The sequence below is a fragment of the Lepidochelys olivacea genome (genome assembly GCF_965140295.1).
Source record: "Lepidochelys olivacea isolate rLepOli2 genome assembly, chromosome: 3".
Taxonomy (NCBI): domain Eukaryota; kingdom Metazoa; phylum Chordata; order Testudines; family Cheloniidae; genus Lepidochelys; species Lepidochelys olivacea.
In genome coordinates, this window is record NC_140413.1 from 12940590 (window position 1) to 13083036 (window position 142447).

The 142447-nt window shown below is 41.2% G+C and overlaps 1 protein-coding gene across 8 annotated transcripts; it reads right to left on the reverse strand.

Annotated features, from left to right (window-relative positions):
* Positions 1–34939: 34939 nt before the first annotated feature.
* Positions 34940–120408, reverse strand: TFAP2B (transcription factor AP-2 beta). Of its 8 annotated transcripts, none has more exons than XM_084623890.1 (10): positions 119235–119467; positions 115840–115866; positions 114340–114798; positions 109504–109564; positions 101576–101795; positions 98875–98993; positions 95784–95925; positions 92863–93122; positions 91651–91713; positions 34940–34956 (listed from the first exon to the last, which is right to left on the reverse strand). In XM_084623890.1, the coding sequence occupies exons 1-9, from the start codon at positions 119313–119315 to the stop codon at positions 91673–91675; spliced, it is 1410 nt and encodes a 469-aa protein (XP_084480016.1). In that variant the 5' UTR covers positions 119316–119467; the 3' UTR covers positions 34940–34956; positions 91651–91672. The 8 variants fall into 8 exon arrangements, with proteins under 8 accessions (XP_084480016.1, XP_084480015.1, XP_084480014.1 ...); XM_084623889.1 differs by lacking the exon at positions 34940–34956 and adding an exon at positions 87495–87609; XM_084623888.1 differs by lacking the exon at positions 34940–34956 and having other exon boundaries at positions 91207–91713.
* Between the last annotated feature and the right edge of the window lie 22039 nt (positions 120409–142447).

Here is a 142447-nt window from a genome sequence, read left to right on the forward strand (position 1 = left end):
TTTTGTGTGAAATTATCTGTTTCTTCTACCTCTAGCCTGAAGGGTTAATCACATGACTCCTTTCAGAATCATTGCCAAGTTTATCTGCGCTACCGTTTCATAGCAGTAGGTGAGTAATACATTGTTTCCCTCCTCCGCCCACCAAGAGAGCTTGTTTTGAAGTTAGAGGTAGGAAGTATGCTAAATTAAAATCAGGGCAATGTGCTAAAGGTAGCTCTCCTCTCTATAATCTGACTTTAAGAGACATACCCTAAACACTCTGTTCTTTTATCAGTGACAGAAAGATTAGAACACGACCATTTTTCCAGCTGCCTTGGAAGGGAACTCGGGTACAATGAAGTGCAGATAGGACATATTTTTAAACTTAAGATTGTCAAGAGTCTTTACAGAAAGCTTCTGTATACAACTAGAGGTAGGTGAACAGTTGGAGATAGGAGCCAGATCTTCAGCTGGTGTGAACTGGCATAGGTCCATTGATCCTACCCAACATCTCTTCTCTGCCCTATGCAGTTATCCATATCTAGAACGGATGTCAAACCAAAGTTAATTAAGATTCCTATGTGTTCAGACATGGGTTTTTTCACTTGCAGTTCAAGGCCAGGCCTATTACCAGAAATAAAACCACCAAAATATCATGCAAAATAGGGGCTGTATTTTCAGATAAATCCAGAAGATGGTCTGCAAGAAATCCTAGGGGATAGGCGGGAGGCCACTTTGCACCAAATTTCCTTGCCGAGTTTTGCATGGGAAGAACTGTGGCCTCTAGAATTTCCAAGTGGAAGATAATTTGCAGATGCAAATGAAGGAGAAAGGAGGTTCCTGTGTTCAAATCTTCTCCGTTTTATGGGTCAAACCATAATGTACAAACATTGCGTGCACGCTGATTTTGCACATGCTCAAATGAAGATGAAATTGAGGTCACTTTGAAAATTTAACCCAAGCAGGTCACATAGTCTGGTTAAATGTCAGACATATTTCCACCCATATAAGAATGACTTTTTGGTTAAACACTGCACGGGGATTAAGGAGACTTGGGTTTAATTTCTGACTCTGCCACAAGCAACCTGTCTAACCATGAGCAAGTCAAATAATCTCTCTGTGTTTCAATTCCCCAAAAGCAATACTAATTCTTCCTTTCTCCTTCTGTATATTTTGTCTATTTAGACTGCAGCTCTTAAGGGCAAAGACTGTCTCTTACGGTGTGTGTGTGTGTACATTGCTTAATATAACCAAACTCTGATATTGGTTGGGTCCTTGGTGCTATCATAATGACAATAGCAAATAATTAATCCTAACTGCCCTATTTGTTCCCTCATGTATACTATCATGAACACAAATAACGTTCTATCTCACTTCTACAATCTGTGGCTCAAGGTGTGATGCAAAACCTTTTGGTTCATTGTACGATGCGAATTTATAAAAGACTGAAAAAAATGGATTAAAAAAAAGAGAGATGTGATTCAACTGAATGCTCTGACAGCAAGAATGCAGGTGAACATGGGATGGACTGCAGTCTCTCTGAGGCCACCTCTGGAAGCTGGTTCAGGCATGTGGATTTTGTTTGAAATGAGTTTGACAATCTTGAACAACACTTTTGAGCAAGAACATAAAGACCTTCGTCATACACTAAAAATGCTACTGGGGTGGGGTACATTTTCTGGAAGAAAAAAACTGACAACTTTGTTATATTACATGACAACTTGACCCTAAGCTGAAAAGGACTTGACTGAATGTGTTGCCAAAGTTATTGGAAAAAAATGTACATCTGGTTCAGAATAATAACTAACTTGTATATAGTGTTTTTCATAGATAGCTCTCAAAGGGAAGGTCAGTACCATTATTCCCATTTTACAGATGGGGAAACTGAGGTAAGAGGTGAAGTAACTTGTCCAAGGTCATCTAGCATGTCAATGGTAGAGTCAAGAATAAAACCTGGACCTCTTAAGTCCCAGTGCAGTGTTCTATTCACAAAAGAGGAGGACTCTACTGGCTACAACACCTCATAGAATAGATGACACTTTGGTAGCATTAGAAAACCTAACTCGATTGCTCTTACCTGGAATATGTCAGACAGTCATTATATGGGACTGACCAAGCTTGAAACTGATGAGTCCTATTGTGAAATTCAGCTCCGAATCAATCCAGCACTAGTAACGGATGGAGACCTACTTGTTACAGACAGAATTCATTCCACCATTTTTACTTAAATAAGCACTTAACCATCGTGCTTTCTACTTTAAAAAAAAAAATCTAAGGCAGTTCCAAGACACAAATCTTTGGCAATATTACAAAGCCATAATAAAGAATCCACAATCTGGGCTCTGATCAAAGCCTTCTGAAGTCAATGGAAAGACTTATTGACTTCAGTGGGTTTAGGACCAAGTCCATAGGGACCATTTCTACAAGATGCTTACTTAACACCTCATAAGAGGCTCTCAGGACCTTCCTGAATTGAGGCTCATAGGCCCTAATTCTAGAGATTTACACGCATACTTAAATGTGTACATATTAGTAGTCCTGTTGATTTCAGTGGGTCTACTTGCATGAATAAAATTAAGCCTCCTCTTGCTTTGAATTAGTTCAATTGAACTGCTCACATGTGTAAAGCTAAACACATGTGTAAGTCTTGACAGAATCAAGGTGTAAACCATCAATTTCTGTTACCATCCTGAAAATAAGCCATATTTTGTCCTTATACCTGTCTTTTTAGCCAGACGAGAATCTGGGGGGTAAATTTCAGATTAATTGGACAGACCACTTTTGAGATATCTGCCTTTGAAAAATTGTATATATATATATATATATATATATATATTTTAGTTTCCCAACATTTCTTGTTAAGCATATATCTCAAAAACTGCTTTCTCTAAACTTATTAGCAGATTATGTAACACACAGAATTTATATAGAACTTTATATCATATAAGTGCTAACCAAACACCAATTAATTACTCTTTATAATTCTCCTGTGAGATAGGTAAATATTATTATCCCCACTTTACACATGGTGAAATTTCCAGATGCCTAAATGAGAGTTACATCAGTTTAATTTAAGGTGTGATTTTAAACGGATTTAGTTAAACTGGTGTAAACTTGTGTACAGACACTCTTAGTGTGGTTTAAACCAGATTTATTACAGTTTAGTTCAACTTGATTAGGAAGGGGTTTAAGTTAAGTCAAAATAAGCCACTCTTAAATCAAAATATGAGTATCCACACATGGGTTTGCACAGTTTAACTAAACTGGTTTAATTAAACCAGCGCAAGTAGGTGTGTAAATGAGGTCTGAGATGCTAACGGGTTAAGGCTCAAATTTTTAGTGTGTCCACTTAGACACATGCAACAGTACACGACCATTTAATGAGTTCCTGTTTTGCTTATTGTAGCTAATATCAGCCTATTCTGTGCTGTTTATTCTAGCAATAGTCACATTTTGTCATTTTATATAAAGTGCAAATGCCACAGGCCCTTCAGACATTGTCTGCTCTGCACACATGGTGAACCCACCTTTAAAAATGTTCCTCATAAATCTTTCCCATCACCTTAGTTTTGCAATCATTAAATTGGGGTCGGGAAGGAGGAGAGGAGAAAGGAATCCTCTTTCAGTCTATTCCAGGCTCGCTTTTATAACAATTCTCAATTTCTCCTTTTTTACTGTTTTTTTTTCTCTTTTACTCTAAGTCATCTTTTTACATTGCAAACCCAAGTTATTATTTCCTGGAGGTTTACACAGGAAACCTCAGATTGTCAGTTCGTTTAATGTCACTTCACTTTATGCTTCATGCCAGTTTTAAAGCTCAGCAAGAATTGACAATGCGAGCCTTTCACGGCATCAGCTGACTGTGCTCTCTTTGACAGCAAGATTTCAAATCAAGGATTTAATAAACTAGTAGCTATTCCAGTTAGCAGGGAAATGTTCTTTCAATTTCACCACTTAAGGAACATCAAACAGACCTCAGCTGTACAGTTAAGATTATAGCTAACTCTGAAATACAGCTTATTTGCATGCACACTGTCACCAGGTTTGACTGCAAGAGGAAAGGGTATGAAAACATAATTTACCTTCTTGAAATAAAGGTGTGCATGTGTGTGTGTGTTTAAATAAGTAAAAGAGTAGAGGTGATATATAAGATGGTGTAAGTTACCCACTAGTAAAAGTGTCTAGGTAGGTGTAAAGGAAGGTGAGTCTAAACTGCTGTAACTTACATGTTGAGTGGGCTGGAAAAACAGCGTTAGACTCACTCAGATAAGTCTAAACTAAAGTAATTTCCAGTGCCTTCAGAGTTTAGTTTACAGTAAATTAAGCTCCGTTCCATTCCCTTACACCCTTACTACAGCTACTTACTGACCTATATCTTGCCCCAGCTCACACATCACCTCTGAATTTGGCCCAGGGCTCACAGACCCTAGAGGTCAGTTTGTTGGAGGGAAGAAAAGAAGCACTTGTGAAGCATTGACAGGCAAAGGGAAGAAGCCCAGTGAAAGTTCCCATCTATAGAAGTCAATGAAAAGGCTCCTTAGTGTGTCTCTTTGTGCTGTGTCACATGGTCACCTCTCCTCCAATCAGAATGGAGCATTATGCATTATTGGAACAAGCGCAAACTCTTACAGTTAATCTGCAGACCTTGTTCTGTGGTACTGATGCAATGGGAAAATTGCAAGTACAATGGGCCTCAAACTCTGATTTCCACCTGTTCTCTCATGGTTAAATTGAACTGGTGTCCAGGGCTGTGATATAAAATATGCAGCAGTTTTCTTGGTTTGGTTGCATGTGTTTCATTGTTTCTGTAATTATACTTTAGCTAGTGCATTTTTGTATGAGATTTACAAGGGTCTCCGAGGTAGTTGTTTGGGGGAGGACAATAACCTCTGTATGAGGTATTTCCTATAGGTCACGGTTGGACAGGGTACTAGACTCTATGGGGCATTGCTCCCTTCTGGCTTGGCTATCCTATGAGCCTTCCACACTATAATAAATGCATTTAAACTGTGTATAAAATATTCCCTGTTTTAAAAGTGCATGTTGATGGGTCAGCAGGAAATAAAACATTTCTTTTTTTTCTTCTTTAGGGTTAGATTGTGACTTTAGGCACAGCCTTGAGTTGGGGTCATGCATTAGACCAGCGGTTCTCAAACTGAGGGTCATGACCCCAAAGTGGGTCATAACCCATTGTAATGGGGTCACCAGAGCTGGCATTAGACTTGTTGGGGCCCAGGGCCGAAGCCCAAGCCCCACAGCCCAGGGCCAAAGCCCGAGCCCACCACCTGGGGCCAAAGCCAAAGCTCGAGCCCACTACCTGGTGCTGAAACCCAAGGGCTTCAACCCTGGGTGACGGGGCTGGGTTTTGGCTTTGGCCCCTCTGTCTGGGGAGGTGGGGCTCGGACAGGCTCAGGCTTTCGTCCCCCTCCTGGGATGATGTAGTCATTTTTGTTGCCACAAGGGAGTCACAGTGCAATGAAGTTTGAGAACCCCTACATTAGATGCATTGCCCCAAGAGGAGCCCTGGGAGGCATTGTGCCTCTAGACACCCCTCTGAGTCACAAGTTCATCCCTGGTTCCCCCTACTCCTTGCTCTAGGGGAGGAACAAGGCACTTTGCATCTTTTAGTGGTGCAGCGTATGCCTCCCTTTGCAGCCGGTTAGCTGTTCTGGCTGGCAAGTAATGAGGGAGGTAGGGGTGGGCTCCAAAGCACCTCTCACTCACTACCATTCTTTGCAGCTCTGACTTGCCCCGCTCTCAACTCCTGGGTCTTTTAGTGTTTCCCAGCTGTGTTCACCTGCCACACCTGATGGCAACCCTGGCTCATGGGATGTGGACACCTCTGTCCCTCTCCCTAGACTGACTCTGGTCAGAATCGCTTCACCCTTCGGCAGCTCTCCTCGAAGCTACAGAGGTTCTCTTCTCCCTGGGGATGTCTGTGTAAAATTATCCACTCGGGTCTGCCTCATTTGCTGTCTAGGTAGCAGCTCCCCTTGCTGGGTCCATGTCTTTCTCCATCAGTCCCCTTGATCTGGGCCAGCTTGCCTGTTCAGAAATGCCTCTCCTGCTCTAGGCAGCTACCGCTGCTTTTTAAGGCCGTTTTCTCCAGTTCATCTCTACACCCAATAGGGGTTGGTAAAACAATTTCCTTCTCCACCCTCCAAGGGATTGTCTATTAAAGAAAAGGAGACCCTTAGTAATTAATGGCTGCCTTTCAAAGGCTTCATGACCTAGCTTAGATACCTCCTTTCACACAGCAGATTGTCTGGCTGTATCTAGTTTTGGTCAGGCCCCTTGTTAAACCCCTCAAAGACATTTTCTTTTACCAAGAAATATGAATTATGGGCAGGTCTACCGCAGCCTCCGCCCCACTCACATCCTCACAGGAGGTAGCACTGGGCAAGCAGCCCCTACTCTCCCTACCATGTCTGGAGTCACAAACTCAGCCGGGATTGTGTACAAGAATAAGGGCAGTCAGTGGGGCAGGAATGAGGGGTGCTGTAGGTGCTGCCGCACCCTCAGCTTCAAGGAGTAATGGAGGGATAGCTCAGTGGTTTGAGCATTGGCCTGCTAAACCCAGGGTTGTGAGTTCAATCCTTGAGGGGGCCATTTAGGGATCAGGGCAAAAATTGGGGATTGGTCCTGCTTTGAGCAGGGGATTGGACTAGATGACCTCCTGAGGTCCCTTCCAACCCTGATATTCTATAATTCTAAAACACACCAAATATATGGTTTATATCAGCACCCCCACTATAAAAATTGTGCCAGCACGTTGAGAACAGTGACAGTCTGACCCTGAAGTGCCCAGCAACTCGTCCTAGAAGATTAGTTGAGAGTGTCCTGTTCCCTCCCATAACTATCCTCCCATGATACATTTTTGAAAATTTCAGATTTAACCTTTTCCAGGAACCCTAAACAGAGCAATTTTTTTTCAGGGACTCCAGTGTGTTGTCCCCACTCTTCCACCAAAATACCTAATACCAGTTTTTGTTGGTTACTAGAATTTTTGGCTCAGCACAGTCATCATGAATAGGTCGGAATATGAACAAGAGGCTGCTCGGCAGCTCTCCAACACCACTTTCTACAAGCCATTACCCTATGATCCCACTGAGAGTTACCAAAAGCAACTACAGCATTTGCTCAAGAAACTTCCTGAAAAAGCACAAGATCAAATCCGCACAGACACACCCCTGGAGCCCCGACCTGGGATATTCTATCTACTACCCAAGATCCATAAACCTGGAAATCCTGGGCGCCCCATCATCTCAGGCATTGGCACCCTGACAGCAGGATTGTCTGGCTATGTAGACTCCCTCCTCAGGCCCTACGCTACCAGCACTCCCAGCTACCTTCGAGACACCACTGACTTCCTGAGGAAACTACAATCCATTGGTGATCTTCCTGATAACACCATCCTGGCCACTATGGATGTAGAAGCCCTCTACACCAGCATTCCACACAAAGATGGACTACAAGTCGTCAAGAACACTATCCCTGATAATGTCACGGCTAACCTGGTGGCTGAACTTTGTGACTTTGTCCTTACCCATAACTATTTTACATTTGGGGACAATGTATACCTTCAGATCAGTGGCACTGCTATGGGTACCCGCATGGCCCCACAGTATGCCAACATTTTTATGGCTGACTTAGAACAACGCTTCCTCAGCTCTCGTCCCCTAAAGCCCCTACTCTACTTGCGCTATATTGATGACCTCTTCATCATCTGGACCCATGGAAAAGAAGCCCTTGAGGAATTCCACCAATATTTCAACAATTTCCATCCCACCATCAACCTCAGCCTGGTTCAGTCCACACAAGAGATCCACTTCCTGGACACTACAGTGCTAATCAACGACGGTCACATAAACACCACCCTACACCGGAAACCTACTGACCGCTATTCCTACCTACATGCCTCCAGCTTTCACCCTGACCACACCACACGATCCATCGCCTACAGCCAAGCTCTGCGATACAACCGCATTTGCTCCAACCCCTCAGACAGAGACAAACACTGACAAGAGCTCTATCAAGCATTCTTACAACTACAATACCCACCTGCGGAAGTGAAGAAACAGATTGATAGAGCCAGAAGAGTTCCCAGAAGTCACCTACTACAGGACAGGCCTAACAAAGAAAATAACAGAACGCCACTAGCCGTCACCTTCAGCCCCCAACTAAAACCCCTCCAATGCATTATTAAGGATCTACAACCTATCCTGAAGGATGACCCAACACTCTCACAAATCTTGGGAGACAGGCCAGTCCTTGCCTACAGACAGCCCCCCAACCTGAAGCAAATACTCACCAGCAACCACATACCACACAACAGAACCACTAACCCAGGAACCTATCCTTGCAACAAAGCCCGTTGCCAACTGTGCCCACATATCTGTTCAGGGGACACCATTACAGGGCCTAATAACATCAGCCACACTATCAGAGGCTCGTTCACCTGCACATCCACCAATGTGATATATGCCATCATGTGCCAGCAATGCCCCTCTGCCATGTACATTGGTCAAACTGGACAGTCTCTATGTAAAAGAATAAATGGACACAAATCAGATGTCAAGAATTATAACATTCATAAACCAGTCGGAGAACACTTCAATCTCTCTGGTCACGCGATTACAGACATGAAAGTTGCTATATTACAACAAAAAAACTTCAAATCCAGACTCCAGCGAGAAACTGTTGAATTGGAATTCATTTGCAAATTGGATACAATTAACTTAGGCTTGAATAGAGACTGGGAGTGGCTAAGTCATTATGCAAGGTAACCTATTTCCCCTTGTTTTTTCCTACCCCCCCCCCACAGACGTTCTTGTTAAACCCTGGATTTGTGCTGGAAATGGCCCACCTTGATTATCATACACATTGTAAGGAGAGTGGTCACTTTAGATAAGCTAGTACCAGCAGGAGAGTGGGTTTGTGTGTGTGTTGGGGGGTGGTGGTGAGAAAACCTGGATTTGTGCTGGAAATGGCCCAATTTGATTATTAAACACATTGCAAGGAGAGTGATCACTTTAGATAAGCTATTACCAGCAGGAGAGTGGGGTGGGAGGAAGTATTTTTTCATGCTTTATGTGTATAAAAAGATCTTCTACACTTTCCACAGTATGCATCCGATGAAGTGAGCTGTAGCTCACGAAAGCTTATGCTCAAATAAATTGGTTAGTCTCTAAGGTGCCACAAGTCCTCCTTTTCTTTTTGCGAATACAGACTAACACGGCTGTTACTCTGCAACAGTAACTTATTAGTTAGTCAATTAGGTGGGCTAATTAAATGAGTTTGTATGATAGGGGGCTCAGACATGCCTGGAAAATGTGGGTAGTGCTGTTTTCCCACTCAAGGGAGTAGAAACCAACATGACTGGAAAGTAGTCATGGGTGACGGTACATCCTAACCTTGTAACCAGAACCACCATTGTTCTTAAAATGCACAGAACATAGTTGCCTGCTGGAAAGGTTGTCCCAGATTCCCTCTTGGATGAACAGTTCTATGTAAACCCCAACGAGCAGAGATGCTAATGATGATGACACATTGCCAAGAATCTTCAGAGGTAAATTAAACCACTGCAGGCCAGGTTCTCTAGTCGGGCTAAGCTGTGCTTGGTGCAAGACTAGAGAGGTTGGGCAATGATGGCTTTCAGCATCTTTATGCTGTATCTGAGCCACGTAAGGTCTGGGCTGGTTCCTACTATGCGTTTAAGTAGCCCTGAGGGATGCTGTATCTTGCACCAACTACTTATGGCCCCAAGGGGCTGTTCCAACAGCCAGGAATCAACTGGGTATAGCAGCATTCCCACCTCTTTCCCTTTCTTCTCGCTATTCCTCCTCCACCAGGAGCAACACAAAGATCCTGCAGTGAGGGACAGAAGCTGCTCCTGTGTATTTTATAACATGACAGCTGAGAGCAGTGAGAATATCACACAAATAATTTATTCCAAAACATATATTCACATTAAATAGCACCTTACCTTACAAGTCTTACCACTGAATTCAGCAGAACAAGTTGTGGAGTAAGGTGCAACTCGACGTCAGTGTAAGTATCACAAACCGATATTCAGTGGCTAATTCTTGATCTGCACAGTCACCCCATGCTGTTGCCTCTGGTCAGCCACCACAAAGAATTAAAGGAGTAAAAAGCTCTTTTACTTCTGATACTACACTGCACAGCATACACCATTCACAACCCTCAACAACTACATGTTTTATTGGTCCTACAAAACCCAGGAACCATTTTACATATCCTTGGGAACCATCTACTGGCAGCTTGTATAGTAGCAAACTGTTGGTACATATACAGACATAGAGCATTCTTGTAACTGTATTATTTCTGTTTCCCAACTGGATGTCTTATGCACAACACAAATTGCAAACATTGCCACTGAAGGTACAATTCGAACACGGTGCTCTCTTGAGTGCAACATTGTTTCTGTGTGCCAGCTGAATAATTTACATAACTAGGCAACATGTTGTAAAGTGAGAATTTTAGAATAAAATATACCATTTGAAATTTGCCCATAGAGAGTATTAGAACATTCAAGCTTGAAATTAACTTTTTGTCTCTGTCCTAGTGAAAGGACACGCATGCAAATGTTTGTAGCAAGCAAACACAAAAAGGTTGTGAATATGCTTACATTGAAAATGGCTTTGGGACCCAGATAACGTTTATGGAGAAAAAAATCATTTACCTCTAGCCAGGGCACACAGGTTTCAGAATTGATGATGAAAAAACGCAGCTGTTCACAAGCACAATTCTTCTGCCAGTTACATCCATGGCAAACTCCTATTGATGTCAATAGGAGCAGGACTGAGCCCCTGCATTTCACATACACCAAAAGACATAAACATACGATCCATATTCCCTGTCAATGTGGAATTGTTTCTCTTTTTACTATTAATGCTTAGTTCTGCTGTGACTCAGTCCTGCGTGACCCTGGGTAAGTCACTTAGATTCTCTGTGCTTTGGTTCCTCATCAGTAAAATGTGGATAAGAGCTCTTCCCCACCTACTAGGGATGTGGTGAGGATAAATGCACTAAAAATTGTGAGATGTTCAGATACCATGGTGATGGGAGACAGAAAGTACCTAAGATAGATAAATATTCTTCATTGTTATGGCTTACCCAGTTTTAAATTACCCAAGTGATACTTCTCAGCATCCACTATAATACTGAAGATCTCACTGTTAAGAAATGCAAATAGGTGTGTGCATGTTTAGTAGTTCCTATGGGAAGTATATTCAGTCAGACAGATCCTTAGCTGGTGTAAAGCAGTGTCACTTTTTGCTGAAGTCAATGGAGATGTACCAATGTACGCCACCTGAAGATCTGGCCTAATATATATTTCTCTGCCCATGGCTGGGATTTTCAATGGAGTGCAAGGGAGTTAGGCACCCAACTCTTTGAAAATCACAGCTATAGAAGATATTTCTTTTTACATGTGTTTTAAAACAGTTAGTGCACCCTGCACATTGAGACAGTATAGCCCTTTTTCTTGTGAAATACTTACACTTTAAGTTGATGTTTCACTGCAACCAGAATTGTAAGTTGCACGTTGTTATGCATTGAAATAACAGCTGTCACCTGGCTTTAGTATAAATGGAGTTTCATCGCACCGGAATTCACCAAAGGCCAGATCTAAAGCCCATTTAACTCTATTGACTTCAGTGGAATGTGGGCCAGGCCCTATAAGCAGTTTCTCATATAATTCTTTGCAAGGATTTTGAATTCAGGAATTGAGACCCTGTCCACTTTCGAAAGGATTTGTCAGTGTAACTATACTGGCAAAGTCTCCTCTTTTCTACACTAGAAAGGCAAACCCTCCCATATGGAGATGAAGCTTATACCGGCAGAAGAGTTCTTTTGCTCATGCAGCTGATACCATTTCCCTGAACAAAGTAAGTTAAACCAGCAAAAAGACTTTTTTGCCCGTATAACTAAAGAACATAGGAATGGCCCTACTGGGTCAGATCAAAGGTCCATCTAGCCCAGTATCCTGTCTTCCGACAGTGGCCAATCCCAGGTGCCCCAGAGGGAATGAGCAGAACAGGTCATCATCCAGTGATCCATCCCCTGTCGCCCATTCCCAGCTGCTATGTCTACACTAGGGTTCTTGCTGACGCAGCTATGTCGGTCAGGGCTGTGATTTTTTCCACATTCCTAACTGACATAGCTATGCTGGCAAAGCTTTTAAGTGTAGACCAGGAGTTTTCAGTTTTCCTCTCAACCCCATTCCAGTGATTTTTTCCCCTCCAACTCAGGTTCTTTTGGGAATGCCTTGCTGTGTTATGCCCTGGAACACAAAGCATTAACAGGCTTTTAGAGAGTGCCAACACATGGCGGAGGTGGCTACCGACTCTGTTTTCCATAAAACTGGTGTTAATAGGCTCTGGAGGGGTCTCTCAGTAAAGAACGAGGGACTTCAAGCATTTATTAGCTGGCTTGATTCTCCTAGAACTATCCAAAGTGGGAAACCCTAAATCTGGAGAAAAGCCATGTTTGTAAACACAAATGAGAAGCTACTAATGAAGTATTTTTACAGTTCAAGTTAGACGTGTGACCTTATAAAAGTTGATGAACTGCTATTGTGTTTTCATCTAAGCTGTTTGTTAATTTGTTTGTTAAGTGGCTCAGCAGAGAAACTGCTGAATGCCTGTGGAATCACGCTGCTGCAAGAGTTAAAACTGTAGGCCTGCACTTGGGGGGGTTATGCTGTAGATCCTGCTGCTTTTTTGGGCGGGTTGCGGGGGGAATAGGTGAAATAATAAAATAATGAAACGAGACAAGCAGTTTGCATTATTTTGCTCTTACAATAACATTTTTAGGCCATTTTGCTTGTTATTATTGAGACTTAATAAGTTTTGGAGATTGTTCTGATGACAACAGTAATAAAAGAATTTTATTTATTTATTTATTTATTGGTCTGGCAACCTCATTTCAGGGCTTTGGGTAAGAGAGGTTATTTCTGGACTTGATTAACAATTAACTCGAAATAGCTGACCTATCATATTAGAACAGCAATGATGTAATTGAGCTGGCCCCTGAAAATGGCAGGTTGGAAAATTGCATGCCACATTTTTCAGAGGCAGTGATTGTAACTCTGTGGTAGGGATGGGGAAAATGCTGTGGAACATATATGATTGCTTGCTGTTTCCACTCTGTCCCCTCCAGAACCTTCACCCATTCCTGCATCTAAACTCAAATCTAGTCACTTTAAGATTCTAAAAAGCTCTGACTGACACAGGAAGTTGAAGTGTCAAAGCCTCATTTGCAGGCTAACGCCCCAGTCCTGCCAAAAGACCTACCCGTGTGGACAATTAAGTCCACACAGAATCATGTTGACTTCAAGCCAATGAGAGTGTTCACGGTGAGTAAAAAAAAACTGAATAAGTATCTCAGGATTTGGTCCTAGGTGTTTATTGTTTCACAAATATTGATGCATTACCTTTTAGCATTCAGTTATCCTGAATAGTACACTGTTGCAATTTATACCCATCCCTTTCAAAGGGAATGTGTTAAACCTAAAAAGTAGAGCTAGTGAAAAAAAATTCCATCAAAACTGAGTTTTTGATTAAATACTTTTTTTTTTTTTGCAAAGGGGGTCTGCTTTCTGTGGGGAAAAAATCATTTTTGTACCCAAAAAATGCCTGAAAACGAAAATATTTTGTCCACAGCCAAAATATTTTGGATGAAAACCAAACTATTTTGATTCAAATATTCTCCCGTGGTGCCTCATAGAAGTTGTCTTTGAATTTCTCATTTCTTCTGTGTGCTGGTCTCTCCAGCCAGATGACATCTCCCATGATTCAACCACCTTGCTTCACCCTGAGGGTAGGCCATGCTGCATCATGGGAAAGATAGTCTGACCAGGCATCCCAGACTACGGTGGAGAATGGGAGCATAAGGCACCTAAACTAACATTCTCATGATGAGCCACGGCAACATTTCTTAAGCAAAATATGTCAGTTTTCATCTGAAAAATTTCAGTTTTTGATTTTTCCCTGAAAAGTACAAATTTCTAACGAAGAAAGTCCATTTTCCAATCATCTCTGCTAAAATGGTGTGACCTTATGTTCCCATTGTTGGACAGATAAGGGTGGCTGTAAGAAACTCTCCCAGGTTGGCTCCCTTTTATGGATGCAGTATAGAAAAAGTGGATGTAACCTTCCTAAAAGGAGGTACGATCAAAGTCAGATCCTTAGAGTTCAGTATGTTATCTTCAAACCACCATGTAGGAAAAGGATCAAAAAGGAGATTTCAGTTGTCTACTTCAGAGTGGGGTCATTGCTCTTTGGGAAACCTATAGAATGGGAGATGGCATCCTGGAAAGCAGTGACTCTGAAAAGGTTTTAGGTTTCATAGGGAACAAGCAACTCCACATAATCTCCCTATGCAATGCTGTGGCATAAAGATTGAATGCGGTCCTTGGATGTATAAACAAGGAAGTAGTGAATGGGGGTAGGAAGGTGATTGGCATTGTTGGGACCTGTACTGGAATGCTTCATCCAGTTTTGGCATCCAGATTTTAGAAAGGATGTAGTAAAATTGGAGAGAGTGCAGAACAGAGTCACAAAAATAATTTGAGGGCTGAAGAAATGCCTTACAGTGGGGGACTTAAAGAACTCAGTGTGTTCAGTTTATCAAAAAGAAGACTGAGAGATGACTTGATTACAGTGTTTAAGCACCTTCATGGAGAGAAAATACCAGGCACTAAAGGGCTCTTTAATCTAGCAGAGAAAAGCATATAAGAACCAACGGCTGGATGCTGAAGCCAGACAACTTCAAATGGAAAATTAGACAAAATTATTTAATGGTGAAGGTGATTAACCACTGGAACAAACTACCAAGGGAAATGGTGGATTGTACATCTCTTGATGTCTTCAAATCAAGACTGGATGCCTTTCTGGAGGATCTGCTTTAGCCAAACACAAGTTATGCTTTAGTCAAACACATATTATTGGGTTCAGTTCAGGAGTAACTGGGTGAAATTCAGCAGCCTGTGATACACGGGGGGTCAGACTAGATGTCCTCAATGGTCTTGTCTAGCCTTAAACTCTATGAACCTATTAATCGTCTCTGGGATAGATTTGACTCTGAAATAGGGCAAAATTACAATCCTAGTTCATTTTATTATGTAGCTGGTTTTTATGACTGAATATAACCACAACAGTGTTTCCAGAAACATGGGCGTTGAGTCATTTACCATTCCAGGAATGCACTGGTACAGCAGCAGTGATAAAATATGGATTGCGCTATTAGAAACAGTAAAATGCAAGAGGAGATAGATAGATAGATCTTCTTGCACTTTACCATGTCTGTTATTATTTCATATATACTACACCCACATTTTTGAAAGTATGTTAAGGATGAAATGGTAAGCACTCAAAAGTTAGGAAATGCTAGAATTATGGTGGTTGGTGGCCCTTCATTTGGCCCCCTTGTACCTATGCATTATGATTCAGTCTTTAATTACATGATCAAATACTATTTTTTCCTATTTCATTCACTGCACAGGATGGATGGTGCTCACCATATGGACTCTTCAATATTTCTTTTGATCCTCATTATTTAGTGTGCAGCCCTGTGCATTATTTACTGCATCCGGACCCTGCACTGAAATACAGAATTATTAATGTATATGTGTTTTTTTTTACGGTGCTCTTTCACAACACTCCAGAGAGGTGAGGCGGTGTTGTTATCCCCATTATACACCTGGAGAAATGAGGCATAGACATTAAAGCCAAAGGTGACACCTAATTTTGGGTGCCCATTATGTGACTTGCCCAGCATGACAGAGGAACTCTGTGGCAGAGGCAGGGAAAGACTCTTTCTCCAAGGCAGCATTCAACTGCCTTAACCATGATGCCATCCTGAGGGATAGCTCAGTGGTTTGAGCATTGGCCTGCTAAACCTAGGGTTGTGAGTTCAATCCTTGAGGGGGCCATTTGGGATCTGGGGCAAAAATTGGGGATTGGTCCTGCTTTGAGCAGGGGGTTTGGACTAGATGACATCCTGAGGTCCCTTCCAATCCTGATATTCTATGATTCTTCCTGCATTTCCCTGCCTCATTCATTACATACCTTTCAACTTCAGCAACAAATGAGGCAGGGCTCCTACAGGCAACATCCTCCTTCACTACACAACCCTTATTCATTGCCAGAGCAGAGTCTATTCTGCGCACTGAATGGGGCAGAGGTCTTGTGGAAAATGTAGTATCTGCCACATGAGAACTGACTCTGGGTCACCTCACTTCCAGTCCCAGGTACTATCCGTTGAACAACACTGCAGCTCGTTATCTAAATGCTACGTGTCAAGGAGATTTGTCACATCTGACACAATTTCTGCATGCTGGGTCAAAAGGAGCAGCAAATAAGGGCTCTTTAACAAGACCTAGCTCTTATCAAGAGCTTTTCATCAGTAGAGCTCAAAGTGCTTTGCAACAGAGGCCAGTATCATTATTGTCATTTTACAGATGGGCAAACTGAGGCACAGGGAGGGGAAAGTGACTTGCCCAAGGTCACCCCACAGGTTAATGGTGGAGCTGGATATAGAACTCACATCTCTTGAGATCCAATCCAGTGTGTTATCCACTGAGCAATGCAGACACCCTTAGGTAAAGATGATCTCTTCTTTATGTGGTACATGGGCTTTCACTAAAACCACATTCACATGACTTTTTGTTCACATTGTAAATGTCACAGCTTCACAGATGTTAAGGGCCAGAAGGAACTATTCTGATCATCTACTCTGACCTCCTATATAATCCCAACATTTCCACAGATTTGACAGGCTGCAGTTTACCTTTTCCTGCTTTGGAATCCTTTTTTGTCCCTTGGTACTATTTTATCCTGTGGGAGACAATCAGGGCCTATAATCATTGTCATCCACACATGTAACATGTTGCATCTGTTGCTTATAAGCTGCATTGTAAATATAACGCAGTGTGTGTGTACAATTTTAAATGATTCCTTTTTTTGTAGTGATTAATTTAAAAAAAAAAAAACATTCCTGAGATGGGAACTGCTATCCTTTGACACCAGACAATTGAGAGAGAGCTGGCTCCACGTGGGGACTTTTTGCTTACAGCTATGAGACAGTGCTGCACTTTCTCCTAATAACCTTGACCTGTTTTTCCTGGCTCAGCAGTAGCATCTGTGTCACATCGGCTTAGCATCTGTTTATCAATCTAACAGCACAAACCTGATTCCTGCTTCTATTCTCTTTAGTGCCCGGGATATTAAAATGACTGAATTAAACCAGCAGAATTCAGAAAACACAAGAGTAGGAGACTGGAGCAGATCTGTGGAAAAGGACGGGGGGAAGGGGGACCAGTTTGTAAGGATGACATTTATTTTTGCTCAACAGACCTTTAATAAAGATTCATACTGGAGTATCACCAAACTCTTGGCAGAATGGAGGGGCTCATTGTTTGAACCAGAAAAGTTTGGACTCTCCTGTGTCATTTCCTTCTATGCTTATATCTTTAAAAATACAAGGTGGCCTAATAATACAATAGATTACAGGTGATCTCTTTAATCCTCTTTCACTATATGTCTCCTGTGATCTTCTGCCTCAATTGAATGAGCGATAGAATAGTGCACAATATTTTAGATTAGATCTTTATTCATGAGTTGTGGCAAGGAAAGGTGGAGGCTCTGAAAGCAGCTTCCACTTTACCACGCCTAATAATGCAACGGATACATTATCAATTCTGCTCTAGTAGTGCATTCACAGATGCCCACATTGCTAGAAACACTGTATGGTTACATTGTCTCATCAAAATCAGCTACCTGATAAAATGCTATTTAACTTCCCCCTCCGACCACCACAGCGCCGCTTCCTAATTTCCAAACTGTATGTTATTCAGTGTGTGGGAATACTCCTTGGTCTGAGGCATTACTTCATTTTGAATGCTGGCCTGGGGAAAGAGAAGGGCTTGAGTGGGAACAACAGACTACTCCCACCTGGCCTAAGCCTTTTGGAATGCCTGGTGTGCAGGCCATTTTTATCAGTTTCAAAACAGCAGTTCATGCCACATGGCACTCAGCTCTTGGATAACACAAGATATAGGAGATCCCATTCTGACCATTGTGTGGAGCTGTCCTTGTTGGAAAAAGCAGGAGTTATCAGCTCTGGGAATTGCATTCCTCTTCTCCCTCCCCCCGCCCCCAACAAAGCAGGACTGAACCACTAAAACTCAATGTTATTGTTATTTATTTATATTATAGTGATGCCTTGCAGACCCACCTAAGACCCCCACATTGTGATAGGTGGTATACAAACATAGCACAAGATACGGATTCTACCCCCAAAGAACTTACTGTCTAGATCGATACGACAGACAACCAAAGGGAGAAAAGAAGTATTGAGATGGGGAACTCAGGCACAGAGAAATTAAATGACTTGCCAAACGTCACACAGGGAGTCTGTGGTACGGCTGGGAATTGACTGCAGGTCTCCTGAATCCCACTCTGGTGTCTTAAACCACAAGGCCATCCCCTAACCGGAAGCAGCATTGTGAAAATACAGCTGATGGGGTGTACAGTTCCAAGGTGTTGCGCCTCTAGGAGACAGAGAAGGCCAGAATATCTGATAACACACGGGACCTTTCAGCATTATAATATCCCTTAATGCCATGCTGGAAAATGTGCTGAGTACAGACTTAGGGAAAAATTCCACATACAGAAACACCGACACCCACTTACAGGAGCATTGTAAATTACTCCTTGGAAGTCTCTCGTCCCTCTGCACTGGGGAGGCTTCATCTGGAGTACTGTGTCTGCTTTTGGACAGCTTTTAAGAGAGGTATGGACCAACTGGAGCGAGTCCAGAGGAAAGAAACAAAAATGATAAGAGGTTTAGAAAACATGACCTATGAGGAAAGGTTGAAAAAAATCGTTATGTTTCATCCAGAGAAGAGAAGACTGACGGAATACACAAAACCTGTCTTCAAATATGTAAGAAGTTGTTCTAAAGAGAACAGTGATCATTTGTTCTCCAAGTCCACTAGGGGTAGGGCAAGAAATAATTGGCTTGATTTGCAGCAAGGGAGATTTAGGTTGGATATTAGGAAAAACTTTCTAACGGTAAGGTTAGTTAAGGACTGGAACAGGTTACCTAGGGAGATTATGGAAACCCCATCACTTGGGTGCAGGTTAGATAAACAGCTCTCAGGGATGTCTAGGAATACTTAATCCTTCCAAAGCATGGGGAATGAACTAGATAACCTCTTGAGGCCCCCTTTTCCATACTTTTATCAATCTATCCCTGCTTAGCTTGTGAGATGTGATAAGCTCAAATGCCGTAGTGGTATGACTGCATGCCACTGATTTATAAGTATGTAAATCATTATATATGATTTCTTGAATATGCATTAAGGAATATTTAGGACCAGGTCCCCAATAAATGCAAGTTGGCCATATTTAGGAACAGGTCCCCAGTAATGCAAGTTGGCCATATTTTCAACAGCCATGATTTGCTGATTGTAAAAGAGTGGGGGTGGGGGGAAAGGGGAGGAAATAAGTGGAAAGAAGAGACTCATCATGCTTGTGCAAAGCACCAGCTCTCAAAACCCTCTGACCAGGGGGAGGTGTCTAGATGATTTACAGGTTAATGCATTGCTCAGGCCACCTGCAGTGACCTTAGCTTACTGATGAGATGAGTTAGAAAGAGGAAACTTGTGTAAACAATTGCTGAAACCTCCAAAGAAGATTTTTTCTTAAAGGGAACCAAAGGATACAGTGGTTCGAAAAAGCATTTGTCTAAAGCTCTGCGTAGAAGCAGGAGGTTCCAATTTGAGTTTGATCCAAGTTATTGTTCTTGCAGAACTCTGCAAAATAGGATGGTGCACAGGAGTTGGTCATAAGATGAATTAGAAAGCTGAACCATTTCTTGGTATTTTTTTAATGCCTTTACACCGCCTATGTTTTGTTTCAAATTTTGCCTTAGAACAATCCCCAAAACACGAAACTCATCCAAAGTAATTTAATTTTATCTGGATAGGGGTCAAAATCACTGGATGTCACCTGGTTTCTATTCAAAACCAGAAATACGACCAGGCTCACTCAAAATCCCCCCCCCCCCACCCACCAATTCACTGGGAAATTGGATCCAGGTTCACTTGGAAAAGTCTGGACACTTCCAAACTGGGCTGGAAATACAGGGCCTCTTCTAAAGTCCCTTGAAGTCAATGGAAAAATTTCTATTGGCTTGAACAGATTTTGGATCAGATCACTAGTGGGAGATTTCCAGTACTTTCTCTTTTAGTTATCAGCAATTAATAGGGGAGCAAGTTTTCCTGGATAATTAGCTATATTCATTCCAGTTTTGTTCATCTTTATTTAACCTGAACTGATTTAGCCATTCCTGTTGGCTATTCCATCTACGCACCAGGGCTCTTCGGTTGTGTTTGGAAAGAAGTCATTGCTGAATGCAGTTGAAATATACATTGTTTAATAGATACATAGGTTTTAAAGCCAGAAGAGACCGCTATGATCTTCAAGTCTGATCTACATAATACAGGTCACATGGTTTCACTCATCCTTGCACCTTACTAGAGAAGAATACAAAGTACTGCAACTCTTAGAAAATTATAACATAAAGTGGACATTGAACGTTCTTAAAACATGTAGGGTACACTCAGAATTCAGAGGGCTAGACCTTCCAGTCTGGCTGAGCTATGTTTTGTACTGGACCAGAGGGGTATAGCAGAGATGGCTTTAAGCCATGTTTATCCTCCCTCAATCCTGAGGTCCACCAGGGATCAAACCTGTTCCCAGAATTAATTAGAGTAGCCCCAGGGATACTCTAACTTATGCCATTGTGCATGTGGCCCCAAGGGACTGTTCTGGTAAGAAACAGGTGGGAGCAGGTGTACCCTGGCTAGGATTCTTCTACTCATGCTCCCCATACCATTACACCAGATCTTTGTCACCTGAATTATCCATGCAGAAGAAATCCACAAGGGGCCTCTTAAGCTGGTTCTTTTCCAGCTGCAAACCAGCCAGAGCAGAGGACAGTATCCTGCTGGGGTCCTATCCTCATTGCACATGGTGAATGGGCCCTGTTTTTATTATCTTCAGGAGAATTAGCAAAGTGAAGAAGATGTTTCCCCTTTGGTTTTAGTAATGTTGAGGGAAGCAGGTAGCTCCAGGAGGGTCAGCATCGGTCAGTACTCTGCACACAGTTGCACACTTCCACCTTTGCGCTGGTGTTTTCTCTAATGGGGTTTTTATTCCTCCTAGACTGTGGCCAGCTAGAAGAATATTTATGTGGTAGTAAAAAAACTTTAACAGAAAGCTGTTTGAATCTAATAGTCTCAGGTATTTCAACACATCTCCACTTGCCATGTGTCATGTTGAATTACGTCGTGTCCCACATGTGACAGCAGCCCATAATGTGACCTGTGTAACACAGTTTGAAATGGAATGCAATGGGAGGAGAATTTAAAAAGAAATGTTCCTCTTTTGTGCAGGATAATGGCTTTGGATCCATAAAGAAAACCACCCCCAAATACTAAGGAATTAATAAAGGGGAGAAGGTTAAGTGGCAAATCAGCAGTTGGCCTACAAGAAAAACAGAATTCACCTAAATAAATAAATAACAATAATAATAATAAATATGTTTCAGATATGCAGTAAATATCACATTTTGTACAAAAGCCTCTTTTAACTGTACAAACATTAATTAAAGAATCTGACCTTGTGAACTAATTAAACCCCCACACAGAGCAGCAAGAGAGGTGCAGAGAGGACAAATGATCTGTAGGAAGTCCGGCACAGAGCCAGGACCCCAAAGGTCCTGATTTTCAGTCCTGTGCTTTAACCTCTAGGCAACACTGCCTCTCCAAGTGGTCCACTTACTTGGGTCCACTCTGCTTCTGGCTACAGCAAGTATTTGCTACTCTACAGGATGGTGTAGGGGGAAACAATTCCATCTGTGGCAAAGCCCTGAAAAGTCCTGCCCTCCCTATGCAGGGTGTGATCCTCTAGGGACATTATGCTATTTGCCTGGTAGAGAAAAAGCTGTTTTTCACTGGCAGAAACGGTGAAATTTCACCCTTCAGCAATTTGGTGAAAACTGATGGTTCTGGACATTTCCAAGCCTGGGCAGCAAAGCAAAAGGCCGCACCTTGCTAGCTGGTAGATGCCAAGAGATAATAAATAGCATTTTGAGGCTGTGCACCAGACTGTCCAGTTTAGTTTATTTGCTTTGCAATCCGAGTGCTGACACAGGGCTAGATCCTAAGCTAGTGTAAACAGGAATTGCTCCTTTGGCTAATTTACAGCAGCTGAGGATTGTGCTTATAATACACAGCAAGAATTACACCAGGTTCAGTATGGCCCGTTTCCTCCATGGGTATGGAAGGACCTTCCTGCAGTGGAATCACCGTGTAGGAGGCAGAATTTTGGGAGACTGGGACTTTTCAGCTTGGAAAAGAGACGATTAAGTGGTGATATGATAGAGGGCTATAAAATCATGACTGTTGACAAAGTAAATAAGGACGTGTTATTTATTCCTTCTCAGAACACAAGAACTATAGGTCACTCAATGAAATTAATAGGCAGCAGGTTTAAAACAAACAAAAGGAAAACACATTGCTCAGTCAACCTGTGGAACTCCTTGCCAGAGGATGTTGTGAAGGCCAAGACTATAGCAGGGTTCAAAAAAGAACTAGATAAATTCATGGAGGATAGGTCCATCAATGGCTATTAACCAGGATGAACAGGAATGGTGTCCCTAGCCTCTGTTTGCCAGAAGCTGGGAATGGGCAACAGGGGGTGGAAAACATCAAACCATTTAATTTCACTTCATTTGGACCTTTATATTAATCAAATGAATATTTTAATTAAATATATTCTATTTATGTACTTTAATATTGTATAAGAATCTAGACACAGTTGTAATGGGGTGCTCCCCACACCCCCTGGGTTCAGTTTGGATGGAAAACTAACATAATTTCCCCCTGGGTTCAGCCTCCTGGCCCTGCTCCCCAGTGAGTCAGGACCACTGCAAGCTGGTGCAACACCCGTGCTCTTTATTCCTGTGTCCGGTCCCCATCATCAGACTCCAACTATTTACAGATTATTTACAGGGTTGGCCTAGCACAGGCCTCAGTGGCAACAGGGTAGCAGGCTCCTTCTGAGCCTACTCTCCCCTCCTGGTCTCCACCCCATCGGACTCACTTCCTCCCAAGCTTTTAGCCCCAGTTAACGAGGCTGGCAGGTGTGACCAGTTTCCAGGCCAGTCCTAGCTAGTGGCCCAGCCCCAACTCATTTCTCCTGATCGGGGCTGGGGGGACAGGAGGTGATTTTAGGGCAGCCTACTGCCCTCAGCTGGGAGGTTCCCTGGATCCTCCTCGCAGGGTTTGTCGGTTCCCCATTCACAAAAGCCACCGTGTGTGTGTGGGGGGGGACCACCCCATAGCTCTACTCCCGCCCAGAGGTCTGCACACCAAAAAGCAATCGGGTGGTTGCCCTCCCAGCTGCTGCCCCTTCTTGCCTGGCAGTGGAGCCGGGTGGGCATGACCTCTGCACCGACAATCTTGGGCTTCTGTTGAAGGTACCGAGCCCAAGGGGGCCTGACCCTCGCTGCCTGTAGGATCCCCATTCAGACATTCCCTGGGGCCTTCCCCCTTTGAACCTTGGACTTCCTCTCTGGGGATTTGTCATAAATATAAAGGGAAGGGTAAACCCCTTTGAAATCCCTCCTGGCCAGGGGAAAGCTCCTCTCACCTGTAAAGGGTTAAGAAGCTAAAGGTAACCTCGCTGGCACCTGACCAAAATGACCAATGAGGAGACAAGATACTTTCAAAAGCTGGGAGGAGGGAGAGAAACAAAGGGTCTGGGTCTGTCTGTAGTCGTCTTGGCCAGGGACAGAACAGGAATGGAGTCTTAGAACTTTTAGTAAGTAATCTAGCTAGGTATGTGTTAGATTATGATTTCTTTAAATGGCTGAGAAAAGAATTGTGCTGAATAGAATAACTATTTCTGTCTGTGTATCTTTTTTGTAACTTAAGGTTTTGCCTAGAGGGGTTCTCTATGTTTTTGAATCTAATTACCCTGTAAGATATCTACCATCCTGATTTTACAGGGGGGATTTCTTTATTTCTATTTACTTCTTTTTTTTATTAAAAGTCTTCTTGTAAAAAAACTGAATGCTTTTTCATTGTTCTCAGATCCAAGGGTTTGGGTCTGTGGTCACCTATGCAAATTGGTGAGGCTTTTTATCCAACATTTCCCAGGAAAGGGGGGGTGCAAGTGTTGGGAGGATTGTTCATTGTTCTTAAGATCCAAGGGTCTGGGTCTGTAGTCACCTAGGCAAATTGGTGAGGCTTTTTACCAAACTTTGTCCAGGAAGTGGGGTGCAAGGTTTTGGGAAGTATTTTGGGGGGAAGGACGCGTCCAAACAGCTCTTCCCCAGTAACCAGTATTAGTTTGGTGGTGGTAGCGGCCAGTCCAAGGACAACGGGGGGAATATTTTGTACCTTGGGGAAGTTTTGACCTAAGCTGGTAAAGATAAGCTTAGGAGGTTTTTCATGCAGGTCCCCACATCTGTACCCTAGAGTTCAGAGTGGGGGAGGAACCGTGACAGGGTTACCACAGCAGAGCACCCCTTCGGTCACCCGCTCTCCCCTTCTTTCCTATCTTCCCTCTGACTTTGTTGTCTAGTACCTGCTTCTGTCTTCTGGGAACCTAGATTCTCCTCCTCACTACGACGGAGGGTCATAGGGGTTCCCCCACCCCTATCCTGGAAACTCCCTCCTCCTCCCACCCGAGGGACTCCTCTCACAGCCATTTTTTCTCTGTTGGATGGGGCCCCCAATCTGTTCCCAGCATGACGGGGTATGGCAGCCAGTCTACTACTCTCGCCCGTTGCTAGGCAAATTTGCCCCCAACCTCCAGGGGCACCTGCGCCATGGGACAGGGCCTCCAATCCCCCCAGATGTCTTCTAGTATCATTCGTCTCCCGGCGATAAACCAGTGCGGTTTCACCAGCCCATGCTGAATGAGGGAGCGGGCCGAGGCCATATCGACGAAACCTCTCTGGGGTTTCCTGCCCACCTGTACAGGGATGGTGGCCAGCTCTTTCCCCCGCTTCTTCCCACTTGTCCAACCACAAAATTCGGCAAGCCCACACTCCATCACTGGGCAGTCCTGGGATTTGTGTCCCTGCTGCCCACCATGCCAGGAGACCAGTTGACCTGGGTGCCTAGGGGCCCCCTTAGCCTTTTCTCTCTTTTTCTCCAGGCATCTCCCGGGGATAGGTTCTCAGGGCTTCTTCCCCCAGTCCAGGTCACGGCCTGTCTGCGGCTCCCTTCAGGGAAAGTCCACCTCAGCATTTTGACGGCAGAGCCTTCAAGGTCATCGGCTGGTGCCTCCGGACCCAGACCTGCATGTTCTCCAGGAGACCCTGCACAAATTGCTCGAGAATCATCCGGTCCATTATTTCTCCCACCGTCTGGTGTTAGTCCATAGCCACCATGTAGCCTAGTCAGTCAATTTTGGGGCTAACACTCAGGGCCGCAAACCCCCGGTCTACCCCAAACTTTTTCCTGTACTTCTCATCCGACAGCCCCGTCCAGTCCTGGACAGCCGCCTTCTCTGCTTCATAATCTTTGGCCTGGTCGTTGCTTCAGGCCATATAGGCAGCCTGAGACTCGCCAGCCAGATAAGGAGCCAGTCTTAGGGCCCAGGTCACCTTATCCCAGCCAGCACCCATGGCTACCTGTTCGAAAGTACATAGGAAGGTGTCAGGGTCATCGGCGGGGCCCATTTTACACAGCCCCAGCCCTGTCGTGTGGTTTCCATCACTGCTTGGGGGACTCATCACCTGGTGCAGGAGCTGCTGCTGTATATTGGCCTGCTCCTGGATGAAGTCCTGGAGGGTTTTTTGTTGTTCAGCCTACCACACGAGTAAGGCCTGCCTCTCAGCCTGGTGGGACTGTTGGAAAGCCTGCAGGGTCTTCTGCAGCTCCTCCTGCTGCTTAGCCAGCCACTGCACTGTGCTCTCCATTCTCTCGGGTGGCCACTCCTTGGCGGTGGCTTTCGACATCCCAGACAAGCCCCCACATGTAACAGGGTTCTCACTGCGCCCCGCTGGGTTCAGTCTCCTAGCCCTGCTCCCCAATGAATCAGGATCCCTGCAAGCTGGGTCAACACCCATGCTCTTTATTCCTGTGTCTGGTCCCCACCACCACCAACTCCTACTATTTGCAGAGTATTTACAGGTTTGGCTTAGCACAGGCCTCAGTGGTAGCAGGCTCCTTCTGAGCCTACTCTCCCCCTCCTGGTCTTTGCTCTCCTCTTGGGCTCACTTCCTCCCAAGCTTTTAGCTGTTAACAAGGCTGGCAGGTGTGGCCAGTTTCCAGGCCAGGCCTAGCTAGTGGCCCAGCCCCAACCCATTTCCCCTGATTGGGGCTGGGATGGCAGGAGCTGATTAGGGCTTCCCCTGCAGCACCCTGCTACAACAATGAATCAAATCACTAACACAGAAATGAAACATTTCAATGGTTTCAAATTGAAATGTGTTTGAATTTTCCTTTGCAGGGCATTTCAGTTCAGAACAAAAACAAATTTAGAAATGTGAGAATTTCCTGTGGAATGGATATTCCGGTTCTCACACAGCTCTATTATTTAACAATATCCAAAGGCCAGAGTTCCAACAGAGCATAGGACAGTGGTGCAGTGTTACAATGGAGATATGGATATGGACACCATGTGCATTCACTGTTTAATGCATTTAATGTGTGACCTACTGGAGACTGCCGCTCTATAATGTACGCTACAGAGGTTCGCCGGCGAGCTGCAAAGTACAAGCAAAATCAATATGAAGGGGTTAGTGCACTGTAGCAAAGCAACTGGGAACATTGAGTTGGATGCATATTTGGATTTGCATTTGGAAGGTCAATATTACTGCCAAGTCCCATCATTTACAAGGAGATTTTTGTCCGTAAACATGTAGCTCCAACAGCGTACACTTGCGTAAAATTTTATATTTAGTAGTTTATAATAGCATTGTTTTCCCCTTGCAATCTTCTGAATGCACGAACTGCTTTCTGCAGCAACCATCTATCTGTTGGTCTGTCTATCTTAGGGATTTATCCTGTTGTTCCCCTTATGTTAATATCTGAGCACCTTCCATATAACATCAGTAGCAATAGTGAAGTCCCTACTGTACTTCACAGAGTCTCTAGCGCTTCTCCTATGGGGAGTCAAAGCCCTGCTTGGGGGAGGGTTCATTTAATATTTTTTAAATATTTTATTCATTTCCTCTCTCTGTTTTGGTTGGTAAGCGGTTAAGGGGAGAAGGGGCTGTCAGTTTTGTGAGTGTCATTCTCAGGGTGGACAGTTTTGGTGGGTGTGGGATGAAGACAGGGACTATAGCCAGGGGAGCTCATCAGCTGAGCAGTGGAGTTCTTGCTGCTCCCCCTTTTAGAGAGTGCCAGCAGGTTCACTCCCTCTGTGCACTAGGGAAGCATTGTGCTTTGCCGGCCAACAACAATGCCAACCAGAGCTCCGCCCCTCCACTCCGCCCCTACTCCAGGCTGGGACTTAAAAGCTTTTGCTGTTGAATAAAGGAGTCACTTTAAGGGTGTGTCTACAATGCAATAACAAATCTAAGGCAGCGAGTCTCAGAGCCCGGGTCAATTGACTCAGGCTTGCAGTGTAGACATATGGGCTCAGGCTGAAGCCCGGGCTCTGAGACCCAGCAAGAGCAGCTGGTTTCACAGCCCAGGCTCCATCCTGAGCCCAAACATCTACACTGCAGTTTTTAGCCCCACAGCCTGAGCCCCACAAGCCCGAGTAGCTGACCCAGGCCAGCCACGGCTGTGTTGTGGGTCTTTTATTGCAGTGTAGACGTACTCTAGACTCCATCTAGCCCAAAGCCTGCACCCGTCACAGTGTTTCAAGAGCCACACAATAGCCAAGTAATATAAATAAAAATAATAACTCCAACATGCTATTCATGATTCCTCTGCAGTGCAATCTATAAGGGCAATCTTTTCTCTCTTTTAATAAAGCCTTTATTGGAGAAATTTAACAGAATTATGCCCTAATTATAGTAGGTTTTTTTTTTTATTTGCTACTGGCATGAAACATACCAGCTGAAGCTGTCTGGGTTCATGGTTTGTATGGTATATTAAATGCTTCCAACTGCTGTCTTTTGTGGTTGTTAACAAGTCAGGGCCAGACATGCATGCATTTTCTGAGCGCTTTCTGAAAATGGCGTGGGTTACACTAAGGTCTAGTCATTCCCCTTCTGTAATTTTATTAGGGCTGATCAACTTATTTGCTGAGAAATAATATCCAACCATGTTTTTGGAACTGCAGTCTATTAACTAAGTAAAAAGAAGCATGTAGCCCTCAATTTATGTACATTACTCCCCTAGGACTCGATCCAAAGCTCCTGAAGTCAATGGAAAGACTTCCATTGACTTCAGTGAGGTTTGGATCAGACCCCCAATCAATCACAAGTTCATACTATCTTCCTTGTCTTTGTCGTCTTCCTTCTTGACAACCCCTTGTGTTGTTTCCTCAGTGGCGCTCCACATGGCTAACCCACATGGATCAGATTGCAACATCTGGCCTTTAGATTGTGAACTGGGGACTTTGGTCGAGTTTTTCAAAAGCGACCAGTGATTCTGGGTGCCTCAGTTCTAGGGTGTCCAACTTGAGACACTTTAAAGGGGCCTGATGTTCATAAAATGCTGAACATCCACTCGCACCCATTGAAATGCAGGCCCTTTTGAGGTGTATCCAGTTGAACATCCAAAAACTGAGATGACCCAAAACACTGACTATTTTTGAATATATTCCTGAAAAGCACCGTGCACTAGCTTGCTATAGGAGGATAATAAAGCGCCTGATTCTCTTCTCACTTACATTGACATGAATCAGGAGTAACTTGAATGAAGCCAATAACTAGGTTATGGAATATTGTCAAGTCCTATAGATATGCTATAGAAAATAGTCAAGTTAAGCATCTTTTTGCATGTAAGAGTTGAAAGGAAAATTCTCATCATCTCAGAAAGACCCATTTAAATTGAATTTATAAATTAGAATAGTCAAATGATTGACTTTAGATCCCATATTTCAGCTGGGTAAACAAGTCCCAATTAATAATTTATTTAGCCCCTTTTCTTTTAATGAACTGACCATCAACTATACGCAGCAGCAACAGGCCTGAAAATCATTTTCAACAAACATTTGTGGGAGCAAAATTTCACCTGCACAACTATTCCAGCAAACCCTTGAAGGATTGTAGTGAAAATCCATTTAGGTTTTGTCAAGTGTTTGTTCATATCATTTCTCACAACTCTCCCCCCAGGTTCTATTCCAAACCAGACAACCATAGAGACTAGAGCTGGAAAAGACACGCTTAATCCTAGGTCACGTTGTCAGTCCCTCCTGCCCAGTGGTAGATTGTCCTCTGCGGTACATTCACCCGGGCCTTATCTTAATTCATCAGATAAAAAGGATGGTCTTGTAGTGAAGGCATTGAACTCGGTCTCTAGAGAGCGGGCTTCAATTCTCATTTTTGCTATAAACTTCCTGTATGGCTTAGGCAAGCTATTTAATTTGTCTGTGATTAGTTCCTTTATATATATGATGGAGTAATAATAGTTCCTTTCCTCACAGAGGTATTGTGTGGTTATATCCATTATTGTTTGCTCGGGGCCCAGGTGCTGAGTTGATGGGGGACATATGATTACTTAGACAGGCACTAATAAATGACTCAACCAATGGAGCTTCCACTGTTTCCTTTGGGAGACTGTTTCACAAATTGTCTAACAGCCACTTAAAAAGTTTGTCCTGATCTCCAACCTCAATTTCCCTTTGCTCAGTTTCATCTCACTGCTCCTCATGATGAACCACCATAAACAATTCCTCTCCCTGCTTGCTGTTCACATCTTTCAAATACTGGCCGAACTGTGAACAATTTTGCACAACACAGCAGGGGGGAAGGAGCACCTTCTTCCCCTTCCCTCCCCCCCTTCCGCCCCGGAGCATTTAGGAAGATGTAGTGCCGCCTTCAGAGATGCCCATGTGGCTTGTCAATATTGGAGCACTGAGCACCTGAGGAGAACATCCACCTGGTGAGTGAGCTTGCTTTCATTTAAAAAAAAAATCTTCAAATTGTGTTTGCTTTACAATCTGAGTTCAAGCACTTAATTAAAGCCAACAGAGGATTTGAAAGTAAAGAGAAAAATTAGAGCAACAACTTTTTACATTATGCTGTAGGCGGTCTCTCTCTCTCAAAATCAAACATCCCGTCCCCTAAATGCACATTTAAAACATGGTGACAGAGGGATCTGATGGGCTGGATTCTGCTTAGCCCTTCTGCAGGGGAGCAGTACAGGTGATAGGGGGCTTCTGACAAATTGCATGGCCTGAATAACAGCTGCATTCCTGAATAAGTGAATGGCATTCCCTGCATTCATAGAAGCATAAGGATTGCACCCTAATTACACCCTATGGTGAGTGAGAGAGCAGGAAATAGATGGAGCTGTTGTTCCTTCCTCTCACCTTCCCTGCCTGCACCAGTAGAATTCGCTGGTTATGCAGGGGGTCATTTGCTGCACTGCTTTTGGGGGTGTCACAGGTTGTGTGATTTGCAGACATTGGAAGAGGCAGAAAGCTCTTGCGGGCCCCTGAAGTGATGTATCTCCTCATTGCACCCAATGAAGGGTTGAGCCAAAAAGGCACATCCTAGTCCTATAATGTTATTAGATTCATTCCTAATACACCCAGCATTACAGTTCCTAGGCACTCCTACATCACTGTCTAGTGCATGGACTATCCCCAGTGTTCTCCCTGCTTCCTGCTCCTGCTTAGACACTAAGACAAGTGGACTGGGGGAACCACCCATCTATTAGGGAAGTTCCTGCATAGGAAGATTTTGCAATGAGGTTATGATTCTGCGCTGAACATACCTGCAGGCAGACTCTTGCACTGATGTCACTGGGGCTCTGCCACATGGGTTCAGGGGTCTTCCTGTGTGCAGCTCAGTAAAGGATCAAGGCCTTATGGAGGTGAGTCTCATACCACAGGTAGAAGATGGTAAGATTTGAGCTCAGCATGAGTGTCTACAAAATTTGGATTCAAATTCCAAACAACCCTGCTCCGCATCCTGACCCCACCTCACCATAGTTGGAGGTATTAGAGGAAGGGAATTGTTGATTTGCACCCATCTCTAGTCACTGCTTTTTGAACTACATTACTTTGGGGTGTTTTTGGACCGACAAAGCACTGAAAAGGATGAGGAAGATGGACAGGGGGTTGAAGAGCAGTAGATGACAGGATTTCTAAACTTGTCACTGTAAGCTCTGCCAGGAAAGAACCATTCTGGTTTTGTTCCGTACACACATTGTTCTTATCAAGTGGTCTGCAGTAGCAAATGGATGGCTCTGAGATGTAAACAGATTGGTGGGGAGCAGTGGGGTGGAGCATAGGCAGGGTAGCAGGGCTGGATCTAATTCCGTAGTGGCCATTCATTTGTAAGAAACTACCCCGTGTGCAAAAAAGAACAGATGTTTCATGTCTCAGGCTTTGTAGGACACTGGGCTGAGGTTATTTCTTGGCTTCACTTCCCATTTGTTTATTTGTTCTGAATGGCTGTGATAGTGTGTCTACTTCGCTTAGTCTCTGCACACAAAGCATCCCAATTGTGTCTCTCAAGGAGCAGCTCCCATCACTTGTTCTCATGGCAGCTAGAAGAGTGAGCCCCTCTCTTGTTGGGCTCAAATGACACATTTCATAACCATCCGTCATTGAATGGGACACAATGAAGTTCATTTGAAAGCCCAAGATCCAGTCACTGTTTGCTTCCCTCCATACCCTGATGCTTCAAGTGATATAAAGAAGCCTCCTCTCCAGACAAATCAGGTTCTATTTCCTTGATTTATTTCTGTCAAGGTTCCTCCCCCACTCTGAACTCTAGGGTACAGATGTGGGGACCTGCATGAAAAACCTCCTAAGCTTATCTTTACCAGCTTAGGTCAAAACTTCCCCAAGGTACCAAATATTACCCCCGTTATCCTTGGACTGGCCGCTACCACCACCAAACTAATACTGGTTACTGGGGAAGAGCTGTTTGGACGCGTCCTTCCCCCCAAAATACTTCCCAAAACCTTGCACCCCACTTCCTGGACAAGGTTTGGTAAAAAGCCTCACCAATTTGCCTAGGTAACTACAGACCCAGACCCTTGGATCTTAAGAACAATGAACAATCCTCCCAACACTTGCACCCCCCCTTTCCTGGGAAATGTTGGATAAAAAGCCTCACCAATTTGCATAGGTGACCACAGACCCAAACCCTGGGATCTGAGAACAATGAAAAAGCATTCAGTGTTTTACAAGAAGACTTTTAATAAAAAATAGAAGTAAATAGAAATAAAGAAATCCCCCCTGTAAAATCAGGATGGTAGATATCTTACAGGGTAATTAGATTCAAAAACATAGAGAACCCCTCTAGGCAAAACCTTAAGTTACAAAAAAGATACACAGACAGAAATAGTTATTCTATTCAGCACAATTCTTTTCTCAGCCATTTAAAGAAATCATAATCTAACACATACCTAGCTAGATTACTTACTAAAAGTTCTAAGACTCCATTCCTGTTCTGTCCCTGGCCAAGACGACTACAGACAGACCCAGACCCTTTGTTTCTCTCCCTCCTCCCAGCTTTTGAAAGTATCTTGTCTCCTCATTGGTCATTTTGGTCAGGTGCCAGCGAGGTTACCTTTAGCTTCTTAACCCTTTACAGGTGAGAGGAGCTTTCTCCTGGCCAGGAGGGATTTCAAAGGGGTTTACCCTTCCCTTTATATTTATGACAATTTCCTTGATCTAAATAAAACTTTCTTGGTCCCACCCTTTATTTGTCTTGTCTATTTATATAGTAAGTTCTTCTGGGTCTGTCTCTCACTGTGTACAGTGCCTAGCACAATGGGGCCTTGACTTGTGTTGAGGTTTCTTGATACTGTACTACTACTGATAGCTAGCAGTAATGGGACAGAAATGAAAAGAGGGGAAATGCAGATTGAATGCCAGGAAAAATCTCCTAATGTTGAAATCCATTAGACTCCTAAAGCCTCATCACTTTTAAAATATTTAAAACTAAATTTGTCAAAGTACTGAAGAGAATATATTGCAGGAAAACCCTGTATTTTGAGAGAGGTGGAATAGGGGATCTTAAAGGATTTTTTTCAGGGCTGACATCTGTTGTATGGTTGCATGGTTCTGCAGACTGGGGGACCATCACATCTCCCAGTCACTTCAGTGCTAAAATACTTCTGCATTCCTAGGTCATATTAGCACCTGAAAGATACAGATACTCATACTTCAGCCTTTCTGAAAATACCTCCTTTATATTATTTTACTGTGTCTTTGAAAGAAGCAACATTAGAGGAGAATCAGGAGTGATTATGGATCAAGTTCTGCTCTGAAAGATACATGTGCCCTCAATGGGGCTGCCATGTAGATCTAATGCCACAACTTTAATATTGTCTAGTGACTATGGGCTCTTTTCTTGTCATCTTCTGTTCTCAGACTCTCCAAAAGAATGTGAAGTGTGTATCCTTGAGAATTCTCTCGCTCTCTTTTTTTTAATTGATCTTTGTCATAAGAATAGAAAACGATTGCGCATCTATCTCAATTATGTAACAACTTGGGATTTTAACATGAGAAATTTGACAAGAATAGCAGATAGTACATATAATAGCAAATCCGACACATTAAAAATAATCAAACTCCTCCAGAGCAGTTTTAAAATAGCTTTTTAAATTGCAAGGTTGGGTACATTTCACAAGATTGAGACCCATCTCCGGAGGGGACATGTAAGGTAGGGACAAGTTGGAGACTGTGGGTGGGATTTCCAAAAACACTCAGTAGTGGCCTAACTGCTTTCTATCATGTCCATGGTAAAGCTCCCACAGACTTCAACGGTAGCATGGGAGAGGTAGAACAATGCTCTGTACTTTTGAAAATACCAACTCACACTTCCTTTTATGGCCCCCATTATTGTAATACCTGAGCATATCAGAACCTTTCAGGCATTCATCCTCACAAGATCCCTGTGAGGTAGGGAAGTGCTATTATCCCCATTTTGGAGTTGGGGAAGTGAGGCAAAGATATACTAAGTGACTTGCCCAAGGTCACACAAGAAGTCTGCAGTAAAGCAAGAAATAGAATCCAGGTCTCTACTGGCTAGCACCCTAAGCACTGGAGCTCAGCTTGCAGTATTCCGCCACCCTCTGGTCTCTCAATGGTAAATTACACCAGGTTAGCTCTTGTCTACCCATGTTGCATCAGTTTAACTTCTTTCATATGTGTCACAAGTTGGTATCTAGATTGTTCAGCCACCTAAGAGCTGTATCATCCAGGGAAGCAAGGTGTTGCCGTCTACCTTCTAATCTTCTAATCATGCACTTCTCCACCACAATTGACCATCTGCATCACTGCTCCGCAGTCAGACTGTGAAGATTAAACTAAGCCAAAAGTTCTGCAGTTTAGCAGCCACTCTGGCCGTCCCAGTCATCAGTCTGGTAAGTCCAGGATCTGTGTCCCAGGTTGCAAACAGTGGATGTAACTGAGGCCTTCTGAAATTTGTCAGCACCCCTGTCTCTCTAGCCCTGAGTTGCTGTCACTCTGTGAGGACATAGCTGTCATCCCTGATATGTCATTGTTCGTCTGAGACTGGCACTGGGCCAGCAGCACTGGACATGAGTGCATGGATGGCTGCCGCAAAAGGATGTCACAAAGTCAGCTGTGGAAATTCAGCAGGAATTGCAGGTGTAGGTGTTTTTTTTTTCTGAAGGCAGGCAGATCTTCTTGTAGGAAGTGTGCATTGCTTACTTGCACCTATTGGAACCATTGTCAGCTTTGAGCACAGCAAGTTGTTTTCAGCCATCATTCTGCTCTTCGCGAAGTTTAAAGGGAGCTGGCATCTCATCAAAGATTTGGGGAGCTATATGAGCCAAAACATATAAATTAGATGTTAATGTGTGGCTAAGGCAACCTCTAATGATGCAAGTGACTGTGTTGAGCTCTGAATCAATAAAATACTTATGCCAGCTTCTGGCCCAAACTGCTGGGATATGTCCTTTGCTTTCTCAGGGCATCCCTTGTAAGATGAAACAAAAATAGACAAAATGCAGAAAAAAAGGGTTGGATTTAGTCTGAGGCAAAAGGCCATGTGGAGGTGAGGTCAATTATTTATTTTACCATGCCCAGTCTACCTTACCTATTTATTATTCAAAGTGCCTTAGGACTATCCAAAGGATAGGCCTCTTAAGTATTAATATTCATTTGCCTGTATGTTTATTGGGTGCATTTCTACTGGCATATAACACTGATTTTACACTGGAGTGTCTCCTTGATTTCAGTGGACTTACTCCTGCTTTACACCATTATAAATGAGAGCAGACACTAACTTTTTCAATATGCCATGTAAGTTTGCTATGGTTTGACAGTGGGAGTGAATATTTGCCTTCTGGTTGCACACAGGTGCTATACACAAACGTTTATTGCTGAAGAAAACAGTACAAAATTAACCACGTCTAAAAAGTTTATGGACATCATAGGGATTTGAATCTCATATTTCCAGAGCATCTACAGCTTAAGCTAAACGAGCAACCCCACTAACTAGTAAAAGACTCCTTCCTCTTACGTGGACTAGCCACAAAAAAAGAGGAGAAAGACCCACATTGTCCTGGTGAAAGGAGTCAAACCCAGAGCCCTGAAGACCGATGTCCTTATTTAACCACAGAACAAGTAGATCATGGGTAACAGCAGTAGTCATTTTCTCTGTGTTGTCCCACATATTTTATTTTTATTCTGGACATAAGAATGAAAGGGTAGTTCAATCTTCATTACTTTATATCCTCAGTCTTTGGCATTTCGGATAAGACGGACAGCAAGGTTGCCAATTATTGACAATGGTAAGGATCATTTTTGTGATGCTGACCTTTGTCCACTAGAAACTGGACTGAGAAGGCTTATTTATTCTATATAGGAAAATTAACCCCTCTTGATATGATATTCAAATGGTCTTCAGAAAAGATGGGGACAAATTGGGGAGAGTCCAGAGGACAGCAAACAAAAATGATAAAAGGTTTTGAAATCCTACACTATGAGGAAAGGTTGAAAAAATTGGGCATGTTAGTCTTGAGAAAAGGGGAGACCTGATAACAGTCTTCAGATGTGTTAAGGTCTGTTAATAAGGAGGATGGCGATCAATTTTTCTCCATGTCCACTGAAGGTAGCGCAAGAAGTAGTGGACTTCTTTGGCAGCAAAGGAAATTTAAGTTAGATATTAGGAAAAAATTTCTAACGATAAGGGTGGTTAAGCTCTGGAACAAGCTTCCAAGGGAGGTTGTGGAATCCCCATCATTGGAGGTTTTTAAGAACAGGTCAGACAAACACCTGTCAGGGATGGTCTGGGTTCACTTGGTCCTGCCTCCACACAGAAGGCTGGACTTGCTGACTTCTCTAGGTTCCTTTCAGCCCTCCATGTCTATGATTATAGGATTCAGTGACTGTTTTATGGAGAGCTTTGCAATAAGATTCACTTGGAAATAGCTCTTAAAAGAGTACATATCTTTTCCTGCTACTCCTTATCTAGTGGTGATCATATTTGTCTGAGAAGTGAAAAGGTAGGATTATCAATGCTGAGAAGTAAGAAAGTGCCTGTCGCACTAATCTGTAAGTATTTGAATTATTATGTGGATTACCTCTGTAAAGTTGTGTACACTGTGCAGGCAACAGTACAGTGTATTTATACCTGAGGCAAATGAATAAAATCACAGGCACAAGTAAGCATGCATGCTGCTGTAGGAGGCAGAGGATGAACTGGTTCAGTAAAAGTCAGATATGTACCTCTGAACAATGGCAAAGCAGGCTCTTAGCTGCCTAATAACCCTAAACTCACAACACTGGCACATATCCTGACTGGAAACTGGAGACAATGAGCCCAATTCTCATCTCACTTATTCTGGTGTTATTCATGAGTAACGTTACTGAGGCCAAGATGCTACAAATCTCACAGAACAGCTGATTTCCACCTTCTGGGCTGAAAGCTTGTGAGAACACCATGCAGCATTTAAGCACCTGAACCAGAAATTAAGCTTTGATTGGGGCTTGAACTGTAACCTTCACCAAATGAGGATCTGGATGCAGATACTATCATATTTAATATGGATAAATTATGACTACCTTCAGGATTCACTTCGGAAGCACATGAAGTTTCTCCTGAAAATCCGAACCAAAGCTGGTTTCCAAACCCAAACTAAGGTTTCGCATGGCTTAGCCATACAGAAAATTGTCTTCTCCCAACAGAGATGTTTTGAACAGTCTTCAGGTCTCAGACAGTTTTTCTCCATCCTCCTTTACCCTGTTCTTGAGATTCCCTAGCTCCATCTCCCACTTTTTTTATAGATTCCCTTTCCTAGAAAAAAAACTCTCTACTAGCTTTCCAGTCCCCACCTGACACTACTGCTGGGGTGAACTTTCCACCTGATAACCACTGTCTCGTAAAGAAAAACAAATTACCACCTAGATTGCCACACCCATAACTTGCTTCTTTTACAGTTTCCTTTCCCAGGGACAAGGGTCTACATTGGTTTCTTTGCTCGGTCTCTAGACCTCTTGATTATCCCTTTGCAGAGAAGTTCCCCACCACCATCTTTGCTCATCCTCTCCTGCCTTTCTCTCTGATGCGTCCCAGCTTCAAACATTCCTCCACAATCTTACCTGGAGGGTTTGGGGGGGGGAAATCCCCTTTGGGTTTCTTTTTCCTCCCAAGACCTGACTCCCTGGTGTTTACATGTTCAGAAATGACAATGAGTAAGACAGACAAATCAGGCATTGATCAGTTAGAACATACTAACTAGCTGACACTGTGTCCCCCATTGACTTACATCCTTGGCAACCCCACTGGCTCCAAGTCAAGGGAGATTTTGACTCCATATTTTCAAGGTCCCTTGTGCCACAACAAAAGCAAACGGCGGTCAAGCTTCATTGTGACCTTATTAGGCTAGACCTGGGATAAAATCTGAGGTTTTTTCAGCCCGATTGTAATATGGTTTGGTCCCTTCCACAACACTTGTATGCTTTGATTGTGGGTCAAAATGGCAGCGGCACATAGAGAGGTTTGCTTAATGACCTACATTTTATACAAACTGCAACTGGAGAAGCTCAGTTTTCCATGTCATTCCCAAGGCTGCAGTGTAAGAAACACTCCAGGGCCAGATCCTTGATCTCAGACCCAGCAAACACAGCCTTCCAGACATGTTTTGACTCCTATCTCTTTGCTAAATTTCAGCTATGGCATGTAGGGATTTTTTTTTTCTGAGCGTAGTTTTGAATTTTAGCCAAGACCTCAAAGACGTAGCCTGCCTGCAAGAAACATTTGCCTAAAATTACAGTGAAAAGCAAAAAAAGGGCTAGCTGCTGCCATGCTCCCCTGAAATCCATGTTCTGCTATTAAACAAGTGAGTCTCAGTTCGACAAAGACAGTGAGACTTGCTTTCTTCTTTCAATTAACTTGGTTCTGGTGAAAGGTCTGGCTTAATAAATATAGAGGCTGGAGCCCTCAGTCTCTCTGCAGAACGAGAATGGCATGGTCACTCCGAGCTGCCTTACCAATGTTCCTTAGTCTTAACCTGAGCAATAATGACATTTTTACCTTTGATTCTTTATATCCTCTATATTACTCCTCTCCAGACTATCCAAAATGCATCAGGCAAAATTGTCTTCTTTGTCTACTGCTCAGGCCATATCACTCTTCTATCGGAAAGACTCTGCTGCCACTATCTACTGTACTGAGTTTAAAATTCTCATTCTCACTACAGGTTTCAGAGTAACAGCCGTGTTAGTCTGTATTCGCAAAAAGAAAAGGAGTACTTGTGGCACCTTAGAGACTAACCAATTTATTAGAGCATAAGCTTTCGTGAGCTACAGCTCACTTCCTCAGATGCATATCGTGGAAACTGCAGCAGGCTTTATATATACACAGAGAATATGAAACAATACCTACTCCCACCCCACTGTCCTGCTGGTAATAGCTTATCTAACTCCACCCCGGGCCACATCTCAGATCTCCTGTCTTCTTGCATGCCTCTTCTGTCTTTCACAGCACTTTGTTTCCTTCTTCTACTCTCCTCCTTGCACCATCTTCTGTGCTATCAACTGGGCAAGGAATGACTTCCCAAACCCACCACACCCACCAATATTCTCACATTCAAATCTACATTCAAATCCACACCCACCAATATTCTCACATTCAAATCCCTCTGTTCATTTCCTCTGAGGCACCTGGCATTGGCCACTGTCGGAAGACAGGATACTGGGCTCGATGGACTTTGGTCTGACCCTATATGGCTGCTCTTATATTCTTATGTTCTTAAACAGAACAAGTAGCCTGCCTGGGACAAGGATTGTCTTGATATTTGTGTCTTGTACAGTGCAGAGCACATCATTGTGATGATTACTATTTATTGAAAAGTTGATTTGGTATCCAAGTAACAAAACCTAATATCCAGAGTTGAAAATGTGTCTGGAAAAATAAATTAGCAGAATTTTTATGGAGAACACTGATCTTGACTTAACAAGAGAAACTAACACTCTCTACTGGGGAGATCACCCCTAGAGATCACATCTGGATTAAAAAAAGTATGTCCTTAAAAATTAAATCCTGCAACAAGACTGTGTTTAAACTAACTTCTTTGTACCTTGTATTGGAGGGAAGGGCATATAGTATAAGTGATTTGAATTGTGATTAAGTACTTAAGGGTCTGATCCTGATTCAGTTGAAGTCACTGGTAAAGCACAAATGTATTGCATGGCGTTACAGGAGAAAATAGTGCACAGAAAGTGTAAAGTGCCTTCTGCCTTCTTTGTTGTTAAGATCACCATTCTGTGATCAGTGAGGGGATCAGTTTCACAATTGATGAGTTGACAGGAACACACTCCTTGTCTTCAGTAGGACATTGCCTAGGAAGGAAACTGTGCTGTAATACAATGCAGAAAGATATAGCTGTTGCCTTTATTTGACAATATTGCTGGTCCCTAAGCACTCATCCACCAGCCTTATAGAAGGAAATGTAGTTACTGAGATCAAGATTCAACACTGGCTTCAGCCAGGGCAGTTCCACTGAAGTCAACAGAATTGTATCCATTTACTTTCATGGGGAATTTGGCCCTAAGACATTTTTAAAGGAATAAAAGGCTAGGTGTCCTCAGGGGTGAAAGTAACATTGAACACTTGCCAGTATGGGGGCCAGCCCCAGCGCCCAGAAGGGGCGGGGCCTCAGGCGGAAGGGGCGGGGCTGGGTGTCAGCGTCCCCCAGCCAGCCCATACGCTCTGCCTGGCCTGCGCTGCCCAGGGCTCCAGTGGCAATTTAAAGGGCCCGGGGCTCCAGCTGCTGCTGCAGTAGCAGCACCGGCGGCCAGAGACTTGGGCCCTTTTAAATCACCGGCCCCGGGGCATCTGCTCCTTTTGCCCCCAGGTAAATGAGTCGTGAATGCATGTGGGGAGTAAACACTGTAAGGTGAAGATGCATAAATACCCCCAACTCCCAGTGAAGTCTTCAGGCTTCATGGGTATAAATGAGGGTCTAAACTGGCCCATAGAAGCCAAGCAAGTTAGGATTTCCATTCCACCTTAAGTCACTCCATCGTGCTATGGCTAGGCACTGTGCAAACACAGAATACAAAAAATAATGAGGCATCCTTGTGGCACGTTAGAGACTAACAAATTTATTTGGGCATAAGCTTCCATGGGTTAGAACCCACTTCATCAGATGCATGGAGTGAAAATACAGGAGCAGGTATAAATACATGAAAGGATGGGGGTGGCTTTACCAAGTGTGAGGTCAGTCTAATGAGATAAATCAATTAACAGCAGGATGCCAAGGGAGGAAAAATAACTTTTGAAGTGATAAGAGAGTGGCCCATTACAGAGAGTTGACAAGAAGGTGTGAGTAACAGTAGGGAGAAATTGGAATTGGCGAAATTAAGTTTAGGTTTTGTAATGACCCAGCCACTCCCAGTCTCTATTCAGGCCTAACCTGATGGTATCCAGTTTGCAAATTAATTCCAGTTCTGCAGCTTCACACTGGAGTCTGTTTTTGAAATTTTTTTGTTGAATAATTGCCACTTTTAGATCTATTATTGAGTGACCAGAAAGATTTAAGTGTTCTCTGACTGGTTTTTGAATGTTATGATTCCTGATATCAGATTTGTGTCCATTTATTCTTTTGCGTAGAGACTGTCCAGTTTGGCCAATGTACATGGCAGAGGGGCATTGCTGGCACATGATGGCATATATCACATTGGTAGATGTGCAGGTGAATGAGCCCTTGATGTGTGGCTGATATGGTTAGGTCCTATGACGGTGTCCCTTGAACCCATGAAAGCTTATGCTCAAAATTTGTTAGTCTCTAAGGTGCCACAAGGGCTCCTCGTTATTTTTGCTGATACAGACTAACACGGCTACACTCTGAAACCTGTCAACAGAATAGAAACACAATCCCTGCGCCATAGGGCTGTTGAATTTTTTTTAAAGGTAGCTTGACCTAGAAACTCCATGTATGTTTTAATTTCTTGGTCTTGTTGAGTCCTAATGCCTTTCGCTAGTTTGGGAGGATGTGCAGGAAGAATTATTTAATCATTAAAGGTGATTCCCACCTACATAGCGATTTCTCTGACGGGAGGGTTTGTAAGTCCCAGTTAGCCCAGTTGCAGAGGGCCATGGTGTAGGGAAATGTAAGCAGGAGAACACATGGAGGAGATATGGAAAGGCCCTGTCCGGGGCAAGACAGCCACTAATGGGGAGCGGTGTGGATAAAGCTAAAGGGGGCACAGAGTGGAGGAAGTCTCAACACAAGAAGTGGGGGGGCATTTAGCAAACAAGGGAGGCTTCTCCAAATAAATTTCCAAACTCCAGTACCCCATGGTCACCTCTTTCCCACAGAAGTAATAATACCCACCTCTAAACATACACATGCTGCTTGTGCATTTTTCATTAGTAGAGCTCACCATGCCTTACAAAAGTCAGTGTCATTATCACCATTTTATAGATGGGGAAACTGAGGCAATGAGAGGTGAAATGACTTGCTCAAGCTCACCGAACAAGCCAATAGCAAAGCAGGGATGAGAACCCACGTTTTCTGTGGGGGGTAATCCTGTGTGCAACTCACTAGGCCTTACTGTCTTTCCTTGTTTAGCTGGCAGTGTCAGTTAACTGTGTCAATACTTCTGACATGAGTTAGTGCTGGATTAGGTGCTTACTTTTTTTTTTTTTTTTTTGCACTGTTAAATATGTTTATCCCAAAGAGGAACAAATTTCAATAGAGGATGAAGTGATCCATAGGTACCATCCCTCAGAATTAAGGTGGTTAGACAGAGGTAAGATGTCATTCTATTTTTAAATTCTTTCTGAAGACACCCAAGTGCTCTGTGTAAGAATGACATTTTAAAAATCATCACCATCGAAAAGTGCATTAAATGTGTAACACAGTGCTCAATCCTGCAAATATTTAGTCAATAGCAAATTGTATCAGGTTGACTAAAATGTTTTGTTTGTCCTGAACAAAATAATTCATTTCATTTTAAAGCTTTTTAAAACTCTTTCTTAAGAAAACTTCAGTAAATTTCAGAACGGAAAATGTCATTTTTGAATTGAAAAATCAAAATGCTTTGTCTCCAATTTTTTTTTGAAATTTTGTTTTAGGTTGTTTTTTTTCCTCCCTATTAAAACAATTCAGTGAAATTGATCCAAATCTGCAGTTTTCAGTTAAATATTTTTGGATACAATTTTTGCCCAGCTCTAGTCAATAGAACTATTCAAGTGGGTAAGGATTATACAGGTGAGGTTGCTGTCCACTCTCTTGTGTTTCCTTAACAGGTGAGAGCTTGTGTGTATTTGAGGATTTCTTTTTTGTTGTGGGTTTGTTTGTTTTTGTTTTTTTCAAACCAGCTCAGCCTGCCTCTTTCTCTACTCACAAAGGGGTTAATTCCCTCACTGATAATTTTGCTGTCTAAGTCAGAGCCTTCATTACAAATAGCATCCTTACAAGAAGATGTTTCATTTTTTAACTGGAGCATATCTAATGATCCAGGGGAAAGCCCTGGCTGATAACATTTGACCCAGCCTCAGATAAGAACAGTAAGGTGGCACCAGCCTCTTCCTATTTAGTCATAAGCCGAGGAACTGCACCAGTATACAAGTGACATGCATATCCCATGCATCAAAGTAGCAGCTCAATCTGTACTGCAATAACATTCTTTCACGTCTCAGCATGGGTGCTAGCCCTAAGCTGCAGTTCCATTAATTGACATAGTTGCCCAATGCTAGAAAACAAACTCGGAAACTATTCTCATTAGACGTCTCCCTGGTTTGCTACTCTGTTATTGTAAAACCCAAACGCTGAGCTTCTTACCAGCGTGGTTCTGTTTTTAATTAGTTCTGATGGCACTGGGCTACGCGCCAAGGGAAAAAATGAACTTCCTGTGATTGAGGCTTGTTGCTCAGTATGTTGCTTCCTCTGTGTAGAGATTGTTTTTGCAACATTTTTCGGAAAAGGGGCTACTGACAGAAATAATATACGTTTTTACTGCTTTTGATTTTTTTTTCTCCCTTTCACGCTTATAAAAGGCAGCTCCAAGTCAGGGATCCTAATGTTACAATGCCATTATTTTGCTTTTGTGTGACTCTGCTGATTAAAGACATCCTGGAAGAGTAATTTTTTTAATAGAATAAACACAGGCTCCTGTTAAAAAAATTAATACCGTTGACTTTGTAGTGTTTTAAGTAAATTAATTTGGATTTTTCTTTTTAAAGTGTAAGTTGCCTCAGCATGGTTAAGGGTTGTACTAAAAAGGGACATGAACACGTTCCCACCATGGAGAGTTCAAAGCTGCATGGGTGATCTGGGGATAAGGGACTCGATGTCTTAGTACAATCCTTTTTTTTCATTTGGGATTTTTTTTTTAAGTAGACACACTGCATGTTCACTGTTGTGGTACCAGATCCAAAGCTTGAAAAGTCTAGAAATGACCAGTCCCCTCTCGTCAAATGTAATGGTGATGTGCTTGTTCAATATTGTTTCAACAGAGTCCTGGACCTTCTCAAAGTAAATAAAGACTCTTATTATGACCAGAAGATGGATCTCTGCTCTGTCAAAAAATAGAGAGACAAGCTGGGTGAGGTAATATCTTTTATTGGACCAACCTCTGTTGGTGAGAGAGACAAGCTTTCGAGACACACAGAGCTCTTCTTCAAGTCTGGCAAAGGAAGCCCCAGTGTCACAGCAAAATGCAAGGTGGAACAGATTGTTTAGCACAAGTAGTTAGCACATATTGTAAGGGACCATTCAAGGTAGAGTAGCCTGTTAACACCTTGTCTTTTATCATTTCCTGTATAAATTCATTCAAGAGGGTAGTGATTATCTGGTTTCACTCACATAATTGTTATTAGGGCATTTATTACACTGGATGAGGTATACCACAGGTTGGGATAGGCATGTGTAGGATTCTACAGTTGGTATGGATACTTCCACCTTTTCATGTTCTCTGTATGTATAAATATCTTCTTACTATATGTTCCATTCTGTGCATCCGATGAAGTGGGCTGTAGCCCACGGAAGCTTATGCTCAAATAAATTTGGTAGTCTCTAAGGTGCCACAAGTACTCCGGATCTTGAAAGGTGTGTTGTGGGAGGAGTTAATCATTGTAGCAGGAGATGTGTCTGCAGGTTTTGTATGTGTTGTTCTGGTAGGGCCTTGTGCAGCTTTGAGTTGATGTGTCCTGCTCTGCTTTGGATGATGAGGTTGGGGGGTTATTTAAAAGCCAGAAATGGGGATTGAGGAAAGATTTCTTTCAGCATGGGGTCCATATAGAATATGGGTTGCAGTTTTTGAAGATGCCTCATATGGGTTCCAGTGTAGGGTTGTAGGTGACAACTAGGAGTGTGTGGTTGGAGCGGGGTTTATTTCTGTATTGAAGCAGGTTCACTCCAGGTATTTGGGTGACCCATTCCATGATGTGATCTACTTCCCTTGATTATGAAGGTGGTTTTAAGTGTTAGGTATTAAGGTGTATGTTCTGGAGTTTCTCCTTGGAGCATATTCTATGGTATCTGAATGCCTAGCTGTAGATAACAGATGACGTGGTGTGTTTGGGGTGGCTACTGTATCTATGAAAGTCGTTGTGGGTTTCTTGTATATGGTTGTTTGTAGGGTTCCATTGTTGAAGCTGATTGTGGTGTCCAGAAAGTTGATGTTAGTGTGGGAGTGTTCCAAAGAGAATTTAATGGCCAAGTCAAAAAATAGTCATTCAACCACAGTTTTGCTATTATTACTCATAGGAGCCTATATGAGGAACTGAACTGCTGTAGACCTCTGAACATCAGAATGAGCTTCCGTGGCTAGCTGGGAGTATGTAACATGCTAGACAAGAATCTCTTTCTCCTTCTGTAGTGGCAGGACCATATAAAGAGGTTTATGAGCAGCTATTGCTTATAGCTACTGAAGTTGGTCCTTTAATTCAAGCAATTGAGGTGTGTGGCTTTTGCTTCAGAAACCAGGGCTTCCGTCCCTGCAGATGTCCCATCCCAGGGGCATTGTTGAATTATTGCTGTCCTATAGGCCAGTGACCTACTCGGAGGGAGTAGGCTACATCTGATTTCAAATGAGTTCACCTTCCAAGATACTAGCCAGAATAGCAGTTGGTTCCCTAGCACCTCATTTTGGGGAGATGAACTGGCCAGTGCCTAGAAATTTCTCTGAATAAATGTATAGGCACTGAAGTCTTTATTTCCCATAGAAATTTCAGCACATAATCTTCATCCTCTGAAGACTCTACAGGGAGAAAGAAAGAAAGAAAGAAAGAAAGAAAGAAAGAAAGAAAGAAAGAAAGAAAGAAAGAAAGAAAGAAAGAAAGAAAGAAAGAAAGAAAGAAAGAAAGAAAGAAAGAATTGATTAAAGGAACCAAATACATATAGTAATTGCAAAGTTCTTGGCTCAGGCTTGTAGCAGTGATGGAATAAACTGCTGGCTTAATAAGTCTCTGGTTGCTTCCAAATCATTGGAAGGACCAAAGTCCCTTGGTTAGAATGGTCCCATTAGTATAAATTCATAGTCATTGGTCCCGGACAAGTGGAAAAAGGCAAATATAGTGCCCATCTTTTAAAAAGGGAAGAAGGAGAATCTGGGGAACTACAGCCTCACTTCAGTCCCTGGAAAAATCATGGAGCAGGTCTTCAAGGAATCCGTTTTTGAAGCTCTTGGAGGAGAGGAAGGTCATCAGGAACAGTCAACATGGATTCACCAAGGGCAAGTCATGCCTGGCTAATCTAATTGCCGTCCATGATGAGATAACTGGCTCTGTGGATATGGGGAAAGCGGTGGATGTGATATACCTTGACTTTAGCAAAGCTTTTGATACAATCTCCCACAGTATTCTTGCCAGCAAGCTAAAGAAGTATGGATTGGATGAATGAACTATAAGGTGGATAGAAAGCTGGCTAGGTCTGTGGGCTCAATGGGTAGACATAAAGGGCGGGCATCAATGGGCATCAACGGCTCAATGTCTAGTTGGCAGCTGGTATCAAGCGGAGTGCCCCAGGTGTCGGTCCTGGGGCTGGTTTTGTTCAACACCTTAATTAATGATCTGGAGGATGGGATGGATTGCACCCTCAGCAACTTCGTGGATGACACTAAACTAGGGGGAGAGGTATATATGCTGGAGGGTAGGGATAGGGTCCAGAGTGACCTAGACAAATTGGAGGATTGATCTAAAAGAAATCTGATGAGGTTCAATAAGGACAAGAATCCGATGCACCACTACATCCTGGGGACCGACTGGCTAAGCGGCAGTTCTGCAGAAAAGGACCTGAGGATTACAGTGGATGAGAAGCTGGATATAAGTCAACAGTGTGCCCTTGTTGACAAGAAGGGAAACGGCATATTGGGATGCAATAGTAGGAGCATTGCAGCAGATCGAGGGAAGTGATTATTCCCCTCTATTCGGCACTGGTGAGGCCACATTTGGAGTATTGTGTCTCGTTTTGGGCCCCCCACTACAGAAAGGATGTGGACAAATTGGAGAGAGTCCAGTGGAGGGCAATGAAAATGATTAGGGAGCTGGAGCACATGACTTATGAGGAGAGTCTGAGGGAACTGGGCTTATTTAGTCTGCAGAAGAGGAGAGTGAGGGGGGATTTGATAGCAACCTTGAACTACCTGAAGGGGGATTCCAAAGAGGATGGCTCTAGACTGTTCTCAATGGTGGCAGATGACAGAACAAGGAGCAATGGTCTCAAGTTGCAGTGTGGGAGGTCTAGCTTGGATATTAGGAAACACTATTTCACTGGGCAGGTGGTGAAGCACTGGAATGGGTTACCTAGGGAGGTGATGAAATCTCCATCCTTAGAGGTTTTTTAGGCCTGGCTTGACAAAACCCTGGCTGGGATGATTTAGTTGGGGTTGGGGTTGGTCCTGTTTTGAGCAGTGGGTTGGACTAGATGACCTTCTGAGGTCTCTTCCAACCCTAATCGTCTATGATTCCAGAGGTTTGAGCAATAGAGAGGCAAATGGAGGTGTTTCCAGGGCCTTTTATAGTTTCTGCCATGTGGAGGGAATCCCATTGTTCTTACTGTAGAAAATTACAGCAACAGCAAGATGGAGTTTGGAGTCACGTGGGTAAGTCACATGTCCATGCATTTTGCCTAGTCACCCCAAGAAATTCCATTAAGTGTAGATGGACATCTCCCACGGTCCATTGTAAGTTAAATGTTCATTTGATGGGCCACTCAATTTGAATAGTCCCTCCAAGATGTGCTAGCTAGCTACCTTGTGGGTGTTACCCCAGGAGCAAACATTTGAAATCCAAGTATAGAGACAATATTTATAACTTCAAATACAAAAATGATACATGCATGGAGCTGGCATAATTATAACCAGCAAATCATAATCTTTTCATAGGTACCTCACTTGACAACCTTTGTACAAGATTTGCTGCAAATATATAACAGTGGTTGCAGCAATGATCTATATGTTCCTATTTTAATCAGATAATGCCACAGGGTGCTTCCTTTGATTGTACATATTGCTCAAAGATAAATACACCAGAGTCTTCGGTATCATTTTCCCTTTGGGACACTATTTCATTGAGTGTGTATATATATATATAACATATGCAAGAGAATATTATATTTATATTTATAGATAGATAGATAGATAGATATAGATATATATATTTGTCAGGAAATCATATTAAAAACTGAGGCCTTCCATTTCTCCAGAGTACAGGCATAAGGTGTGCACACTTCTCCTTGCAACTCCTCCACTGTCCTGTCTATGGGCCTCAAAACTGAGCTTCAGGGTCCACATCTAGGAAAGAGAGGGTAATTCAGACTCTCTGCATCCTTGGCCTGTCTGCTGAGAATACCCACAAGAGTGGCAATTAGTACAGGTTGGGATAACGGGGTTTTGTGGCTTGGAAATTATTTATATATCTACACAGCAAAGAAAAAAACCATGGTTGGCTTGTGCCAGCCAACTCGGGCTCGCAGGGCTCGGGGGCTGCAGGGCTCTGTCATTGCTGTGTAGACTTCCAGACTTGGGTTCAAGCCCAGGCTCTAGGACCCTGCAGGTCCTCCATCCCAAGCCTGGAAGTCTACACAGCAATGAAACAGCCCCACAGCCCAAGCCCCATGAGCCTGAGTCAGCTGGCATGGGATAGCTGGAAGTTTTTCTTTGCTGTGTAGACATACCTTACAAGACTGGGAGGTCCAATTCATTTAACATAGGCCACTAAACAGATGTTAAATGTTGATAACTCGTGATAGGAGATAATGTGTTAGTACTGGATCAATCTTGAGGGTAATAATGCTACCATAGGCACCTTTTGATTTTTTATGTGATATAAAATTGAGATCCTGACTATCTGAGGCCATTAAAGATCTGGCAATTGCTTTGGTAACAGTAGAAGTGTTAACTCTGTTTTCCTGGCCAGTTTCCGTTCTGGATAATTATGTTCTGACCCTCTGAAGACCCATGGCGTTTTGATTAGAAACAATATTTTCCTTAACTGTTGGTCTGTGAGGTGCTAAGCCTTTTAATTTCCCAATGATTTTAAAGTCAATGGGAGTGGGAGGTGTTCAGTGTGTTTCTGGGATGGGCCCTCCACCTACTTTGTAGTATTGCTTTGTGCTGTTGATGAGCTGCTGGGTTCCAAAACAAGTGTGGCTCCATTTTAGATTATGATGATGATGATGATTTTCTTCACCTTATTTCTTTTTTCAAGGAGAATAGGAAGTTTCAAAATAACTGAACAATTTTGACTATTTACATATTCAAAACCTGTATCCTTCTTCCATTTTCCCCTCACTGGACCAGTCTTCCACCTTCCCTTCTCTCAAGTCCCTCCTCACCATGGCCTTCTTTCAAAAGGCCTATATGCCCACATTTTCAGAACCATGCAAAAAGATCTCCATGTCTTGGAATACTGTTTATGTTGGGATTTGAGGCACCTAACTCCCATGGGCATTTAATTCCCTTAGGTTCATTTGAAAACCCCCGCTTTAAAAAGCACATAAATACATAGTACCAAATTTTTGTAACCTTACTTGTATCAAATAAGACTCTACTCCGCAAGCAGTTCCATAACCTCAACAGGACTGTTTTGATCAGCAACATGCTTCCTGACTTGAACAAGGGTATAAAAATCTGGCCCTAAGAAACATGTCTATTCATATTTAGTTAGTATATATACTTTAGGACACAGTGGGCCACATTCTTCAGTGTTGTGACCCCACTAAAGCCAATGGAGTTACACCAGGGATTAATTTGGCCCTATATTTTTATGTACAGCATGTGTATCAATCCCTGAACATAATTACAGTTGATGTCAATCTTTTAAGTTAATTACTAGTTAGGCCCCTTACAAAGACAGCCTTTGCCTAGGCCACTTTTAGGAGGCTGTTATCCATCCAGTGTGGAGAGATTTATGCTCTTACCATCCATTAGCATTAATAGGAGTGGTCCATATAAATCACTCAGCACCAATAAGGGAAGATAAAGCCCCTCTATGTTTAGAGTAGGAACAGCTTTGGAAAATCAATTTTTGGACCAAAAAAAAAAAAAGGGGGAGGGAGGCAGGGAATGAACGTGATTAAATCTGTTATAACTCTGTGGTATGTAATAACACAGTCCGTATCATGACTGCTTCAATGTGCGGTAAACATTTTTTTTTTACAAAATTTATTATTACTTTTATAATAAACACAGCAGTAAAGCATTAAGATGGATAAGTAAATAAAATGTGAAGGGCAAATACTTTAAAACAGCATACACTAATGTTAAGTATGGTTACAGAATCAAGTATAGTAGAAAAGCAGAGGCCAAATTCTCCTTCCATTTATTCAGGTGTAAATCTGGAGTATACCAGAGAAGTTACGAATGGAGTTACATTGGATTTACTCTGGTGTAAAATAACAAAATTTGATCCACAATGTTTCATTTATATGATAAATATTTGATCCACTTGTATCTAGCGGAAAATTTCTCTTGCCTTTTTATAGACTGTCTGTGTGTGTGTGTGTTGGTCTATATAGCCATTCGTGATTATCGGTATATGAGGGTCTTTAATACAGTTATATAAACCTAGACATACCACAGGCAGATGGTTACACTTTAGTTACTCAGAACAAAACTGCACTTCCACAGCTACCTAAAAAGTACACAAATTACCTAATGAAAAGCATTAGTTAGAGCTCACTATGTTAGGTGATGTGCCATTAAAATAATCACCTATCAGGATGAACTTGTTATAATCATATAATCTTAAAAATGTAGGGCTGGAAGAGACCTCTAGAAGTCATCTAGTTCAGCCCCTTGTGCTGAGGTGGGATCAAGAATAACTAAAATAGACCATCCTTGACAGCTGTTTGTCTAACCGATTCTTAAAAACCTCCTGTGACAGTGATTCCATAAACTCCCCTGGAAGTCTGTTTCAGTTCTTAACAATCCTGATATAAAGGTCTTCCTAATATCTAACTTAACTCTCCTGGGCTTAAGATCAAGCTGATTTCCCCTTAATAATGTCCCTTAATATATCTGAAGACTGTTACTCCTAGGTCTTCTTTTCTCAAGACCAAACATACCCAGTTTTGTTTTGTTTTTTACCTTTCCCCATAGGTCAGGTTTTCTAAACCTTTTATCATTTTTGTTGCTCTCTCCAATTTGTACACATCTTTCTTAAAGTGTGGCATCCAGAATAGGGCATAGTACTCAAGCTCCAGACTCACTAGTGCCAAGTAGTTACATCCTCTGTCTTTTATATGGCACTCCTGTTAAGGAACCCCAGAAAGGTATTATCTGTATGTGCAGCTACATCACATTATTGACTTACATTCAACCTATAACCCCCAGATCCTTTTCAGCAGTATTACTGTCTACACCAGTGGTCCCCAAATTTTTCACATTGCGCCCCTCCCTTATCCCTGTCCATGCCCCCCAGCAGAGCCGGGGCCAGTAGTGGAGCCGGGGTTGAGGGCGGGGCGCAGACAGGAGTAAGGGGGGAACGAGGCTGGGGCCTCAGCTGGGAGCAGGGCTGGGGCTGGGGCCAGGGGCTGAGGCTGGAGACAGGACTGGGGGCAGAGTGGGGATGGGTGGCACTCCCTCCCCACCCCCCTTGGGGGCTGGTCTGGGCCCTGCTGCGCCCCCCTGAACATTCCTCCACACACCCCTGCCCCACAGTTTGGGAACCATTGGTCAACACAGTTATTTCCTTTTTTCTGATGTGTATTTGATTTGGTCTTCCCACATGTAGTACTTTGCACTTGTCTTTCTTGAATTTCATCTTGTTGATTTCTGACCAATTCTCCAATTTGTCGTGGTCACTTTGAATTCTAATCCATTCCTCCAAAGTGCTAACAACCTCTGCCAGATTGGTGTCATTGGCAAATTTTATAAGCACACTCTCCACTCCATTATCCAAGTCATTTTAATGAAAATGTTGACTAGTACCAGATCCAGAACACAACCCTGAAGGACCCCACTAGATATGTCTCCCAATTTGACAGCAAACCATTGATAACTATTATTTGACTATGGTCTTTCAACCAGTCTTGCACACACCTTATAATAATCTCATCTATAATGTTACATGGTGCAACAAACATACATTTTATAATTAATAACTGATCATTTGGATAATAATAACTACTACATCCATAAAGAGAGCTGGTCAAAAATTCTACACAGATCAGTTTTCCAATGGAAAATGGAGATTTTCCAAAAATTTAAACATTTCGTGAGAACAAGTCCATTTCAAAACAATTTCAACAGGAAAGTATCAAAAAGAATCATTTTCACTTTCTTGGTTCATTTATTTTGCTTTGACTTTATATTATATTATATTATTATTGTTAACCTTATAGCGTATTTATACTGATTATTTTTAATTTTGTAAATATAATAGTCCATGTTATATTATCAAATATGTTATACTGTCATGTTTCAACAAAATTGACAAGTAATATTTGAAACACTTTGATGTTTCTAAATTGATTTTATTTTTAATTTCCATTACAGGAGAAAATTCAAAATTTTGACTTTTTGTTCTGATTCAGAATGGAAACAAATTTCAAATTGTTGGAATACCCCAAGGCAAGGAAATTCCATTTTCTTACCAGCTCTATTCATATATTGTAAAGCCAGAAGGGACCATTTGATCATCTAGTCTGAGATCCTGAATAAGGCAGACCATAGAATTCCTCTATATCCACCTAGTAATTCCTGCATTGATCCCAATAACCTGTACGTTAGAGCACCTCTTTTACAACAACATTCAGTCTTGATTTTAAAGTGATGGAGAATCCACCACCCTTGGTAAGATGTTCCAAGAGTTATTTATCCTCTGTTAAAAATTTGCAATTTTTTCCCAGTGTGATTTTTTTTTTAACTTCAGCTTCCAGCCACTGGATGTTGCTATACATATGTGGGCAATATTAAAGAGCCTTCCAGTATCAGATTTCTTCTCCCTGGGTAGCCAGCTCCTTATCGAGTCTGGATATAAATTTGCTAATATAATACATTCACCAACTTGTTTTGGTTGAAACCCCCTCAAAAAATATTCCCCTCAAAAACTGAAACATTTTGTTTTGACATTTTCAAAATGAAACATTTCAATTTTTTATTTGGAACCCACCCACCCCCAAAAAATGAAAGAAAACGTTTCTTTCATCCAGAAACTATTTTTTAAAATCTTTTCTGTTCACAAAAAAATTCAAAATATTTCCATTTTGCGTCAACAAGAAACAATACCCACACACACAACTTTTCAGTTCATCCAGCAAACGAAAAAATCAGTTATTCACACCACTCTGCTTTTGAACTCTGTACTTTTAACAAACTGCTTATTTGTTGTTCATTTTTTAGGCTCCTCTGCCTTGTCTTTTTGACTGTGAGGTCTTCAGGACAGGGATTGCCAGCACGGTGGAGAACTTATTCTAATTGGGTGCCACTGTAATAGTAGCAATTGTAGACAGATAGATAGATAGATAGATAAGCAGGGAGGCTAAGGACCTGATTCTGACCTAACTTACATTGATTTTACCCCTGAGTAACTTAGTCAATGGACCTGCCTTTACATCATTCTGACAAGGCCTTAAAGAGCATATAAATGTAGTCTGCATTGCCAGAGAAGTGAAAGGGCCCTTCGTATAAATGAAAAGAATCTGGCAATGCAATTAGGCCTGACTTACACATTACACAAGTATAAGTGAAAGGAGAGTCAGACTCCAGTTTTTAAAGTATGAAGCTGTTAAACTAAGGTATTGTTTTTCATGTTCCCCTTTAAATATAACACCGTATCTTCTGTCTCGTCCATCCCTTTTATGGCAGACGCACATTGATGTGAAGCTCACACAGACATCTACTGCAGCTAAAGATAAAAAAAAATGCACATTATACCAAAAAAAAAGAGAAAAGAATATGAGGGTAACAATAAAAAACAAAACAAAATTTCATTGTTCTAAAAATCGGCTATTTACTAACAAAAAAGTCTGTACAAAAGAAATGTATGTTATTCTGTTTTACAGCTTCAAGCACTTCAGACAATTAACATTGATCCCCCCCACCATAAAAGCAAGCAAGAAAGAAACCCAGACACAACAGTGCGGGGGGAACTGATAGCTAGAGATGATGAAGGAAGAAAATCCAAAATTGAACAGAAATGGCTGATTCTCTCTTTGTGATATATTTTCTCTCTCAGCCTTGCATATTTGCATTAAAGTGATTGTGAATAATGTACATTTGACCAGTGCTGTCTGTGGAACTAATGCCTATTAAAGTGATGGGAAGTAGCATATGTTGTGCCTAGGGCAGAGAAAGTCCAATCACCCCCACTGTGTGAGTCTCCAACTAAAATGCAGGACAGCCTGGGTTTTATCCTAAATGAACCCAGCAGGAAGAAACAGGGCATAGTCCCTCGTTCTACATTTAAGCTTCTAAACTAAGGTTATAAGAGTTAGTTTCAGAAAAGGGAACTGTAACATCCATCATTTAATTTATACTTGGTGCTAACTTTGCCTTTATCTTATACCTGCTCCATAAATACAAGGGAAATCATTAATGCAGAGAAAGGGGATACATGTATTCAGTTGTTTCAAGAATCAAGATGCATTCACTTTATTGCCACCAAAGCAAAACCCCTCCTCTGCTCCAGTTATTCCTTCATATTTTCTGCCAGTGCACAATTTTGTCAGTAATTGCAAAACGATTTGGGTTTGTGGTTTCACTTTTATGTTCCTGCACTGTACTAGAAATGTTCTGCTATTTGAACAGTTTGGAAAGCTTTTTGAATTCTCTTACATAATCTCTCTAACAACCTCCAGCATCAAGTTCAGATCCAAAACAGCCTTTCTTCTACCTGTGTGAACTTGATAGCTGGGAAAAAAAAGGCAATTATAAAAATGTATGAGAATAACAAATTCAGCTGAACTAAGGAAATAAAAGTTGCCGAATTGTCATGTTTAGATCTGTAGCGATGCCTTTTGCCTCATTAACTGCAGCATTACAAAGGGGGGAAAGTGCTGGGACTAGTTTTTTAAAGACAGCATCCATCCCACACTTTATATCTATCGCCAGTGAAATAAAACTTACCTTAAATAGAAGCACATCAGTTTGTGATGTAGAAAAACATACTCTCCCAGTAGGTCAGGAGTAACTACATTGAAGTCAATGGGCCAGAATCTGATCACACTTTAAAGGTGCAAATCGAGAGACCCTCCACTGACTTTAAATCAGTGCATTGAGCGGAAGACTAGAAACCTTTATTAGGTATATGGTAGAAATGGGCTAAGCTGAAAATTTAGGATCTTGAATCCAAGACATCAAATGCCCCATATTTTGGGGTGGGAATTTCATATCCGAGGTTTTCAATTATCCCCCTACAGAGCCTGATCCAAGGACAGCTGAAGTAAGTGAGAGTTGGCCCATATAAAGGCTAGTAGCAAAATTCAGATACAGGGTTGGAATCTGAAACATAACCCTACTCCCAGTTCTGAAATGTTTAAATCTGGAATGATCATTTGGGCTCATTTTTAGCGCACTGGCCATACTTAGGCAATGTAAATTTTTTTTCCTGGTTATTGCTGATATTATTTCACATTTAAAAGATAATGGGTAGATAGTAAAAAAAAAAAGTACAAAATAATTGCTACAAGAACCTAGTTCAATCAGCAGAACTCAGAAATCTGATTATATTTCTATTATTGTTCTTATTGTTGCATAAAAAATACTGGATAGCTTTAAAGGGATTGTTTTATATTTTACTTCTCTTCTTTCTTTCTTTCTTTCTTTCTTTCTTTCTTTCTTTCTTTCTTTCTTTCTTTCTTTCTTTCTTTCTTTCTGTCAATAATAACACAGGAATGGGAGAAACTTATTATTATTATTACCACTAGGTTTAGAGACTGCAACTGAGATTGGGGTCCCATTGTATTGGGCAGTCTTCAAACACATATTAACCGATAGTCCCTTCCCCAAAGAGTTTACAGCCTAAGTAGACAAGAAAAATACCTATCCCCATTTTACAGATAGGTAATTGAGACACAGAGAGATTAATTGACTTGCCCAAGGTCACACAGGAAATGTGTGGCAGAGCAGAGAATGGAAACCGGAACTCTTGAGTCTCAGTCCAATGCCTTAACTACAAGATCACAAGCGGGAGGACAAGGGCTCTATACATAAAATGATGTCTATTCTCACTTTTACTTGCTTGCACACCACTTCTCACATACCCACACAGAGACTCACACCGACACACATATTCACACTTTTGCGTGTTGTAGTCTTAATGGCTAATGATGGTATTACACAAGATTCAGATAAGGCCAAACATGGAATGGTGGGTCATAACTAAAGCTATGTGAAACCAAAATAGTACTTGAAATCAGCTTTGGTTCATGATCAAAATGCATCCGTCCACCACCAGCTAGTAGAGGTTGCTCAATTTTCCCCCCAGCCTTCGAAGAGTCAACAGAAGCTTCTTAACACATGGCAAACCAGAAACTGTATCAAACTTGTGTTGTCAAGGTATTTTGAGTTTGAGCCTGATACACTAGGGTAGGTCAAATCATGTATATCATATGGTTTATTTCCTACCTCCCTGATTGGCTCAATCTATACTATTCAATCAGAAGGATCAACCTTGTTCAACAGAAGCCAGAAAAGAATGCATTTCAGTGGAGCTCCTTGGTGCAATGAAAAGTCAATCATACAAAAACCGAACAAACCACATTTCCTTCTATCCCCTATGTGATTCCCCAGATTATTGGTAATTGGGTCCTTACTCATTTGTATTTTGCCTAACATCAACATGTTAATTTTAGATTTTATGTTTTAGATATTCCCCTAAAATCAGAATTCTCTTGTTAATTCAGAAATGAAACCTAGACTCCATGTATCCTTGTTAGGGGTGGAGGACAGTGCTATAATTCTTCCCAGTTATTGGGAATTCTCTCCTTGCTATTTTCATTTTGCTCCCATGATATTTACTTCATATCCTTGTTTCACAATGGAAAATTTGTTTCCCTGGTTTAAGAGACTTTTTTTTTTTTGCCTAGATTCATAGAATTTAGGGTCTGATGGGACTGTTCTGCTAATGTAGTCTGACAGGCTACATAATACAGGCCATAGATTTTCATCTACTGATTCCTGCACCTAAGACTACAATCTATGCTGTACCTTGTCCGAAGCTCCGTTAAACCAAGGTACTGGTGCACCCATATGAACAGCTATGGTCCACACCTTGCTCACAGATTTAAAAACCAAATTCAGCTATGGGGAAAACAAGTTCCTTCAAAGCCCAAAGTTTTATTCTTCAGGGCACGCAAGTCTATGCACTGATAGACAAAATATCATGAACCACGCTGTGCCACACCACACTTGGAAGGGGTGTCATTGTAACTAAAATATTGTTCAAGCCTGAGATCTGGCCCTATTGAAGTCAATGGGGCTTTTGCCATTGACTTCAATAAGTGCCAGGATTTCATCCCATGTGTTTTAATACATATAGTGCTACTTTCCTAAGGAAAAGTACAGACTTTGAGCCAGATCCTCAGTCAATGGAGATACATTGATTTACACCATTCTGATCTGGCCCATGGCCTCTATTTTGTCCCAGGAAATACCATGCCATGCCATTGAAAGACGGTATACCAGAGTATATGGTGACATTGCCAACAGATTTACAAGACTACTACGTCAGTCTCAAAATCAGCATCTTCTGCAAAGATGCCAAATCTGGGTAGGACAATGATTGTGCCTGGTTACTTTTTTTGTGTTGGTATTTTCAATATGTGTCCATTAAGACTTTTGAGTGGAGATGTGCCCTGAGTCACCAAAGACATTACAAGCAGCTACCACAGAGCACAGCTGTTCATTGTGATCGTTGATAGCCACACATATAACCAGTCCAAAGCTGGATCACTGCTCTAAGGGAACCGCACATTTAGCTATCAGTCAAAATCTTCATCCTGATCACTGATAGCTCTGTAACTCCCTATTTTGCCAATAAGGCTGGTAGAACTATTTTTTGTGATGGAAGCATTTGCCATTATTCATCACACCAGTTCACTCTCCCCTCCAGTTCTTTTTATTGTGGCACAATATCCAAAACCCATGAATCTTGCCATCCTAGCAGCCACATCTGTAACATTTTGACTATACAAAATCAGAGCTAATAATAATTCAAGCAAGCAGAAACAATGAAATGGAAAGGGGCATTCTGATTAGAAACAAATATAAATTGCTTCAAAGGAGACCTTTTGTTAAGTGAAATGAATACTGGGAAAACCAAGGCATTAGTGGTGATCCAGTAATCACCCTTGTCAAATCAGAAAACATCAATCTATTGATTACATTTTTACAATTGAATTTATTAATTACATATATCTCTTCTTATATATTTAACCAGTTTAGCCTATAGTTGATATCACCTTTGTGAACAAATGGACATAAATGACCTAGAAATGAAAGACCTTGCACCCCACTAAAAATTCCTAAAGCATCCAACCTCCTAGGCAAATATATATTTATTTTAACCATAGGTGCTGGAACTAGGGGTATGGTGTGGGGGTGAAGGTAGGGGGGCTGCAGCACCTCCTGGCTTGAAGGGGTTTCTGTTATATACAGGGTTTACAGTTTGGGTCAATGGCTCTCGGCCCTCCACTATAAAAATTGTTCAAGCTCCCCTGATTTCAACTATTATCTATTTACCTATTTTAGGATTTTATATGGCCACCTTCATCATTGTATCTGAGCACCTTCTATGTAAAATTGAGAGCAATAGAGAAGTCCCTAGTGAACTTTTGGAGTCTCTAGAACTTGTCTTTTTTCATGGTAAAAAGGTTGGCTTGGTGCAATATTTTTGGTTTTGACTTTTTAAATTAATAAATTAATTAGTTTTTGATGTTGATAATAACACCTAGCTCTTGTATAGTGTTTTTCCCCATATATCTCAAAATGTTTTATATAGGAGGTAAATATCATTCTCCTTATTTTACAAATGGGGAAATTGAGGCACAGGAAAGTGAAGTGATTTTTCTAAAGTCCATCACTAAACCAATGACATGGAAAGCAAAAGAACCCAGGTCTATTGAGTTCCAGGCCAATGCTTTATTCCCTTGGCAATATTGCCTTGCAGAGTTGTGGTAACATACGTCAAGAATTAACCATCTTGTTCTTTGTTAACTCCAGAATATTCAATCTTGTTATTGTTTCACGTCCTTGTCACTTAATCTGAACTAACCATAACTCTAGATTGTGCATTGGTCATTGCGATATCTGCTGGGAAGTTGGAAGCCACCTAGGGAACAAAATGAAAATTTGCAATATTCTAATATTACAACATATAGCTCCTTTATACTTAGTGTAATTATATCTATTTTTATGCAAGGACATGTGCTTACTGTTGTTTTTTTTTCAGACGATGTTTTTACTAAAAATGCCCCTGATTTCAATATTTGATATCAGATCTGCTATGACCTGCTATGCATAGATCTGCTATGCAACATGAAATCATCAAGAGGACATACTCATTTTTAACTTTTCGTTAAATGTATCTGAGCAGATTTTGAAGTGTGATTTGCTCCCTGCAAACTGTTTTGATTAGCCATGCATATCATGTTGCCTTGTGGTTCCTTTCCAGCTAAAGACAGACACATTAGGAAACTGACTCCTGTCACTACCGAATTTCAACCCCCTCATCTGGGATTCATTTTCAGTCTTTTCACCTGATCTATGTTTACACCCTTTGGAAGCTGAATCCAGATAGGTTGTAACACTGGAAGCTTGTGCTGACCATACATTATACTCATCCTCCCCTCTTTGCACTAAGGTAGTGTGACGGGTTGGACCCCATGCCCTCCTCCACATTGAGGGAAGAGGTGAATTTCATCATATATCTTTGGGTCTGTACTCCAAGGGAGGTGGACATCTGAGTGCTTGAGCAAGTCTCTTAAGCTGAATCTTCCCAGAGCTGATCTGCAACTGGGTGTGGCCCTGCCTGTGTGTGTGTTAGAGGAGGTTTTAAGAGCCTGGCTCAGCAAGACAAGTTAAAGGGGGCCCATGCTGGCAGAACAGATAGATTCAGTGCTATTTCAGCACATCAGGTGGCTTCCCAAGGGGTCCAACCCGTCACAGGTAGAACAAGATGGACGAGGTACAAATTGAAACACAATTCTCATTCCCCAATGTAAATTTAGGTCAATCCTGCTCACTGACACAGGAAAAAAAAATATTATTCTTTGAAGAATGCAGCTTAAGAAGCTAATTTAATAGCCATGAATACCAGAGGGTGGAAATATTTATGCATACCTCACTGTTTCTAGCTCCACAACCTCACAGGGGCATATATTTATACTTCCACATGACCACATCCTGATTGCTATCTCTTAAAAAGAGCACATACAAAATGTTTCAGCATTAAAGCAAGAAACACTGTACGCCATGGTCCTAGTCCGAACACTGTGTGTAGCTTGAGCTAAATGAAGAGACCTACTGACAATACTGCATACTTATCTAGGGGTTTGCTAGAGAGGTATGATCTAGTTGAAGAAGCATGGGACCACGAACCATGCACTTCTGAATTCCAGTCTTGACACTGACTTCCTTGGTGGCTTTGGGCAAATAATTCAGCACCTCACCCTCAATTTTCCAGCTGTAAACCTTACATACTAAAACCATGTTATGGAACGTTGTGAGGCTTACTCAGAGATTACCGGCAGTGTTACGCATGCGTGGATCTCAACTAGAATTTTCTGTGTTCAGCACTACTGACGAGCAAGTCCATAATGAGCAATAAGTGATATGAATCAGTAGATGCACAGGAATCATGAAGCAGGAATAAACCATTCCCCCATTAATCACAGACTCATAGATGATACCCCTGGGAGCAGAACCTCCTAGTTTTTCTAGCCAGTCCTCTTACCCTAGTCCTCTACACAAACCCCATAAAAGTTTTACCTAATCTACTCTTGAATATCTTTATTGGAAAGGGCTGGCCAACAATGCAAATACAACAGAAAGCAGATGAACCTTTGTCTGTTTTTACACCTAAACTCAAACCAGAGCTTTATCAGGATTTTGAAATGGTCTTTTACTTCTGGTTGTGAGCTGGGACAGGAACTGAAAATGCTAAAGTATCACAAATAGGATGAAACTTGTGTCTTTCACCAACAGAAGTTGGTCCAATAAAAGATTTTACCTCACCCACCTTATCTTTCTCATTTCCTGAGACCAACATGGCTACAACAACATTGCAAACCAAGTTTCCCAAGGCAGGCAGCTCCCCTGGCAGGATGAGAACCAGATGTGCCAGAAATCTCAGGAAAGAGGCTCTTCTCTCAAGAATTCCAGCCCATTTTTGTGGACTCCAGGGATGAGATTTCAAAAATGTAACTTGAGTCACCCAGAATTACTAAATCACTTTTGAAAATGTAGGCCTAAATCCATATTTAAGTACCTACGCTGGAATTTTCAAAGAGACATAAAGGAGTGAGGTACTCAACTCTCTAGAAAGTTTATGGGCTGACAGACCCATTTGAAAATCCCTGCCCTACATAAGTGGCCTGATTTTCAAAAGTGCTGAGCACCCAGCTGCTCCCACTGACATCAATGTGAATTTAGTGGTGTTCAGTATCTTTGAAAATCAAGCCATCATTCAAGGGAGGGTGGTCCAGTGATTAGAGTGCTACCCAGGGAGGTAGAAGACCAGCATTCAATTGCCTTCTCTGTTGTGGCTTTGGGCAAGTTCCTCTCATTTTACAAACGGGTAGGAATTGTTCCTTTCAATCCCATTTGCAGTCATAAATGAAACAATCTTCCCTTGTTCCTCTAATGGACATTACTTTGTGTAATAGAAGAGAACATAAGATGGCGCAACACAGCATAGACTCTACCAAGAACTGAACTACAGTAATATTGCATTCTCCTACAGCTCTGTGGAGTTTATGATACTGAAACTGATCATCTGCACAATACGGGTTCATGGATTCAGAGATCACTGTAATGGTATGATGCTGGGAGGTACTTGGTACTCACAAACTCCATTAAAGCCAACAGGAGATGCAGCCCCAATTCAGCAAGGACTTAAGCATGTACATAACTTTAAGTATATGAGTAATCCCACTGATGTCAATGGGGCTGCTCATGTGCTTAAATTTACTCATATGGTAAGTACTCTGCTGAATCAATACCTTACAGCCTGGTTTAATGGCTGTTGAAGTTAATCGGAGTATCTTGTTCCTTCAATAAGTGTAGGAGAAGAATTGTCTAATGGTTAGAAACTAGTTTAGAACTTGGGTTCAATTCCCTACTCTGCCACAGATTTCTTGTGTTACATTGGGTAACTTATTTCTCTGTGGAAATGGAGATGACAGCACATCTCTACCTCACAGGGGTGTTAAGAGACTAAATACATTCAAGATTTGTGAGGTGCTTAGATACAAGTGATGGGAACCATGAAAGCACATTAGATAGATTGGATCAGTCCCTTTATTGTCAGTTCTACCATGTCAGATGCGTTTCAAACATAAATAATCATCTTGATTAACAACAGAAAAATACTAATGTGAGAATTACTAACATAAACTCTCATTCTGGACTCCAATAAATCCCAGCTTTTTAATGCCATTTGGATTAAATCAAACACCAAACTAACCTGTGAACTAGCATTGGGAAATTTCCATTCCAAAGAGAGCTTTAGTAATGCATGCCAGCAACCTACACTTTGTCCCCAGTTGGAAAGATGTTGGCAGCGATTCAAAACCATATGTTAATAAGGATTTTATATATATATATATATATATAATCCTTATTAACATATGTTTTTAATATATATATAAAGCATCCTTATTAACATATGGTTTTGCATGTATATCTATCTATATATATATGTGTGTATATATATATGTGTGTATATATATATATATATATATATATATATATATATATATATACACACACTGTAAACCTTATGGGCATCAACACACTTGTTCAAACAGCTTTTCAAATCTGAGTCCCAATCTTCATGAATGCATAAAAAGTTCCAGATGTTAAAATGTCCCAGGACATGCATTTTAACCAACTCTGTTCTGCATTTGTAGCTTGACATGCAAAGGAGGCATATTGATTAGAATTATTGGCATGCTTATTATTTTAGTTTTACCACTTCCGACCGAGTGGCATTTGCTCTGAAATGACTAGTCTTTTTGTTGTTTATTCCCAGCATGGTACTTTCAGTATTTGGTTGCTTTGGGAATTGCCCTTATCTCAGTATCCTGGACTTTTTAGAATGGATTACTGTTTTGCAGGTGCAAGTACAGAGAATGAGAGAGGGAACGGGGAGTGAATGGGAGAAGGTGAGAAGGGAGAGTGGGCTAGGGAATGTATGAATGAATGCAAAACGTCTGTGAGTTGCAAGACAATAAGGGCTAAAAATGTGCCCTTCCCTGCATGGGAGCACAAGCCGAGAGTAGGCAAAAGGAGACCACCTTTCTATTTACATCTCTACTTTACAGCTCAGGCAATACCCCGGTCTTTGTGCTCCTGGGGTAAAGGGATTCCATAGGTCTATTTACCATTGCCATGCAGCTAGTGCAGTCATTTACATGTGTGTAAACTCACTCTTCTCTGGTTGATAAATATGAGTCTCAGTGTCCCTGGTAGTCATTTGCTTTCCTTAAGAATGGATATGTGTGCACTGCCAGAAAATCCAAAACCTAAGAGAAAGAGATTACAGAATAATGCAGCTGAAAAGGGAGCCCGTTAGAACCAATGTAACCTGGATGATCTGCCTGGGGAGTGTAACAGAAGCCTAGTAGAGTTTGAAGACTGAGATTTTGAGTCTGATCCTGATCTCACATATACTAACTTTACACCAGTATTACTCCATTGACTTCAGTGCAGTTGTAACGCGGACAGACCCTTGTCATCAGCAGTCGGGATCAAATCCGGGACCTCTGGAGCTTAGTGCATGAGCCTCTACCGCATGAGCTAAAAGCCAACTGCCTCTTAGCTAGCGCTGTAGAGCGGGCTAAATGGAACGTCTCTCTGTATCCAGGAAAGCTACCACTGAATTTTAAGAATTAATCTAGGAAAATGCTGGATAATCTGAACGAAAGCATGAGGCTAACTATTTCAGGTCAAAGTTATTGCGCATATTGGCCCTTCACAAACACTTCAAATGAAGACAAGGTACCTAGCTGCTTGAAATGTGTTCAACCCCCTTAAATGCATTATACAAATTAGTTTCCTGTGTAAGGCCAGTTTGAGATATTCTTGCTCACACCGAGAGATGCATTACAGTCAATAGGTTAACTCATCCTACTCTATAACAAAAAAGGAATCAAACTGTCCCTCAGAACATCTTCAGCCCATTGCTGAATACAGAATTATTATATGTGCTACACTAAACAAAACATAACATTTTCTTGCAATCATAAAACTCTTCATAATTAAAACTGTTTTCTTATTTCTATCAAAGAAACCCTTCTGCCAGGTGTTGTCAGCAGCAAAAAGGGCCTGGTTCAATTTTCTATGGGTTCCTTCTGAAGACATATTACACCCACCTGAGCTCATGCCCAGAAACCTGGGAAACTATATGCACCACCTTGGGGGCAACCTTGATGAGCAATAGTTCCCCACTCCCAAGCACTGAGGCCAAAGACAACTTTATTTAGTGGGGTGGGATACATCGAAATAAACTTGGGGAAACCAATAATTTAATGAATTAAGAATGTGAGGCAATAATCCCACCCCTTAAGGTGTCTTAACAATCATCCCAACCTCATCCTCCTCCGGCAGTTGTGAGTGGCTAAGACATTCTAGCTCCCACCCTCCTCCCCAGCTCCCTATTCTCAGTTTGTCATCTTGGGTTGGTGGAGTCCAAAGAATCTGGCAGGTCAGTGCTGCCTGGGCCTCTCTGGAGGCCCCTCCATCTGACTTAGCTGAAGTGATTTCAGTTTTAATTGATGGTAGGGAGGCCCGCACCAGAGTACTTTAGGAAAACTGGTGCTTTGTTAGTGGTTTCAGCCCAAGACTCCTCAGCTCTGCACCATCCATCGCCTCAAAGCCTCCTCAGCTCTGTGCTGTCCGTCACCTCGAAGTCACCTCAGGTCTGGGCCATCCATAGATTTGAAGCTACCTCAGCTCTGCAGTGTCTGCTGCCTTGAAGCTGCCCCAGCACTGCAGCATTCATCACCTTGAAGCCACCTAAGCTCTGCACCATCCATCATCTCAAAGCTGCCTCTGCTCTGTGCTGTCTGCTGCTTTGAAGCTGCCTCAGCACTTCATTGTCTGTCTTTTCAAAGCTGCCTCAGCTCTGCTCTCTAAAGAGCAATCAGTGATATCTAGGACCCCCTTACAGACCCCTTAGCACCAGGGAAATACTTCCAGCAGAAGGTAGGAGTTTCTTTCCCCTGTCTCTCCCCTTTTAGCCCTGTCCAGGATACCTTACCAACTGTGCTTGAATATGTTCTCTGTCAGGGACCCCAGGCATATTTGGTGTAGATCTCATGTTCCTTTATTTACTAGCAGGGTCAATAGCATTATATTGCCCCCAAATGCAAAACTTAACTGTATTTTAACCAGACACCCTTAACCAACCACATAACTGAAATGAAAATGAGGCCCAGCGCATTCAGTGAGTTTCTGTGGCTCACCAACAGATGCTGGCAGAGAGCTCCCTCCCTTATGGAGTTCTCAAGTGACTCTGGGCCACTCCTCTCCCATTTCACCAACACATGGCAATAGTTATCTCTCGACTCTGTAGGGCTTCAGGCCACAGGGCTTACACCAATGTGATGGAAAGATTTATTCTGCTGAGATCTCTGGGCTTTTAACTGTGAATTGTATTTCAGCAAAAATATCAATCATCGTATTTAAAAATTATTGTTCTTCTTATTCATTCATTATTTTGTAGCACCCAAAAACATGATAGGTGCGGTACAGGACACATTGAAAACCATTGTCCCTGATGCAAAAAACTTACAATCTTGTCTATAGATGTATGTTACACAATTAATAAGAATAACAATGAGAAAGAGAGGATGAAGTGAAGATGAATATAATAGCAATATTATCAATGATTATTCACTTTGAGTTTGGTTGTTCAATTCATTTAGCTTATTGTTCGATAGATAGATCATTCAAATTAAACTCTTTGCTATTTTGTCTTATAAATGTCCAGGTCTACAGTCACTGTTCATTACCTATTGCCAGTGGACTGTTGTTCTGGGCCAAGGTGTTCGAAGCACCGCAGGCCGGCAAAGGTACTCTGGAAAACGAGACCCACACGCAGCTAAGCAGCGAGTTATTGGCTTTATTGAAGGTTAGTGACACACCCGCAACGGGGACTCCAAGCGTTGCTGTCACGGAGGCAGAGAACCCAGCACACCGGAGCTTTGCCTGGGATGGAGTCCAACGAAGGGGTAAACTGCGAGCCATAATAAGCACTACACAGAAACAGCTCATGAATATATAATTAGATACTTTCCTAAAGGGCTTTCCGCTACCTGGCAAAGGGCCATGCAGGGCAGACAGAACCGGCCTAAAACCGGTTAGAGTTGGTTCCCCATGTCCTACATGAACCGGGCGGCCTCGAGAAAGCGGAAGCTCCCTAGCTAGGACGTAACGAAATCTTCCGCAGTCCCTTACAACTGTCATCTGTATGGTTGGAATAAACAGCTTTGTTCAGCATTTGATACCAATGACAAAACTCCAGACAAACAAAAATGTATTGCCATAGTAATATAGGATGGAGTTATTTGAAGTGAAATATATTACCAGATAAATATACAGCTCGGATACCAGATGGATTAGCCTTTCATGCCATTTAAAGAAAGAAACCTATTTTGTAATATGAAAATTATGTTTATATCTCTGATCTCACCTGGTGCATTTTCCTTCCTATTCTGCTGATAATTTCAACACACTTTTCATGACGAGCAATTCCAGACTCCATTATTGTTCCAAGTTCTGATATTCTCATAGGAAATGAAGAACTGCCAAACCTTCCTTCCTGTCATAAAGACCTGGAAGAGGTGGATAAGACCAAAGAATCTTCTGACTTAGGGAACATTTTATTTATTTATTTACTTACTTATTTAGATAAATCCTCTCGGCAGGAAGGAGAAAACAAACATTTCAAACTCAGTTCCAAATATCTCATTTGGAATGTTTGCCTCATAATTACAGAGCTGCTGCCAAATAGCACACTGAGAGATATGTAGAATAATTTGGTATTAAAAGACGTGGAGGGAGGGGCAGTGGTGGCTTCAGATTTTTAAAAATGCAAAAGTATTATATATAGCATCTTTATTGGTAATCACAGCAGAGAGACCAATGATTTATTAGGATTCTGGAGGCACATGGATCTAAAACCCTTTCCATCATAGACGTGCTGCCACCTCTGGGTGGAAAATCACAGCTGTTCAATGGGACACAACAACAATATATAACATTTTAGGAGACAAAGTGTTGAATAAATTCCTTAGCCTATTGACACTGAGAATGTAGGTAATATGGAACAATCTTAATTAGAATTTGGCCAGGACACAGAGGTTAATATCTATATTTTGTACGCAAAGGGTCATGGAATTCTGATGGCTATGAAGAGCAACAGTCTCTCTTTTCAGAGTAACAGCCATGTTAGTCTGTATTCGCAAAAAGAAAAGGAGTACTTGTGGCACCTTAGAGACTAACCAATTTATTTGAGCATAAGCTTTCGTGAGCTACAGCTCACTTCATCGGATGCATACTGTGGAAAGTGTAGAAAATATTTTTATATACACACAAAGCATGAAAAAATACCTCCTCCCACCCCACTCTCCTTTTATACCTCATCTGACAGTCAGCCCCTCCAGCAACAGTGACCCCTAACACCATGTCAGTGCATTGGTCCAGTACAGAATTAGAGGGGAGAGAGCATCATCTACTGAGTCACCAGCAACACTTCCCAGTAAACCACTGTCAGACACCTCCACTCTTCAGGGAAGTCCACATCCAGAGCAGAACTTTGTGGTTTAAGCTATTTTTACTGCCTACTGTTATCTGGGTTTCTGAAAGTCCCATCCAGTTATTGACCTGGTCCAACACTACTCAGGTTCATAGAGATGATAAGATCACAGCCCTAGATAACATGAGACTTCCAGGGAGGGAAACACCTTAGGGGGCGAAAATAGACATGTGGGGCTCAGGGAAAATCTGCAGTACTCATCCATTTTTATACAAATTTGCTTGCACTATCAACTGTCTTGTGGATCAGCTGTTCTATGACCCTCTAGGTGAAGAATTTCTGCAGGATGAAATGGTTGATCACCCTTGCTCATTTTAATGTCAATCCCGTCCCTAGGAATGTGGGTGAGGCTCCAACTGAATAAGAGGTTCTTGGCCTCCCATGTAGTCAGAAGCTGAAACACATATTTCACCTTATGTAAGAGCTACACTCACCATCGCTTCTTTCGTCCCAGGAATAGGAAGAGCAAATTGCAAAGACCTAAACCCTCTAAGGGTGCTCAAGATCCCAACTGCAGCAAATATACATTATCCTTTCTTGGAAGCCAGGCCACTTAGGGCCCAGTCCAAGGCCCTTTGAAGTTAATTGGCCAGACACCAGAAAGAAGAGAGACTCCAGAGATCTGGATACGCCATAGTTCTCTAGGTGCTACAGTGCACACCTCCAGGGTGGTGCTCTGTGTGGGACAGTGACAAGAATCTTTGTTGATGGGACAGCAGAATGGAGGAATATGGCACAGTGCATAGCCAATAGTTCCCAAGCTTGCATAGCAGGAAGTGCAGAGGACTGTGCTTACTAATCATCTTATACCCAAAATCGGTAACTTTAGCCTAGCTGTGTCCTTTTCTTCCACAAGGAAAGAGATTCAGTCCCTCTCAACAGCGATGTAATTTGTACTTGCAAAGCCCTTGTTATACACCGGCCTTGTGTGGGGAGAACGAGGATTTGGTCCAGTTATTTGCAAGCAACTCCTATTCATTTGTGCACAAGGAAAACGACACACCAGTCACGGCACTCCATTCCTATGACAAGCTATGAAGGAGCTGCACTGGATCTGAACCATTCCAATCTGGTTTAATGCATGCGTCCACATGGAAAATAATAGGAGCCAGCTCTGGGACAATATAACACAATAATGTGAATCAATGATTTCACAATGATAGTACCAAAGGAATTAAGGCCAAATACTGCTCCCATTGAAATCAATTAGAGTTTTGCTATTGATTGCAAGGAGAGCTGTAACAACTTTGATTATTTTAGCAACCAAGAGTGTGTTTCTAAAAGACTTATGCTTTTAACAACATCCTTTCTCTTTCATTTACATTCCAGATACACAAAAATGGCTGTGCTGATGTTTACAGGGGGAAAATAACTGATCTTAACAGTTTATTTCAGCATCAGGAAAGTCAGGATTCGTCTCTGGCCTCATATTGGTTAAGGATAAATTGGGTAAAGTATTTCTTTTTTTGCTGGCCATAAAACAGACCACGCATGCTTTCTGTTGCAGGAATGGTTAAGCAGCACTTTAAAATGTTTAAAACTTTAAAAAGTTTGCCTGGTTCCTGAGAGCTGTAGAGCTTTAGGATGTAGCTAGTGAGGGGTGCACAGGATCTCCTCCCATTCAGCTCAGGCTAGGAGGGAATGGCTTTGGGACAGACAAAGGTATGCAGACCAGGCAGTGCCAACCGTTGGCCTGACCCTGGAAGGTGCTGGTTTTTTTTCCAACCTCGTCAAAGTCGTATGAGCAGAGGGTGTTCAGCACCTTGCAGGAGGCACTCACAGCACCTCGCAGGCTCAGGCCCCACCTATATAGGCCTAGATTGTGCCATTTAGGAATAGCCATGGGTAAGGGAGTCCTGATGCGCCTGAGCTATTTGGTGTGCAGATTGCACCAACCTTTGCAAACTGCTCCTTCAGAGTGTACCTCCACCTCCTCCTCTGCACCCCTCTTGAAATAATGTGGGACCCCAGGGATTAGGGTGACCATATTTCCCTATGCTGAATACGGGACACCTGGTTCTCCGCACAGCCCTAGGCGTCAGAGGTGACCCACCGGGGCGGGATATGGAGGAGCAGAGGGGGGCGGGTGAAGGGGAAAAGCAGGGAGAAGATAGAGAGAGGGGGAGCATATAAAGGGTTGGTGGGTGGGCAGCAGAGGCGACACGGAATCAGCCACTACCTGGTGCCTGCCCACACTCACCAGCCACCGCAGCTTGCGGTGCACAGCCAGTGCTGGACGGAAATGGGATGGAAGGTGAGGTCCTGCTGGCCAAGAGCCAGCACGCAGCAGGGGCTGCACTGACAGACCAGCAGAGGGAGCAGCCAGCCCCGCACGCTGCATCTTTGCCCTGCCACCAGCCTTGCACATCCGTGTCCATCGTCAGCCACTGGACTCACCACTGGTGGGCAGGCAGTTGGTGAGCATTGATCTGGCCAGCAGCAGGACTCGCCCGTACTGATGGGGAGCAGTCAGAAAATATGGGACAATTTGCCCATTTTTCAGAAAAAGTCAGGACACCTGCAGGAGGGCTTAAATACAGCACTGTCCCTTTAAAAACGGGACATCTGGTCACCCTACCAGGGATGCACTGATGGAGAAAGCTCTGCAGATCCCATGAGCAGGGGCTGTAGTTGTAACCAGCTTTGGTGGAGGGTGCACAAGTGGGAGAAGGCAATATTGTAACAGACCATTGTATCTATGACATATGATATAATATCTACATATGATAATTTGTCTAAGTGAAATTTAACATAGGATGTAAACAATACAGTTTGATCCCTTCATAGAAGAGGGCACACATTTTATTATCTAATTACAACAGGGTTAGCAGGTATTGGCATTGCAGACCAAGATCATTTCCCACCCTCACATATAGGCATGTACTGACCTTCCTGCAATTCCCTGAGCTGCTGTCACTCTCCTACTATGTCCTCTTGAGTTTCCAACTTAGACTCCCAAATAAATAAGTCACAACAGCCACAGGCCAGCAATAAATTTCTTTTTAATTATTATTTTTTTCTTCAACTGGTAAAGACCTAAGATACCTGCTACAATCCCTTAAATATTTAGGATTGATTGTCATGGCAGATAAGTCACTCAATGGAAAACCACAGAGAATACCAACAGGTGATATCTTTCTTGCTACTAAAAGGAATAGTTTTTTCTATCATTTTTTTCTATCTATCTATCTATCTATCTATCTGTTGCATCCATTCAATAAAATGCCATTAAAAACTCCATGGGGATTATTCATTTTCTTAAAGTTAGGTATGTACCTTGCTGAATTAGGATCTGTGTAGATATTTTCATTGCACCATTACCAAAGCATGGGAATGCTTAGAACTAAAATATTCAGGTAGACTACCTTGAAGTGTCTCTTGGAGACTGATAACTACAACTGCAAATGCTGGGGAGGCCTTCTGACTCCTGTCCAATGTGTGCTGGATATTACATCAATGTATGGTGCAACAAAATAAGTGTCACAGTGGTGGAGTCAGTTAGATTTCTAAAGAGAACCTGGTTGTGATGGGGTCCTCGGAATGCAACCTGGTCTGTGGGACCACTGAGTCCTCAAAACCCACCAACCCGGGCTGCCTCTCACATTGTGCTTCTGCTGTCAAGCTACAATCCTTTGACAGGCACTGCACTCACACAGACATCCACAGGCAGGGACACACCCAACTGAGTTATATGAATGATCTCCCAGCCACATATGAACCATCAACAGGGAGGCTCCAGCCAATTCCCCACAGCTCCCCAGTCTTGCACCCGAGAACTGTACTATTTTGCAGTAATCAGAAACCTGGCCAGTGTAAGTTCATTATCTAGTTTGCCACTTCGTCAAAGGAAGGGGGACATGCACCAGCCTTTGTAACCTGAGATTTCTTAAGTTCTTTAGACAAACTCACTGGTAAGGCTGAAACATTAACATATGTTTATTAACTACAGAAAGACAGATTTAAAGTGATTATAAGTGATAGGCATAAAGGTCAGAGACAGTTACCTTAAGAAAATGAAAAGTAAACACACATTCTAAGTCCTAAGCTTTTACACTAAGCAAAAGCTGAACCAAACAGCTTTTCTCACCCGAACAAATGGTACAAGCAGCTTACAGTTCTTCAGTACACAGACTGGACCCTTTTCCAGCCTGGGACCAAACTCCCTCAGTTTAAAGTCTTTTTCTTCCAGAACTCCTTCCGGGCATTGAGTTAGGAGGGAAGAGAGGCCGTGTGATGATGTCACTCTCCCTCTTTTATACTTTCTTCCAGCTGCTAGAAAGATTCTCACTGTGACATGGGTTATGCTACATCTACACTAGCCCTTTTGGTGGTATCACTTATGTCGCTCAGGAGTGTGAAAAAAACTCCCCCCTAAATGACATAAGTGACACTGACAGATGCATAGGTGTGGACAGAGCTATGTCAACGGGAAATGCTCTGCCACCAACATAGCTACTATCACTCGTTGGGGGTGATTTAACTATGTCAAGGTGAGAGCTCTCTACCGTCAGCATAGAGCAGCTACACAGGAGATCTTACAGCAGAGCAGCTGCATCGGTATAGCTCTGTGGCTGTAAGGTATCGAGTGTAGATCTAGCCTAAATCCACTACCATGGCGTATGTGCCTTCTCCGAGAAATCTCTGGAATAGTGGACTGTGTGTTGATAAGCCGTTAATGATTGTCTGCCTATTGATGGCTGTTCCTTTGTTTTAACTGAAAGGCTGGTTGTGGGTGTTCCCAACCTCCCAACACATTGCAGTGACACATACAGCAATACTTCATAGCGGCAGGTGTAATGGTAGCACATACAATCCAACAGGATATTAATATTCAACAGATCGACCTTTAAAATGATACCTCGCAAGGGGTACTTTGTACAAAACACATCATAATGATATGACGGTGGCGAATATGGGAGTTCCAGGGAGCTACTTTGAGATACAGAGTGTCACAAAGGTACAAAATCTTCAGTTGACTCCATTAATGAAGAGGATGCCAGAATGCAAAGGATGGTTCGTCTTGACCTTTCAAGCTGATTCATCCCAGGAAGGCACTGTAGCTCCTGCTAAAAACTGATCTGCATGCACTGTGCGTTTAATACTGAACTTGTCTCAGCAGTGGCCACAGTGGGAACCCCTCATAACATGGCTATAAGTTGTCCCGGTCCTGATTTGTAAACGCTACTCACATCTACACTTGGCCTACCTGTGTCCATTGTTCTTGCACTTGGGTCATCCTCAAAGATTTCGGCAAGTCAAAACAGGTAAGCAACTGCTTTCTGACCATTAGAGGTGCTGGAGACTTCTTTGTACTGTCACAATGACAGGCTATGTTTCAATAAAATTATAAGAAATGGTCCAGGTGTCTGTGATTAGGTTATATGCCTTATTAACTATGCAAACCTTGCTTTATTGTTTAAATAAATCTTTGTGCTAGCCTGTTAGTTGCTGACTGATACCACGCTGCACTGATATGATACACACCATTCATCTTCACAAAAGTTCTGATGGACTCATTGGAAAGAAGCTGAGGTCTGCTAGCCTGTTAGTTGCTGACTGGTACCACGCTGCACTGATATGATACACACCATTCATCTTCACAAAAGTTCTGATGGACTCATTGGAAAGAAGCTGAGGTCTGCTAGCCTGTTAGTTGCTGACTGGTACCACGCTGCACTGATATGATACACACCATTCATCTTCACAAAAGTTCTGATGGACTCATTGGAAAGAAGCTGAGGTCTTTTGTTGTCAGTTCTGATAAGTTATGATGGCTAAACGTCTCAAGCAGTTTCTGGATAACACATCACACAGATCTGTCAACTCTTCTGAGTACATGTCAATGATCATCAAGATCCTTTGAAAAGGCTAGCAAAATCCATTTTGAAGGCACTGCTTGGGATTCTCAGGCTCTCACCACCAATGCAGTAGTGCCAATTAAATAATATTCCTTACACTGAGACAGAGTAACAAAAACTTTTGTCTTCTCTTCACTATCTTTGGCAAATGTCACCCATAGAGGCATCTCACTGCAGTGTCCAGCATGAGGATGTTCCAGAATCTGTTTTTTTAAATGTGGTGGAATAATAACTTGAAGATTCCCATAATAGACACCTTTATGTCTGAAATAATACAATGTAGCTGGACTTTTGAGTTTCCTAGTGTTTCTCCATGTCCAAAAATTGTCATCAGATTGGATATACCCTTGAATATTTTCTCACTTGTGAAGCTTTCACATTGTCTTTTCTCCAAACAGGATGACAGCTAGCTACATCTTCAGGGCTTTGAATGGCAAAGCTGATGTCAACGCCATCATGTAGAAATCAGCCTCACAACCTCTGTTAAGCTTAGAACTTAAATGGACTGAAATTCATACCAGTGGCAGGATAGCAACAAGCCCCTTTTTTAATAAGTTGTTTACCTGCCAAGCATGGAAACTTAGGGTGACATCCTGGCCCCACAGAAGACAATAGTAAAACTTCCATTGTCATCACTGAGGACAGGACTTCAGGACTTCATCTTTAACTGCTGCCTTCTCATAATTGTTATGGTAGACTATGAAGGTGGAGTAAAACGTAACTGACGGGTTACACTTAAGTAGATGAAAGAAAAGAAAGAAAGAAAGAAAGAAAGAAAGAAAGAAAGAAAGAAAGAAAGAAAGAAAGAAAGAAAGAAAGAATATGAAAAGAGGAAATGAAAAAGGGGAATGAGAGGAGAGGAAAAGTGAAGGGGAAAATGGACAAAGAGAAGAAAGGAAGAGAAGATCAAAATGTTACTAAGCATGATTTAATTTATTCATTTTTCTACATTTCATTGCAAATTGCTGATGGAAGAAGTGGGAGGATCTTTGACGGGCAAGGTATTTTTTTGCAGTCAACTACAGACCCGGTTATCTCTCCTTTTCCCTAGATTGAACCTGCACCCAAATGTTTATTTTTTAGACAATATTTGCATGGTATGCAGAATACGATATTGCTCTTCAAAAATCCTAGGTAATAGCCATTAGTTCATCGGATGCATACAGCTGTAGCTCACGAAAGCTTATGCTCAAATAAATTTGTTAGTCTCTAAGGTGCCACAAGTACTCCTTTTCTTTTTGCGGCTGCTACTCTGAAACCTGTAGTTAGTTAATGTTTGGGAAGTTCTTTGAATATGCCAAGTTCCATATAAATGCTAAGTATTATTGTTATTCTCATGTGAAAGCTGCTGCTCCATGGATCTTCTAACTTAAATGGGAAGCATGTTATGGCTCGGATTACGTACATGCATACTTTTGGGCACCGGAGTAGTCCAACTGAAGTCAAATGTGCTGAATGTTGTGCATATGTGTAAGTGCTTTGAAAAACTGGGGCCTATAATGACAATGTACAGATATGAATCAGATGTTGTGCCCTATTCTGCAAAAAACATGCTCACACTTTGGTCTTCAGGAAAGCAGAGAACTTTTTCTGGATTCTGCGGCTGCTTCTGCTGCTTGCTGCCACCCCCTGAGAGTCTTGTCTGATATTGCTGTTGGTACAAGGAATGCATGACCTGAGAAGGACATTGTCAATCCTTCCTTTCATCCCATAATAAGAAAGTTCAGAAGAAAGCTTAGTTTTGACCTTTTGAGTACAGTAATCTGATTATAGTCTCACCAGAAATTTTAAGTAACTAGCTGGCTAACCCCAGTAATATCCCTCCTCCTGTTCACTTTATGGAAAGATCCTGTTGTCAGGAAATATAAAGCTCTCAACACCTTTACCACAACTAGGATTATAGCCCCCCCAGGATAATGCGTTTCCAACTGTATTTCTTATGGGTGGTGCAAACCTCAGTCAACCTCATCAACAAGGCTGCAGCAGAGTTAACTGCAGGCTTGCCAGGGAGAACATCAGTGATTCTATTCATGACGTTGGTCTGGAACTGAAACTACTTTCCCCAAGCATGTTATTTTTAATCAGGTCATTTCCCTTTGAAACCTTTATAGAAATCCGCAGTGATTCATTCTTCGAGACTGATGTATGAAGGACCCCATCATACACCACTGATGTCAACGGGAACTGTGCCACTGGCTTGAATTGGTGCAGGATCAGAGAATCAGTGGTTTTATATCCACAGCTCTAGTTAAAATCAATGGGAGTTGTAGGCACTCAAGCCCAGACACTAATAACTGGGTCTACTGAAACAGAGACACTATGTGTCCAACATATGCAAAATGCTCTCCAGCTTTTTCTGCCAGATTCAGAGGCCACTGAGGATTTTCACTGCTGCTGCTGCTGCTACTCTTCATAGCATTGTGTTTCCAAACTGATAGCAAACATCCCTATTTTAGGCAATGGCCCCTCTTTAAACCATAGCACCTGTCACAGTGCCTTTTTCTGGTTACTTCACATTTCTTTATGCCTGTGCTCAGCTCTGCAGATGATTCAAAGCCAAAAAGGCATCTAGTGAGATATAAATAGCAGAGCGCAATGCAAGTACAATGGGAGAGCACACACACACATCCTTATCTATTAGGATAACTATTATCCCACTTTGGGGGTCAGAGAAATGAGCTCCTCTTGGCATCAGGCCCAAAGTATGCACCTAATACTTAGGTGCCAAAACCTCTCTGAACTCAGGGTTACATAGATAAATCCTATGACATTTGGACACCCCCAGATTTGTGCAGTGTGAGGTGGGGGTGATGCCAAACTCTGGATCCAGATCGGTATTTTTCAGCTTGGGCCTCTACTTAGTATTATATTAGGTGTCATAAATGAAATTCTCATATGCGTCTTACATCAAAGCAGAATAGGATACTTCAGAGACGGTGTAAAAGTCTTGAATACTTATAAATCTGCTTGTAAAGCTATAATAATATTTAGCTTTTGTATAGTATTTTTTGTCTGTAGACTGCAAAGTGATTCACAAAGGATGGTATGTATTATTATACCCATTTATGGAAGAACTGAGGGATGAAGGGCTTCTGCAGGCTAGTAATAGGTGTGGGAATAGATGCCATAATTCCTGACTCCTGCCCTGGGCCCCTACTCTACCTTTCTAAGGGCTTCTCTACATTTGAAAATTTACCAAAATAGCTATTCCAGAATCATTATTCCAGATTTGGAGTACTTACTTCAACATAAAGCCCCATTAAGATACTCTTATTCTGGAATAGGAAGGACTTTTTTCTGATTTCTGATTTCTGATTCAGGCACTCTAATTCCAGAATAAGAGTGTCCACATGGGTGGTCATACCAAAATAACTCTTCTGCAGTAGTTATTTTGGTATATTTCCAAGTGTAGATAAGCCTTAAGGTATATGAAAAGAAACGCGTGTACATCTCTGTGTGAGGCAGTACTAAGAACTCTAAAACATAAGAAACTTCAGTGTATTGGCAATAACAATGGGATCATTGCTCAATATTCAGGCACACAAACCACTAGAGCTGAGCAAATAATTTGTAGCAAAAAAGAATTGTTTGATTAATTTACCTTCTTTTTATGGTCATGCATGGTCTTCAAGTCTTACAGATTATTCATTATTTGAAATCATTTGACAAATAACTTCTATGAATAAATCTTCACCTGGAGATAATCCAGGAGCAGTTCATTGTATCTGATATTTGAAATTCGAGCTGTGCTGGTTAGTTCTGATTGGAGACAGAGTGTATTTGTTGTTATTTCTATTCCCTGATTGGATGATTGTAACTTTTAGGGTATGTCTACAATGCAAGTGAAAGTGTGGTTGCAGTACAGGCAGGTGGGAGCTTTAATCTAGCTAATTTGGGTAACGATATTACTGTAGACATGGTACCATGGGCTTCTGCAAGGGTTAGCAACCAAAGTGTCTACCCAGGTTCCTAGTAGACTTGTACTCTGGATGCTAGTGCATGGTGAAGACCACACCACCATATCTACATGACCATTGTTATGTGTGCTAGCTAGATTGAAGCTACCACATGCTACTATCACACCTTCACTTGCAGTGTAGACGTACCCTTACTAACAAGTTTCAGGTGCAAGTACTCATTTTTAAGAGTTGAAAGAGTTGCCACAAATGTCCTGTAACAGTCACTTTAACTTCTGTTTCCACAAACATTCCTATAGAAAATGTGTTGTCTATGCTGATGGGAAACTTACACAATGGGAGTATGAACATAGCAAAAGTATAGTAAGTGGTTTATTTGTGCAAACAGGCAATATTTGGGGAATAGCCCAGCCCTACTCACAACTGGTTTCACTAATATATGTTCAATTTGGGCCTGATTTTGCAACTTTTTTCTCAAGGTGCTAAGCACTTACTGATACATCTACCCCCATTAAAGTCAATGAGACTATGTCTTACTATGCTCACCAACATCAGGGTTGTACAATCTAACATTTCATTGCAGAAAACCACAGTTGAACTTTGGTTATGTTTATACACACACATATCACACACATCAGCTACAGAGACATCAATTGACAGTCACTCTGTCACCGTCATATTGCTGTACCCACATTCTTAACAATCTTTCCACCACATGTCTATTCAGTCACATACACATTCAGCCTCACTCTTAATACCACTCTCACCTTCAATTACAATCATCCCCTCTTACCGCTATTAACATATACTCACTCAGACACTTTCACATTCAGTTACATACCCACTCCCCAACATTCCCATTCAGTTATACTCACAAAGCTACACCCACACCTAATTAAAATCACACCCTCACACTCCCATTCAGTTATATTACCAATGCTACACCCACACTTAATTACAATCACATTCAATTAAACCAGCAATTCTGCACCTACAGTGTAATCCTTCCCTCACGTTCACATCCACTTACAGTCAATAGCCCTCATTGGGAAGCACATGCCTGCTTGTCATATTCAGGAACACGCAGGAAAAGCCAGACCTTCCTCTGTCATTTTGACCACATAGAAAATAAAGCAAACACAATTGGTTACCAGTAATCATGGAAGGTGACTGTCCCCAGGCAATGCCTCCCTCACAGCAAAATACCCCCTGGGGTGTGTTACCTTCCTATCCTGCTAGATTCTACTATCAGCACTTAGATACTGCTAGTAATATTAATTATAATAAAATAATAATTTCAGTATGATGGCAACTAACCAAGATCAGGGGTCCAGTATGCTAGGTGCTATACAAACACAGTAAGACAGTCCCCTCCCTGAAGAACTAACAAACTAAAGAGACAAGACAGACAAAGGTTAGGGGAAAGGACCCCTTATCACCACACAGTGCATGAGCCCCTCACAACCATTAATGAGTTCTTGAGCACAATATGCCTTTGGGGAAAAGAAGTATTGTTTTTCCCATTTCATAGATGAGGAACCTGGCCACAGAGAGAGCATGATTTGCCCCAAATCACACGGGAGGTTTGTGGTGGAGGGGGGAATTGAATCCTGATCTTCTTAGTCCCAGTCCAGCACCTTGATCATAACCATAAGACTATCCAAGAGACTATCTCTTCCCTTTGTTGAGCCCACAATTTTGCTGTTGGAAGGCCTTGGGCCCAGATAGCTTCTGTTAATTTCAATGGCAATTTGTCCTGGTCCTACAAAACTTTTTCTGGCAAAATTCAACACCAGCAGGCTGATCTCTGGGACATTAGACCTGATTACGGTCTAGGCCAAAAGTCAGAAGAAGGGATATCTGCACTGATGACATTGAAATCCATGAACCTGCACAGTGATATTGAATATTATGAATAGAAAGAACCAAATCAGAAAAATAGGAGCTATGCACAAACACACCATTGAATTTTCACCCCTGCTTAGAATTAAGTTTGATCTGAACCATTTATTTATTTGTTTATTTATTTATATTCTTTTTGCAGTTCTTTAAGCTCCTTCCACCCCCAGTTTTCCTGTTCCTTTGCTCTTCCAGCTTCCACACTGGAAGTAGAAGCCCCTGAAATCTGGCAAGACTTCCTGCTCTTGAGAGATTTCTACACAAATTTTGATTCAGAGAGATAAGCAAAGCTCTGGATAAATAGACAAACTTCCAGTTGCTTATTCAAATGGACCCTCTGATCTCTGTCAAGTAGCATCGGGAAAAAAATAAAATGCTACTTTTACCCAAACAACTTTTGCTGCAGTGATATTTATTATTTTATATTTCTAAATTTAGAATATTTCTACAACTTGTTCCTTGCAGTGGGCTGGATCCATCAGTCCTTATTCAAATAGAAATCCTATTGAAATTCATAGTAGTTCTGCTTGAGAATAGACTGTAGGATTTGGCCCAGTCTATGGCTATATGCCTGTTGCCACAATAGGAGACACATGGCCTATTCAGAGATGCCTTTACTGGATGCCAGGCCACAAATAAAGAGAGACATGTGGTGCGGGGTAAAATTAGCCACTGTTTTATTAAATAGCCAATTGAGCCAAATCAACCAAACCTAAATCAGTTAGGATGTCTTTGTTGATCCTGACCAGGACTAATATGTGATGATAACATACACTGGTTCCTGCAATTACCACTCCACAGCCAATCATCCTACCTCCTGAATCCCTGCTCTATGCATGGAGGAGGGGCAAGAAGAGTAGTGAAAGATCCTGTCCTCCTACATCCCAGCCAGGACCTTCAACCAGTGCTGGAGCCAAAAGTGATATCACAAGGGGGAAGGGCCAGGAGTGGTGTGCCTAGCAAAGTCAACAGCAGGGGTCAGCAGAAAGAGAGCCAGATTCACCCTGCTGTTACCTTGTTGATTTCAGTGGAATTATACCAGTGTAGAAGTACCAAAGAGAGTCATTATTGTAGAATGACCAAAGGGAATATTTGAGTATCCTCATCACAAAACTTGATATTCTTCTATTTTAAACGGCTTTGGGGTGGTTTGTGTTGGTTACTTGTTTTTGTTGTGGTAATTCCAGGCTTGCTCTTGTGAATATTTCAGTTGCAAGTATTAAATCACCCGCTCCAGCATTCTGGCTTCAGACAAAACTCATCCGATGAAGTGAGCCATAGCTCACGAAAGCTTATGCTCAAATAAATTTGTTAGTCTCTAAGGTGCCACAAGTCCTCCTTTTCTCTTTGACCTTGTAACCCTTTCTTATGCAAGAAACCCTTTCCATCTAAATTTTCAAAAGTGACTAGTGATGTTTAGTGCCTCCATGTTGGGGAATCCCATGTATCAGACATCTGAAAGGAGCCTGGTTTTTGTTTTTGTTTTTGTTTTCAGAAGTGCAAAGTGTCCAACCATTCAAAGTCAGGCCCCCCGTCAGCTATCAGGAGTTGGCCACCCTCAAAATGGAAGCACCCCCATTCTCTAGCAACTTTTGAAAACCTGGGCTTAGCCTAATCCTATGAAACTGCTGGGGTCTGCTGGTGTATATGTGGTTGCAGGATCACGACCCAAAATCGAAGTCCTAGGTCTGCCAGCGAGGCAAAATTGGAATCAGAAGGGAACACACTAGTGAGATCACGATAATGTATGTTATTGTTGGTAATAATCATTTATTATTGTTGCTGTTCTTATTGTATTTTATTATAAAACAATGTAGGCTCTAAATGTCTGGGTCCACAGCCAGAATAAAAAAAAAACAAAGCCTGGGCCACCTTGCCTTTAATTTTCTAACTGCTGTTTTGTAAGGCTGTGTCATGCTTCTCAGTTCAAACACGCTTTGGCTCTTTATTATTCATGGGCCTTTTTCTCAGCCAGTGGTGTTGAATAATAAAACAGCCCAGGATCAAATGGGCCAATTCTCCACGCCTGACACCAACTGCTACTGTTCACTGGGCTCCGCCAAGCGTTGCCTCTGATAATGAGTGGGATTTGGTTAAACAGTAAATTAATGAATAATGAAATATCCAGGTTGATCAGTTAGAGAGCACGCTTGCTTGGCCCCTGGCGAAACGCTCGGGGCAGAAATTACTCTCAAACGGCACTTGCCTGTCTGCTGGTCTGGGTAACTATTTTACAGCCTATTGCTTGACAGAATGCGGGGGGGGTGGGGGGGTATGGAAAGGGAAATGGGGAGGGAAGCGGGCAGGACAACCTAGTTATCACCTTGCTAAATAATGTATATAAGGAGCGATTTGCAAATATGATTCTGAACGTCAAACAGTGGGAGAGTTTAAAAAGACGGCTAAGGGTAGGAAAGAGCCGGAGCTAGATGACACTGATTTAGTTGTTGGTCCTGATTTAGCTGGGGACTGGTCCTGCTTTGAGCAGGGGGTTGGACGAGCTGACCTCCTTCCAACCCTGACATTCTGTGATTCTAGACAGAGGGAGGGCGGAAATTAGAGGCCTCCTTAGAGCAAACCCATTTGTTTCAAACAGCAACTTTGCTAGAAGCAGAGCTGCCCTGTCCCCCGCAATGGCAGTGTGTGCAGATCCCTTGGGGCTTTCACTCTAAAAGGCGATTCCCTGTATCCAAACAGGGCCATCACTGGAGACAGCGGCAGCTTTGGCATTCACTGCACTGGGTGTAGGATCGGGCCCAATGGACACGTTTCACTGATTGGCTACACGTTTTCTATAGCAATACCTACCCCACCCCATGGCCACAGAATACGTTGTCCCTCCCCTCCAGTTTGAAGTTGCTGGATACAAAATCCCAAACCCTAACTGCAATACTGAAGGGATGTACTGTACAGTGACACAGATGTGAGTTTGCAGTAGACAAGAACTCTCTTATTGAATAGCACTGTTATAGCCTACCCCCCCCCCAGCTTCCAGCTGAGTGGGAGAGCACCTGGCTCAAAGATTGTACCGCAGATTATGGCATCCCATAGATGTTCAAGGACCGCGGGCACATGAAGGAAACTAAGAATGACTCTAGCAAAACGCATGGAAGGTGGCCACCTATTTGGTATAAACAGAAATAAAGAGACTAACCCAGAAGTGAGAAAATAACTCTCTAGACTTCATTTTCTGCTCTGGAAAAGACAAGTAGCAGTAAAATACTCCCCACAGGTCAATAATACACGTAGATACACAGACCCACGGAACCATTACTTATCTCTTGCTACAGAAAAAGCATCCCCTTATCACACATAAATGGCGTTAGAATTACGCCCTAGCAGAGATCGGGACTGTTACTTCCCCGAAATCATTAGAACATATTTCAAACAGAAGGGGAGGTCGAGCAACCCGACCCCAGCCTTTGTTATTCTTCTAATCTCCAAACTTTGGAAGCAAATCCTGATTTCCACACGCTACGGGCGGCTGCGGGGTGGGGCGGGGGGGAGAGAGGAGCGGTGCTTACAACATACAGCCTAGAGGTCGGTGCTTGTTTCGTTTAGGGTGTCTGATGTCGCTGGGAGGGTATCCCGGAAAGTTAAGGGCTAAACAAACTTTCAAAACTTAAAAGAGAGGGCAGCACATTCCATCTGCCCACAAACACCAGTGAAGGGATAGAACCTGCAGACTTCACTTGAATATTTGGGTTTTGTATAACCAAAGGGGTGTGAATTAATTTGACTGGACCAATCTGAGTTTCCCTCCATTTATATGTTTGAGTATATACGTTCGTATATAAATATACATGCACATTAGCTAGCTAGATAATGTCACAAGCAATTTAAAATCTGTTTATTATGACTACGCACATCATGCACCAAAAATGGTCTGAAAAATTGCATCATCAAAAGTCAATGTTTATAATACATAAATAATCATTTTAGAGCATTTCTCTTTTTTTCCTCTTACTTATATGGTTCCAATTATAAATAGTAAACTGATGTTAAACCAGCCTATTTACATGAAGGACGTGGGCCGGGCACCCTTTGCTAAAAGTTAGCTTTGTTTTATCAGGCAATTTGTCTCCCCCCTCCCCCACTTCCATTATAATTGTATCATTATTCTACCATCTTTAATACACAGCTGGGCATGCTCCTTTCCCACCACCTAAACAGAACGAACTCTGGAATCAAACAGAAACATCCGAGTCAAAGCGAGATCAATGACGATTCTCATCCTAATTGTTGCTCTCTGCTTTTAGCCTATTTTGAACCCGGAACGACAGTCCTTGCTCCTGTAAAACTCGCACTCCCTCCTGTAAAACACCCCCTCCCCCCGACACACGCACACACAAACACAAACACACACTGTACTCATGCTATAATTTTAACCGAGGCAATACTTCCAAATACAACTGCGAAAGTAACTGATGCTCTTTGTCAGTCTGAATACCTGACTTTGATGTACACTCATAAGGAAATATCAAAACACTCAGACACTAGATTAAGTGTCCCCTTATATTGGGCATTTGTCTGCTCCTGTATCTGAAAATATATCAGTAATAAAGAATAATAGCAATAAATTATGATATTATAATATAGTTCAGAATTGATTCCCAATCGTGCACTCGACATATTGCTATCTTTGAAGGCAACAAAGGTAAACCTGCATACATCACTCAACACCACAGATAAGACGTTGTTTAATTTACTTTTCGTGGTTGCTTTTTCAAGTCTTGTAAAGAATGTAATTCCCTTCTTTAAATTAATGGATATAGTTGACAGTGTCTATTTGATCTCTCTTGGTGGGAATATAAACGCATCAGTGCAAGTGTGAAATGCTTCACTCTGAGAATTTGGGGGAGCAAAAATAATGACATCCAATGCCATTTTATAGAGAAACTGAGTGGCAACTACAAAGTCCATTCTGTAATGAGTGCCTTCTACTGCGTTTTTAGCCCGTATCGTATTAAGAAATGGTCACCCTTAGTTGATGATCAACAGAAGGATTTTATATGTGACACTCAAGAGATGACATTGACAAATAGAGGGACCATCCTGCTCCCATCGAAATCAAAGGGAACTTTGCCATTGGTTCAAATGGGAGCTGGAACAGGCCCATAATCGTGTGTGTGTGTGTTTCATATGAAATTTGAAGACATGAAAGGCGTCAGAAGTGTTATCATTTACTTAGTGCAGCATTACATTTAGCAGCTTCTGCCTCGGGTACATATGTAAATAAAGAAAACTCTGCTGCACATGGCAGAGCAATATTTGCAGTCACTTTCCCTTTTAACAATGAAGTCTGAAGCTAAGAGTTTCAAAAGGAAGGGCAAAATAAACTGCTTCTCTACTTCTTCATGACGCTTGTTTGTTTCTGATGGGGTGATTTTGCATGTGTATAATGCAGAATTTGGAGGAGGAACAACAAAGAAAGTGTATTTATTTGAAACAATGTGGTCTGAAATGTCCTGAATTCTACACATATGTATCCATCTCTCTCTCTCTCTGTTAATGAGAGAGAGACAGAGAGAGAGAGTTCAATGAATAGATTTGTAGGCTGGACAGACGTTTGACTACTTTCATCACAGGGACAGCGGAGATGATATTTATGAGATCTGGTATAAATGTGGGGCACTCTGTTTAGGTGGGCCAAAAAGGAGTTCACCCCAAAGGTATGAAAGACAAAACTGATGTTTACGACTCTATAAATCAATGTGAAGTTGTGTAATAGAAAATAGAGCTAGCAAGAGTTTAGAACAGAGAGTGAGGCTAGACAGAAAAAGGAAAAGGGCCTCCCCGGCCATGACTGAGAGAGCAGATTATAAAAGAACAGCGTGGTAGGAAGTTTTACAGCGACACTTTAATGGTGGTGGTGTGTATTTTTAATCTTAGTTTATAGGGATAGATAGATAGATAGATAGATAGATATCCGGGGCCTGATCCGGATGGATTGAAGCCCCTGGAAGAAGCGCGATGAGAGCAGGACTGATCCCTAGGATTGTTTTGCTTCGCGCTATTGCATTTCCAGAACACGTCCCGAATTTACTTAACTAACTAATTCATTAATTAATCATGATAAATCTTAATGAAACTGCGATTACAGCAACGTTACAGAGCCCGATCCTGCCGTTTCAGTGCAAACGCCCGTCTGTCATTGATATCCTGGGAAACTTCCCAGCCCCCTGTTAGGGTGTTTTAACGGCAGGTAGAATCAAGCCAAAGGGATGGTGAGTTATCCTGGCTCGTTACCAAATACTTGTTACGTCATTGTTGCAGGGTAACAGAGAAACTTCCTGCTCCTCTCCCCTCGCATCCCCCCACCTTTCGGTAGGAGTCCGTGGGCCTGCTAGCCCTGTTTTGAATATTTCATGCAAAACATATGGGCAATAGAAAACGCTTTGGAAATAAACGTGTCTAACTTTATCTGAGCAATTCCACGGAAAATCATTAATCCTCTTCCTGTCCAGGGCTGGAGAAAACCCTCTAGATGGTTTTTAATAGATTTTGTGGTTGTTTTTATTAACCATTGCAAGCAGTAGATGGGTCCCGGCCCGCCTACAGTGGCGTTAATTGCCAGGATTAAGACTCTCAGACTCGCTGTTCCCCTTGTGTTTTCTTTCCAGCTTTAGTTTGGGGCTATATTGCTTCACCCACTGTACATGGATCTTCAAAATACTTGCTATGTGCGCATTTTTATAATACGGGTGAGCCTTTCCCATAGAGGCGAAAGTAGGTCACAATTGACTCCAGCCCTCGTCTGGCTGCTGCAAACGGCGCCTAGAATTCTTCTTCATAAAACAGACTTGGGGTTTTTTTTCTTATCTTGTGTAATAAATTATTTCTATTCGTGGAGTCAAATGGGTGGGAATTTGTGTTGGTTGTGTTGCTCTATAGAAATGTAAAGCAAAAAAACTTCCAACCAACCCCTGACATCCCCCTGCCTTTCACTAACAGGAAAATAAAACCAGCTAGGATGTGCATTCAGTCTAAGCTGGCACAAATAGGCCACTAATTATCCAGATTTCTTGGACCCTCAATGTTCCATATTTGTCTAAACACATGCCTATATTAGTTCTAAGAGGGGAGGGTCCGGACAAAGGCTGATGGCATTGGCAGGGGCTAAACTGGTAGTTTTCCCATTTCTAATTTGCATTGAACAGTGTTCTGATCTCATTTAAAACATTTACCCTCAGTTTAAATCCGGAGTCATTCCAGTGTCACTCCAGATTTATATTGGTGCAAATGAAATCAGGATCTGTCCCTATGTTCCTTATAAGTGTCGCTTCCAACACAAAAAAAGGGCTGCTTGGGCATTCTTTTTGCTATGATCTCATTCCTGGTGCTGCAGTTATACAAAAGGAGGGTGAAGCTAATCCTACCTTGTAAATATCAACACCAAGCTTGATCCATTGAACATACAAATAGAGCAGAAATATCTATCCATCGATCCCCACACATATAACTGGGATGGGGACAGTGATACAGCAGTGGGGATCTCGGACAAAATGTTTCCTGTTATAATAATACAGAGGACTTTGTTTTACTAGCTCCTACTTGGATCTGAGAAGATGTATCACTAATCTAGCTAGTACAGGCAACATTAAACAAAAGATCACGTTCACATGGCATGAGGTTTATTATGTCTGTTTAGAAAGAGGAGGAAAGGATGTCAAAATTATAGACACCTCTGAATCAGACAGAAATAAAATGCCAACATTTCTGAGAAGCAATATTTATTGTATTTTTTTTTTAAATGTAGAGACATATCCTAATTTTCCCAAAGCCCAGATTGGGAAAATAAAGACTTCTTGGCGTTATAAGTAAATCCGTCTGCAGAACTGAAGCAGCACCAACATTCAAAAAAACTGAAGAGGAAAATACAACAAAACACAACCATTTTTATTCTTCTTATTATTTATGTAAATCAGGTCATCACTGGACAAGAAACCAATTTCTACCCATTACCATAACAGCTTGTCTATAAAGAACAGAAAAAAAAAATCAGATAGGATACTATCTAGTGTCAAGCGGGTTTTTTTTCTTTCTTTTTTTTCTCTTTTTTCTTTTTTTCTTTTTTTGTTTTTAAATCCCCCCACCCATTCACAGAGGTATAGATTCACAGATAAATAACTCAAAACTACTTGCTCGCCATATTTACACATTCCCGTTAAATTAAGCATAAATAAATATGTACAAACTTAACATTGAATGCCTCTCCGCATTTCTTTTTAGGAAGAGTCGCTCAGCTGATATTTCTCACTATTCAAGGTGATCCAGAAAGGCATCAATTTTGGCATAAGAAGGGTGGTGGTATCACTTCCCACTTTTTCAGTTTTTATGTTCATTTTTATAGCTATTTTTGTTTGTGGGTTTTATTATTATTATTATAACACGTAGATATACTTAGGCTCTTTTGTACTGTCAGATATTTCTAAAATGTATTTTTTAAAATGTTTTCTTTTAGATTGGTATAAGGAAATAGAAAAAAAAATTAGTCTCCTTTAAGTCAAAAGGGGTATATTGTTGGATAACAGAAAACTACTTTTCCAGTAGCTCTGGCGATCTTCAGGACCCGAAAGGCGCATTACTGGATCGAAGTAAGCTAATTGTTTTTTTCCCCAATTAACAAAAGATTAAAATGGTGCAAAACAAGAATCTAAGAAAAGCTTTTCAGAAAACATTAGCAGGGTAACTTTTAATCTTTACAGCTCTGTCGTTTTCAAATTCGTGGGCATATTTCAGGGCTTCAGAACTAAAAAAAAAAACCAAGCTCAAGGTATTTGTTATAGAACTTGTTCAAGCTACAAGACGGTAATTATATAGATACACAGGTACATTTAATTGCCTGACTAATCTCTGGTCATGGACCCTATTGCGCTATCAGCTTTGGGTTCAATAGAGACTTTTGGTGACATGATATGGCCCAATATTAATTAAATATCCAGGTTTTCTCCCCATCCTTAGGGGGTCCCTAGAAATGACCTATGTGACATAAACTAGACTCTGGATTCTTTTCTATCTCGTGTTAATAACAAAGTGGCTTATCAGAAAAGCTGCAGACAGCACAGGAGCTGAGTTGCTCAACCTGGGATACACATGTATATATATTAAACAAATTGTTTAAGGGTGAAATTAAATTTACAGTAACCCACCTGTTTGGTTTGAAAACAAACTTTTCAAGGTCTCTCCTTAAACGTTGCCCTTGAGTTAAAAGCAAAGCTGCCATGTTACTCCTCCTGTTTATTGATTTATGATCCCGAGGAAACCAAATCTTTTAATAACTCAATTATCAGATAAACGTCAAAGGTGCCTAGTCTGGGGAAGTGCAAAAAGACTGGGTAATGCCTTGCAATTAAGTTATACTTTCGTGATATTTTGAGAGCAGGAGGCTGAATTATGTGTTTAGAGGGATAGATTGTTCAACAAAGTTATAATAATCAGTAATGGACGCCTGCTACCAGTTGCCAAATATTAGATTATGGGGAAATCAATTAGGTTTTAAACCCATGCCATGTTTTTGCAATTTAGAAATGTCCACGAGCTTTCTCTCATTACTGGGATGAGGGGGCGGGGAAATATTCCACTGAAATCAATGGGTTGTTTGCCCGAGAAAAGAAAGAGCAGGTTGTTGCAGGCTCTTTCTACCCCATCGAGATGTTTAAATCTGTTGAATTAAACTCCTGTTGCCTTCACTGGGTTTGGATCAAATCTTACGGGACTGAGCCTGCTCCCACCAAACTCAAAGGGAGTTTTACCATTGATTTCAGCGAAAGCGAGATCGGGCTCTTATAGTGTGTTTATAATGTATCTGCTCCGAGATTAATTGCAAATGGCATACACTTTTCAGATATACTACAAGATAGAGAAGCTGAACTGTAGACTCCTTGGGGCAGGAACTTTATATCTTTATATCTATTTGTGCAGATTGGGATCTGGTGGTGTTTGGGGCTTCTGGGAGCCATTTCATAAATATTAAGCAATAGTAGCCATTTGTTCAGTACAACAACGCCTTTTGTGTTCAATAAACCCACTTCTGCTGCTGCGCGTTGGAGAGTTTTTAGCTATGCCTGTCTGGCACATTGCAAATGCTCTTTACGTGGACCAGCTTCTGCTGCATGCAATAGTTGGTGACTGGTTTCCAGAAACACACTTGTCTCTAACTGACAGAAAAGAGAGACATGCCTTGAAAGAAATATTATTGGGATTAATTTCCACTCAAGTGTTTCCCCCCACATCACAGAAGTGGCGAGTAGGCTGAATTATGATGTCCATAGGCTAAAGCAGGCTGACTTCTCTTACAGGTGAAATCAAGGGAACTACTAGGAAGGATTTGGCCCCAGCTGTTCAGATGCTGTGTAAACAATCAGAACCAAAGATCGCAGTGACCTGCCTCTGCCTCTCAGCCATAGCTGGAAACTCCTAGATTCTAATCCTGTCTCTGATTTGCTGAGAGCCTTTGGACAAGACATTTAACTTTTCTGAGCCTCCGTTTACCCCTTCTGTAGAATGGGGATAATAATGTTTGTCGGCTGAGATTTAAATTAGGATTTATTTAAGGCTAAATTTTACAGGGTTAATATTCCCATTGGCTAGAATGGGGATATCCTGTAAATTAAGGTCAGTGGGATTTGTTTTATGCATGCTCAAGTCGCTGGTTTGAAACGCAAGGTAAATTTCTTCTCTTGAAGATAATCCTCTATATTAACAGTAGCAAGGGTAGGAAAGCCAAAGAGGATCTCAAATGTAAGTATTTCCGAAGTCTGGTATTCGTAGCCAAGCAAATGAGGATGGGTCTGGGAAGCGAAAGGCGTGGTCTTTGATTTGTTTTAAGAAATAGTTGTTGGGGAAATGGAGAAAGGGGCAATAGTTTTACACGAAATTCATTTCCCCCCTTGCAGTTATTTAGAAAACAAAGACCACGTCTAGAGGGTTGACCTTCGTCTCTTTGGGATTTCAGACCTGCCTGAGACTCAATGAATTCAGCATCTATCTCAAGTTGGAACAGAGGGTGAAATCCTGGCCCCATTGAAGTCAATGGGAGCTTTGCCACTAATTTGAATGGAGCCAGGATTTCACCCAGTGAAAGGATTCCTTAATGCATTAATCTCTCTACCCCACCGAATAAATACAATTCTCCAAGACTGAACAATCCAAGCTGAAATTCATCTCCTTAAGCATAGGTATTATTTTCCATATATGCCATAGAAGGGCATGTCTTTAAAATGTATATTAGTCATAAACCATCACGTAATGCACCCAATTACTGCAAAACAAAAAAAAAAAAAAAAAAAACCCACAACATCGGTGTTATTTTTTCCTCCTGCTGAATTTGTTCTAAAACAAGAGTCACAGAAACATCTTAAAGAAAAGGAGGACTTGTGGCACCTTAGAGACTAACCAATTTATTTGAGCATCAGCTTTCCTGAGCTACAGCTCACTTCATAGGATACATGTAGCTCAGGAAAGCTGATGCTCAAATAAATTGGTTAGTCTCTAAGGTGCCACAAGTCCTCCTGTTCTTTTTGCAGATACAGACTAACACGGCTGCTACTCTGAAAAAAGAAACATCTTAATAACTTTCTAGAGAGAAATAGAGTGAGATAGTCATTTAGGGCATTCGCCTGAAATCCCACCCCTCCCCTAGCAGGCACCCACACCATTGCATTTAGCAACTCCTTTCACTCGGTGTATCAAACACTAATGCCCAAACAAGTGTTTGCAACAACCCTTCGACAAAACGGTATCCTTCTTCTCAACATTACATCTCGATTTCAGTTATTTTTAATCTGGTTTCAATTATTCCCTTTGAGCTTCTTTAAAGAAGGACACCTGCAGAATTCTGAAACCACTGGCTTTGATTTAAGAAGACAAAAAGTATTAGAATTGTGGATTATTTTTCTCTGTACCTGATATATTGTGTAGGGAGCTCTAGTCCTCTTTGAAGAAGCTCATAAGCCAAGCGGGCAAAGCTTTGGGAAACAGAAGAAAATAAAATAGTGCATACTCCTGAGAAGGAATTACATACTCAATTTTTGTTACTAGCACTTCTTTTTTTAAATTTTTTTTTTTTTGCTAGATCTCTCTCAATACACCCACACTATTAGAACAAATTAAATATAGAGACATTAGCATTGTTGGGAATATAAACCCTTTAGAGGAAATTAGGATACCTTAAATATAAGATTATGAGTTTTAAACAGCATTAACCTCTTACTGGACCTTATTTTCAAATTTTGCACCCTAAGAGCCAATGCAGTTTTGTCATCAATGCTAAATACCAAATTATACATATCTAGCTGTAAACGCTGGTAATCTAAGCAGAGAGTCTGTCTAGACCAGGAAAAGAGGGTGCCTTTTCAAAATTGAGTTAATTAACTGGACTGAGCTAACATGACTTGAAACACCCAATGTACTGTAATTAATGTAGACACTGTAATTAATGTAGAAACAGTTTAATACATTTACAATTCTATTAGCAAGTCATATTGTAGCCTTTGCTACCCAAACCAGCCCCTTTTCTAGTCTAGATAGATCCGGAGCAAGATAAAATGAGGGCAGGGTTGGGAGTGAGGGGTGGTGATGCTAGGAGTGGAAATGTCCCAGATAATATTATTGGAAGATTTTTTGTTTGTTTGTTTTCCCAAGTGTAGACACAGGACATTGTTTGATTTAAAAAATAAGATAGACTGTACATCTGAGCCCAAACAAGAACCAAAGCACGGACACCAAAGTGTTTCTCTGATTTCTTCCAATAAGTTATTCATTTCTTCCTTTTATTATTATTATTTTATTCCCCCCCCCCTTCAAAAAATCATTTTAAAAAAAGGTGAGAACAGAAGTGGAAAAATCCTGGTGGTTGTCTTCAAATGTTCCGTGTAAGAGACATTGAGCCACTGTTCTTGCTCCATTGTGCGCCTCTGATCTTAAGTTATTGTCTTTCTTTTTATTATTATTTTTGTCCTACCTAATATAATTCTTCCAAATCCCAATCCAATATTTTTAAAGCTAAAATTAAAACTGTTTTGTTTTAAAAGATTCTCTCTCTCTTTTTTTTATTTATTTATTTTTCTCCTTTTTTCATTTTCTGTGTTTCTCTTCCTTGTCTCCAGTTTTACTACCTGGTCCTTCCCCAGATGTGTGCCTGTTAGCAGTGTTGTTGTTCAAGAACATCTTGTCCATGCCTTTGAGAGCTTCAGTCAGGTAGTTTTGGAGGGCTGTGAGGGCAGCACAGATAGCTGGGGCCCCAAAGCCATGGGTGATGAGGCTGAAGTGAGTCAAGCAGCTCTGAATGCCTGGTTCCAAAATAGGGCTGGGCCTGCTGTTGCCAATGGGTGTCCTGTCCTGGGCCAAGAGATCTGTGAATTCTTTACAAAGTTGCCTGCAAGGGTAGCAAAGAGAAGGAAAGAGAGAGAGCCCAGAGTAGTCAGAGTCACTTCACTTCACTTTGATTAACACTTTGTACACAGCCTGAGACTTCCAAGGTGTCTGACATGCGTTAAGACAGGCAGCTGCCCCTCTCATCCCACCTTCCCCCAACCACACACATGCTAGGAAAATGTACTATAGTCATTTTACACATAAATGAACTAGAGTGCAAGGAGGCTGAGGGCCTGGCCCAAAGCCTACTGAAGTCAATGAAAGACTCAAACAAAGCACCACAGACAATTGGTATTGAAGTTGGATACAGAACTCAAACCTGATAGATAGATAGGTAGATAGATACCAGTTTTCTTTCTATCTAGAGCTTGATCCTGGTATTAATTATTATTATTATTATTTTCTCAGAGATGAATACTACCTGGCCTTCATGTGAATGCAGTACCACCAATAGCCTGTAAATGACTCATTGGGATGACTGCTAAGCAGGATTGCTGAATGCCAAATGTAGTCAGGTCTTTCTCTTCCCATGAATCCTGAATGAACTCTTCCCATGGGCGGGGGGAGTGTTCAATGATGTAAGCCAAGAGTTGCAAAAGTGACTAGAGAGTTTGTGTGGCTCTGTTTTCTGAGAGTTCCGAACACTCACCTTCTGGACACCAGGCCCCCTTTAGGGTGTCTCAAGTCTATCACCCCCAACCTGAGACCCCCCCCCATCACTTTTGAAAATCTTGGCCTGTCACGTCCACACATTCTGTCATAGTCTCTAGTCTAGATGCTTCCAGGCCGTCTTGCACAGGGGCAGCATTGTACAGATTCTGTGCCGGGTAGGGGTATTTCATATAATACCATGGGGGGTGGGGGAATCCCCATGATCATCTGACTCCGATTCGTTCCTTTTAAAATCAGGTCTCACTGCATCCGGTGCCACTCCTGGAATCTGCCTCGCTATTTGCAGAGCCCCCGCCCCGCGCGCTCCACGAGCAACAAGGGCGAGCGAGCCGCCAGGTACAGTTTTGCTGGGGCAGCAAAAGGTAGGTGAAGACCTACGCAACAGCCTTTGCCCACGGCGATAAATAGATACCGGTGACTGGTTGCTGCTCTGCTCTTGCCTGGCCGAATAGAACAAAAAAAACACCTTTTGGGGGGCAGCGCTTCAAAAACGGGGGAGGGGGGGTTGACCTTTGGTGCTTGTTTATCTTCATAACAGCTCGTTTGCCACCTCGGAGGATGAAAATTGAATCCTTCCCTTTTCATTGGGTGGCTTCCTATGGCTATACTTCGCCCCACTCACATGGCCCCCAATTAAACAGGTGCATCATCCCAGGCAAAATAGAAACTCAGAGGGGAAATGATAATCCCCCCCCCCCAAATAATAGCAACACTGAGGAAGGAGAGAAGAGTTCGTCTGTGATCCTCTGAAATTTCCGATGGGTTAAAGAGTTCAGAGAGTGGGGAAAGATAAAAGTCTTATCCACTAGGAAAGTGCAAAAGAGGAAACTTTGAGTTTGCAGAGCAAACGGTAATGAGTCAAACCCTTCAAAGCTTCAAAGAGCAAGGCAGGGTCTGCGAGCAGTTAAAGTTCTGGGACAGTAATATCTTTTGACCCTGCGGAAAAGGGCAATCAAATTCCAATCACGTCTAAAAAAAACATCTGGACAAATTTGAGTAAACGATTTTCCACCCCTCCATATATTTCTTTAAATTGCGCTGTCAACGGAGCAAGCGACGTCCTAGAGCACTAAATAGTTTGGGTCTCGCCTGCGAGAGAGTTAACACAGGGGCCACACCCAGAGCTCACCACCGAAAACCTGAGCTGGCCTTGAAACACCAAACCATATGGCCCGAGAGCCAACGACAGGAGTAAATCAAGCGAACTAGAAAAGCTCCTGCAAAAGACCCAGAGAGCTAGATCTACTGGCAGATTTACAAGGTCCCCCCCTGCAGCTGCACATTTCTTAAGTCTACAGGTGATGAACGGTGCACATTTTGGGGAGGGGAGATTACAAATTATTTGGTCGGGGTATTTGATGGATAAGGCGGCTCGCTCTTGAAGTCAAGGTGAGTTTTTCCTTGGACTTCAGTGGGAGTGGAGGCAAGGCCCAGCCACTCCTACACAGAGAGAGAGGCATGAAATACACAAATAGAGAGAGAGAGGAACGCACACCCGAAAACAAACAAGAGGAAAGAGAGGGAGCTGCAAACTCATACACAAGGAAAGAAAGAAACACGGAGACTCCAAAGAGGTGAAGGAGGAGCAAGGGGGGGGGGGAGGAGAAAGATACACAAACCTGGGGACACGTGCACGCTCACACCGACAGAAAGAGTCGAGCCACCGTGCGTGTTTCATGCGCACACAGCTCCAGAGCCGCGGGCACAGCACAACGATAGGCACAGACGGACACGTAGCGTTACGGGTCCATACAGTCAGACCCAGGGCCAGGAACACCCACAGAGCACAGCCTCTTCCCCCCCACACACCAGGACCGGGGGCAGCGAGGGAGACGAACTCGAGAGAGGGCGATCAGAGCAAAGCCTGTCCGAGGAAGCTCCGCGGGGGTGCTCCGCAGAGCGCCAGCGAGTGGGGGCCGCGCGGAGGAGAGTGAATGTCAAAGCCCTGAAAGCAAAGCGGGCGGGGGGGGGGGGCACCGCTCCTACTCACTTGGTAGCCAGCAGCATGTTCTTCCTGGAGTGGAGGTCGCTGGGGTCCGTGTGCTGTCGGTTCAGGTACTCGGAAACAGCTTTGGCTGGAAACTCCGTTTCACAGATGTATCCAAAATCCCGAGCTAAGTGAACGGCTTCCCCTGCAGAGAGAAGGGCCGCCTTTGGTCATCACAGGCCAGCAGGGTGGGTTAGTGAGGAGGCTGACCAGAAAGCGGTTCAACGGAGCCCGCTGGAATAACCTGAAACACGCTATTGCCAGAGGTGCTGGGCACACTTTGAAAAGATCCGCTCAATTTGGCATCGGGGAGGCGCAACCCCAACTGAATTCAATGACCAAGACCGTTCCATGGGCCCATTATTCTTGGGTCAGTCTCTTTCAGCAGAGCACATCCCTAGTTTTTGGTTGAAGGAGTCTTCGCATGGCATATATGGTCTTAGCTCTATTGACTTCAGTTGAGTTTGGCGATTTACACTGGTAGCGGTTCTAGTCCCACGCGCAGAGAGAAAGTGTGTTCTCCATACCTAGATCAACTCGACTTTCCAGGGTGCGAAAACAAAAGAGACGTCCTGATAGGTAAATGGACCCGGCCTTTAAATGTGCAGAATAGGTTTGTATTTTCATATACCAGAAAAGTGGCCCAAAAGCTCTACCACAGAATATCATGTCGTGTGTGGTGTGTTTATATTATACATTATTATAGCCACATCTGGAAAACAAAGCAGCCAAGTGCATTGTATCCAATGGAAAGTGCAGTTTTGCATAGATCTGATCACAATGCAACAGAAGCTACCCATTCTACCCGCACCCTACCCAAAAAAAAAAAAATCCCAATGAACGGGGACCTTTCATATGAAAAATAATAATTATTCTAACTATAATTCTAATTGGCATTTCCTCTGCCTGCCTGGTTTCAGGTTTCTACCCTCCAGAGGTTCATGTCATCAAACTCCTACTGATGTACTTTCTACCACAAGAAGAAGACACAGTAGCTGAAGAAAGGGGGGGGGAGAACAGACTCTAGGGGGATCCCATCAGATTACAGCTCAACCCCTCTAGAATAAAGCATTAAAACTCTTTAAAGCACCGCCTGCAGGACCACGAGGAAGATTTCTAACACGCAAACCAGCTATGTCTAATAATTCTAGTACCACATTATTTTTAACGATCAGGACTTACTTTAAAACGTCATGTAAAAAACAAAACAAAAAACACAACCCTTCTCAATAAACACCAAAAAGATCAATCACACTGCCCGCCAAATGCAAGGATTTCAACTGACGGTTATTTCCCCCACCATCACCCCCCGCCCGCCCGCGCACACACACACTAAATTATGTGCAGACACCCCATCCTCACTGCTTTTTGTTAATCCTGGCCGGAGATGAGTGAAACATTTATGCTATAGGCAACATAATTTAACAAGAAAAAAAAATCCTATTGTCAGAAAACAAGATAAATCTAGAGCAGATGCAACCTCCTATATGAGAAGGGAAATCTTGAAGGTAAATTGTTGATTTTTAAGTAAATCAGAGGTCAGTAACATATAATGAGATAAACATTGTATAGTTTTATATTATATTTATAATGTATGTGGAGTTCTAGAGAGAGAGAGAGAGAGAACTCCACATACCTTTGTGCTATTTGTCAACTTTTAAGATGTTCTGATTTTGCTATTCGTGTGAATGTATAGTTTTACACACACACTGCATAGATATAGGTATGGGGTGTGCTTGGGTGTGTGTTTGAAACTACCTATTAATTAATACATACGAATATGCAAATCAGACTATGAATGTATTTTCTTACACTGTAAATGTTTATATATAGTGTCTAACTATGCATTCATAATTTGATAGGCGTTTTCATGTAATGTACTATGATTTATATATATATATATATATATATACACACACACACACACACACTATATCATCAAAATGGAAACAATACTTATAACTAGAACGAATGTCTTGATTTTGATTTCACATATGAGTGTGTAATTATGTATTGCATTTATAATTAAATCAGAAGATTGTAAGTTAATATACAGTACAAGTCTATCTGCACATGCATAGGAGATACGGCATAGTGTGTTATTGTACACATTGAATGTTAATCGCCTCTTTGTGTATGTATATTATACATACATATAATTCATAGGTTTCAGAGTAACAGCCGTGTTAGTCTGTATTCGCAAAAAGAACAGGAGGACTTGTGGCACCTTAGAGACTAACCAATTTATTAGAGCATAAGCTTTCTGATGAAGTGAGCTGTAGCTCAGGAAAGCTTATGCTCTAATAAATTGGTTAGTCTCTAAGGTGCCACAAGTACTCCATATAATTCATAGTTATATCCACATAATTGTTAGTTATAATTTCTGAAGAACCAATTTGCCTCAGAATAAATATAGTATTTCCTAAAAAACAAACGAGAGTCTGTGGATTCCACATTTCACGTCAAGTACGGGATAGCGTTTGTTCATTTAAGAGGAGGTATAACTTAAGTATTTCTCCCCCCCCCTTTTGTTTCTTTCTTTTACCCTCCCCTTTCTTCTTAAAGAAAGGGCTCGTTTGTTTCTTTGTTAAACTTTCACCCTCAGGTAAACTGTACTTATAACTGTTAATTTGTAATAACTTCTTTCCTTTGCTGAAATAAAAAAAAAAAAGTTCTTTATTATTTTCGTTCAATGGCCGTATTGTAATGTGCATCTGTCATAATTAAGGTTGGAAGTAATGAATTAGCTAAAGTCCTGGATCCAGCACAGGCTAGACCATTATTCAGGGAAGGGAATGGGAATACTTGGATAACAGCAGAGAAAGTTCGATTCTGCAGATCTCACTGAGGCAAACCTGAATTCAAGACACCCATTGGAGTTAATGGGAGTTTGATCAGTGACTTCAGCGTGACTTAAATGGGGTCCTTAAAGTCTTAATTTCACCCACTATTATGCATGTTAAACAGATCTTAATGCCACCGCTGCAACGATTTCCACTTAATCCATGAAACTTTGCAAAATGTCAAACTCCCAAACCGAAAAGAGTTCGGAGCAACCAACAGCGCGAAGAGAGCGTGCAAATTCACCGCTTACCTTCCACCAGGGAGGTGAGTAAAGTGACATTTGCGGCCTTACGCCTGCCGGCTGGTAAATTCAAACCGATTTTTTCTAGCCTCTCTCTCAACGATCTCCCCCCATTTTTCGATTTGGCTCTGGAATTGCAAAGAAATTAACATTCTGATTAACCTCGGAATGTCCCTGAAACAAACTTTTAGACTGTGCAATCTAAAGACCACTGGAGCTTGAAGGGGTTTTAACTTGAGGTTAGCATATTGTGTGCGTGCTTGCTGGTACAGATTGCTGAGGTTTGCTTAATTTGACTAGGTTCCCCCTCCCGCTTTAGCTTATAGAAAACAAATTAATAGAATGAAATAAGTTCTGTATAAGCTGCTGTTAGGGAAGAAACCAAATTGGTTCCTACAGTATAAGACGAAGGCGTATTAGGATAAGATTGTATATCTAGGTGGAAAGACAGGAGTATTGGATGAACTGATAGGGCGTACCTAGAGGAAGCATGGAGGACATACGGGAAATCGATAAGAACACTTAAGGAAGAATTCCATAGATATTATACAGGAAATGTTGAACTATTATATAGGGAACATGAATAATTAGTGATAAGAGTACCTAATGGAATATATATGGCAGATTATTGATAGGGACATTAAAAGGAAGGCTGTAATATACATGGGAAATGCCGAGTTATTGTTAGGGCCAGGTATAGTTTTGTACAGATGGTTTTAAATCCGGGGGTGAAATACTGGCTCCATTGAAGTCAATGGCAGTTTTCCCATTGACTTCAGCACGCCAGGATTTCACCCCAGATCTTTTATCGCTAACAGCTTTTTTAACTGTATACAAGGAATATGAAAGGAAGTCAAATCCTGTTGAGAATGTCTCTCTACCTAGATTCTGGTATCTCAGTATTTTGTGACAAAGTAGATAGGAACCAATGGCAAGGTTGCAAGAGAGCAGCCATCTATATTTCACATGGTCTGAAATATAGATATTTAACCAAAAGCTTCTCTAAAATGTAGACTCAAGATACAAAGTGAAGTCAGCATAGACCACTGTTTGGGTCCTGGGTCTTCTCCAGAAATCAATGAGGCTCAATAATGGTGCATGTGTTTAACCTTGCTAGTTATATTTTCTATTTGAAATCTCTCTTGCAGATGTTCTCTTTGCTCCACTTTCTATTACAATGCACAGGCAGATTCTCATCTGTAAGTAAAATAATCTGGCTTCTTCTTTCCTAACAATATGTCCACATATGACACTCTGGGAGAAGGACTTGGGCAGAAAATTACCACAGAGGAATGGGATTTGCTATGGGAAGGAGGATCAGCAACCTCAGTATCTATTACAATAAAAGAAATGTTCTTTAAGGTACTGTTTCAGTGCTACCTCACACCAGTCAGGTAAATTTTAATACACATATGTGTGTGTGTATTAACATTAATCTGACTGGTGTGAGGTAGCATTGAAGCAGTACCTTAAAGAACATATCTATCTATCTATCGTGTATATGTATGTAAAATGGGGATAAATATTGGAGAAATTGTGGTTAAAGTGGAGATTTTATGCATATATGGTGGATATGTCCAGTCATTAGAAAGTATTGGGATAAAACCTGTAACTAAATATCACAAATTGTTGGATATTTATCACCAAATAATCCTTTGGTAGTCCTTCAAGGGCTGCCCAGTGGAAATAGTCACACACAAAAGTAAATGAAGAATTAATAATCTCATCTGCTGGTAGATGCTGGACTATTGGTAGCTTCTCTTTAGAAAAAGAAAAATAGTCCAACCTTAGAGGAATGGTTCAAAAACTATGGGAGGCTGTTGTTATGGAAAAATTAACACGCCAATTATGTACCAGCAAATTAGATAGAGAACAAATAGATACTTAGATATTTGGTGGCCTTTTGGTCAATATCAGACAAAGTACATTCACCGGAAAAAAAAACCCATCACACATGGGTCCATTTTTTAAAATATTAGCATTTAATAGACATGTCTGGTCCCTTAAGTATGTGGATACAAAGATGTCACTAAATCAATAAACTCACAAGAAAGGACATATTGTAGGTGTAATGATGCTCACTCTGTAATATAGTAACATCCTTTTAAATAGGAATATCTGATGACTATATTCTTGCATAACGTCTCTTTAAACAAAAGCTAGCTTTTGTAATGAACGCTTTGTTTCTGATATTTAACTGGCAAGGATTTGTAAACCTCTTAAAACTTCCTAACTTAAATAAATAAATAATAAATAAATAAAATAGTGTTTCTTTGTTTTAAATCTCTGCTTCTTTTACAGGCAAAAATCATAATAGCTGAGCTTTCTTATCTATACTCCTCTATTCATAGGGAAGACCTTTTATTTAAATAGAAGCCTTCCTCTAAAATGTATGTTTGGGTAGATGAATATATGTATTTGAGAGAGAGAGAGATGGGAAGAAAGTGTATGTGTGAGAGAGAGAGATCCCTTATTGACCTTACTGTGAGCTGCCTTCTCACTGTCTTGTACACTAACATAACTTTATGCATTAATTTCCATGGTTTTATGTTGCTGCTTATTTTTGCCTTGCCTTGAGTTCTACACACACAACTACAAAATAAGAACACCACATATTTGCAAATGCCTTTACCGTAGTATAGGCCTTCGACAAAATCCTTAGTCTATGTATGTGTCTACGTAAATACCCACATTTGCTGCAAGGCCTTACCTTCTAAGTACTCCTCCTAGGAGGGATGCATTCAGACACTCTGGGGGTGAGAGGCGTCTTTGAACTTCTCCCACAGTTACTTTATACTTTGAAGTGGAACTGAGCAAGGACAAGCGGCCAGGTACTGAGCAAAACACCTCTCCCGTATTGACTGACATTCCACCCAGGAAGCCATCTTTATTCATCATCAGAGAAGTAACAGATTTTGGAGGAACTGGAACTGGGGAGAGAAAGAAGGGGTGAGTGGAGGTATAGAACATGACCACACATAAGAGTACAAACTGACCAGACTGGCTAGTCTGACATCCATAGCATAGCTGAAGAAAAGTGAATTCATAGGCCCAGAATTCCCTAGTAGCTACACCAATAAGAGTCACCCTTGCCTTGAGTCTACAGGAAATTGACCTGGATGGGTGATAATGGATAGGTAGAGGTGCAGTGGAGTACAGCTGATGTATATTGGTTTGACAATTTAAAAAAAAAACCTATGTATATTATAAATGTATTTTAAGTGCATTTCTCCCTAAATTATTTGTTTGTAAGCCCTGTGATGCAGGCATTACATCTTCTTGTGTAATGGACAGTTCCTGGCACATTGCTGGATTACAAGAATATTAATACTCCTCTTCCTGACACTTCTATTAGTAACAATGATAACAAGTAGGAATACATCTAATGAAGTCAAAGGAGTTACTGGTTTAAGTGAGAATCGGAACTACAGAATGCAGCAAGGAAAGGATTACTTTATTACTGTTTGGGGCTTTTATTAAGACAGGCTTTTGCAACGTAATTAGCACAATTATTTTCCCCCTAAAAAGGTGCATTAGAAAATAGTCTATCGGATTGTTTAGCATGTTATGTAACAAACAGAAAAAAGTGGGACGATTCAGTTTCTAAATAAAACTGGTCTGATTACAGCAACATAAATACATCAGGGGATTTTTTTTAAAAAAAGTTTGCCCCCTCACTAGTACCAGAAAAAGTAGTTAATTCCTTTGAAAAACAAAGAAGATGGCTTTAGGGAAAACCGAAGGACTTATTCTAATTCTTATAACAAACACCTATTTTGCTAAACTAAAAATGAAAGCAATCCCCTCCTGATACGAATTTTGTTTACCAAGCAACTTCAAGAGCTTGTTCATAATTGTGTGCAACTGTTATGATTTACAGCAGGTGCTCCACTCAATCAACCAATCGCTTTAATTTATAGACAGCGTCGCTGCATTTGCCCCGTTGTTTCATTTCTGCAAGTAATTGATAACAAACCGTACTTAAGGTATGTTTTATGCAGGAGTTAATAAGAGCTGACAGCTGCTACTGCTGCTTCCTTTTGGAATCACTGCAGCCTCATTTCCGCATAGAACGTGTGTTCCTAAACTCTAGCTTTGCTGGTGGTAGTCTAGGGGGCATATTTTACAGAGAAGACTAATTGATTACACACCCCTGTACAGCAGATTCTCCTTTGCAATATCGCATTGCCAGGCAATCAATTGCAAAACCAATTTTGCAAGTAATAGGTTCTCCTACACAAATACGCCAGCTATTTAGGTACTTCTAATACGTGTCAGTTAAATCATAAAACCCTATTTATTTGCAACGTGTCTGGAGAATCAACCCATTGGAGTTGGGGGGATATTTAAGTCCTCTGGGGCTGCTGAACAATAAGATAGGAGATCCTAATACCTTAACAAATGCTAACACCTGGGCAACTACCAATTGTATGGCCTCAATGTATGCAAGAGACAAAACAGGGTTTCGCTGTTATTATAAATTATTTCCTACCGCCAGGCCGGGTTCTCACAATAAAAGCTCTATAACAGCGAAAACGCCAAACGCATGTAGATTTCATATATACATATTGCCTCAAATAGACTGTATATGGTCTCGGATGTAAACAAGTTATTTTGAGTAGCTTTACTGGGGCGGGGGTAGGGGATCAGAAACTGAAACGGATTCCCGTTTCGTATTATTCTGAATAAGACAATGTATACATCTTCGAAAGGACGTTTCCAGCTTCTCAACTCTAGCCCGTCACATAACTTGAAATTGGCACAAAAACAGTTGTAAAAGAGGGACAGAAGCCCGATGTGGTTTTTCCATTGCTATTAATAGGAATGTTGTCATTGACTCCACAGATCAGTCAGATCCTTTGGTTTTAGGATGCTTTAGGGGTATATGTTTTAAAAACAAAAACCCGCTCCGCTCCCCTCCCCTTTGCGCTCCATTTTTCAGTAAGATGTTTTGCAGAGTCACTCAAGTGCCCCCATCAAGACAAAATCGAGTTCTTTTGAAAATAAATGAACATACACATGCTTTGAAATAACTAATCCTTTAAAGGACCACTAACAACTGAAATCATTTCACTTTACAATTTTCTCCACGCCAACAAACACACACAAAGGTTTTGCTACACCTTTCCAGTACCTATATTTAGTGACTAGTTTATCAGGTCACTGTCCAGTGAACTGAGAAATTAAACAAGAGACAACAGTCCTAAGAAAATTTGATCTTCGTCTAAACTCACAACAGAGACAGCTGAACACATGATATGTTTAAATATATCTCGCCCAATTTGCTTTGCCCTTTTTGGAGCATTTATTACATTAGTTAACCTTTGCAATATGGTTTTAACATGTTCCCTATATTTTTTTCGTGCAAATTTATTTTGATAAGCAAGTTAGTCCTCTTTCCTGCTATGCTTTGCAAACTTCTGCTACTGTTCTTTACAATAACTGTACAAAAGGGACTAGGTATACATCAAGATCACTTGAATATAATAATTCTAAACACATTTAGGGGTCTTACAAGCCTGTGAGAGCATATCTATTGCAATTTCATAGCTTCAGAGATATGTAGTCCAATCTATACTCTATCTTTTTAAAATTACCTACCACTTCTAAAAAAAGTGAGTTTGCCATGGAATGGATTAATTATCTATCTCTATCCTTACAACTATATTAGAACTATTACCAGAGATAATATAAGGTTGAGATTTTAGGTTTTATGTGTAAAACGACTGCTAATGCATTTATTTAAACAATTATCCACTTTATTCCCTGGCGTATTTTTACCTACGTCTATGTGTTTTCCAAATCTGCTTTTATGCGTCATAATAATTGTCCAGAGAAGGACACAACGCATGCACAAACAAGTTTCTGCCTACTTCTTGCATGTTTTGCTTTGTCCAATTGATGCTGATCTTCTTGTCACTTTCACAAAATAGTTTTCTCCCAAACTCTTCTGCGTGTGTCTCCTTTCCCATTGTCCCTCAAAACCTCCCCTGGACTCCTCCATCTTTGGGGGAAAAAAAAGTGATTCTCCTGGTTCTTTAGGCCCCATTGTCATTTCCCCTTCCATTTCTCTTCAGCTTATCAATAAACCGAGAGAGCAACAGTAGCCGCTTGATTTGTTAGTAATTATGAGCATACTGTTCCTGCAAACGGAATCTCTAGATGAGTGAGAACGCTTTAAAACGACAGCAGGAAATGGTAAGGAAATGGAGCATGGCAAAACTCAGCGTGAAGCTTTCAGTTCTTTACATGTTTACTATTTTCTGTGCATACATTAAGGCTTAGTCTTTTTACATTTCTCTGTTGGGTTGCTCTACACAACTTGCGTGGCAATGCGAAAGCAGCATTTCACCCACACACCCACACATACGGATTAAATTAATAAATGGGGTTTAAGTATTCAACATTGTTCCAGCACCGTCATTTATATTGCAAGACAAAGACAAAAACATGGTTTAAAGAAATACTGGTCTTTAATCATCTACACTGGGCAACAAATACTAGTATAATATTAACATTTTGTCTACAGATCTCTAAGTATTAACTGGATTGGGAACTAGCCTTCGTTAGAAAGGTTTATGTCCAGCATAACAGTCAATGGTTCGGTAGCGGGTGATTTGGTTTGGCGTTGTAGGTAAACTTAGAAACCCGATAATATATATTCTACCCCCTTACACTGAGACTCGATCCTTGTTTATAAACCAAGCAATCTATCTATCTATCGTGTATTCACGAGCCGATTGCAAGAGTTCGACTCCACCACCGCTCCTTGCATCTGAAGCTAGGAGTTAATTTCACAGTGAAATCTATTACCCCGAAATTGTTTCCCATTAAAGTAAACGCGATAATAAAAGACAGTTGGTGTTCCAGGAAAAGAACCAAAAATAAATAAATAAACCTAGGCAAATTCTGTATGTTACATTTCCACAGATTCAACAACTCGATCACCTAAAAAGCTGTAACCAGATATCCTGGTTTTTAGTTAATCATTTATTGCTGGCCACTTCAGGAAGCGGGGGGGGGGGGGGGATCTTATCCTGTTTGAAGTGAGCTGTAGCTCAGGAAAGCTTATGCTCAAATAAATTGGTTAGTCTCTAAGGTGCCACAAGTACTCCTTTTCTTTGTATTGAGGGAGTCACTTTTTAAAAGGGTTAAAAGGCTCCTTTTGTGTGATTCTTGGGGGGGGGGGCGCTTAGAGCGTCTTTGCACTATGTTAACATTCAGTTTAAAATAGCGTTTGGTGCGTGTGTGTGTGTGTGTATACACGCAGAACATTTATAGAAATAGTTTAAAGTAAACACATCAGGATACTTTTAAGGTCACCGACTATGCCCCCAAAGTCACAAACATTGAACTTTGGACTCCGGCCACGCGAGATTTTGAAAGAGGGCAACTTATTTTGTCATAGATTGTGCCAAACAAATTACAACTGAGCTGCTGACAAGGGGACCTGCCACAGCCTTCTTTACACACCGAAAACCTCCCCTTGATTTCAGCAGGAACCTGGGTGACAGTGAAAGTGAGGATAAACCCAAATAATATGTAGCGGATCACTCCTTAAAACTGAGATAAATCTAATATTAATACTCTTGATGATCATCATCATAGTCATTTATCTAAGCTTCCTCCCTTTCCTTTCCGCCACGCCAATCTTAATGGAACTAAGAGTTAAGAATGATTTTTTAATGTCTCGTTGGATTTTTAGACTGTTAATGTACCGCGTCCTTCTCATTATTACTTTATTGATTGCTCATTGACCAGACCCCTTCAAATCGTATTAGCCACCCTCTGCCAGTTTAGATTAGGAGAGTTTAAAAAGCACCTTTCATTATTTCGCCACCGCTACCATCACCCCCACAGTAGAGTAGGGCTTGGCAGCTTAATGCGCTCTCTAATGGGGCAGCTAAGAGACGAGGGGCCACGGTCCCTGCCTATTGCATTAACAGCTCAAAGGGGGCTAATACAGAAAATTAGCCTTAAACGAGCTCTGGAGATCTCCAAATGAAAGAGCCATTTATCACGCTGGCTACCTTCACTCCACTCGTTTGCTCTCTCTACTGGGAACAACTCATTTCCTCTTAACTAAATTACTTCAGAAATGTCAAGTAAGCCCAGATAGCAAACATAACAGGAGTGTGTGTGTGTGTGTGTGTGTAATCTATTGTGTGGGATCAACACGGATGATAAATTGAACAGTTCAAGACGATGATGATTATATTATTTTTACAAGACTTTCTTCAAATTTTAGGCAAGCTTTCTAAAGCTGTAGGTAGATAGATAGATGACCATCGTTACCTCCATGACACTCAAAGATCATAAAAATGTAGGCACTTATATCCGAGAGGATGGATGAGATATTTGTGTTAATAATTTAGTTCTATATCCTATCCGTGACACTTAATTTTTATGAGAACGTTTTAAACAGTAAAGTAACCTCTTTGGAAACAGGCAAATCCTTCAACCTTCCTCCTGTCCAGATTCCATTTGTCATCAAGTGTACTTTACTGGTAATAGTCAAGAAAAAAATCTATCTATCTATCACCTGCCAGCAAGAATGATCTGCGGATCTTTGATAACTTATTCTTATTTCAAAGTACATTCCTATGTAAAGGCTGCAAAGTGTTGGACCACAGCAAAACTCACACCGAACGCTTTCCATTTTGCACCTTCTATCAGTCTGATCCAATATCGTCAGCCACAGATATGGCCCCATGTGTCTCTTCTCCTCTACCAGTGTTCAAAGAAAAACTTAACTCTCAAAATTACACTAAAAGTTCAATAAAGCACAGCATTAATTCTAAGGGGGGAAAAATAACACCCCTATGCCTTCTTTCCGAGAAAATGTCGGTATCTTTTTACTGATATGATTTTAAAAGTGTGTATTTATACTTTTAAATAGAGATGTTATCACGCTAAGTGTCTTCTGATATAGACTAAGGTTAAGCATACACCTGTGGGTTCAGATGTGTGCACACGTTCACATACACACTAGAATTATCAGCATCTTCTGATCTCTCTCTCTCTATATATATATATAAAATATAATTGTAAGTATCATTAGACGTGCTTAACTGCTTGACACTGACTGCCTTTACAGCTACAATCACTGTGTGTTGACACCAAATGTTCCTGCTACCCTTTTCATTTGAAAAACAAAAACCTGTTTTGAGGAAGGGGTCACACACAATACATGACAGTGTTCTGCACAGAACAAAATACAAAATGTGCTTATGAGGCAACGAAAACACGAAGGCAGATCAACGTTGAAAAGAAGGCTCTCAGCCACAAATCAACCACCAATTAATCGAGAAGACCCAAGAGAAAACATTGCGTAGGAGCGAGCGAGAGAGAAAGAGACAGATAGATATAGCGAGCGCATACATTTGCAAACCGATACGTTACACACCTAAACCCACAGGCTGATAATCCATGTGAACTGGAAAGCTCAGAGCAGTTCTTTTTCTCAGAGCAAGACAATTCACTGTTTCCCACAAAACCCTACGTTCTTCCACCACCAATCATAAATTATGTTGCCAAAAGAGCTTCAGGTTTTCATCCACCCGTCTCCAAAGTTCTGATTGCTCGAATCGACATAATTACATTTTTTAAGGAAACAAACGATTGAAATACCCTCACCCTGCCTTGAATTCGTATTCCATCAACACTCTCACGTTCTTTTCTTAATATTCTAGAACCTCATCCCTATTAAAGTATCGGTTTCATGTGTATTAGATGAAGAATAAACCACTGAAGATAAGTGCTGTTGCTAGTAAACATAAGGGCCAGCATTGCTAAGCGTCAGCTCTAGTATTTAAAACTGAATCTAGAAATAGAAATTCCTTGGATAATTAAAGATAGCTCTCCCTAAATGTGCAGTGTGAGAGCTGTTTAATGTCTATCAGCATAACCCATACTAATAGCCTTGCATCTTCAAGTGACTGTCAGAGAAATGTAAAAAAATTAAGCAGCTGCAACACGCCCAAAATGAGTTATTGTAATTACATTTAATTAGTTTAATTAGTTAATTATTTTGCTTACAGCTGTACCAGAGACTACAAACATTTGTTAATATCACATTCCCTTTACCAGTATGGGGTGATTCTGCAGTTACACTAAATCATGTATGCATATGCAGAATGGTTTTTCAAATGGGCATGTTGGAGGGGAAAGTTGTATTTCCATAAGCATGTGTTTCTTCCCCCCCCCCCCCCCGCCCAACACATTTGGCACGATTAGAAAACGCATAAAAGCCACACATGGAATCAGACAATTCTTAAGAGTTACACAGTGCAGATCAAGAACTACCAGAGGTGAAAAGTTAAGGTATATCTGTGAAAACTATTTTATAGTATGTGGTGCCATGTTTACACCAATATCAAAATAGGAATTGTTGGCAAATTCAAAACTTGTTGGCTGGTTACTTATTTTAAATCAGTTGGCAACAATTAAAATAAATATTTAAGATAAAATGTAATTATCTAACTCCTAGACAAGAAAATACTCGTTCCTTTTAGCTCCTCTATCTATCTCCCATGCGTGTTTGTTTTCCGGGTAAACTAATTGCCTCAAAGTAAAATTATATCAGGAAGGCATTGCTACACAGTATAAGTTGGTCAAGCTTGTTGGAATAATCCATACCTTTTTTAATGACAGACTGGTCCAATAAGTTCATACCGCTGTTATTGGCATCTTCAACTGACTGTGAATATAAAAACATCACTATTCAAATTGACTGGATATTAAAGAATGGCGTACATAAATCATGTCATTCCAAACTGGAGTTTCGGTTATTTCCATTTATATTAATTCACTGGGGGAAGAAAGGTTTATTAGTATTATTGTTATTATTCCCCCAAATCGACATGGAAATGAAATTGTTCCAAATTATATGGTCTTATAATAAAAAAGAGGTGTGAAGCATATGGGGTGTAATAGTGTTTTTGTTATCTTATAAAACATAGATATTACATAGTCTTTTTTGCATTCAATAAAGCTTTATATTTCTTTCTTTGAAAATTTGGTAATTTGGTAACGTCTCCAAGATCTAGTACCTAAATGAACACGATTAAGGACAACTTTTTTTATTATTATTATGATTATGTTTTGACCCTGCTGCAGCTTGATAACTCAAGGGCCATTTACTTTTTATATAGGAAGGTTTACATTATAGACTTGTAATTACAGTTTGAGCAATTCAGAGTGGAGTGCAACACCCACATAGTATAGGGAACAAACACAGATTAACAGCTCGCAAGGTTTGGTTACAAGTTAGAAGTGTGTGTGTGTGTGAGAGAGAGAGAGAGAGATGGGGGGAAGGGAATTACACAGAGACAAAATATAAGAGCTATTAAATCGATTGTCTAGAAAAGTCACTCAATCTCTCTCCTCAACCTGTCTACTTTCACCCTGGTTAGAAGCACACCTGTTATTATGGCATTAACTTCTTTAGCAGGAAAACAAACAAAGATGGTTACACTGTAGCAGGGGCAAATGTTAGGTATTATTTCTTAATATAAATGGTCTGATACAGAATCCCTCCTCAATGAGCAACAACCACCATCGGAGAGAACAGAGGTGACTAAAGAACCATTTTTAATAGATTTCAATAAGTGGTTCAGTTTTGTGGTCAGTTCTAAACTGCGGGTGTAGATAGATAGATAGATGATGGGTGTATAGATAGACAGACAGACAGACGGCTTTGGGTTTGGTTTGTTTTTTTTTTCCCCAAAGACACATTAAACACCTTTAAGTCATGGAATTCTCCTCTTATTCTAACTTTATCTTTCTAAGTAGTGTCTTAGTTTATCATAAGAGCTTATGTAAATATCTTTCTATTCTCAGGAGACCCCATCTAAGGTGGGATATGAGTTAGGAGAAAATTATATTTTCAACTGCACATCCAAAGTGTGATGGAACAATAAACAATATTTCCTTGGATTCCTTTCCCTCTTGACTCCAGCCTCCCAATTACACCCCCCCCCCCCGGTTCCTTTTGTCTTTTTTTTTTTTTAACTCCCCCTTAATCAATAGGCCACGTACCTACAGGGTATCACAGAAAATAATCAGGGAAAAATATCAAATACAATTAGAAGGTCCTTCCTTTTTTCTCTTTCTCCTTTAGCAGCTTCTACTGTCTTCAACGAGACAGAGGAAGATGGACAAATTGTGCAGCTTGCTGGAGAGCATCATTTTGCAACACGATGCTATAAAAATGGAGGCAAATATTAAGCGCCATCTTTCTTCCCTTTTTTAACCTCACCTTATCTCGATATTGCCTGGCTATGTTATACCTATATGTATGTGTATGCACGCCACTCCCTTCATCAGCAACGTGGGTTAGTTGTTGCAGTTAATGAGAAGACTCTTGTCTGATTTTCTATCTAATTACGCCCCCCTGCTGGGTTTTTGTACAGGATATTCGCGCAGCATGCTGGCAGTTAATAGTCACAGAGAGGATCGTAAAGATTTAATTAGGACTGCATGCGGAAACGTGGAAAAACAACTCAGACTTTTAATTACTAGACTTCTTTAGTTAAAAGTGATACCAGGGGTTACTTTATAAGAGACTCGGGTGTTTTGGTGCAACTTAACTTTCAGTCTCCCTAGCTTGCATACACAGGCGGGGATTGGGGCTGGGGGGTGGGGGGAGTGGAGGAAGGGAAGGAATAGAGGTTGTAATGGGGGAGGTGATGAGTTTCCAGCATAAATTTAGAAAACCTGGAGATGTATTTTTGCAAATAAACTTGATAGCACTGACCCGTTCTAAACATCATCTCCTTACCCAGCAGCTATAAAATAACTGAAATATAACCCACAGAATTTGTCATTTATTTTGCAAACTCTGGATGTATATGCGTGTGTGTGTGTGTGGGGGGGGGTGTTAGTTGCATTTCTTTCCTGTAGCTTTGGTTATAATAATGAATGAGTTCCCATCAGGTACAAAAGGTGCAGATCCCCTAATCAGTGAGGAATAAGGATGAAACTGAAATGGCTATTTTAATTCATTTTTTCTACTACGGGATGCATATTTGGTTTCAATGTGAAGATACTTTCTTTCTCTGTGCATATTTGTCGGTTGTAAATTGCAGATTGTAAACCTAATTCGTCGCAAAGGACAGCAGTGTGCTTACAATAGCAGAACCCTATGTTACAACCACTTAATTATGTTCCTGGACAACGGATTGCACATGGCCTGGACTTGGGTTTATATCATATCCTCATTTTCTCTCTCTCTTTCCCTCTCTCTCTCTCCCTGCCAACTAAACACAAATTTATGAAATCTATTTAATCAGATGGTGTAAGGAAAAAAAACTTTACTCAAAAAGTAAAACTTTGTGAGTAAACCCCCCTGAATAATACTTTTTTCCCCCATAAGGCATAGAAAGTAGGTGTATTTATCGGCTAAACAGGATTTTTTTTACCTGTCCTAGAAAAAAACTCCATATTAAGAATCACATATTAAGAAAACCGCCCACTTAACCTGGCTCGCAAACACAGATGGAAAATAATAGAAAATGCCTGTCAATAAATACAATCCCATCACCCCCTCTGTGCCTATTTATACTAATTTGTCGATGAGCACTTTCATCTTCATAAATTATCTCTTGGAATATTTTTGTTTTCAGTTTGAGATCCGACCTTTAAAAATAAGTACCTGCCTCATTCTTCCAGTGCACTCTCCTTCATAAAAATTATGCACAGAATTCCAGAGATAGATTCCTGCACGGAAATACCCGGTCTGCAACGCCCCTTTAGCTATTTGGATGAGTAATTCAGCTACAACACAAGCTAAACTAGCTCCTCCATACCGTAGGCTATGGATATATTATGTTGTTTAGAAAATGACCATGCGACATGCCCCTTATTTTTATTCAGTACTTTGCGCCTTATTGAATCAGCAGGGACGTTTAATAGAAGGGTTCGTTTTGCTTTAAAAAATGCTTGAATAGGAATAACTGTATCCATTCTCTACCTATCTATAACAGAAGCACAACGAGTGTACCAGCTAATTATGTCGTTTTCTGTTGGCTTTGTAAATGACAATGCACTCATATTTTCTACACCTTTTTGGTACTAGATATAGAGAGATAAGGGATCCTATTCTGTTGTCCTTACTCAGGCAACACCCCCATTGCCAGTTTTGCCTGAATAAGGAATGTAGGATGAGCCCCATAAAGCCTATTCATATAGCTCAGGGAGTCCGCGTAGGTCTTACAAGTACAGTTTTAAATCCGTGCAATCCGATGCTCCGACTGCCATCGAGTTCAGAGGGAGCAGTAAACAAATACCAAGGAAAGCCTTTTCCATGATCATCGCAAACCTTACCGCACAAGGGTACAGGGGCGTGCGAGTCTTTAAAGTGACACCCGAGCAAATCACATTTGCAATTCTCCCTTTCCACGGATTGTATTTTCAGCAGTCTTGCATTTTTAAAGCGGGGCAATAGTAGGTCTTCTGTCTAATAAACCAATTACTCCTCATGCTTGTTTGGTACTTTTATGTTGAACAGGGTGGAAGCCCATTTATTTTAGTGAGGCATTTCATTTTAGTGAGTTCTTTATTCTCCTTTTTGCAGATTCCTCCCTTGCTATTTTTAAAAATCCGATCAAGACTTTTAAATATCCGCAACGGCAACAAAAAAGCAGGAAAAACAACAATACCAGCAACCATCAACCCTCGTGTAAAATGTGGGCCGAAAATCATGCATCCACCTACTGTGGGAGCTCTGCGCTAATAAGATCTGAACCGAGCCATTTTGAGTGAAATTGTTATGGGGCTTTTGTTTTAAGGAAATAGCCCGTGATGACTTTGGCTGGGGAGTGAGAGAGCTAGGAAATATTGTACCTCAAGGCCCATGAAACTCCATTGTTTCCTAAAGGATGGAACAGAACAATGATATATGATGTTGATATAGATAGAAAGAGAATACACACACACACACTATTTAAAAACAGTGCCCGGTGCAATCCTTTTATATATCCTTGATCCTATTACACTTGGGGGGGGGGGTTGGTTTTGTTTTTTCCTAACTGGTAGTAATTTTTTAAATTTGTTATTCTGAAAGATCTCACTGAAATCCCCAAACTGCAAAGAGCTGGTTGGGAGACCCATATTTCACATGGCTTAATATCTGAAATAAGAAAAGCTTCCATAAACTTTATCCCTTTTCAAAATGCCTAGATTATTCAGAAACGCCTTTCTTTCTTTCTTTCTTTCTTTCTTTCTTTCTTTCTTAGTTCATTATTGTAGCTTTCATCTTGTTAATGTAAATTGTGAGGTGTGAGAAAGAAAGAAAGAAAGAAAGATTATTTTTAAGAAAAATATAAGTCGGGAACGACACAGAAGAGGCAGGGGGGAGGTCCTTCCGTTGTCTAATTGCTATGATTCATAATTGATCATTGTTGACTATGTGTCTCCCAGCTGCTAAGACTTCTTCAGGCTCCCTGGCAGTAGGAAGGAGCAGGAACTCCTTACCTGCACGTCCTCCATCCCTGGGTGTCCGATGCCATGCAGAGAAAGGCTGTCTCCCATGCCGGAATCCAGGCCATGGTGTGCCGAGTGAAGGAGAACATCTGGCCGCCTCACTGAGTGGTAGTCCCGCCTGGGGTCCAGTCCCGAGAGCTGAGGCAAGGCGGCCCGAGGCTGGGGCAGCAGTGAGCCGGCTTCTGATCCCACCTCTTGCCTCTGCCTTTGTCCCCAAGGGTGCTGCTGGGGTTGATGCAAGGGGTTTAGGGAGTAAGGGTCATTGACATGGGAGTACGGGTCCTGGCTTTGGTGGTAAGGAAGAGGCTGGTAGGGGGGTGGGAAGTAAGGCGGCTGGAAATCCGAGGACGGGGTGTGAGACAACGGCGGGGCGCTGGAATAGGGTCCCTGGGAGACAGAGCCCAGCTGGGACAATCTGGAGCTGTGGCTGGGGACTCCATCATGCCGGTCCTAAAAACAAAAATGGGAAAGGAATAAAAAAAAAAAAAGGAAAGAAAAAAAAGAGGAAATGAAAAACAAATCACTCACCGCAAGATAAAATAAAATATGCATTTAACTTGACCCCTTAAATCGAAATAGTCCAGCATTTTCCTGTCCTGATCATGTAAGTTTCCAAGAACAAGCGAGAAGGGGGAGGTGGGAGAGACATATACTAAAATGTCATAATTTAAAATGCCGGAGTGGCGCTCTCTGTTTATGTGCAGTTTGTGGGGCTTTGATCCATTCTCTGGCTGCCTAGCACCCCTCCAAACTACAGCGTATAAAGTTTTCACACATCTATTCACTCCCCTTCACCACTAAACGCTGGTTAAAAAAAAAATCACCCACTCATTCTGCCTGGGAAGGTCAGAAGAAATGTTGTCATAGTCGGAGGACAAGGAGAGGGTGAAAATAAATTTAAAATGTGTCTTTATGTAAAGTCAGCCCTCTGGGATTTTTTTTTTTAAAATAAATACATATATAAAAACATTAAAAATCCGTCCTGAACAAATCCAGCCACTGTGATTTCTGCAGCAACTTCGAATGTATTTTATCCCTTTCAAATATTATTATACTCCAAAGGGTGGGGGCGATGGGGACATTAAAATAGTAATTAAAAGTCTTGCTGTGTGTATTGGGGGGGGGGGGATGTGAAAGTCTTCAGAGAAAGTGTGGGAGAGGAGTTTTGTCCAACTCCATCCTAGCTGAGGCTGCAAGGCTAAAGTAAACAAGAAAACATCTAGTCCACAAAGTGGTGTCCAAATCCCCACCAGCGATGGCAAAAAAAAAAAAAAAAAAAAAAAAAAAGTTTTCCTCTTCCCCCCAGCTCAAACCAAGAACACACAATGCAAAAAGGAGAAGCAGCTGCAAGCCTCCTCCAATTATTGTGCTAAATTACCAAGCCAAAGGCGTTCAAGAGAGAGAGAGGGGGGAGAGGGAGCGAGAGCGAGAGAGAGAGAGAGAAAGAGAGAGAGAACATGCAATTCTGGTACAACATGGATCCAAACTCACCATGGCGGAATAGGTGTGGACTAACATCTGGAAATAAAAAAAAGTCTTGTAACAGCTACAAATAAAAGAGTGGTGCTGATAATAATAATTGTAATAATAGGAGAAAAATATCAAGGAGCTCGGCAAAGGGACGTGTTGGACACAGGAGAACAGCTTGAGGTATTTCCAAGTCTAGCCATCAAAAATCATCATAAAAAATTAGCCAGTGAGGCCCCCCCCCCGCAAAAAAAAAAAAGAGAGAGAGAGAGAGATTGGAAACCTATGTAGACATCTATGATTCCCCCCCTCCCCCCTCTGGTTTTATTTATTTATTTTTTTTATTTCCCTTTGAGCTTCCAGATGCAATCCTCTTCAACCCAAGGCTAGGCTGAGACTGCTCCGATGCCCCTTCCTCCCTGTCCTCCCCTACGCCGCCTCATAATAATTGATATTCATGACTATTAATATTACACGACTACTTTAAAGGGAGAATGCAGGACCAAATGGAGCGTGAAGCTTGCAGCCAGCTCGAGAGCTCCCCTACCATTGTAAATGACGTTCATTCAGTGGAGAATTACTAGATGTAATCAGACGAGGGGGGCTGGCAGAAGCCGAGTTGGGGGAGAGAGGGAGAAGGTCCGGGTGGGGGGGAAGTTTAGCAAGGAAAAGACATAACTTCAATTAACTCAGGTGGAGGAAGAAGTGTAAACTAGACACTGCTGGTTTGGAGCAAGGAAGTGCTATGGAGCAATACTGGAGGCTAAGAAAAAAAATCATATTTCCTTCTTTTACATTTAATTATGCATCCAGATAGGAGAATCCGATTGCCTTTGGTGCTTTTGTCCATATTATATATAGTTGTAAACTTATAACGGGGGAGGGGTGAGCCTTCCTGATCCTCTCTTCAAAAATAAATATAGAAACTATTCAGCCACTATAATGTGTTTGTTTAGAGCGGCAATTAAGGACTTTGACTGAATGTTGTAGATCGCATTTATTTATAAAAGCAAAATATCTCAAACGTACAAATAAATCAGTGTTAAGTCGGGTTCCATTTAATTCTCCATGCTAATTTGCCCCCTAACTATGCCAAAAATGCGCCCAGTTTTCACCCAGATGTAAAATTTATGCAATGAATTTTAAAGGATACTAAATTTATAGTTTCTAGGCAAAGCCAGGGGCAATATAAAAACCCTTTTGATGTTTCAGGAACCCGTTCGACTGGCCTGCCTGCCATTTCTGTTAAAGTTCAACTTACGTTCCCTCCTAAAGAGACCCACACTTCCCAGAACGAGTTCCTCTCCCACTTTTGTTTTAAGAACATATCAATTTAAGTAGATAGGGTTTTTTTAGACCATACTATTAACTATAAATCAGAGAGACAGAGAGAGAGAGAGCGAGACAGAGAGATTTTTTAAAAAACCCTGGAAAGTTTCTATCTATCTATCTATCTATCTATCTATCTATCTATCTATCTATCTATCTATCTATCTATCTATCTATCTACTACACGATTCTAGGGAAAGTAGTAGGATGGATATTTTTTGTTAACTCTAGGCATTACAGAATCACTTCCCAAGCATCACAAACTCAGAGTATATCATGTTTCAAGACAAAACACAAACAAAATGCACCCCACTGCTAAATCCCCTGCATCCAACATAAAATAAACCTACAAGTATGAATAAAATTTAAAGCAGGCAAAGAGCCTTAAATGTGTCCTCTGGCAGAAAAGAAAAAAGAGTCCAGAGACATATCTACCTCTGGATGGCTGTTATTGTGAAGGGCAGATCATGGCTTTCCACTTGATCAGTATTTGCTTAAGGAAAAGCAGGACTGGGATGGGGGGGGGGGGCTGTTCGAAGGGGACAGAGCTGTGCCCACGCCGATACTAATTCTGCATATGCTGGATTTTGCGAGCGTTCAGTTGATAATTAGCCTGACGGGAGCTTTTGAGAGTTGAGACATTCCTTCTAACGGGAAGACAGCTCCCCGCCAGGATCATAGGGCTGCTTAGAGAGCGCACACGGAATCGTATTCACTACTGTTTTACTCTCAGGCATGAGGCACTTTGATAACCTTTGTACACTTTATCTCGATCACTTCATTTTATGAAACACTTCCTACAGATTAACACGTCCCTTCAAGTGATCTTTCTTTCTTTCTTTCTTTCTTTCTTTCTTTCTTTCTTTCTTTCTTTCTTTCTTTCTTTCTTTCTTTCTTTCTTTCTTTCTCCTTCAGATCTCTGGATTAAATATTAACTCACTTCCAGAATTAAGTCCTTAAAGGCTCTGACTTTTGACCAGCCGGCCCGTGACATGGTATCCACTCCATAGACTGCAGGGAACAGGGCTCCTTCTTTTGGACAAACACACTCCACACAGACTTTACTGCTAAAACAATCAATCGGCACCGTATCCTGCCGTTTGGAACGAGTTCTGTTATCGCAACAAACTCCACTGTACTGAAATTGAAGGGGGACCCTTCTTAACATCTCCTTAGCAAAAGTGCTGCTCACATTTGCAAAGTAACCCCCCTCCCAAAATAAAAAATAATAATTAAAAAAAGCGAGCGGGACAATACAGACGGCTTTTCCCTACACGTCTTTTTTCCTTTCTGCGAAAATGTAGTCCCTGTTTAACTTAAAAGAACCAAATGGACTGAGCATACTTTAAAAAAAAACAAAAAAAAACAGGTCACGAAGCAATAGGAAAATTAGCAAATGTTTTACATTTTTGCTTTTGAGCCTCAAAAATCAAACCTTTCTGAATAATCCACACAACTTTCACTGTTCTCTGACTGTATCTATGTAGCTACCTCTGACTATATATGTGTCTATGTGTGTATAGACACTGATGTATGTATATATTTCAGTGTATTTATAAAAAAAAAACACACAAAAAAAAAACCCCACACAGATGCATCTTATAAGGAAGGCACAACAAGAAAAACAACAACCTCGGGTTGCTCTAAGATTGGGGCTGAAAATAGGGGGGAAAAAAACAAACCAAAACCCACAAATGTATCAAAGCATAGGATTACAAGATTGTGTTTCCTTTCTTAAGCTTTTTTTCTTGACATTTGTCCGCGTCTAATGGAATTATGTTTAATTGGAGATCTAAAAATCAAACTTTTGCCTTTAAGTTGCCTTATCCCAACCCCCAGATCGTTTCGCTGATGTTTTAAATCTCATCAAACAGCTTAAAAAAAAAAAGCTGAATAGAAAAAAAAGCAAATAAAGAAGCATATGAACATTTATTCTGGGTTTCCTGAATGTACATGTGTGTTATCTATATAGCTCTCCATATGTATGTACCTATCTATAGATGTATTGTATAAACGTACATATAAACATGTAGATGTATATTTATATACTGCAAACATATCTCTCACACACATGCATATTATATACTCACCTCATAGATATCTTCATACTTGACATTTTCAACCAGTTTCCAGAGCATGATCGCAGGCTGTTCTCTAGGAGGTGAGTGCATTCATGTGAAGAGCAGATGTCTGGATTCTCAGTACTTCTCTGTCTGTAATGATCCATCTATAATTGGAAATGGGGGACAGACAGCAAATCCGACGTTCCTCTTCCATCGCAACTTATATCTGTTGTCTGAAACAATAGGCTGCAGAAGTAAACCTCAATCGGAGAGTAAAAACATTATTGGTTATATATATGCACACACAGACATCATATATATATATATATATATATATATATATATATATATATATATATATATATACATATAATCTCACAAGTACATGATATATATAGATATACATATATACATATATATATACATATAATCTCACAAGTATACATATACAGACATATATACATCTAGATATAGTCGGATATGTACACATAAGCATACAAATACATGCATACAAATAGATATATATGCATTCATATGTATAGATCACACTGTGTGTGTGTGTATATATATATACACTTACATGAACACACATATTCATATACTGTGAAACTCCACGATACACACAAGTTTATCGTTGTGTGTATCATAATATATGAATATGAGTGTGTTACTCAAGAACACACACACATATACACCCACTTATTAATAATATCCATTATTCTCTCCACTGTGTGTGTTTATACACAGCAGACAGAAGAGTGGATATTTGTATATCCTTATTTATACTAAAATACAGACTATTTTGCCTCTATGAGAAACGATGCACCATTTGCAATGAGATATTATGTTTCCCTCCACATACTCTGTTTTTACGTACATGTCCAGAAATTCTCTCTCGTATGCAGTAAAACACAGAAGCAGAGACTTGGACATTAAAGTGGAAGGAGCAAATCTAAAGTAAAAGCTTTTCATCTGGAATCCCTGTACTCATGGCTTAAGCAAGATAGTTCATAACTTGGGACATTTTCTCGGCACAGCGTAGATCTTAGCATATCCCGAACATCTTTCTAAGAGCTAGTCGCTACTTTCAAAAGACACTAACACCATGAAGTTATATTTGTGCTTTTACATGTCTCCGTTGATCTGGGGCGTTGGAACACAGCTATCCTTCATGTGCCCCGGCAAACATTCGTTTGCATTGTCCATTTTTAGTATTGCCAAGACACGAGCAGTTATTAAGGGCAAGGAGAGACCATCTCTTCCTTTGAAAGAAAACAACTGCGCTTTCCAGTGAACTAATGGGTAAGGCAAGGAGGTGTTTCTAACGTCAGGGTCCTATCTGTGGAACTGCAGGGCGTCCGTAATGTCCCTAAAAAGAAAAGGAGTACTTGTGGCACCTTAGAGACTACCCCCATGAGGAATATATATATATAGTCCTTGGGACTTTTTAATCTCCTAGAAATCGGGATCGATTTAAATCTAGGAGTGAGGAGACTTAATAAGCAGAGGCTCCGATTTTTCATCCCCGCAAATTGAACTAGAAAGTGTAAATTCGTCTTTCTTCTCTCTCCCTTCCCAATTCCCTCCCCCACCCTCCATACACCCCATTTCCAAGCATGCATTTCCACTGGAAGCTCAACCCACAACGGGGAAGAAACAAATAGCAGATAGTTATTATAAGAGGAGCAGGGCAATTTTTGTGGTGGGAAGTTATTAAAGCAGATAAGAGGGATTCTCAGCAAAGATTGTCTTGTTACCCATTGCTGCGTGGGGCTGTCAAAGAGGACTTCGGTTGGTTCGAGAGAGACGCCCTTCCCAAGCAGTAGTACAAATAGGATATTGAAAAGGGAAATTTACATGTGTTGTTCGCATGTAGGCTTATACATTATGTTACACTCACGCACACACAAGCGATCCGGTTCTGCCTGTAGTGAGCAAAAATTCCGATTAAAACAAATATCAGCTAAAGGGACACTTTGCCACCGTTTCGCTGAAGTCTCCGGATCATGCTCGAAAGGGCTGGTTCCGCAGAGTGACTCTGGTTTATGACCTATTTGTGCGTTATTACGAGTTACAACTGAATAGCAGGGGAGATTATGTAAGTGCCACGTATCAGAAAACAGAGTAATCACACACAAAAAGATAAAATCGAGATATCGACCAATGCTGGTCCACTAGCAAAATGTTTTAGACTGTGCACTCGGGTTCACAAGTCACAGATTTATTAGGACTCTCATGAACAAAACGCAATCGAGCCATGTGTCCGATGAACATTTTGAAAACGATTTGATTGATCAAGGATCTGTTTTTCCCCCTCTGTAGTTTATTTCTGCTTGGTGTGGTCATTCAAAATAGAATTATATTATTTTATATTGTATTATTATATTATTTTATCTAAAATGTATAATAAGCTTCATATTAAAGACGTTAGACGTATAATAATAATTAATCAATATAAATATGCAGGTTACATTTTAAAATGTTTAGCGTTGGTGTTAAAACCATTTTAATATATATTTTGAATTAATGCAAACAAATAGTTTCACGTCAAACTACTCAGAATTGTTGGAACTGATCAAATGATGTAATTTCAATATAATATTTGTTATGTCTTATTCTTCAGGACCATATTTGAAAGAGGGAATACATATTTTAAAAAGTAGGTAATCAACATGGGATAAAAATGTCCATAGCTAAATCTCACCGTTATTACGATTAAAATCTAAGCAAATTGTTTCAAACTGACCACATCTGAAAAATCCTGCATATTTTAATACGGAGCTTTAAAATCCCTTTGAAATCCATCATTGAACGGGGTAGCAGCGCCCTCTTTTGGGATTTTGGTTAACACACTAACTCTTGACTATAGAGTTTAAAAGCTTGTTAGTTCTTGTGATTCTTGCCGTCTACAACTTCAACTACAACTGTGATTCTTACTGTTTACCGTCCACAACTTAGAGTGACAAATAGCTAACGCTTTTCAGGTCTAGAAATTAGTACAGATATCTCTTCTTCTGTTGAACGCTTTTACAAAATAATAAATGAAATAAGTCAAATGCACTGTCCATAGTTTTATCCTTTCACAGTCAAGTAACAATGGTTCTTTTGTACTATCTTTTAAATGTAGTGTGTATAAAAATACAAAATAAGTAATACTGTCTATTTACCCAAGTTAATAACTCTTCCCCCAATCAACATAATCTATTGTTACTTTGTCAAAAAGTAAGGCAATACTACATTATTTCAACAAGTATTCTATTTTAACTCCCATTTTATCTATCTATCTATCTAATAAGCTTGCATCCATTCTCTATATTTTGAAGTCAGAATGGACCTTTATAATAACAACTCTCTCTCTCCTGCCCTCCCCATGTATTATTGGCTACAGTTTAAAACTAAATCAATTTAGTGCAAGGCCCTCTGCTGGTAGCTGGAGGCTCTTATCCAAAGTGAATTTTATGACAACCATTTCTAACTGAAAATGCCTTTTATTCAGTAGGTCTCGGCACTATAAGTAGTTCTCTCTCTTTTTTTTCACACACAGACACAATTTCAGAATCCAGTCCTTCTTTTGCTCTCTTTAAACTTTACTCATTTGGAAAAATGTGGAATTTTTACCCATGGTTAAGATTCAGATGACACAATTTATCTGCTTTTTTCACCTGAAATCTCTTTTGTTCTGATGCTAGGCCCTGTACCATTCAGCTCTCCCATCTATGAATAACACAATATACACATATTTTAAAATAGAAATTAAATCCAGTTTCTGATTTTATTCCTTTTAAATCCATACTCTTCATTTATACTTCTCTGCATAGTGGGTAGACTGCATAAATCATCAATGCTCCTTTCCCATGAAAAATAATCTTGAAGCTGCACCTGCTGTTAAGTGGCAGGAATGCTTTGGATCAAGCCCATAAACCCAAGTGACTACACAAAAGCATCAAACTTACATTGAATCTTACAATTTGTTAATGTTATTTGACTACCTTAAACGGAGGATCTTTCCTGAGGGGACTGATCCTAATGTGGATATACGAATCTTCCATTGTTATTGATTGCAGTTTCCATTTCCAGTAACCTCCCCCATAACCCCTCTCAGAATATCTGTTTAAAATCAGAGTGGAATCATTACAAGTTATTAAAATATACTAAGAAAATAATATAAATTCAAGTTCTCTTCATTTGGAGGCTGCTTAACAGATTCACTGCCCTGAATGTTAGACTGGCTAGAATTTGAAAGAGCAGTATACAGTGATTAAGTCAGTTCTCAATATGATCCTAATCAGGTCACCAGATTCATTAAAAAGGCTGTGAAGGAAAAATGTACCAAAGATGACAGATTGTTAAGAGGTAGATATGGTCAACTTGGTAACCAACAGTACCTGTTTTTAACCCAACAAGGGAGAAGTGTCAGAGACTCCAGAAGTCCACTGGAAACTTCACTACTGTTAATGATTTTACAAGGAAGGTGCTCAGATTTTACAGTGATTGCAGTATAAAACCCTATGACAAACAAATAGAAAAAAATGAAACTGTCACTTAAATAGTCACAAAACATAAATACCTCTCTCTCTCTCTCTCTCTCTCTCTCTCTGTCTGTCTGAGTGTGCATGATGTATAAGTGTCTGGCAAAATAAGCTAATACTTTGTGGTCTTGTTCACAATTTAGACAAGAATCCTATTAATAAATCATATGCAATGTGTTCTAAGGCACTTAGACATTTCTACAAACACTCTTTGTTTGGTGTCTTTTGCTGAAGATTTTCTTTATCCTTTTCTGCATCTGTGTGTGCTGGGGGCAGGGAAGTGGTACAGGGGGTGGAAGAAGGAAATAGCTCAGGAAAATCTAATGCAATCTCATGCAGACTCCAACATCTACCGCTAGGAGGCGCTGGAGGTCTCCTGGGTAAATATTTCCAACTGAGGTGGAGGTCAATAGTCTATTTCATTTTCAGAAACAAACAATACAACATCTTCTAATGTGTAATAATGGAAAATATCAGAGAGGGAGGATGCAAAAGGTGATGAGAAAGAGAGCAGATAGATAGATAGATAGATAGATAGATAGATAGATAGATAGATAGATAGATAGATAGATAGTGGGTGTATGGAGATAGATAGATAGATAGATATCTGAACAATTAGTATGTTTTTTTTAAAAAAAATGATGCACCTGATCTAAGATTAAGAATAGAAAGTAAATAAACTCTAAATAAAATAACTGATCATCTGGTTTGGAGAGATTTGTATTAACTATCCATCCACAACCAATTAACCCCAAACAAATATAGCAGAAGTTAAAGAATACAGACCAGAAATGGAATCAACTATATGAGTATACAGATTTTCTTTTTACTGAAGGATGTAGTGTTTAAAATTAAAATATGGTCTAAACTGGGGAGAGAAAATTATCTGAGCTGAAGCTAATATTAATTCACTCACATATACTATCTATCTAAGATACTTCTATAGTACTCATCATAATAGTAGCTGGATGCCTCACTGTTTTTATTTGTATTTATCCTCCTGCCCGCCTGTGAGGTGGAGAAGTGCTACTATCCTCCTTTTACAGATTGGGAACTGAAGCCCAGAGAGACTAAAGACTTGCACAAAGTTAGACAGGAATTCTGTAGGGAGCAGGTAAATGAATCCTGGGTACTCAAGATGTAGACTCATGCCCTAACCACTGACTAATCCTTCCTCTCCATCCTTCCATTTTCCCACCCTTAAGAACATAGGTGGTGGAACTAGAGGTGCTGCGGGTGCTGCTACACCCCCTGGCTTGAAGTGGTTTCCATTATATGCCGGGTTTACAGTTTGGTTCAATGGCTCTCAACACCCCCACTGTCAAAATTGTTCCAGCAGCCCTGCTTAAGAATATGATAGAATAATCCTTGGTTTAACAGACCCCAATGGTTTTTAACTGGATTCAGACTGGAAGCCAAGACAAAAAAGTGTTGGTCAGTGTGCCTGCATATCGGTTTTGAAATAAAAATAAGATCTCATTCAATTCCCCCGCTACTTTGGATTGGATATTGAAACCAAAACTGATCATTGGAATATTAATCAGATTAAAGCTAACCTTTCTTATTTCTTTAAACTCCTGCTATGTTCCCATTGAAATAACCTATCACTTGATGTACATTTGTAGTCCGAAATTAATTTTAGTGGAGATATATTCATACTATGAAAATTGAATGAAGTTTTCAGTCTGTTCAAAGATTGAGATGTAAAGTCAGAAAGTCAGAAGATCTGATTTTATTTGTTTTACCTCAATTCTGCTGTATACATTTTGATACAGTATTTGTGTAAGCAATTTGCTTCATGGTGCTTTGAAATACAGATTTGCTTTCCACGTATACAAAAACATCTATATTATAGGATGCTTCCTGCCCAGCCTGTTCAGTGAATAATCTATGGCCATGATACAGTACTTAAATTTCATAGCACAGGGGAGTCAACAGACTTTAAGGAGTGAGAGGAAAAGGTAATAAACTAACCTACCGTCTGATTGGAGAAAACCTTTCTCTTTTTTTTTCAGGGGCCTTTTCCCCCCTTCTTTTGACTCCTCTCTGTAAATCAGTGAGATGGTGTCTTCCCTAATTAGGTATTTAGATACTATGATCATTGGCATCATTATAAGAATCTGCTTAGATGAATGGATGGAATGCTTCCCAGGATAGCTGCAGTATAAGAACTAAAGTTGAATGATACTGGGAATTTCTGTCCCACAGGAAATTCTGACTTTTCAACATCTGTTTTTGTCCCAAAATGGGAGAAAAAGATGATTTTTTTTAGTGGAAATTCTGACCCATTTTGAATCAGAAATGTCAACGTGTTTCATTTCAGTGTTGTTGCCTGAAACAGAGCACACTGATGTTCCTGAAACTGAAACGTTTTGCTTTGTTGAGATGACTCCGAACACTTCCTTTCCAGTCAGATCAGTATCAAAACGCACTTCTCTTGCCTTCTGGGAGTTGTCCTTCAGGTCCCCATGGCATTCTATGGGCCAGGCTCCCTGGAGGACTATATATCCCACAGTGCAATGTGGTCCAGCCCACTGAGCTGCTTGGTGAATCAGGGGAGCCATCTGACTCTGGGGACATCACGGTGTAGTTCTGACAGGGAGCCTGGCCCATAGGGGACAAAAGAGGCATCTTGCTGGGTTATGTATCCCATCATGGACCAGCACAGCCCATCACTAACACACCCAGGGTTGCCAACTCTCGCGATATGTTGTGAGCGAGGTGATTTTGACCTGATTCATTTTTTTTTCAGGCATTTTTAACAAAATGCAAAGGAGGACTAGATTCCCAAAATGGCAGGAGGAGCATGAAGTAGCAGAGCTGGTGTCCTCCTTATCACTTTTATCCCAGTGGTCCAGATAGTTATGTGGCAGACCCAAGTTCAAATTGCTTTCTCCACATCAGGCAGAAGAGCACCTAGGTCTCCCACATCCCAGGTGAGTGCCTTAACCACTGGGCTAAAAGTTATAAAAAGGTCACTGCCATCACCACTACCTTCTCCTCCTCTGGCCATTTTGTGACTCCAGCCTGAAAAATAGAAATGTTTTGGAAACAAATCATTCCATTTTGACATTAATGAAACATTTTGATTTTTCAGTTCTGTCAAATGTCAAAGTACTGGAATAAGACAATAAGGGAAGTTATGGAATCACCATCATTGGAGGTTTGTAAGAACAGGTTAGAGTCAGACAAACACCTGTCAGGGATCATCTAGGTTTACTTTGTCCTGCTTCAGCATGGGGGCTGGACTAGATGACCTCTTGAGGTCCCATCCAGCCCTACCACATTTATATGTTTCTATGTCTACAGTAGCCACGGATATTTTTGTTAGGTAGAATAGATAGATCCACTGCCACACGCTGTATTGGTAGCATTTTCAAGAAGAGGTGACAATGTGAACCTGGGGGAGTAGGGGGAGCTGATGTTCAATTAATGCAAAAAATGATCATGCTCATTTTCAACAATATTTTAGATGTGGCATGAACAGATATGAAGGAAACACAATGCTTGAAAAGGGAACCATTGTGGCTGGATCTTATTTCACACAGCTGTAGCCCTTATAACCTGACACTCAAATATCCTGGATTTTTACATCAGACACATAGAAAGGTTGCTTTGGAAGACAAGGAGCTGGCTATTCAACGTATATGTGTGTAAACACTGGATTTATTATTATTTTATTAAAGGGATATTGTTAAATAGTAGGGCTGGTTGGAAAAAAGAATTTCCATTCCACAGGAAATTCTGGCAGTTCAAAACAAAAAACTATTCCATATTGCAATGAGAAGCCAAAATTTCCCGTGACATGGAAATTCTGAAAAAAATATGATACAGAAACATTGAAATACTTCATTTTGATAAAGTCAAAACATTATCATGTACTTTATTATGACATAGAGTCTTAATTGTAATATATAATATAGAAATGTAATATAGTTAAAATTCTAATATAAATGTCAAAACCAAATGCAATAAAGTGAAAAAGTCAGACTGATACATTTCAACATTATCAAAATGAAACCTTTTGATGATCCTGAATCAAAATGAGAAAGTCAGAACAGTTTCAAAATTTTCCATAGAAAATTCTGTCAAAATCAATTCGTTCCTGCGAAATATTTCTGTTTCAATAAAACAACATTTTCCAATGCAAAACTGCTCCACTGAAAAAATTTCAAACAGCTCTATTAAATAATTTAAGGCCTAGAGTGGTTAGTGAATCAGGGAACTCAATTTTTGAGTGCTTGAAAGGGGCCTGATTTCCAGAAAGTGCTGAGTATCTGCTCTTTGAAAAACAGGTCTCTTTACCTTGGTTTCTTAGTCCAGTACGTAACTAACCTTATATTTAGAACATTTGTCTAATATCTAACCTAAGTCCCCCCTGCTATAGATTAAGTCGATTAATTCTTGTCCTATCTTCAGTGACCATGGCAAATAATTTAACACTGTCCTGTTTATAATGGCCTTTAATGTATTTGAAGACTGTTATCAGGGCCCCCTGATAGAATGTCATGTGGGATTGTCTCAAAAGCTTCCCATCTCTGCCCCGCCCCCACCCCGCCCCACTCTGTATGAAAGTCCTGTCCTCACCATTATTTACCCTTCCACCAATCTTTATGTCATCTGAAAATTTTATCAGAACTGATTTTATATTTACTTCCAGATCATTGCGAAGTTTGTTCCTACACTCCCATTGAATTCACAATTTCAATTTGAGTTTGAGTGAACATTGCTACCATTGTTTTGCAATTGAACGGAAAGGTTTTGTGGTTAAGCCACTGGGCTGGGGAGTAGAGGGTTCAGTTCCTAGCTCTGCTACAAATTTACTGTGTAATCTCAGGCAGGGCACTTAATTTCTCTGTTTCTCTGTTCCTCATCTATAAATTGAGAAAAATAAGATGGGTTCACACAGTCCTGCTTGGCATGTGGTATTGTTAGTTAGTCGACATTTTCATAGTGGCTTGAAGATGAAAAGAACCACCTAAGTGTTGAGTATTTATTATTGCTTTCTTATACAGGTGAGCTGGTGTGACATATATACTCTGGTAGAGGGCAGTTGTAGACATACTGTTCCTCTTCAGGGCATATACTTGCTATAGCCAATTATATCATGTGGGCATGTGCATTAGTAAAACATTTTTATGGTGCTATAGGAAAATACAACATAGTGGGCCAGAACTTCAGCTGGTGTAAACCAGCACAACTCCAATGAGGCCGTCTCTCTGATGATTTACATCAGCTGATGATCTAGCTCAGAGGCAGAAACTATAGCTAATTAAAATAGATAGTAAGGTATTTTGCTTTCTGATCGGTCTATAGAACCAGGAATGTGGGAGGGATTGGATGGACTGTAGTGTTTTTAAAGAAATATGGATCACTTTTCATCACTTGTCACCAATTCAAATGTGGCCCAAGTCGATAATGCCTAAAAGTCATTCCCATTTGATGCTCACTTGGAGACCAATGGAAAATGAATCAGTGGTCCCAGTTCATATCACAAAAACCACCATCACAACTGGCTCTAACTGGCCACATTGGTTGCCTTACTCAGTGGGCAAGGACCCAGTCACTACTTCTGTCAATCTTCAAACTGGTTCTTCCAGAACACGATTGAGGCCATATAAAAGAGCTGTCTCTGACAGTACTCAGAAAATACTTTCTCGTTGTATACTTCACAAGCAAAAGTTCTTTCCTACAACTTTTGGACAATTTCACTTTGTATTCAAAGTTTTCCACCTGACCCCTTTAGCAAGTATTTCATTCCCTTTCAAAGGGATATTAAAATCAATTTGTTTCATCAAAACATTTTGATGAAAAATTCATTTCCACCAAACGATATGAAAATTTAAATGAAAGCAAAATTGTGTCATTAGATAGTTTCAGATTTTCCAACAAAATTATCTGAAACAACAAAGAAGTCTGGAAACAATTGGAACACATTTTTTTGCTTCAAATTGTGTAACTGAAAAATCAGTACATTCCACACCCAAACCATTCCGGTGACACAACCATTTTTTATGACACTGGAACTTTTTCGTAGGACAAATATTTGTTTTTCGACCAGACTGCAATTTAAAAAATGGGTTGGTAATAGTGTGACACACCATCATGGTTGAAAGTGTCTGTGTTTACTGAGTAGTCTCACAAACAGTCTATCTGTTATCTCCTGCCCCTCCATTTACGCTATGGCTGCTGACCATTCATAATTCCTCATGCAGTTTTATTACCCACTTCACAGTATATGGTAATTGGCAAACTTTTTATATCTTGATGACTCCTTCATTCCAGTGGTCATAATGACATTGCCTAGGGTGGTTCATTAATATTTTTATTAAATACATATTAATAAAAACATATGGAGACTAGATGGCTCATGGGTGAGAACAGTAATGGCCTGTGGAGTATTTCATCTAGGTCACTATTGCAAATCCAGCCCAGATCAGTCATAAGCAAAAGTCATTACCTTCTCATGGCTGTAAAATGAGTTTTGTGATCGCTGTTACAGGTATCTAGGTCATACATACACTTCTTTCGATAGTTTCAGGAGAGGCTAAAGGTTTTATGGACACAAAGACTGAATTATCTTGTCCTTCCTGGAAGCCACGGATTCAGGAATGGACACCGGCTCAGAGAACGTGCCTTGCTATCATTCTTGCTCATCCCGCTCTGGCAGGACGCTATGTTTTTATTGTTGCCAAACAAACTGCTTTCACATTCACGAAATCCCCTTAAAACAGTCTGAAACATTATGGGTCAGATGTCTCGGGTGACCGGATGTCCCATTTTTAAAGGAACAGTGCTGTATTTAAGCCCTCCTGCAGGTGTCCTGTCTTTTTCTGAAAAATGGGCAAATTGTCCCATATTTTCTGCCTGTCGCCCATCAGTACAGGCAGGTCTTGCTGCTGGCCATATCTCTGCTCGCCAGCTACCCACCCACCAGCAGTGAGTTGGGGAGTCCAGTGGCCAGCGATGGGGGTGGGTGTGCAAGGCTGGTGGCGGGGCAAAGATGCAGTGCGCGGGGCTGGCTGCTCCCCCTGCTGGTCCGTCAGTGCAGCCCCTGCTGCATGCCGGATCTCGGCCAGCAGGTCCCCACCTCCCATCCCGTTTCCGTCCGGCATGGCCTGAAAGCCGCAAGCTGCGGTGGCTGGTGAGTGTGGGCAGGCACCAGGCAGCAGCCAGTTACATGCCACCTTTGCTGACCACCCAGCTACCCTTTATATGCTCCCCCTCTTGCTGTCTTCTCCCTGCTTTGCCCCTTCATCCCCTCACCCTGCTGCTCCTCCATATCCCTCCCCTCCCCTGCGATGGGGCACATCTGACTCCCAGCACTGTGCGGAGAGCCAGGTATCCTGTATTCAGAACTGGGAAATATGGTCACCCTACAGATGGCCAATGACCCTGTAGTTGGGCACTAGTGAGGAGGCATGAGCACCAGGCAGTATAGCTGAGCAGGCATGGGAGAGGAGCACTGTAAAGGGGTGGCAGAACATGGGAATGCTGCTATGGGATGCCATCAGTAAAGAATTAAAGGATGGTAGCATAATTAATAACAATCAACCTGCTTTTGTGGAAAATAGGTCTTGCCAGATAAACTTGACGTTGGGTAATGTTTTCCAAAGCACTGAGATTCACAGACTCTAAGGCCAGAAGGGATCACTGTGACCATCTAATCTGACATCCAGCATAACTCAGGCTGCAGAACTTCCCTGAACTAATTCCTGATTCAAATCCTGTTGCTGTGGTTGAATTAGACCAGTGGTTCTCAACCTTTCCAGACTACTGTACCCCTTTCAGGAGTCGGATTTGTCTTGTGTTACCCCCAAGTTTCACCTCACTTAAAAACTACTTGCTTACAAAATCAGACATAAAAATACAAGTGTCACAGCACACTATTACTGAAAAATTGCGTACTTTCTCATTTTGTCTGTATGAAATTGTAGTTTGCACTAACTTTGCTAGTGCTTTTTATGTAGCCTGTTGTAAAACCTGGCAAATATTTAGATGAGTTGACGTGCCACCTGGACGACCACCAAGTACTCCCAGGGGTATGCGTACTCATGGTTGAGAACCACTGAATTAGATCATATCTTTTAAACAAACATCCAGTCTTGATCTTAAAACTTCCAGTGATGGAGAATCCACCACAACACTTGGTAAGTTGTTCCAACAGTTAGTTATCCTTACTATTAAAAATGTGTACCTTATTTGTTGTCTGAATTTGTCTAGCTTTAACTTCCAGCCATTGGATCTTGTTTTACCTTTGTCTGATAGATTGAAGAGATCTTTATTATCATATTTCTGTTCCCCATGTCGGTACTTATACAATGGGATCAAGCCACCTCTTAGCTTTCTCTTTCTTTGGTAAAATCAGTTGAACTCCTTGAGTCTATCACTAAGAGGCATGTTTTCTAATCCTTTAATCATTCTCATGACCCTTCTATTAATCCTCTCTAATTTTTCAACATCCTTCTTGAACTGAACACAGTAATCTGGCAGTGATTGCACCATTGACAAATATAAAGGTAATGTAACCTCTTTACCCCTGTGCAACATTCCCGTTTGTACATCCAAGGATTACATTAGGCCTTCTGGCCACAGCGTTACACTGAGTGTTAGGTACCTAGGTGCTTTTGAAAATCCCATTGCATATCTCTTTGCATCTTTACACGCCTAAGTATCTTTAAAAATCTGAATCCTAAAATACTTAGGTGGTTTTGATCATTTTACTTAATTTTTTTAAGAGATTACAAGTTTGGCCGATAAAGATAACTGTGTTGACATAATAGACTTCAGTAAGGCATTTTTACTTAGTACTGTACAACATTCTGATTTAAAAATTAGCACTATACAAAATCAATGCATCATATTATTAGATGGATTACAAAATATCTAACTCATGAATCTTGAAAAAGTAATTGTAAATGGGGCATCATTATCCTACTGGGGCATTTCTAGTGGGGTCCCTGAGGGATAAGTTCTTAACCCAATGCTTTTAAATATCATTATCTGGAAGAAAAAAAATATAGCCTGCAAAGTTTGCACATTACACAAAAGTTAGTGGAATGGTAAGTAATCAGAACAGGTCAGTCCTACAGAATGATTTGGATCTTGTGTTAAGATGGGGTTACTACATGTATTTTCATACAGCTAACTACAAGGTCATACACCTAGAAACCAAGAATGTAGGTCACACACATTCAATATGGGGGGACCGTATTTTGGAAAGGAGTGACTCAGAAAAGGACTTAGGAGTCATGGTGAACAACCCACTGAACAGTAACTCCCTGGTTTATGAGGAGTCTAAGAAAGCAAATGCTATTCTTGTTGTATAAGCAGGGGAATATCAAATAGAACTAAGGAGATGTTATTACCACTTTATACAGCATTGGTGAGGCCACTTCTGGAATACTTTGTCTAGTTCTGGTGTTCACACTTTAGAAAGGATGCAGACCAACTGGAAAGGGTGAAGAAAACAGCTACAAGAGTGATTCAAGGTCTGGGTAACCTGCCTTCCAGTGAGAGACTAAAGAGGCTGAATCTATTTAGCTCGGTAAAGGGAAGGTTAAGAGGTGACTTGGTCATGGAACATAAGCAGCTACACAGGGAAGAGATTTCTGACAGTAGAGAGCTCTTGAATCTAATAGACAAAGCCACAGAAAGATCCAAAGGCTAGAAGCTGAAGCTGGACAAATTCATACTAGAAATGATGTGCAAATATTTTACAGTGAGGATAATTAACCTTTGGAAAAAATGTACCTAGGGTTGTGATGGATTTTCTCCAAAACTTGAAGTCTTTAAATCAAAATTGGATACCTTTTGAAAAAATATGTTCTAGCTCAACCAAAAATGATGGGCTTGAAGCAGGAACCACTTGGTGAAATTTGTGGCACGTGTTTTGCAGTAAGTCAGACGAGATGATCATAATGGTCTCGTTTGGCTTTAAAATCTAGGAGCACCCATCTTGTGTGCACTTCCTGACAGCCTCATCAAGGAATTCTGGCTGAGTCAGTCACAATGCTGCATGGGGGTTCTCACTGAGGCACGCCCTTTCTAATTATTCCCAATGTGGCCTTTTGTTTAACAGCCCTATTACAGCTTCAAATAAATACTTTATTTAAAAAAAAATTACCCAATCTTCTGCTATCTGCTCTGCCCGTTCCTCCAATTGCCTTGCTCTAATAGAACAGTTTGAAGAGAGGTTTAATGTCTTCATTTTTCAGGGAAAGTCATTCTGGCCTATTTCAAAAAGTCTTGTCCTGCTACATCCAAATTCCCTGCTGCCCCCTTGTGCACAGGATGACTTTTATGTTTTAATTCATAATAGAAGTAGTATTGAAAACTGGGGAGGAGGGAGGGGATTCATTTTAACGCTAGCTGCTAGAGTCAGCGAATATTGATGCCAATCACATGACACAGATATTAAACTATATCCCAGCCCCTGGCATTTGAGCTGGGTAAGAGTTATTGCCCACCTGTGTGTCTCTCCATGATTCTGCTCCCCCTTCAGTTATGTCAGTGTTAGAAAATTAATAAGAGTATGTGTGATTTGAGCCATTGAATCCAGTGTTGCTGACATTCATACTCTGGGAGCAGGGCCATCGTTTCAGAAAAATTCTCAGGGAGGTGTGGGAGCTGTCAGCATGGGGGACGTTAAATGTGACTATATTATATCCTGCAACGTTGAGGGAGCTGGGGAAATAGAAGACATAATGGAGCACACAGACCTCTGAAAAGTCTGTGGGGAAGGGGACACAAACTAAGATTGGGAGTGGAAGGGAGGTAACTGCCCCCTTTCTCCATAGCAAATGATGCCCCTGCCTGGGAGTGCTCCATGAAATGGAAAAATAGTCTGCTTTAAAAAGAGGAGGACCCTCCTTTGGAACACACAACACCAGTCATAATTTAGTTTATGCTGAACAGGAAAGCAAAGTTAAGCTCTTTCTTTCATGCAGGGGCCACCATGTAGGCCTGCTGTTGGGCAAGTGGATCATAGAATATCAGGGTTGGAAGGGACTTCAGGAGGTCGTCTGGTCCAGTAGTCTCCAAACTGGGGTGGGGTGCACAAGATGATCCCAGGGGGTGCGCGGCAGCAGGAGCACTGCCAGATGGCACTCCACCATTTTCTTTTCTTTGGCGGCAGCTCTGCACGTCCACGGCTGGTGTTTCCCTCCAGCAGCGCGCCTTGGCGGGTCTTCTGGTCCTGTTCTGTTGGCAGCACACCTGCGGCAGGTTTTCCGGTCTTTTCCTGTCTGCGGCACGCAGGTCTTCCGGTCTTCACCCTGGGGGTGCATGAGCCAAAAAGTTTGGAGACCACTGATCTAGTCCAACCCCCTGCTCAAAGCAGGACCAATCCCCAATTTTTGGCCCAGAGTCCTAAACGGCCCCATCAAGGATTGAGCTCACAACCCTGAGTTTAGCAGGCCAATGCTCAAACCACTGAGCTATCCCTCCCCCAATGCTGTCTAGGACATGAAAACTATACATTGAAACATTAAATAGAAAAGAGGAGCTACTTCAGTGATGAGATTGTTATATTCCCAGTTAATGGACGGGCCTTAAATGAAAGCCCTGGGACTCAGTAGTGATAGGCTGTAATGATATTTAATGTTAATGTACTTAGCTAAGAGATTCATTGATCATGTCTGCACAGACTGTGCAGTCACACACAGCTCGCTGAGCTGCCAAAGTATTGTCCCATCATACCCTGGGCAGAGGCTGTAATCTGGGATGGATGATCTTGGGCCAGTCTTTTCTTTGGTTCTTTCAAAGGAGTGTTCAGGAATCCGGAGGAGATGTCTCCACTCGTGGTATATCACCAATTCAAAGATAGGTACATCACAAAACCATAGGCCTCGAGCCTAGCTAGGTTCCCGAACTGTGTTGATATCTCTGTACATTGTGGGTGAAATATTGGCCCCACTGAAGGCAATGGGAGTTTTGCCATTGATTTCCATGGGGGCAGGATTTTACCTTATATCTGCTTGGCTCAATCCTGATAATGTCTGATCATCCTGAATGCCCATTAGATTGGGAGTTGAGGGTGCTTTTCATAGGATCAGGTTCCCTGTTGTGTTTTATTACTTATCTGGTCTAAGGCCTCATATGTGCTCTGCACTTTGATGCTGCTGCTGGTCCATGACAAAACATTTTCATGTGTTATTCTGGTGGCTTCCATCATGTCATATCAAAGACTCCCTTTAGCTTCACTGGGCTTTGGATCAGGCCCCCAGAAACCAGCCGCTAGAATTAGCCGCTAGAAAGCAGAATGCACATATTTGTATGCACCTTGTTTGCTCAGAGGCCAATTATGATGCAGATGGATGACCCCTCCCCTTCTACTTTGCACACGCACAAACAGGCACATGTGTACAAATCAGAGGTTATTTCTGTACATTGGCATTTAATGCATGTAAAAGTGAACATGCGCTTTGCAAATTTGCCTGCAAATCTCTCTTGTTGTTCTTGTTTTCCTGTAGATAGGGAGGATGACTTACACCCCAATGTGAAATTAATGAGCTGAGCTCATCCCTGGTGTAACTGCATTGAACTCACACCAGCAATGAATTTCCCACTGATCTCCCTGAGTCTCTGGTACATACCAAAGGGCAGGGACTCACAGAACTGATCATGGAGAAAAGCAGTTAGACTACAGAAGTGGTATTTCCCAGTGAATCATAATATTCATCATTCATTAGCAAGGCTATGATTTTGGCACAGAAGTCATGGTGTTCATGGTAATTGTGAATTTTAATAAATTGTAAGGAGAGTGATCACTTTAGATAAGCTATTACCAGCAGGAGAGTGGGCTGGGAGGAGGTATTTTTTCATGCTTTGTGTGTATAAAAAGATCTTCTACACTTTCCACAGTATGCATCCGATGAAGTGAGCTGTAGCTCGCGAAAGCTTATGCTCAAATAAATTGGTTAGTCTCTAAGGTGCCACAAGTACTCCTTTTCTTTTTGCGAATACAGACTAACACGGCTGTTCCTCTGAAACCTTAGTAAAGTCTGTGACCTGCACAACAGTGTCTCCTGTGAGCCTGGCTTCCCGCTCCAGTCGTTGCCCACAAGGTCACTGCCCCCCAGGCTTGGCGGGTCTGCCTCTCCACAGAAGGAGATAGAGGGATAGAGGGGCCAAATTTGATTGTCGTTGTGACCTAGTTTCTGGAGTCACACTGTCACTCATGTTTGGTGTGTCCACCCTTCTATAGATGGAGCAAATGCACCAATCCTGAGTGGCGTTGCAACCTAGCGCACAGAATCGCAATGCTTGGAGTGGGGAGCTGGGCCTAACCCCTTGGGACAGAAGCTACAGCTGCTGGGCGAGGACGGGGTGCTCTCCAGCTGCACCACCCCTGGGGCCTCTCCTTCCCTGCTACACAAAAGTGTGGGAACTGAGGAGGCCTGAAAGCCTGCTTCCCTCTCCCTTATGCAAGGAAGGGGGCCCAAACATTTGAGGGCTGCAGAAGTATTTTCTTTTTGTTTGGACTGCTTTATATTCCTGGAGTGAGGTGGACTTGCTAAGAGACACAGCTGGAGAGCTGTACCCCATATCCCAGAATCAGACCACAGGATTGCTGTCACCCAGAGAATAACATATGAGGTAAGTGAGGCACCTGCAAGACATGACCTGAAGACATAACTTTTGACAATTCTGAAACTTGAAATTTCCTTATTGTCTTTCATTTTTATGCACCTCCACATGGCCACTGCTGGAAGTACTGAAACACTGCAGAAAAGATAGTTCATACCATGTTCCCAACCAGGCTAGAAACACTATGTCCAGGCAATGGAAAGCCTTTCCTTGTGAGATATCCAACAAAACTTTGCAGACCCAAGTGCTCTGAATAATTAAGATAAACATCTGAGCTAGAGTTAAGCTTAACTAAAACGTCCAAGAAGTTGGGATTTAAATCTAGAAACAAACTTTTGTGGCTACTCCTTATTTCTATAATGGGAAGAATGCCAATGCTGGATCTGAATGCTTCCCAGAACCCTGGACCTGAATCCGAACTGGAGTTTTGCAGTTTGTGCCCATTACTAATCCTTCCTTTTGATTACCACCCAAAACAGAATTTGAATTTCAGACCTTCTGAGATTCTGCCATAGACAAAGGATAGTCATGGCCCTAAGGCACTGGCTTGGGACTCACGAGATCTAAGTTCAGCTCTTGGTATTATCACAGACTTCTTACATAACCATGAGCAAATTGCTTAATCTCTCTGGCCCTCAGTTTTCCATCTGTAAAATGGGCATATGATACTTCCATTCTCTCACCTGCACTTTGTCTGCTTCATCTATCTAGATTGTCAGCTTTTCAAGGCAAGTGTTGTCTTTTACTGCATGTATGTATCATGTCTAGCACAATGGGGTCTCATTATTAGCTGGGGAACCCTCTCGGTACTACTACAATATAAGTGCATAATATAATAATGCTGGTTGCTGTCACATGGTCCTACTGTTAAATCTTTAATCTGTCTTCATAGGCAGAAATTATTTTCCAGCGCCAGACATCAGGTTAAATCAACATAGATTTTATTGCCGTGATATGTTCTGTTGAATGTGGTTGTTATCTAAAGAGACTCATGTAAAACGGATAGGTCATATAGGAAATAGAAATATAAAAGATTATGTTCTTTACCACTGAATTATAAATAAAATAAAATTAAATTGAAGGAGAACACGAAAACCTAATCCCCAAACAATAGATAGGACATTGCTTGTTTGTGACCAAGTGCACAGTCACATTTAATACAATCACAACAGCTGCTGTACAGAATGGAGTTCATCATACAAATTAAATAAAATTTTAAAAAATAACAGCAATAAAAAAGGTCGGTTCTTTCAATGTGACCTTCACGTGGCAAAGAAAACTGAAATAATATTCTTCTCCCTCCCAATCAACTATATTTTGAGTCTTGTAGAATCTGTAATGGGGGCAGAGGAGAGGATATGATTATAATTACAGTCCCGTATAATTATTGTCATTGATTTTCCTTTGTGTTGCAAGGTTGGATCGTCTATTAATACTGTTTTTTTCTCTTCCTTTAAAGTAAATAATTAGAGCAGCCGAATTGCCTCTCTGAAGGATAAAAGAAAGTCAGATTCTCAGGGAATTAATCATCAGCCCTTTTGGATTGATGCTTTGTAAGACCAAAAAATGTCTAACATGATTAGAAAAAGCGTTCAGAGACAATGAACTATCAGGAAATAAAACTGCCATTTCCTTGGTCAAGTGTCAGCTGTTCCAGTGAGTCAATTTCAAAAGGAAGAGACAAGCAGGGACAATATTTACACAAAAGCCTATGATTTGGGAGGACTATACATTGTCTGGTTGCCATATCTTTTAGCAAAAAATGGACGAGAATCTTCAAAGAACGGATGCCTTGTCGGGTTTGGAGAGCTGACAGTCTTTTCCTAATGAATATTTGGAGTTCACCTATGGGGAGAAGGGGGGAAAGCTAGGGGCCAAATTCATTCTTGGTGTCACTCCATCAAAACAATTGAGTGACACCTGCAAGGAGGTAGGTACTAAAGCTGCAGCAATCTGCTTGCTAGCATTCCAACATCAAGAACAAGTTTCTCTGGATCTTTGAACTTTAACTGGTAGAGTCATGACCATTCATCTGCTGGGCTCACTGCAACAAGTGTGTAGGAATTCCATTAATTCTCTCTCTACCTGCTGTGTAAAGGGAATACGTTACTCTCTCCTTAATGTGCATTTGTATCTCTTAATAACATTATGGGGTGCTACATGAGAACACTCAGGTCTAGTGTTTAGAGCAAGGGCTGAAAGTGTGGACTACAGGGTTTTATTCTCAGTTCTGCCACTGATTTACTGGCTGACCTTGGGCAAGTGATTTAGGGCCAGGTTTGGATCCCCTTGCTCCCAATGAATAATACCCTAATTCCATCGGTAAGGTCATCGCTATTAGTCAACGGGACTACTCATAGAGTAAGCTGCTACTGAACCAAAGTAAGAGTAGTAATATCTGGCCCTTAATCTCTGTGTCAAAAGGAGAATTATACTAATTTACTTACCACTTCTTGGGGTTTCTGAGGCTTACTTAATAAAGCTTTATAGAGCACCTTGGATGGAAGATGCCGTATAAGTGCAAAGCATTCTTAATAGTGTTGTCAGTGAGAGCAGGTGCTAACAGAGCTGCAGAAATGTCAAAGGCTGGGTGGCCTGGTTCAATTAAATAAGACCTGATACAAACATTCACACAAAACTTGAGCTACAAATCTATTCTGGGGGGTTAAAAAAAACCTGTGGTTCATTTTTTTTGCCTTGGATTTCAGCCATGAGAAAGATGTTTCTAACCTGAGTAGAGTGAGGAATTCGTGGATATGTCATCAGAGAGCTTGTTCCAGGCCTAATTTCTAGATCAGAAATGTACACATATATTTGCATATACTTTGGATAAACACCCACCATTCTGGATACTTCTTTGAATCTAACTTCAAGCCATTGCCCATCATTCAAGCTGATCTAATTCATTAATTGGGATTGGCATGCTTTCCATTGGTAGCAAGCTTGAAACCTAAGTGGTAACCCTCAAAAAGCTAAACTGACATAAGCAAGTTTTAAACCCATTTCAGTGCATCTATATTAGGGGTTTGCACTGGTGTAACTAGCCTGATTTTAAATCAGTTCAATTACATTGATGCAACTTTTCTGTATAGATAAGGCCTGAGAAAGGAAAAGGAGGGGACACGTTTGTGTGCATGTGTAGGTAGGGTGGATAAGAATTTAGCCTGGGATTTTCAAGGAACCTAAGGGAGTTAGTTGCTCAAATCCCATTGAATTCCAAAGGTATTTTGCCATCTAATTCTCTCAATGTCTTTGAAAATTCCAGCCATTTAAACAGAACTTACAAATATTTTCCCCTCCAAAGAAAGTAAATAAATCCATTGAAAAGACTGAGAACAAACAAGCAAACACAGAGAGTACATGAGCTTCAATTAGGTTCCCAAACAGCCTTTTGAAGTGTTTTGCATTCAAAGGGTTTCAGGGGAGCAAAGAAGAGAAATAGGAGTATGAGCTGAGCTATAAGAAAGACCACAAATGAAAAGAATCTCATTGACTTGAAACCATTTTGGATCAGCCTTAAGTGATTCCTTTCTAAGAACTTCTAGTGGACAATAGGGCATAAGTGTGGGATGCCGGGGTTTAAACAGCACACAATTTCTATTAATGTTAAGTGGGTAGAACAGTAACCCAAGATACAGACAATGTCCTCCATAGCTCCAACAGAAAATGTAAGTATTTTAAGAGTAAAGATTGTAGAGACATTAGAATGTATATTGAACACCATGTTACTTGAAATAGGGTCATGTAAGCATTATTTCTTGGCTCAGATATTTGATCAATATTATAACTGAGTGCAATGTCTGGGCAGAATTCATGACCACAGATACTTTGGTGCCTTTGTAGAAAGTATTTCAAAATTTGTAATGTCATTTGAAAATAATGGGGAAAAAATTGAGAATGTATTTGTAGTCTCCCTCCCCCACACACACCATTTTATAGAACAAGCTGTACAGCTTGTCAAAAATGGTCATAATTCAAAACTTTGATGAAAAAAATTGCAAAAATGTTATTTTTCCCCCTTGTTTCCCACCCGTACCCCCAGGAGTTCTAATATGAATTTATTCAAGTTTTTTGGAGCTAGGGAATGTGCCTCTTTTTATCTGTCAGCTGAATTTCATTACACTTTCATAATGTGGTAAATCTGAAGATATTTTTAAAAAGGAAATTGACATTAGGGGGATACTGTTATCTTTAAAAAAATCTGGGGCCAAATCCTGAGAAATACTGAGCACCTCTAACTCCCAATAGTTTGGGGGAGTTGGGTTGGGCACAAGTCACTTAACACCTCTTAAGGTTTTGCTTTTTGTTTATTTTTGCTTATTTATTTCATTATTTTTTGTATTTCTCTCAGCTTAGGAATGAAAATCAATGAATGAGTTTCTGTTTTGCTTATAGTCAGTGGCTAGTGAATTTCATTTTCAAGTTTCTCATGTTCTAACATAATCCTGCCTTGTCTGAGCTGCAAACATTGCATGAAAATGTTTTTCTTTCACAACTGTTTCCACAGGAATTTTAAAAAAAATATCTCAGGGAAACTTTTGCACAGGTCTTAGATTTTATATAAAAAATCTTTGTTTCTGCAAAGGGCTAAATTTGACTCAGTAGTTACTCTTTAACAGCTGGTAGGTTTCCTGAAACTCAATCAGCTCTCAATACATTTATGAATCCTGCTCCCAATGAAATTAATGGCATAACTCCCACTGGCTTTGGTGGGAATAGGACTGGGCCACAATTGACTCACTTCCTTCAACACTTCAACTCTTCCTGAAGGCCAATTTTTGTAATCCCAGTTTGGTTGTCCTATCTACTTACAGCCAAGGCACTCTTGCAAGTGCAACAGTATTTTTCCTTCCCCAATAAAGAGATATGATGGAAACCAAAAAGAAGTGATAAGCTAATGAAATAAAACTCCTCTGGCATGAATTGGCTGGATGGAACTAACCCAAGACAAGACAAAGTAGAATCAGACCGGAGACACTTTTGGCTTGAAGTGAGTTGAGCCTGGAGGATGCTATGGCTGGCTCCATTTTAGATGATGAGTGTGGCAGGTGGTAAAGTAAGGCTTTAGAAATACGTAAGCAAGGCCTTTAAATCTCTGGCTGCCGTGGACAAGACCAATCT

Excerpts from the sequence above, each read along its gene's own strand:
- TFAP2B (XM_084623890.1), bottom strand. The coding sequence starts at position 119,315 with ATGCACTCACCTCCTAGAGAACAGCCTGCGATCATGCTCTGGAAACTG. Across the intron at positions 114,799-115,839 it reads TCCACACCTATTCCGCCATG|GACCGGCATGATGGAGTCCC; the intron begins GTGAGTTTGGAT and ends TTTTGTTTTTAG. Across the intron at positions 95,926-98,874 it reads ACTCACCTCCCTGGTGGAAG|GGGAAGCCGTTCACTTAGCT; the intron begins GTAAGCGGTGAA and ends TTCTCTCTGCAG.